At 55.4% G+C, this 116509-nt stretch overlaps 29 protein-coding genes across 29 annotated transcripts; 14 read left to right on the forward strand and 15 right to left on the reverse strand.

Annotated features, from left to right (window-relative positions):
* Positions 1 to 3723: 3723 nt before the first annotated feature.
* Positions 3724 to 6489, forward strand: C8A04DRAFT_24866 (uncharacterized protein; the record flags this gene model as incomplete). Its single annotated transcript, XM_062779331.1, has 3 exons — positions 3724 to 3731; positions 3895 to 5608; positions 5701 to 6489. The coding sequence occupies 3 exons, from the start codon at positions 3724 to 3726 to the stop codon at positions 6487 to 6489; spliced, it is 2511 nt and encodes an 836-aa protein (XP_062640445.1).
* Positions 6490 to 7771: 1282 nt separating this feature from the next.
* C8A04DRAFT_24867 (dehydrase and lipid transport-domain-containing protein) lies at positions 7772 to 8746 on the reverse strand (the record flags this gene model as incomplete). Its single annotated transcript, XM_062779332.1, has 1 exon — positions 7772 to 8746. The coding sequence occupies one exon, from the start codon at positions 8744 to 8746 to the stop codon at positions 7772 to 7774; it is 975 nt and encodes a 324-aa protein (XP_062640446.1).
* Positions 8747 to 9318: 572 nt separating this feature from the next.
* Positions 9319 to 10764, forward strand: C8A04DRAFT_34300 (S-adenosyl-L-methionine-dependent methyltransferase; the record flags this gene model as incomplete). Its single annotated transcript, XM_062782784.1, has 3 exons — positions 9319 to 9480; positions 9544 to 9751; positions 9986 to 10764. The coding sequence occupies 3 exons, from the start codon at positions 9319 to 9321 to the stop codon at positions 10762 to 10764; spliced, it is 1149 nt and encodes a 382-aa protein (XP_062640447.1).
* A 936-nt stretch (positions 10765 to 11700) lies between these two features.
* On the forward strand, positions 11701 to 17007 carry C8A04DRAFT_9266 (SAC3/GANP/Nin1/mts3/eIF-3 p25 family-domain-containing protein; the record flags this gene model as incomplete). Its single annotated transcript, XM_062785420.1, has 4 exons — positions 11701 to 12214; positions 12248 to 16097; positions 16149 to 16487; positions 16671 to 17007. 4 exons carry the CDS (start codon positions 11701 to 11703, stop codon positions 17005 to 17007), a joined length of 5040 nt encoding a protein of 1679 aa, XP_062640448.1.
* Positions 17008 to 18053: 1046 nt separating this feature from the next.
* C8A04DRAFT_24870 (uncharacterized protein) lies at positions 18054 to 18584 on the forward strand (the record flags this gene model as incomplete). The annotated part of the gene is made up of 2 exons (XM_062779333.1): positions 18054 to 18223; positions 18398 to 18584. The coding sequence occupies 2 exons, from the start codon at positions 18054 to 18056 to the stop codon at positions 18582 to 18584; spliced, it is 357 nt and encodes a 118-aa protein (XP_062640449.1).
* Positions 18585 to 18728: 144 nt separating this feature from the next.
* On the reverse strand, positions 18729 to 21815 carry C8A04DRAFT_34302 (DNA replication factor C-like protein; the record flags this gene model as incomplete). Its single annotated transcript, XM_062782785.1, has 4 exons — positions 18729 to 19477; positions 19553 to 19773; positions 20355 to 20464; positions 20535 to 21815. The coding sequence occupies 4 exons, from the start codon at positions 21813 to 21815 to the stop codon at positions 18729 to 18731; spliced, it is 2361 nt and encodes a 786-aa protein (XP_062640450.1).
* A 1017-nt stretch (positions 21816 to 22832) lies between these two features.
* C8A04DRAFT_34304 (Der1-like family-domain-containing protein) lies at positions 22833 to 24107 on the forward strand (the record flags this gene model as incomplete). Its single annotated transcript, XM_062782786.1, has 3 exons — positions 22833 to 23061; positions 23122 to 23219; positions 23631 to 24107. The coding sequence occupies 3 exons, from the start codon at positions 22833 to 22835 to the stop codon at positions 24105 to 24107; spliced, it is 804 nt and encodes a 267-aa protein (XP_062640451.1).
* Positions 24108 to 24740: 633 nt separating this feature from the next.
* Positions 24741 to 26162, reverse strand: C8A04DRAFT_24874 (uncharacterized protein; the record flags this gene model as incomplete). Its single annotated transcript, XM_062779334.1, has 1 exon — positions 24741 to 26162. The coding sequence occupies one exon, from the start codon at positions 26160 to 26162 to the stop codon at positions 24741 to 24743; it is 1422 nt and encodes a 473-aa protein (XP_062640452.1).
* A 4865-nt stretch (positions 26163 to 31027) lies between these two features.
* C8A04DRAFT_24875 (uncharacterized protein) lies at positions 31028 to 31931 on the forward strand (the record flags this gene model as incomplete). The annotated part of the gene is made up of 3 exons (XM_062779335.1): positions 31028 to 31271; positions 31353 to 31716; positions 31826 to 31931. 3 exons carry the CDS (start codon positions 31028 to 31030, stop codon positions 31929 to 31931), a joined length of 714 nt encoding a protein of 237 aa, XP_062640453.1.
* A 790-nt stretch (positions 31932 to 32721) lies between these two features.
* On the reverse strand, positions 32722 to 34640 carry C8A04DRAFT_34305 (uncharacterized protein; the record flags this gene model as incomplete). The annotated part of the gene is made up of 3 exons (XM_062782787.1): positions 32722 to 33977; positions 34039 to 34293; positions 34358 to 34640. The coding sequence occupies 3 exons, from the start codon at positions 34638 to 34640 to the stop codon at positions 32722 to 32724; spliced, it is 1794 nt and encodes a 597-aa protein (XP_062640454.1).
* Positions 34641 to 36594: 1954 nt separating this feature from the next.
* Positions 36595 to 38347, reverse strand: C8A04DRAFT_24877 (glycoside hydrolase; the record flags this gene model as incomplete). The annotated part of the gene is made up of 2 exons (XM_062779336.1): positions 36595 to 38051; positions 38125 to 38347. The coding sequence occupies 2 exons, from the start codon at positions 38345 to 38347 to the stop codon at positions 36595 to 36597; spliced, it is 1680 nt and encodes a 559-aa protein (XP_062640455.1).
* A 1664-nt stretch (positions 38348 to 40011) lies between these two features.
* Positions 40012 to 44390, reverse strand: C8A04DRAFT_34306 (centromere/microtubule binding protein cbf5-like protein; the record flags this gene model as incomplete). Its single annotated transcript, XM_062782788.1, has 7 exons — positions 40012 to 40450; positions 40531 to 41200; positions 41276 to 41331; positions 41404 to 41695; positions 42573 to 43939; positions 43998 to 44061; positions 44132 to 44390. 7 exons carry the CDS (start codon positions 44388 to 44390, stop codon positions 40012 to 40014), a joined length of 3147 nt encoding a protein of 1048 aa, XP_062640456.1.
* Positions 44391 to 46549: 2159 nt separating this feature from the next.
* C8A04DRAFT_24880 (uncharacterized protein) lies at positions 46550 to 49660 on the reverse strand (the record flags this gene model as incomplete). Its single annotated transcript, XM_062779337.1, has 3 exons — positions 46550 to 49022; positions 49092 to 49431; positions 49516 to 49660. 3 exons carry the CDS (start codon positions 49658 to 49660, stop codon positions 46550 to 46552), a joined length of 2958 nt encoding a protein of 985 aa, XP_062640457.1.
* A 3200-nt stretch (positions 49661 to 52860) lies between these two features.
* Positions 52861 to 54268, forward strand: C8A04DRAFT_24881 (uncharacterized protein; the record flags this gene model as incomplete). Its single annotated transcript, XM_062779338.1, has 2 exons — positions 52861 to 54030; positions 54161 to 54268. 2 exons carry the CDS (start codon positions 52861 to 52863, stop codon positions 54266 to 54268), a joined length of 1278 nt encoding a protein of 425 aa, XP_062640458.1.
* A 1011-nt stretch (positions 54269 to 55279) lies between these two features.
* Positions 55280 to 56963, reverse strand: C8A04DRAFT_24882 (carbon-nitrogen hydrolase; the record flags this gene model as incomplete). Its single annotated transcript, XM_062779339.1, has 4 exons — positions 55280 to 56312; positions 56372 to 56384; positions 56450 to 56767; positions 56819 to 56963. The coding sequence occupies 4 exons, from the start codon at positions 56961 to 56963 to the stop codon at positions 55280 to 55282; spliced, it is 1509 nt and encodes a 502-aa protein (XP_062640459.1).
* A 1701-nt stretch (positions 56964 to 58664) lies between these two features.
* Positions 58665 to 59429, reverse strand: C8A04DRAFT_34308 (Imidazoleglycerol-phosphate dehydratase-domain-containing protein; the record flags this gene model as incomplete). Its single annotated transcript, XM_062782789.1, has 2 exons — positions 58665 to 59077; positions 59153 to 59429. The coding sequence occupies 2 exons, from the start codon at positions 59427 to 59429 to the stop codon at positions 58665 to 58667; spliced, it is 690 nt and encodes a 229-aa protein (XP_062640460.1).
* Positions 59430 to 59830: 401 nt separating this feature from the next.
* C8A04DRAFT_24884 (uncharacterized protein) lies at positions 59831 to 60521 on the forward strand (the record flags this gene model as incomplete). Its single annotated transcript, XM_062779340.1, has 2 exons — positions 59831 to 60133; positions 60210 to 60521. The coding sequence occupies 2 exons, from the start codon at positions 59831 to 59833 to the stop codon at positions 60519 to 60521; spliced, it is 615 nt and encodes a 204-aa protein (XP_062640461.1).
* A 417-nt stretch (positions 60522 to 60938) lies between these two features.
* C8A04DRAFT_34309 (Alpha/Beta hydrolase protein) lies at positions 60939 to 62493 on the reverse strand (the record flags this gene model as incomplete). Its single annotated transcript, XM_062782790.1, has 6 exons — positions 60939 to 61079; positions 61131 to 61259; positions 61314 to 61428; positions 61486 to 61600; positions 61661 to 61796; positions 61858 to 62493. The coding sequence occupies 6 exons, from the start codon at positions 62491 to 62493 to the stop codon at positions 60939 to 60941; spliced, it is 1272 nt and encodes a 423-aa protein (XP_062640462.1).
* An 843-nt stretch (positions 62494 to 63336) lies between these two features.
* C8A04DRAFT_9191 (cohesin loading factor-domain-containing protein) lies at positions 63337 to 66444 on the forward strand (the record flags this gene model as incomplete). The annotated part of the gene is made up of 6 exons (XM_062785391.1): positions 63337 to 63838; positions 63944 to 64623; positions 64679 to 64794; positions 64850 to 65410; positions 65465 to 65556; positions 65612 to 66444. 6 exons carry the CDS (start codon positions 63337 to 63339, stop codon positions 66442 to 66444), a joined length of 2784 nt encoding a protein of 927 aa, XP_062640463.1.
* Positions 66445 to 67121: 677 nt separating this feature from the next.
* C8A04DRAFT_24887 (uncharacterized protein) lies at positions 67122 to 67346 on the reverse strand (the record flags this gene model as incomplete). Its single annotated transcript, XM_062779341.1, has 1 exon — positions 67122 to 67346. One exon carries the CDS (start codon positions 67344 to 67346, stop codon positions 67122 to 67124), a length of 225 nt encoding a protein of 74 aa, XP_062640464.1.
* Positions 67347 to 69585: 2239 nt separating this feature from the next.
* C8A04DRAFT_24888 (exocyst complex component SEC3) lies at positions 69586 to 70326 on the forward strand (the record flags this gene model as incomplete). Its single annotated transcript, XM_062779342.1, has 1 exon — positions 69586 to 70326. The coding sequence occupies one exon, from the start codon at positions 69586 to 69588 to the stop codon at positions 70324 to 70326; it is 741 nt and encodes a 246-aa protein (XP_062640465.1).
* Positions 70327 to 70739: 413 nt separating this feature from the next.
* Positions 70740 to 71894, reverse strand: C8A04DRAFT_24889 (uncharacterized protein; the record flags this gene model as incomplete). The annotated part of the gene is made up of 1 exon (XM_062779343.1): positions 70740 to 71894. The coding sequence occupies one exon, from the start codon at positions 71892 to 71894 to the stop codon at positions 70740 to 70742; it is 1155 nt and encodes a 384-aa protein (XP_062640466.1).
* Positions 71895 to 73586: 1692 nt separating this feature from the next.
* C8A04DRAFT_34311 (uncharacterized protein) lies at positions 73587 to 75377 on the forward strand (the record flags this gene model as incomplete). The annotated part of the gene is made up of 3 exons (XM_062782791.1): positions 73587 to 74193; positions 74301 to 75274; positions 75336 to 75377. 3 exons carry the CDS (start codon positions 73587 to 73589, stop codon positions 75375 to 75377), a joined length of 1623 nt encoding a protein of 540 aa, XP_062640467.1.
* A 1072-nt stretch (positions 75378 to 76449) lies between these two features.
* C8A04DRAFT_34312 (mitochondrial protein Pet127-domain-containing protein) lies at positions 76450 to 80271 on the reverse strand (the record flags this gene model as incomplete). The annotated part of the gene is made up of 4 exons (XM_062782792.1): positions 76450 to 77044; positions 77108 to 77921; positions 77964 to 79583; positions 79614 to 80271. 4 exons carry the CDS (start codon positions 80269 to 80271, stop codon positions 76450 to 76452), a joined length of 3687 nt encoding a protein of 1228 aa, XP_062640468.1.
* Positions 80272 to 81053: 782 nt separating this feature from the next.
* On the reverse strand, positions 81054 to 81947 carry C8A04DRAFT_9163 (Metallo-dependent phosphatase-like protein; the record flags this gene model as incomplete). Its single annotated transcript, XM_062785377.1, has 1 exon — positions 81054 to 81947. One exon carries the CDS (start codon positions 81945 to 81947, stop codon positions 81054 to 81056), a length of 894 nt encoding a protein of 297 aa, XP_062640469.1.
* Positions 81948 to 89448: 7501 nt separating this feature from the next.
* C8A04DRAFT_24893 (uncharacterized protein) lies at positions 89449 to 91314 on the forward strand (the record flags this gene model as incomplete). Its single annotated transcript, XM_062779344.1, has 1 exon — positions 89449 to 91314. One exon carries the CDS (start codon positions 89449 to 89451, stop codon positions 91312 to 91314), a length of 1866 nt encoding a protein of 621 aa, XP_062640470.1.
* Positions 91315 to 93365: 2051 nt separating this feature from the next.
* Positions 93366 to 94930, forward strand: C8A04DRAFT_24894 (uncharacterized protein; the record flags this gene model as incomplete). Its single annotated transcript, XM_062779345.1, has 3 exons — positions 93366 to 93464; positions 93531 to 94521; positions 94689 to 94930. The coding sequence occupies 3 exons, from the start codon at positions 93366 to 93368 to the stop codon at positions 94928 to 94930; spliced, it is 1332 nt and encodes a 443-aa protein (XP_062640471.1).
* Positions 94931 to 96066: 1136 nt separating this feature from the next.
* Positions 96067 to 98330, forward strand: C8A04DRAFT_24895 (uncharacterized protein; the record flags this gene model as incomplete). The annotated part of the gene is made up of 3 exons (XM_062779346.1): positions 96067 to 96869; positions 96949 to 97334; positions 97402 to 98330. 3 exons carry the CDS (start codon positions 96067 to 96069, stop codon positions 98328 to 98330), a joined length of 2118 nt encoding a protein of 705 aa, XP_062640472.1.
* A 9708-nt stretch (positions 98331 to 108038) lies between these two features.
* On the reverse strand, positions 108039 to 109067 carry C8A04DRAFT_9156 (uncharacterized protein; the record flags this gene model as incomplete). The annotated part of the gene is made up of 1 exon (XM_062785375.1): positions 108039 to 109067. One exon carries the CDS (start codon positions 109065 to 109067, stop codon positions 108039 to 108041), a length of 1029 nt encoding a protein of 342 aa, XP_062640473.1.
* Positions 109068 to 116509: the final 7442 nt, after the last annotated feature.

Consider the following 116509-nt stretch of genomic DNA (forward strand, 5'->3'; position numbering starts at 1 on the left):
GGCGGAGCGGGCCATTTTGAGCCCAACCGGAGGCTCATTTGATTGAATCGGTATCTTCGTTGTGGATGGATGCTGACGCAACATCCCCTCCCAGCCCTCTTTGGGCACAACACCCCCGGAGATCATCGGGCCAGGCTTCTCTTCGGGCGCCAGAGTCCTCATGGGCGCGAACCACCGACGCCAGTTTGGTTGCCTGTTCGTGGTGCCCATCTCACGAAATTCTCTCAAAGGGTATCTACCCGGTGATCTCACTCTGGATGCAAATTTCAAGGATGCCAGATTCGGCTACCCGGACAGCAGGTTTTGTTGTACATACACGGTAATCCGTAATGGAGGAGCGGCTACGGATGCAAGATGAGATCTCGCAACTAGCGGCAGACCGGAATTTAATAAGCTTTGCTGCGTGCGCCTCACGATATGATCTCTGTTGCTGCTGGTCCTTTTTCACCGTTGATGAAACCCTGCCTGTCACTTCCGGTGCCACCATTTATGCTTAGTCCGCCGGACAACTCGGATAAGTTTCGAAAATGGCACTGGCGAAGATAATTGGCCTCACGCCAGACGAGATCCATGAGACCACAATTCGAGATACGAGGCCGGGCTTTAGATAATCGGTCGCAGGAGATTGTAGCTCATAGAAGGCGAGTTCAACAGCCCAGTGTCGGTCCCAAACCCCCTTCAATGGGGCCATCCTACGGAGCAATTGCATCTTTAAACTGCCCAACACAACAAGGAATGACTTGCTCCTTTCGAGCGATGTCCGGCTCGCGGGTTCGTACTTCTGAGGCAGGCGACCGTGGGTGGTTCTGCTGAAAACACATTGTAGCCCCACATCTCCGTGTCCCAGAGCCCAACGACCGTACGAGGAGGAGGGTACGTGAGGATTCAAAGCGGCATGTGCAAGTATCGAGGTCGCTGGCTTCAACGTCGTGGTCACGAGAGACCACGGGACCAGGGGGTAATGGGAGGCATGCATCCGTCCCCTGGCCAGACCCCGACTCCTCCCAACAGCACCACCGATGGGGATCGACCAAGTGGTTTGGCTTGAGTTGAGTTGAGTTCCTTTGTTGGCGTTGACGGCTCTGTTACTGGATGGGTGGCATGTGGGCGGTGGCTTTTGTCCATGCACGACATTCGACCTGCAAATGGCTTTGCTTCGTGGCCCTTAAGACTACAAAGCCTGTGTATGTGTGTATGTGGGCGGCGTTTCACTTCACCGCCGAACGGTTTGGCAGAAGAAAACCAAGAAGGGGGGGGAGGGTGGAAGGGCTGTCTAGGTTCCAAAAATCGACTTGCGAGCTCGCAGTAGTTCCAAGCAGGTTGTTCGTCGAGGGCTGTTATGTAGTACAGAGGAAGGGAATGAGTTGACGAGAGACGAAAGTGGGCCTTTTGCCGCAGCGGTTCCAGGTTGTTTGTGACCTTTTTCCCCTGTGGCATCGCTATTGCTATCTATCATGTCTGCTCTGGGACGAGCTGTTCGATTATGCAGCTGCAGTCCCGCTGCGGTGGCCTGCCATCCTGCATCGTGCCTTCCACGACAGCTGTTAAGCTGCTCTACACTTAATTCGCCGGCCCCAATACTCCTTCCACAAACAGAGGCCGGAGCAATTTTATAACAGTCGGATCCAGCACGGCGATTCCTGATTTTCTTACTTACTGCCGACTTGAGTGAATTAGCCCGCCCCGTGCCCTACCTAACAACGCAAACTCAAGTGCAACCAAACATCTTCAACGGATCCTGTCAAAACCCGGAACCACGCAACAACAAGCTCGAAACTCGCCACCCTTCGAACAAGCGAACAGAAGAACGTTGTCCAGATCTCGCAGCAATTTTTCGCAGCACCAACTCGCTGAGCGACAGGGACACCACGCGCAGGACAAATCATCCACGCATCCTTCAAGGTTCACCACAGCTAGTGCACACCACAACGCAGCAAAAGAGAACCAAAAAACCCCACCCACCACACCGAAAAACTTTTGGTTCGTTCAACCCGAGTCGGCACACAGCGTTCATCCCGACCGCGCCGAGATCAACGGGCGGGAACACCCATCCATCTGAAGTTGCCGAAGCGACAGTTGAGATTCGTCCCAACTCAGGTCAACCTCGACCGTATTGTTGGTACGGTGACAGTATTTCTGCTTTTCTTGACTTTTTTTCTTTTTTCCCCCGCATTTCACCAACTATGGCGTTCTTCTTATCCCGTTCGCTTGTCTTTGTTTTTGCAAACCTCATTCCCTTGCAATTGACACTGTGGCACAATTGCCCTTCATTTCTGTTCAATTTCCGTCTTGGGAAGTGGAGGCACTCTGGTTACGTTGCTTGTCTATTCTTCCGGGAGCATGCGTCGAGAAGAGAACTGCTGCGGCTGCCCAGTCGAGGGCCTTGGCGGCTCAGTGGCCTCGCTCCTCGACAGCTGTCAACAACGACGGATTCCAGGGTCGTTGCTTATGTGTCACCCGTCCCCGGCATCATTACCCCCATTTCGCGATATCCGCAGAAGCACCTTGGGTCACAAAGGAGGCTAGTGCCCTTCGTTGGGTCTGCCGGCTGGTTGCCTTACTCCCCTGGTGCTATTTTGCGCTGGGCGTCGAGGTTCGGTTGCCATCGCGGGGTTTCTTTTCGTTCCCATTAGGCAAAGCAGCCCCTCACTGACATGCGCTATGCCAGTACTGGGGTATTAAACCCCCTTTGTGCGGTAATCTACACAGAACGAGTGCCCGCGCCGTCCAACGTGCCTTGTTTCCTCGGGCTGCCCGCCTATCGCCCGCCTGCTGACCGGCCTCTTCCGGTCCTCGATCGAACCTCGAGGTCACGAGCGTCTCGCCTTGGCCCGGCTCGCAGCCTTCCCTTTGGTTCCCTCCATCCCCTTCCAAGCCAGACCAAGTAAGGCAGAAGCAGAAGGTGAGAGAGCCCAGGCAAGTCTTTGACCCCGCGTTGCAGGATCACCCCCCCTCCATGTCCTCCATGTAATATAACCAGCTCCCCCTCCCTTAAAGATGTTTTTCGACTTGATCACGACCGTGTCCCAGTTCAGAATCCCAGCCCTTGCCTTTCCTCTCACCATGGCGGACGGAATGGGCTAAGGGTCCAATTCCGCTGCGCCTTGGGTTGCCCCGTCCTCTCACGCCCCCTGTCTCTTTTCTCTCGGCAGCCCCTCGCAGCCCCTCGCAGCCCTCGAGTGGACTCGGAGTCTGGTCTAGGCGTTTGGTGCATATCGCTTCCCACTTGCCACTCTCCCACTGACCAGCAAAGAGCCACAACAGCGACGCAGCCCACTCGCCGGCCCTGTCCACCACATCGCAATACCCGATCGACTCCTCCCTTGTTTTCGCGCCCAACAAAGCTGCGGCCGTGCGTCGATATTTTGCCGAAGAACCAGCCCTTGAAACGCCGACGACCTCGTCACAGAACCTTCTCACGCACTTTTCCCGACCCAGACAAGAGAGAATTTCTGGCCCTCGCCCAAAACACACACAACGTTCTCAAAACACACAGCTCACCCAAGTCCCCTCTCAAGCTTTGCGCATCCCAACCCCCGGCACCCCTGCAATCCCTCTCTCACCACCGCACACCGCCAACCGCCGGACCGCCAACTCGGACCAAGCAGCCTTAAGCTTGCCGCCAATCGAAGTTGCAATCTAGGTCACCTCTCTGACTCCGCTTTTCCCGTTGCGGATTGTTCTTCGTCAAGCGCAAAACGTGAACGGATATAAGCATCTCCAATGCCGTTGTAAGTCCCCCACGCTGACTACTCGTCGTGTACACACACACGCCCCCTTCACCCGCTTGAATGGCCTCGATCACTACGCCGCATGACCCCATCTTTCTCGTCCCAACTCTCCTGCCACCCCGCGATCGACCCGCCGTACTAATTTTCCCGCTCCCACTCACAGGAGTCGTCGACAAACCCAACAACAACACAGCTCTTCCAGCTCCCTCGACGACGACGAATCGACGTCACAGCAGAGCGAGGATTACAGCGAGTCGCTAGCCGACGACGACGACGACGAGGAGGAGGAGGACGACGACAGCAGCCATTGGCCTCACGAAATCGACCCTGACGACTCTGCGTCTGGATATCACCTCGCCGCCCACGGCCATTCACGGCCCTATAGCCCCGGTGCGTTCCGCAGCGGAGGTAACCAGCGCGACCACAGGATCCCTGCCGTGCGGCAGCATCAATTTCCGCATCACGCACCTTCTATACCCCCAATGGGTGACCCGTCCGACGACTACCACCCGTACGGGCGAGGTTACGGGCATCCCCCGCAGACTCAGGGTGCCTTTTACGGCGCCAGGGGCGGCCATCAATCGACCAGTTACGCTCAGAGCCACGCTGGCTACATGCCACCAGCCCACTACAATGGACAGATGGTTCCCTACCAAGATTACCGCAACCCCTTCTCGCCGACGCCCATGGGCAACAATGGCTCCAACTTCTTCGGGAATGAGCACCGCGGGGGGCACAGCGGCTACGACATGATGCCGTATCACCAAAATAATAGTCACAATTACTACGGCGGCGGTGGTGGACCGGGAGGCTTTGGCATGCCGCCGCCGCACCTGCAACCGTACATGTACAACGCCCCGCCGCCGCCACCAACCGAGGCTCCGGCGCCGCCGAAACCCCCGACGCCTGCGCCCCCTCCGCCCGAGAAGCCAAACCCGGAGATGGAGGCTCTGAAGGCCCAGCTCGCCAAGTTTGAGGAGCAGGAAAAGAAGAAGGCCGAGGCGGAGAGGCTGGCAGAGCTCAAGGCGAACATGCAGAGGGAAGCAGAGGACGCCCTCAGGAGACGCATGGAGGACATGCAACGAGCGCAGGAGGAGGCGAAGAAGGCCATCGAGATAGCGCAGGCCGAAGCCGATCGGGCAGCACGGGAGCGCCTGGCGGCCGAGAAGAAAGCGGAGGAGGAGAGAAAGAAGCAGCAGGAAGAAGCTATGCGGCGGATCGAGCAGGAGGCCCGCGATAAGCTCGCGGCCGAGCTCAAGGCTGCTGAGGAGCGGAAGATGCGCGAAGCGGAAGCTGCGGCACTGGCGGAGGCCCAAGCCAAGGCTCGCATTGAAATTGCCGTCCGGGAAGAGCAGGAAAGAATACGCGCGCGGATCAGGGCGGAGGAAGAAGCCAAGGAGGCCGCCGCGAGGAAGGCTGCTGAAGAGGCTGAGCGACTTAAACGGATCGAGGAAGACGCCAAACGGGCCCTCGAGGCGGCCATCAAGGAGCAAGAGGAGAAGCTTGCGGCCGCGGTCCGCGCCGAGCGCGAAAAGATCGAAGCCGCCCAGAAGGCTGAAGCGGAAGCCAAGGCAGCTGCTGAGAAGAAGGCCGCCGAGGAAGCCGAGTGGCGGAAGCAGCTCGAGGCGGAAGCCAAGCTCAAGGCGGAGCTCGAGGCGCGCGAGAAGGTCGAAGCCGAACGCAAAGCAGCGGAGGAAGCCAAGGAAGCAGAGGCTCAGAAGAAGAAGGAGGAAGAAGCCCTCAAGAAGAAATTGCTTGAGGAAGCGAAGGCCAAGCTTGAGAAAACGACCAAGGACGCAGAGAAACCGCCGATCAAGTTCAAGGATGCCGTCGGGCGCAAGTTCAGCTTCCCTTTCCACATTTGCCAGACATGGCAGGTATGTAGCCGAGGCCCCGTCCCCCATGGTCGCAATTCCATCGTATCTGCGTTCATATCCACTAACCAACCAACTAACCTCCCTCGTTACAGGGCATGGAGGAGCTCATCAAGCAAGCGTTCTTGCACGTCGAGGTCATTGGCCCGCACGTCCAAGAAGGCCACTACGACCTGATTGGCCCCAATGGCGACATTATACTCCCGAGCGTCTGGGAAAAGGTGGTTGAGCCCGACTGGGCGATCACCATGCACATGTGGCCCATGGACAAGGCGCCCCTCATCAACCGGCCGATGCCCGCGAACATGCCCCACGGCACGATCCCCCGCCCGCCCAACATGCCCGGTCACCCACAGGCCGGTGTCCACCCCCAGCAACGACCCGCCAACATGGGTACGACCTACATCCCCGGTCGCCCGCAAACCGTTCGCCCCGGCGGTGGTCCTGGCGGCCCTGGCGGTATGGGTATCCCACCCCCTCCGCCGGGTGGAGTATGGTCCGGCCCGCTGCCGCCGGGCGGCCTTCCCCCGGGCGCGCGGGTTGTCCGGCCGGGGGGGATGGGACCGGAGATTGTCACGGTCGATCCGGGCAAAGTGCGCCGCAAGGACAAGGCCGCACCGTCCTCGATGCTTGGGTGGATGGCTGGGAGCAAGCCTAAGAGCGGCAGCAGCAGCAAGAAGTACGTTGGTGTCGTCCTGCCCCCGCACCCTGATGATCCCCAAAACCACCACCGCAAACACAACAACAACAAGCACAACGTGACCTTTATCACTCCCCCGCCCCCGCCCCAGCACCGCTCTTCTTCCTCTTCCAAGCCCCGGCCCCAGCACTCAACGTCTTACTTTCTATATCCCGCCCACATGTGGCTGCCCAAGTCTGTCTGATTCGTTCTGCATTTGCCTTTTTTTCTGTTTTTCTTTTCTTTTTCCCACAATTGCCCATAATGTTTTACATCATCGCTCAGTCATGCTCGTATCAGTCAAATATTCGCGACTCGCAGACTAACAGACCTGCTTCTATCTAGGAAGAAGCATTAAACCCGGGAACTCGTTGTACTTGCTGGAGCGACGAACCTGAGCACCGTCCGCTACCCATCCAGAAAGTCCTTACCTATGAACGAGCGAATGATATAGACGGCATCGGCAATTCCCAACGATAATCTCGGCCGTACCATAACAGCACTTCCCTTCTCACTCTGGCTCCGACCTTGCTAGATATTCTATCTTCCCCACATCTTGCGCGGCTTCCTTTGGCTTTTGATACCTTCTCGCTTTTTTCTATTTTCTCTTTTGCTTTTTGTTATTGGATTTGCGTAGTTGCTTTCTTGGCTTGATTTGTTTGAGTTGGACTTTTGGCTATTTGCGGCTGTTTTAGCCAAGGTCTGGGTGGGGTTTGAGGGAGGACTTGTGTAGGGAAGAGCAGATGAGGTTGATGGGCTGATGAACGATAAACGATGATCAATGAAGCGGGGTGGATGGTGGGGAATGAGTGTTGGTATATGACGATGTCGACGGAGCTGTTTGGGTGACTCAGGGGACTCAGGGAGGCGCATTCGAGGGTCTGGAGCCTGGGCGTCGAGCGGTGTTGTGGGAGGTGGCGTACGGTGATGCTGCAGCGAAATTTTGCTATGGGTTTCCCGGCGCAAAGAGAATCGGTGGCCATCCGGTAGAGCGGGAGATGTCTGGCTTTTTTTGATGATGGGGGTTGGTCCCTTTACTGAGTCTAGACGAGCGAGCCGTTGGTTGCTTGGTGGTGATGGTGGTGATTGTGGTTGCGTTACTCCCTGCTTCTTCCCTTCCCTCTGATTTACTTGAGTTTTGAAATTTGGTCGTTTAAAGTTGTTTGTTTCAGGCATTATGTTTGGTTGGATGTTTTTTGTTTACTCGCCCTTCTATTTTCTGTTCTATATGCCCCCCATCAAAATACTAGCAACAAGAAGAGAGAGAAAAAAAAAGACAAAAATCATATACACATTGTTTCATACACGTACGTGCCAACAACGCAGGTGGGCTTCCACGTTTTGCTTCTCCTCTCATCTTTGTGTGTACGGGGGTTTGATTGCCATATACACAACTTCATCCCATTCCAGCAATCATCACCAATCACCGACCTTCTTGCTAAATCTGCTACATACCACCCGCTACCACTCATGCTATCTCTCGTCCGTCATCTCCCGTACAGCTGCCGCGCCCGGCCCTCAAACGCCTGCACCATTTCCTCGGCCTTTTCGTCTGCCAATCGGCCTACTGCAAACCCCAGCGCGGGGTTTGCGAACTGAAATGATACGCTCAGCGTCACCTCGGTCCAGTTTGTGTCTGGCACACTACCACCGCCGCCCCCGTGTTGTTGTCTTTGTCCTTGTCCTTGTCCATCTTGCTCCTGCGGCCGTCGCCGACCACCACCACCACCAACGATAGGTTCGACAGTCCACCGTGTCGCTAAACTCTCAAATAACGCTTCCATTTTGGTGTTTGCATTTGTTGTTGCGGGCGCGCCGCCATCAGCAACGGGATACCCAACAGACCGCAAGACATCAGCGGATATCCCTGTGGTTGCGTTCCCGCTGACGGCTTCGAGGATTCGCCCAGGGATGCAGTACACGCGGGAGGTATAGCTCAGCGTGAAGGGGCCCCAGCCTACTGTGAGGTCTGCGAGGGCTGGGAGGCGGGTTGTTGTTGTTGGTGGTGGTGTTGCTGTCGTCGTTGTGGCTGCGGGAGTGGTTGTGGCAGTGGTTGTGGTGGGCGGTTGCGAGGGTGGTGGCGGTACTGGGGAGTCAATCCATTGCGTGACGCGTGAGTGAGGGCAGTGTGGAATGAAGTGGGTGTAGGCGTCGATATCGGTGATGAGGGTGTAGATTTGGGAGGGCCGGTAGGGGAGCACGCGGCGGACGTGGATGGTTTTGGGTGGGGGTGGGTTTTGGCCGCTGCTGTTGGTGAGGCTGGAGAGGGCGGAGAGGAGGAAGGGGTGTCGGGGGGTTGTGGAGAGAGGGCGGTAGGAGGTTGGTCTCGTTGGGGGTGTTGTTGTTGTGAGAGGAGTGGGGTGTGATATTGGTAAGGTTGAGAGGGAAGAGTGTAGGTGTGGGCTCAGAGAGGGCCGGGTTGTGAACAGCTGGCGTGCTGGTGGTGGGAGTCGAGGTGCCATGTCGCAGGAGGTGAAGAAAGGACGTCGAGAGGGTTCAATGGTGACTCGAGTGTGAAGCTCGGCGCTGGATACTCGTATAGCACAGTATTGTATTGGTCGCGGGATCAGGTGTAGCCTTTTCGCTACGCCATTGGTGTTATTGGCCTTCCATGGCGGCTATCGAGGGGAATTGGTTCTGGTTCGTGTTGTTGAATTCTGACAAACGGATCGTCTCATACTGGGCGCACGCAGATAAGATCTTCCCGAGGCCTGGTGGGACCCCCCTGCACATGGAGAGTGTAAAGTTTTACTCCCTGCACCACAAAACCCCACTCGGTGTCCGCATGCCATTTCCCCCGCAACAATTTTTTTTTCTTCGCCTTCCCAAAAAAAACCTTCTTTTCCCGCTCCAAGTTTCAAATCGGAAACCTCCCTCTTCCGAAATGCTGCTGCGCCGAGCCTGGATCTCTTCCGCGGCCATTCAATGACCTGCAGCTTCTGCTAGCTGCTTCTCATAGGCCTGCCCCTACAATTTTTCTCTTCTTTGCCTCCCGTTTCCCTTTCTCTTGAGCAACAACACTCCGTTGTCCACGATGACGGTTGACAGCGCCGAAGCCGTGGCTGGTCCGGCTTCCCCGGCTGGCGTTGCTGGCGTTGATGCCCCCGAGAAGTTAGCCGCCGCGATCTCCTCGCTCGAAATAGCACCGGACGAGCAGCTGCCGTCTGCGGGTACACCCAGTGGCGTTCCCGACGTGGTCACTTCCGCTGCTGCTACTGCTGCCGCTACTCCGACCGCTGCTCTTAGCACTGGCGCTGAGGCGACCCCTCCCCACCGGTCGCACGATCCGCAGTACAACCAAAAGAGGAGCGACCCGTTCCAGTTTGGGTCGCGGTACCTGAACCAGGAGGACGACGTGTTCGAGTTCAATGCGTGGGACCACGTCGAGACGGACGACACGTACAAAGAGTACGCAGAGCAGCAGTATGCGATGCAGCGGCAGGCGCCCGTGTCGGATTTTGATAAGAGTGAGTGGTTTTCTTTGTTTCGGTTTTCAATGCCTCTTCCCGTTGGGTTGGCTGTGTGCCAACTCGCCGGCGCTTGTGATGATTTACATTTCATAAGCATAGTTCATCTGAATTTCTATGAAGACACCTATGTATTTTATAGTCTTTCGCTCCCATCTGATGCGCCTTCTTACCTTTCGGTCGATGTTCGCCTCCCTTTGGTCTCTAGGCAATCGGCTAACTGGTCAATAATAGCACGTTTCAACTCAGACCCAGCCAAGTGGTGGAATCTGTTTTACAAGAACAACACGGCCAACTTTTTTAAGGATCGAAAGTGGCTCCAGCAAGAGTTTCCGATCTTGGACAAGGTGATTCAAGAGGACGCCGGACCCGTCACGGTCCTAGAAATAGGCGCCGGGGCGGGCAACACGGCCTTCCCTGTTCTCGCCCAAAACAAGAACCCGAAACTCAGACTGCATGCCTGCGACTTCTCCAAGAAGGCGGTTGAGGTGATGCGCAGCCATGAGTCATATAACCCAGAGGTGATGCAAGCCGATGTATGGGACGTAGCGGGCGAGGAGCTCCCTCCCGGCCTGGAAGAGGGATCAGTGGACGTGGCGGTCATGGTGTTCATCTTCTCTGCACTTTCCCCATTGCAGTGGCAGAAGGCGGTAGAGAACGTATACCGCGTGCTCAAGCCTGGTGGCGAGGTCTGCTTCCGTGACTATGGGAGAGGGGACCTGGCCCAGGTGCGGTTTAAGAAGGGGCGGTACCTTGAAGAGAACTTTTATGTCCGCGGCGACGGCACGCGTGTCTACTTCTTTGAGAAGGACGAGCTGGCCGAAATATGGAGCGGCGAGCCCAGTGGGCTGGCCACCGAGGGCGAACAAATTGCTGAGGCTGCCCCAACATCGCAGCCAGCGGTCAGATTCGGCATAGAAGAGCTCGGTGTTGATCGTAGACTGTTGGTGAACCGTGCCAAGAAGCTCAAGATGTATCGGTGCTGGATCCAGGGCCGCTTTAGAAAAAAGTAAATGACAATTGTCACAAAGAATGAAAAAAAAATGAAAAAAAATCAAATGACAAGGAAAGAGCAGAAAGAACTTGTGTCACGGTACTGTGCCTTTGTGTTTCTACCCGTCCATCATGTGTTCAAACCCCTTTGACAGTACAAAGTAGGCCGAGTGTTCACTCTTGTTGAGCGATGGCCCCACCAGGCCCGAGCTCCCCCGGCTTTCAAGCTGCCCAGCTCACCGCCTACCCAGTTAGCGCCAAAGCGGCAGAATCCACAGCATGCGACTCTGACCCGTGCCGGAGATTCTGGGCCTTGAATGCAGACTTTCCCTGCACAACGTTTCGCGGTCATTGTCGACTGCGGCGCACTCCGCCAATCCGACCCTCCCCTCAACCTTTGTTTTTCTATTTTGTCCTCTCAAATAAATGACTGCGATAACCCGGTTGAAACAAGAGATTCTGCAGTCGATGTTGCTTCGAGTCTGTATTTGCGCGGTCCCCTAGAGCAGCGCCTTGTCGTGCTCTTTACGGTTACGCGCCACGACTTCCACGATTTTCAACATTGGGCTTGTTCTTCAAACCTCGAATCGGGAAACTGGAATCCGGAACCTGGAATAAGGTCCTTTACCGCCCGACCCGATCGACCGAAGACCGCAGACCAAAGGCCGACTAGACTTTCGACTCTTAGGTCCTACACAGTACACCGACCGATCCGCTCCCTCTGGTAAATCCTCACCCACCTCATCCTGGTCTCGATCCGTATTCGCGATCCGCCGACGTGTCGAGAGACCTCCCACTCCACCACGCGACGCCGACTCCCGCTTCGCAAGGCTTCGATTCTCTCACTTCCCGTCCCTCCTCTCCTAATCCTCGATAATTGATATCTACATCCCGCCGCAATTTCCAACCACCCCCCCCCTTCGGGTTTTCATCGCCAATGCGTTACCCTACACACCATGGCGGCGCCAGCTAACAACCCCTTCGGGGCACCCCCAACCCAGGTTCACAATCCCTTTGGAGCACCTCCCTCTGCTGGCCCGTCTGCTCCCCCGTTCAACCCAATCTTTAGCGCTCCAGCTCCGACGGTGAATCCCTTTGCCGCTGCGACTTCTGCGCAGGTGAATCCTTTTGGGGCCCCAGCGCCGCCTGGTACCGCCAACAACGCGCCATCTGCGGCAGTCCCGTTCGGAGCGCCGACCGGGCCCAAGGCCACTTTTGGCAACGTAGCTGGGAATCGCCAACAGTCACCAGGCGTGCAGAACAAGCCGTTCCCGGCAGGACCCGCGAATAATAACAGACTTGCGGCTCCCTTGGTACGGCAGGCAAACAAGCGAAGTCCGTCACCACTAGCCACGCAACCACCACATACGGCGGCGGCGGCGGCTTTTCAGTCCAGCGATTCGAACGCGATGGGTCACCGGAATAAGTTTGCGGGCAACAAGCAGCCTGCGGCTGCGGTGACAAATGGCGGTTTTACAGGACGGGGAGGTTTTGCTGGACGAGGGGGTTTTGCGGGACGAGGAGGCCCGGCTATTAACGGCGGTCTTGGAGGACGAGGGGGACATGCCCCAGGGCCGCAGCATGCTGCGCCGACGGCGCCAACGACGGCTGCTTCTAACCCCTTTGCGAAGCAGCCATTTTCCCAAGGCCCAACGAGCAACACGACACGACCGCAGCGGGGTGGCAAGGGCAGGCAAGCTGGACGCCAGGAGCGTTACCAGCCGACTCCGAGTCAACCCGGCGGCCACAAGACCTCGGATCGGGGCCCGAGCGAGCGGACCAAGCAGCTGTCGAACTTTGCCTTCAACTATGCGAACAGGCTATACGACCACCTCAACAAGGAAAACCTCCATCCACCCAAGTGGCATGCCGATCCAGGGGATCCCAGCAAGCGTGCGGCTATCGACAACCTGAAGGAACAATACAAAAAGTACCGCACCCGCGTGTATGCGACGCTGAGGAAAGCTGATCTGATCGATGACCCGGACAAGAGGCGGAAGCTCGAGGATGCCCTTCCGTTCAAGGGGATATGCGAGTCCATGTGCCCGGAGTTCGAGCAGGTATCTCGAATCGCCGAGTACGATGTCAAGTCGGAGGAGAAGGAGATGCGTCCGGATGGGGTGACCATGTGGCCAGACACGGCCCGGATGGTCAAGAAGTTCGGCCGCTCCGCTGCGGGCCAGGATGCGCCGCTACCGATGGATGTCCGATCTATTGATGCTCTGCGAAGAACGACCGACTACTTGTTCAACGACATGCTCCAGTCCGAGAGCAACCTCCCGGCGATGCATAACTTCTTATGGGACCGGACACGAGCGGTGCGCAAGGATTTCACCTTTCACTCCCAGAAGTCATCGGAGGAAATGAAAGATGTGGTCTACTGCTTTGAGACGATCGCTCGGTTTCACGCCACAGCGCTGCACCTGCTGTCACGGAAGGGGTTTGCCAACGAGGACTTTGACCAGAAGCAGGAGATTGAGCAGCTAGGCAGGACCATCCTGTCGCTCATTGAAGCATACGACGTGTGCCGCGACAAGGGTTTCCACTGCGACAACGAGCCAGAGTTCAGGGCCTACTACCTGCTCCTGAATGCGCACGATCCATCCATAGCAAGGAGGATCCCAACATGGGGCAAGGAGTACTGGTTCGATTCGGAAGAGATGCAGACAGCACTGTCCCTGATTCAGGCCATGGACGACGTGCGAGAGCCCAAAGGTCCCATCAAGCCACGGGTTGCGACGACGTTGTCCGACACGTCTTTTACCAACTACTTCTCCATCGTCGAGGACGTGCGGGTGTCGTACACCATGGCCTGCATCGCCGAAGTCCACTTCACCAGCGTGCGCCAGGGCATCCTCAAGAACCTGGTGCGTGGCTATGCCCGGCACCGCGATGCGCCCCGGACCATCACGGCCGCAGACCTCAACGCGATGCTGCGCTTCGACACCCCCGAGGAGGCCGTCGAGTTTGCCGAGTTGCACAACTTTGAGTTTTCCACCTGGGTGCCCGAGGGGAAGAACCCAGTGTCGGAGCCGTACCTGCTTATCAACAATAAGAAGAAGCCGGTGCCGTCTCCGCGGGTGCGGCAGTCGTTTTCAGGGAGCGTGGTCGAGCGGAAGCGCACGACGCAGTCGCTGCCTTATGTGATTTATAACACCATCTTTGAGGAGGAGTCGGGCAGAGGGGCCTCGACAGCAGCTGGAGCAGCAGCGACGGCAACCGCTAAGGAGGGCGATGATCAGTTGTTTGTTCCGCGTGCTCAGGCGTCTGAGAATCTGTCAATGGCCAGTGAAGCATTAACGACGCCGACCATGACCCCGCCTGCGTTTGGGACCGCAGCCGCTTCTCCCTTTGGCACTGCAACCCCGTCGTCCTTTGGCGCAGCAGCTTCGAATTCACCCTTCAGCGCCGGTGTCCCGTCAACAGCTACAGCCACGGCAGCGTCAACACCTGCGTTCCCGGGCTTTGCGCCGAAAGCACCGGCAACGCCGTCCAATAATCCCTTTGGAGCTCCGCCTGCGTCGCAGACGTTGCCAGGACAAACCCCATTTCCGACATTTAACCAACCCGCCGCTTCGACGACCACGTCACAACCTGCTCCGGCTGCACCGTTCTTTTCTCAGCCCGGCCAGACAGCAGCAGCGGCAGCAACACCAGCTGCAGCTAGCCCCTTCGCGGCAACCAACCCAGCAGGAATGCCAGCTGCTTCAACGCCCTCCTTCTTTGGGCAAACCGCCGGTACCCAGACACCCGCAGCCCAACCGCCTGCCCCCCTATTCCCGAGCAGTACGGTTTTCAAGCCATCCGCAGCATCAACACCAGGCCAGACTACCGCGCCTGTGTCCGTCGCCGAGCCTGCACCCACGACGACTCCTGCCTTCCCAACGTCCACCCTCGGCTCGGCTACGCCTAGCGGCGGGGCGCCTCTCTTTCCAACGACGACGACACCTGCACTGTTGGCAACGCAGCAACCAACCTCGACCACGCCCGCGATTCCGGCCGTCCAAGTCTTCCCGCCCTCTTCCGCGGCCTCGACCACCCCATCTTCCATCATTCTTAACTCACAGTCACAGCCTCCTACATCGACTCCTTCGTTCCCGGCGCTTGGGTTGAATAAGCCGTTCCAGCCGGCCTCGACACCGGCTGTTCTCACTCCTCCTGCACCACCACCGCCGCCGCCGCCGCCGCCCAAGAAAGACCTACTGGGTGATTTCACCAAGTGGTATGTGACCGGCGACGACGGTTTGTTTGAGCAGTTTACCGAAGAAATCCTGCGGCACATGCTGTGGGATGTCTGGGAGGACTTTGGGCGCGAAGAGGCGGAACGGAAACGACGGGAGGAAGACGAAGAATCGTGGCGGCAAGCCCGGGAATACCAGACCTACCGGCTGCGCATCAAGTACCTCTACCGCTGGCGCAACATCGCCCGGTCGCTCGCCACAAGGCGCATCCTCCGCGAGGGCAAAGAGAAGCTGCGCCTTCATCGCGAGCAAGAAAAGATCGCCTACAAGCGTTTGCAGGAACGACAGGAGAAAGCCGACCGCGAGGCACGCCGCGCTGCGAAGAGACGGCTCTGGGAAGATACCAACCGTCTTAGTCAACTCGCTTCGTCCGGGTCTGCTGCTTCTGCTTCGGCGGCCGCTATCAACGCCCGTCGACGCGGCAGTGTCGCCTTCAGCGCTGACGACCACAGCCACGCCGAGGAACAGCTCATCGCTAGCGGGATCCTCACGCATCTCCGCGACGACCCGCGGTCTATCGCCCGCCGTGTGGTGCAGGGCTCTAGGGCCGTTAACAACCACAACAACAGTACCATCGACGACATGGCCAGCGCGACGCGCTCCTACCGATACCCGGAATCGGAACTGGAACTGGAGCCCGCGCCGTCAGATACGAGCAGTGTGGTAGGCGGTGGCGGTGGCGAGAAGCGCGAAGGGTGGAAGACGCGCTCGCTGAGGGAGAAATTTGGGCTGGAGCCGCGGAGGAGTCTGTCGGCGAGCGGGTCGGTGGCGAATGGGAGTAGGAATGGGGATGGGATCATGCCGCCTGGCAGCCTGAACCGGAACCACCGTGGCTCCTTCTCGTCTTCTACGGCTGCGGCCGGGTCATCACGGTTCCGACAGTCGCTTCCACCCGGAAGCGGGACGATGACGCGGACGACCAACTTTTCGCGGAAGAGGTCGGCCGAAGAAGAATCGGATGAGGAACCTGGCGCGAAACGGCTAGCCGGTGCTACTGGTGGTCATGGTGGTGGTCCCTCTGGGTTTTCCAAATCAACACACTGGGACCTGCGCGCCCGCGGGTTTGTGCCCATGCCCGATGGGAACTGGGTCCCCGAGGCCATGGCCAAGTCGTACCGGGCTGGGAAACAGGGGTTTGGGGGGCTCGGCACCAGCAGAAGCAGAAGCAGTAACCGGCAGTTCTCTACTACATCCTCTTCTTCGCCTGATCAGCATATCTACACCGACCAGAATGACAACAACGACACCGCTGTTGTCCTCCCTGACGATGACGATCAAGACCAAGACATCGAAATGGCCAGCGTCGCCAGCGGAACTGGCCGCGGAACCAGCCGTGCCGGCTCGCCCACGCCCTCGGCATACTTACAGATGCGACTGCGGCTGGCCAGACTGCGACAGGATCACCACCAGGCGCAGCCGGGCTCGTCCTCGCGCGAACACAGCCGGAGTCGATACGGCGGTGTTGGCTCGCGGCATAGTGTCGATCCACATTTACCTTTGCCGTCGCAGTCCTCGACAGCTACCGCTGCTGCTGCTGCTGCTGCTGCTGCTGCTGCTGCTCCGGGGAGTATGCCGCCCCCGCCGTTGGTACGGAAGCGAGGTGTGCCTCCTGTAGCCACGGCTGCGGTAGCGGTGACGGGCCCTGCGGTGGGCGCGGTAGCGGCGGTGGGGAAACGGAAGAGAAGTACGGGGTCGTTCGTTGATCACCATTCCCACTACCGCTTGGGAGATCGTGCTGGTGCTGGTGCCGGTGGTGATACTGCGTTAGATGGTCTGGATGTTATTATTCCCGGCAGTGGCGTCGGTGCAAATGACACCGCGATCCAACGCGGGAGAAGTGTGAGCGTGGCGAGCAGAAGGAGTATTGGGAGTATTGGGAGTAGCATGGGCAGCGGGGTTACGCCTGGTCGGGCGGAAACGGCGGCGATGGTGGAGAATACGAAGAGGATGTTGAGGGAGTTGAGGGAGACTATGGATCGGGCGGATCAGGCGGAGCGGGAGGGGAATTCTATGGTTGGGTGATTGATTGTTTAAGGGATGGGGTGTAATGATGGATGGAACAGCTGGGGTTGGGCTGGCAGACTGGGTTTTCGGATGGGGGAAGGGCTGGTTGGGAAAATAGATTAAAGTAAATCGGGGGTGTTAAGAACTAGCGAGGAGGGTAATAGGTGGAATTGAATCGATATACCCCGTGGTCACAACTTGCCGGTCGACCTGCCAGTCAAGTAATCAGTCAATCAGTTCGTCGATCAGTCAGGCAAACGGACAGCTCGTTTCCAGACGGACAAGTATGGAAGAAGAAAATAGAGGCGATACCCCTTGTGTGAGACGTTTTTAAGTGATGTGCCTAGCAAACCAAGAGATTCATCGAATGCCGATAATGAACTGTACTCTGTTGGGAGAGACGAGTTGGAGAACCGAAAGCACGGAGAGCAGGACAAGGGAAAGGCAAAAACATGGAAAGTCAAAACGATAGCTAGGTAACCCAACGAGTCGGTTAAGACCGTGCTATGTACATATGTACTAGCATGTGTGTAACATGCCATTGGCATGGCTCTGAACCTGACTTCTCGAATATTACCCCAAGAAGAAACGCATGACTTGATGCTGAAGTAGAAGTATATAAACTGACATTCTACTCTTACATTATGGACGTTAGAGAAACATTAACTGCTTAAATAGTGTTATTTGTTCATCGAATCCATTGAATCGTGGTTTTCTCTCTCATCCCAAAATGCCCCACATCAATCGCTATGATCTCATCCAGACTGCCGGCTTTCCGAAGCCCGCTCATCCCTCACATTTCATCTCCAACTCGACATCCCAGCCTAAGCTGCCCCTTCATAATGGCGCGTACACTGTAAAAACAGTAATGATCCAAGATATCCATTCCATCATACCCCGATCTTTCACTCACCTCGCACGCCCTTCAACACAGCTCCAGTCCACCATCTCTCAACTCGTTACACGCCGAACAAACTCCGAGCCTTTGCGTCTCTCGCGCGACCACGGCCCTCAACCCACTTACCCTCAACTCCGCCCCCAAAAGGAGATCAAATCAAGACAACATGCCCTCCATCAACGACACCAAACACGAAGAGGCAGTGAACGCCTCCTGGGAAGCCACGCGGGGCGCGGTGTCGGGCGCGGTCAAATGGGGTGTTGCGTCGGCGCTACTGGGTGGGATTGGATATGTGGTCTCGCCCATGTATCGGGGGTTGACGATTCAGTTTAAGGTGTATGTTCTCCCTTCTTGACACTTTTTTAGTTTCTAGGTCGTTTCGCCTCGCCTCTGTCTATTCTTTTCATACCTCGCTACTTCACACTGGTCGCAATTCTTTTCATACGACATGGCGGTTGTGAGACGGCGGGTCGTTGTGACATGGAAGATTAGATACTGATCGCCTTGTAGATACCTGCAAATGTCCGGGATGGTACTCGGGAGTATGATTGACGCAGACGCTCGACTGCGAGCATATGAAGCAAGAGTGCGGGTGCAGAGGCGGGCCGCAAAGGAACAGGCCATGTGGGATCAGTTCAATAAGGAGTACGGGGATGATGACGAGAATGAGGGCCGAGGGGGTGGGAAGGGACAATGAGGATAATATTTGGTCTCCGGGGATTAGAGGAAAGAAGGGGGGAGCGTTGTCTCATAATACGGATCAATGTACATATCACCGTTTTTCAGTCCTCGTTCCTGTGTTGGGTATCTTTTTATTTCATTCCTTCAACTCTCCCTCATATCATTTCTTTGGTAGCTCAAACTTCTTAGGGTCCATGTTGAGCTTGCACAAGCGAGCCACACACCCGCTCAACTGGAGCAACGTCTGCACTCCCTCCAGAATCTTCATATGCGTGAAGCCAATCTCCTTAATAAACTCGAGCTTGGCATGCTCGCTCAGCGTAGGAATGGTCTTGGTGACCTTGAACATGGTGCTGATAATGTCGTGGCTGGAGTAGCCGAGGTCCCACAGCTCGCGCAGCGTGTCAAGTGCGGCATCCACGTTGCCCTCGTAGCACGCCTTGAGCATGGCCTGCACCTTGATTGGGTGCGGCGAATCGACCACCTTGAACACGTTGTCCCCCGAGACAAACCCAAACCCGGCCGATGTCGACTGCAGATTGTTGATGGCCTGACGCATATCGCCCTCGGCGCTGAATACCAGTGCCGCTAACCCGTCGTCGCTGTATTCGACCTTCTCCGCCTCGATGATCTGCAGCAGCCGCTTGACGACCTGGGCGTCCGTGAGCTTTGCGTATCGTAGGATGGCACACCGGGACTGGAGCGGCTCAATAATTTTGTTGGACTGGTTGCATGCAAAGGCGAAACGGGTCGTGTTGGAGTAGATTTCCATCGTGCGTCGGAGTGCCTGTTGTGCGCCGGATGTCATGCTGTCGGCCTCGTCGAGGATCACAACTTTGTGCCGCCCCTGGGGGAGTGTGACTTTCTTTTGCGCGAATCCCTTGATTCGTTGACGGACCACCTCGATACCTGCGAGGCCCAAATGTCAGCCACATATGTATCCCTAAGGACCGTGCGAAATGGATTCGTTGGGGGGGATCTCACCTCTCTCATCACTGGCATTCAGCTCCAGTACTGCCTCCTTGTACGAATCGCCCAGTAGTTGCCTCGCCAGACACAGGACACTTGTTGTTTTGCCGATACCAGGCATGCCCGAGATAATGACGTGTGGCATGTTGCCGTCGCGCGCGATGATTTTCAACCGTTCGACTGTCTCGGTGTTGCCGACAATGTCGTCGAGAAAAACGGGTCTGTATTTTTCTACCCTAGAAACAACACATTTAGTACTTAATTTTCACCCGTAAAGACGCTGGGTTTCGGTCCTACCATGGTAACTCATAGGCGGGACTGCCGTTGGAGTTTGCGGTGAGCGCAGCGGTCGACGATTCGCCGGGTTCTTCTGCTCGTGGCGCTGGCATTGTGTTATATTCACCTATGTACCGATCTGGGGATTGTACGGGAAGATTAAACACGAGGAGAATCGATTGATGTTGGTGATCCGGGTTCTTGGAGGTTGGAATTTTGGGAATCTCGACGCGTTCAGGCACGCGTCTCCATTTAAAGTGAAGTGGGGTGCGAGATTAACCCTAACCCTTATTCTCGAAGAACTTCCTCTTTGACAACACCCAAGGTATTACAAAGTATGTACACCCATGGAACAAGAAAGTAGTACAACAGGTAGATTTTGGCACATTGGAAATATGAGTCTAGAATTCGTTATACATAATGTTACTCATCATCGTGCCCATATGTCCAACAAACGTTTCATGTCCGGTAGTCACCGTTAATGGTGCTAGTAGAATGTGTTAGTCAGAGTTCTTGCTTGGGGAGATTGTCCTTCACTCACATGTACTCGTGGCTGTAGTCACAAGTCCAGTATGTGGCTTGTTTATCGCCCTGGCCTAGCCGAACCAGAATCTCTAGATCCTCAAGCTCCAGGATCTCCGCAGCCCTCGCCTACGTCAATCAGCAACAATACCAACATACTCCCTTCTCCTCACGCTTTACTACTGTCCAGGCAACTTACCTCATCCACCTTCTCCGGCTCGCCGTTAACCAACAGCTTCAACTCCGCCGTGCCATCGGTCGGTATAAACGACACATTCGTTCTCTCAGGCGCAATCTCCGGCACCTCATTAACCGGCTGCCCGGGCTCCGAGATGAGCGAGTACCCCGTAGCGCACAGGATCCGGCCCCAGTTGGCGTCCTTCCCATACAGCGCCGTCTTGACCAGCGGCGAGCGCGCAATGGTACTCGCAATCCGCCGCGCGGCCTCCTCGCTCGCCGACTCCGTCACCCGGATCGTCACAAACTTGGTCGCCCCTTCGCCGTCACGCACCACCAGCTGGGCGAGCTCCGCCGCAAAGTCCGTGAGCAGGTCTCGAAACGCGAGATAATTGGCGTTGGTCTCCTCGGCCGCGGTGATCTCCTTGCCGCCTGCCGCGCCGTTGGCCAGTAGCGCGACGGTGTCGTTGGTGGAGGTGTCGCCGTCGATGGTGATGCTGTTGAAGGAGCGGTCGACGGCGTGCTTGAGGGCGGCGGGTAGGGCGGCGGAGGAAATGGGGGCGTCGGTGGCGATGACGCCGAGGAGCGTGGCCATGTTGGGGTGGATCATGCCCGCGCCCTTTGTTGTGCCGGCGATTTTGTACTCGATGCCCGGTGATGAGGGGAGGGTGAAGGTGCGCGATACCAGCTTGGGGAAGGTGTCGGTGGTGCAGATGGCTTTGGCCAGGGTCAGCCAGTGGTCGTGGGACCCGCCGAGTGCCGTGTGCGCGGCGGGGATCCCGTTGAGGATCTTTTCGATGGGTAGGCGCTGGCCGATGACGCCGGTGCTCATGACGATGGTGCTGTCGCTTTGGCCGATGCTCTTGTCGGCCGCCTGGGCCATCTTGGCCGCATCTTCCAACCCGCCTTTCCCGGTGACCGCGTTGGCACATCCCGAGTTGATGATGACGCCCTGGATGCCCTGGTTGTTTCGGTCCTGGAGCAGCTTCCGGCTGAAGGTAACAGGGGCTGCCTGGAACTTGTTCTTGGTGAAGACCGCGGCGGCAGCGCAGGGGGTGTCTGAGGTGAGCAAGGCTAGGTCTGGCTTCGTGGTGTTGCCCGGCTTGACGCCTACTATGGTGCCGGATGCCCGGAAGCCGAGCGGGTAGCTGCCCTTGGTTGGCACATACTTCTTTTTCGCGGCCGGGATGGAGCCGTTAGCAGGTGCCGAGTAGGCCCGGGACGGAGTCCAAGTGACCTTGCGGCCTAATTGGGCCCGCGACTGCCTCAATTGGGCGAGGAGGAATCCATTGAAACCAGCCATGGTCGCCCCCAGGCTTTGTTCTCAAATATGTCGAGTGTGGAATGTGTTGTTTTGGCTTGAGTCACGGGTATGAGGAACTAAAAATGTAGTTGGGAGTCGCACCCGATTTTCCCAATTGGGATGAATAAAATGGAACTTGAGCGGTACCGGAGCGAATTGGGCAGAACTTGGGGCTCGGTTGACGGCAGGTTTGAGAACAGACTTAAAAAAAACACGTGAAGGGCCATGCAAAGACATTTATATCCTCCGGCAAATTTTGAGTCATAATCCCTTGAATCCATGAATGCTTGGGACATCCACAACAGAGCTACGAACAAAGTCCAGTAAGGTACGAAGTACAGGACCTAAATAAGGGTTGTCCAAAGGGTTTTCGTGGCCATTTACTGATGAATCTCTCCTACCGCAACGGGGATGTGGGGGAGCAGACAGGGGCAATAAACTTTTCGATTTGATTCTAATTATTCCATCATGATTTTTGCACTTATTGAAAGAGGAAAGTCAACCGTGAAATTCTCGGGTTGTCTTGAGGCTCTGTGTCATACATGCAATGTTTCTCAGGAATAACAGAGTCTGACCCGCCTGAGGTGCTTTTTTAGTGCTTGGGCTCCCATGTCTTGGCTCACCGGAACTTCAGCGCCGAACCGCCGGGTGGCTCGGGCCCGTTTGGTGCTCCACCGTGCCTGCCTCCATAAAATCATCGTTTCCGTTTGCTGCAAATTTCTTCCTGTTTTCAATTCCGCAGCTCCAAAAGAACACGAATCACCAACGGTGTCTCGTGGGAGCCGCGTCTGACTTGCTTGGCCTGGTTGTTGCCTAGGTTATTGCATTTCCCAAACCCCATCTTCGTGCCATGACTTGTTAACTTTCGCGTTCTGATCGTGGGAGCTTCTCGCGAAACATCGAGGCACCAAAATCCGAACCGAAAATTCTTGCGCACAACCCCTCGTATCTTGCCACTTTTCTTTTTTCTTCTCTCTCCCTCTCACCACAACCCACTCGCACACAGACACAACGACCATGCCGTCGGAGGTCATGGACGCCTACTGGGCGGCGCCAGCAATGGCCCGCAATTTGGCGACCTTGATCGTCGTCACGTCAATCGCAGCGCACTTCGGTTTCGTGTCGTATGGGTGGCTGTACTTTGGTGAGGATCGGCTCTTGCGCTTCCCACCTGAGATATGGCGGTTCGCAACGAACTTCTTCCTCAGTGGTCCAAAGCTCGGCATCATCTTGGACCCCTACTTCAGTATGGGCAGTCCACTTCTACAATTCTCTGACGACTAGTGTTGTCTGACTTGGAGAACAGCATACCAGTATTTGAAGCAGCTAGAGACGGCGAACCCCAAGTTCTCCCGAAAGGAAGACTTGGTCTGGTATTTGATGACCGTTGGGGGCATGATCATTGTAGGTTCATCTCACTTTTCTGTGTTTCTCTTTTCTCTTTTTCAACACTCACACACACACACCCCTCGTATATCTGCCCGCATGGTGCTCTTTCACCCAACCATTGCGGTTCCTGGAAACGAGGAAGATCACCCCCGTATTTCGGTCGGCCCATCATTCGCATAATAAAAGGGTCGGTCGGGGTACGGGATGGTGGGATGTCTAATGGATGACTCGCGCGACGCTCTCCGTTCGCTCGGGTGGTTTTTTTGCTCCCTACATTTCAACAACCTGGTTCCTCTTGTGATTCTGCTGGGGGCGAAAATAGATTCTCGGCCTTTTGTCCTTCTCCCATCGAATCTCCGCCGGCGTTCCGCAGAAGACACTGTAAAAGCCGCCCGTAAACAAGGGAAGCTAACAACAGTAACACAGTTCCTCAACCGCGCATTCCTCGGCGGGGGATTCTTCCTTGGCGGCCTCATCATGGCCTTGGCGTACACCGCAACGCAGGATCAGCGTGGCATCCAGTCCGGCTTCATCGTGTTCACCGTGCCGGCGCAGAGCATCCCGCTGTGCATGCTAGCATTGTCACTACTCCTAGACCCGTCCGCGATTCCCCTCCAGCTCACGGGCCTGTTGTCGGCGCACCTGCACGACTTCCTCTCGCGCCTCTGGCCCGAGTTTGGCGGCGGCTGGAACATCATGACGCCACCGCGGTTTGTTTCGTGGTTGGTCAAGACACCTCGGATGGTACAGCGGGAGTACGGCACGGCCGCCCACCAGCCGCGCGGCGCCCACGGGGTGAGTGGCGGATCGGCGGCGGGAGACAGTTCGGGGGCGTCGACCGGGTCGGTGTTGCCCGACTCGTGGAAGACAAGGGGGTCTGGGCAGCGTCTGGGGGGGAACTAGACAATTTACACTACTTATGTGTGCGGACCAACAGTACGAATTTTAGAATGTATACCAAGATATTGCTGTGTATTCGCACACTGTTTCGCGTTGCTACTGCTGTCCGAGTACGTTATTTCTACACAGGTAGTACCCACTAGCCTACACCCTCTGTGGTCTGTTTATGTGTCCCCATATCTCGGACCTGGAATCATTCATCCTTCAACGTCAACTCCTCGGCCTACCATGCATGTAGCCCCCCTCCTCGGACCCCAAAGCAGAAGCCAGCTTACAGCCGTTGAAGCCCATCCGGGTAATTGATATAACATGACAAGCCCGGGAGTACATACGAATAGTAGGAGCCCAAGTGGTCACCGAGGTATATATTCCCCTAACCCCCACGAAAAACCAAAGACAAAATATAAACCATAAACAGGAAACGCCGGTATCTCGTGTAGCCTTGGTATAATAAACCCACGCGAATCCAAATCCCAAGAAACCCAAAAGGAGTGTTGTGTTTGTCTGTTGGTGTGTACAGTACATCTCATACAAGCGGCAGCGAGAAGAGAGAGAGTGAGAAACAGGACCAAGAGAAGTAGTATCCTCTCCAAAAATGGGACAAACAAAATGGGAATAAAGTTTAAAAAATAAAAATCACCAAAGATCACTCTCCCGTCCAATCTCAATCTCCGCATAATGCCTATTCCCCGCATACCCTCCTCCTCCCCCTCCTCCACCACCACTATTCCGATTCGACCGTTTCCGCCTATGCTTCTTCTCCTTCCCTTTCCCATTGTCATCCCCCTTCCCTCCACCACTCCCATCTCCTCCACTCCCACCACCACTGGCAAATCCCCACGCCCGACTGCGGAACGACCGTTTTTGTTGGTGCTGGCCTTCGGCCGTGGAGTCATCCGCGCCTGCGTCGCCGTGGGAGGAATCGTGGCTGATACCGCCGGAGCCCTCTTCGCGGGACCAGCCGGATGGAGTGGTATTTGTCGTTGGGAGGGTACCGGGGACGAGATGGGGGAAGGCGAGGGGTCCGGAGATGGTGGTGCCGAGTTTGCCGTGGAGGGGTTTTTCGGATTTGCTGCGGGTTGGGCCGATGGGGCCGGTACTAGTAGTAGTGGAGGATGGGTCGGCGAGATTAAGGGGTGGAGGGGGGTAAGCGCGGGGTTTGCGGTTAGGTTGGGACGGTGGGCCGGCGGCGATGGGTTCTTGTTGTTGGAGGAGGTGTTGTGGGTATGGGTATGGGAAGGAGGGGAGTTGGGGCCCGCTGGTGGCCCGGGTTTGGTGGTCGGGATGGAGGGGGTGTTGACTAGCGTCAGTGGAGGAAGCGGAATGGGGTTGTGGTGGGAGTGGTGGTGGTGTGGACGCGGCAGATATGGGAGGGAATTGGGCTGGATGTTGGATTGGGAGACCGGAGGAGGACGACTCGGACTCGCTGCGGTAGTGTTGTTGTTGTTGCTGTTGATGGAGCTGTAGCTGCTGCCGGACATGGGGGGGAGGGGTCCCGGCCTGTGCCGCAGCAAGGTAAGCCTGGATGATGGTGTCGTCCGGCTGGGTCTTGGGATAGAGATCCCCTGATGGGAATGGTGGTGTTGGGAAAGGTGGTGGTGATGTCGTCCTGGCGGAGCGGTTACTTGGTGTGGATGAACCCCGGACTAGAACCCGCGGGATGTAGGCGGGGTGAGTCGGCATCGCGCTGGCCGTGTCAGAGGTGCTCATGGGCGACAGGACCTTTTCGGGTGAGTAGGCGTATGAGGACGCGTGGTCGCCGGCCCCTTCTGGTTGTGGACCGTCCATCTTGTAGTCCATGGTGTACGTGACCGCAGGCACCATGTCACCGCGACGCTCGCCATCGAAGCTATCGCAATCCGAGTCATCCTCCCGGTCGTATCGTCGTTGTCGTCGCCAGTAGATGATGAAGAGACCCGCCGCGCCTAGGAAGAGTGCGCCCGCGCCGCATGCGATGCCGGCAATAGCTCCGGTTGTGAGAGTACTTGCACCCTCGCTGCTGTCGCTGTGACTCGCATCCCCGCCCCGTGGAAGGACGAGTAACCTGACGGACGCCATTTTCTTTTCTTTTCTTGTCGTTTCGTTTCTTGGTGACCCCCAAGTGGGAGCACGCACGGGACTTCCCAGTCACTGTCGCAAACCGTTGGCCGTCAACCGTTGACGGTTGTCCGAGAGAGTGTGAACCGGATCTTTCTTTTTGCTACCCGAGCGCAGTCTCACTCGGATATGGTTGTTGCCGTTGTTGTCGTCGTCGTCGCTGTCGTCGACTTAGACCTTGGCAAACACCACAGTTGGGTGCCGAGAAAATCCGAAATAGCAACCATGGAAAATTAAAAAAGACAAAAATAAAAAGGATGGGGCCGGGCACACTGAGTCAAATAAGACAAGACAGAACTAGCGGACAGACAGACAGAAGAGCAAGATGGGTAAAGCAACTCGGCCAGGCAAGGCTTAGCTGCCGATGTGTGTATGCAGTTGGTTCTGTCTGGTTGCCACCGGGTGCGGACCCCGTTGCACTGTATGCTCCGCGAGCACTCAGCACGCAACCCACAGTCATGGACTCCAGATGGGGGAAAAGACCGGCGAAGTCGTCAAGAGGGGTCATAAATCCCGGGCGCGTGGAAGAAACAACGGGAAAGAAAAGAAAAAAGACAGACGAAGGATGGATACGGATAGTGTAGAGTGAAGTAAGATGAGAACCTCCCATGTCAGTTAGACGCCAACCAGGACAAAAAGAGGCATCCACGCATCCATCGTGCTGCAGAAGCCCGTTCTGTTCATGCACCTCAATCTCCCCCGAATTACAACTTTACCACGCTCTCATACTCCCATGTCCACCCTAGGCTCGCATTCCTCGATTTCCCGGGCGCCTCTTTTCCCCTTCTCTTTCCCACTGGGAATGAAATGGATCCCAGCTGCGGCTGTCGTGCCTTGCACAGAGAATGGAAAAGCTGCCGTCGCACTGGGCTCACTGCAGCCCCAGCCTTGGCCACGGCCGAGGGTCGTCGGGGAGGGGCCTGCCAGGCCCTGCCTGCCTTTTGCGGTTGTTTTGCGCAAGGGAGCATCGCGGGGGGGGGGCGGAAGCTTCTGGCCAATCATGCTGAAGCGACAAACGCGACCGTGGGGCTTTAAGCTTTGGGTTTTCACCTACATAGTAGTGTAGGCCGTAGGCCTTCCTCCTCCCCAGCTCCAGTCCCCCCAAAGCACCGCGGAGCTTCCTTCCTCGCGGATGGGGGCAGAAAAATCGAGGATTGAATTCGCTGGGCTTGCTGGGGGAAGGTGCCTTCGGTGGGTGGTGGGTAAGACGGAGTCGACAAAATGACAAAAGTGAGTCCCCACCAGCCAATGGCAGCGCGCCGCTGTTTCGTTTCTCTCAGCGCGTAAACGCCTGCTGCGCGAGCAAGGCCCCCCAGCGGAAGGTGCCGGGAGGCGGGGGCCAGGAAACCTCACCACAGCGACGCCTGACTGGCCGAACAAGCGAGGCCTTGGCCGATCGGCAAGCCGATCCACCTTGGAGCTGTTCCCTCAGAGTGTTCAGACCAATCGGGGGGCTTGGCTTTTGTTGCTCGGACCAAGCATGGGCAAACAAGCTTCCACACCTTCCCCCGTCGGGCTGTCACCGTTGTGCTACCTTTTTGGCTTGTGGTCTTGTGTTGCCCAATAACTGCCGCGTCGTTGGGGTCCTCTGGAAACACAGCCGAGATGTGATAGGGAGAAGTGCAGCGGCCGCGCCCCTCCTTCGCGTCGCCTGGCTCATCTGGACTTCTCTCTGTCTCTCTCTTCCGCTTCCGCCTCCGCCGCTGTCTTGCTTTGGATCGTCATCAGCTTGTGAGGTTTTCATAGCAAGCTGAGCAGCATGAGTTGGCTTCATCATCACAAGCTTTTTATCGGTAGCCAGCTGAGCTGAGTCTGATCATGAAAACGAGGGCCTGAGTTAAGACTCGTAAGTTGCCATGCACAAGCCACATGAATCCCCTGGAATCGATCTGTTTTTCCCATCAACGAATCCATCAACCACAACGGTCATCTCCCACCCCGCAGTAGCGGCCGTCTCGAAGCAGTGCTCCTCGCACTAGAAACAACGGCCCGCCCGATAAGCAACCACCGATCGCCTAGCAATGCAACCACTCGTCGCCTTTTCCTTGTTGTCGATGCGCTGCTCGGTGTGGTGTGGGTTATTCGAACTGCCCAATGTGGCGTTGCACCCTCCTCCTCATCTCTGACCGGCGAGGAAAAGGGTTTGTGGGTGTGGATCGCTGGGCAAGGAGGCAAGGAAACAGACAAATCATTCCCACTCGCTGCAAAACTGTGCAGGAGGGAGGGTGTCGCCCGGCGCTAAGAACCGTTCTGTCGGGATCGCCCTTCCCGTGTCTCCCACCAATCATGGGATGGAGTTCTGAAAGAGAGAGAGGGAAGAAGGCCAAAAGCCTGTTCGGAGCGAGCAAGCAAGCCAAGCACACTGTGTCGGCCGCTTCTGGATCAAGCTTCTGCCGAGGGGTCGGTTCGTCTCAACAAGGGCGCTGGGCGCTGTGCCGTTGCTTGAATTCGGGATTGCGAATCCGATGAAAGAGAAGGCTCCCCGTCCTTTACACGACTACCTCGTGTCGCCTTGGGCGATATCTTGCCCCTTTGGGACCGGCTCGGGAAAGTTGGCCCGTTGTCGACCGTTCTCGGCAAGTCTGTCTTCGTCATCTCGGTTTCTTTCTCCCTCTCCCTTACACGACTGTGTGCTGTGTAATGTAGACGAAGCCAAGTGGCCTTGTTCGGCCGTATCTCCTCTACTGTGTACTTCTGCACTCCCGATGCACAAGGGAGGTGGGGCAAATGCAGAGCGTACATACACAGCAGGACACTGTGTCCTGCACTGCTGTATCCAGCCGGTGGGCTTCGGCTCAGTGGGCAAGTTTCGTACCACAGAGCGGTTGAACACACCAACTTGTCGTCAGGGATGTTGGCAAGGAGACTGGCGAGATAGACAGGAGAGGGAAGATGGGCGAGACGCCTTGCTTTCCCCAGCAGTCCGGTCACTCGATATCGAGCCGTCGTTTCGCCCGACGCCAACAACGATCTGCATCTAGTGTACATTTACTCTCTCACACTACCTCTTACACAGTTGCTATTGTGTACGGTGTGGTGTGCAAGTGTATGTGTGCCCGCAGCAGCTGTGTGGTTGGGCTGAGGCAGTGCCCTGTTACAGTGTCCAGTTGCCTTGCCTTGGTGCATGTGTGCGTGCGTGTGTATGTATGTATGTGCTTGCATGCTATCTTCGCACACCAGCCTGGTACTACCCACCACACCACCACCCATCGTGCTTGCTCGGGTGACTCGATGACTTGCAGCACAGCGCGCAGCGCCCACTGCTTGTTAGCTGCAGCCTGTTATTTTCGACCGACTGCATATGTTTCATGTTAGATCGCCACAACCACACCGCTGGGTTGGGCCTAACCTTGCGAGCGGGGGAGCTGTGAGGTGTGAAAAGGGGGGCACCTTGCAGCTCTCTTCAAAGTTGATCGTAGGGCGGATCGTGGAGATATCTGATTCATCGTTAGTATGTTTCAGAGCGGTTGCTGGGTTGCAGGAAGTAGCAAACAAACTTTGGATCTGCCTTGCGGGGCGGTTAGAGCTTTTGTTACTGCGGGCGAGAAACTGAGTAGCAGACACATACACAGAGTAAAGCGCGCGGGTATCTTTAAGGGGCTGGAGATGTCGGTTTTTTTTACACCTGCAGTGAAGGTCTGGATAGATCATCTGCTGGGCGTCACGCTTCTTGCTTGCTGGCGGCAGAGGCTATTTTTGAAAGTGCTTCAGGCGGACACATCATGTATGTCGCTGAGCTGAGTCGTTGAGCTGAGTATTCCGGGCCGTGATGGAGTATTCCGCAGGCCCCATACTCGAGCAAGCAACTCGAGATGGCGTGCCTTGATCAAGGATATCCGGATACTGTCGACATCGGCACAGCTGACAGACTCAGGGGCGGGGGTTGGAAAAGTACCATGCGCCCACCGCTACGTTGCCTCGGCTCAGGGGCACCAACCTCGATGCCGCGGCTGCAACATGCTCGACTATCATCTAGTGTATCATCATCTGGTGGAGTTACTGAGGACACCGCGGACTCGAGGACTCGAGGACTCGAGGGCTCGAGTGTGGTGGATATGTCATCAGGTGGATCGCGAACATGAAGTTGGGGGCACGGTCGGACGGATGTCCTCGAACAAAGGCTGCCGAGATTGTTGTGTTCTGGACAGATATCACGCGTTGACCTGTCGCCACAGCTTCGGGGTGAGTTTCATCCGGGAAAGATTGCCTGGAGTAGTCGCTAGCCGTCCTTATAGAAGAAGAAAGCCAGGGCAGAATTAAGCTTATTAGCCCGTAGTATCACAGACGTGATCGTCAGTCCCGTTCTGTTTCAGGGGTATCAAGCGTAAACATGTCGAGTGCTTTGCTAAGCTTTGTTTGGGTTACAAAGGGAAACGGAAAATACGATCACGTCAAAGCAGCTATCCGGCCTCGGAGGGTGAATTCCTAGGTAGTTTCCCGTGTCGGGCCGGTTTATCTTGCCCCTTTACTCTGTTGCCATGTGACGATATCCGTTCCCATCGCCAAAAGCTGCCTACAGGATCGAGTTTGCCCCTATTCTGTGTCCACTCAACACGACGTTCCACCGATCGACGAGAAGTACGATGAGGGAGGCTTCCGAGACACTGTTGATACCACCTCTAGCCCAAAACAAAGCCAACGGTCGAGAAAAACATCGTCATCTTGCTTGGGCATATAATGCTTTGTCTCGTCCATGTCTCAGGAAGCAGCAGCAGCAGCAGCAGCGATTGCTTCTAGAAGTCCTACTCCTTTCTCAACATAGTTCTCAACCACAACCCTTATCAAGACCAAACTACTCATCCTACCATCTACACTCACCCCCCACCATGCGTGCTCTCGTCTTACTCCTTCTCACCCTGGCCACAGCCAGGGCCTTCCACTTCCCCGGCCGCACCCATCACGTAACAGCAGAAAAAGAAAAAGAAGAAACCAACAACAAAAACCAGCTTACCGTTACCGGCCTAGAAAGACGTATGCACGACCTCCTCGAGAAACGGAACCACTCTCCGCATCACAAGGCCGAGCCCGCAGCCGACAGGCTAGAATGGCAGGTCCAGGACCTTACGCGGAGTATGATCTTATTTTCTCTCCTTATCCCCTAACTTTAGATATCCACCCACGCTTACGCTGACACACTGGGCCAAAAAAAAGCCTCCGAATCAACAAACACAACAACCTGGACCTTCTCCCTCCTTCTCAACGCCGCCTCCTCCAACACCGACCCCAGCACCCAAACCACCGTCTCCTGCTCGCTCACCGTGCCCCTGATCCAGCCCGCCGCTCCCAGCGGCAACAGCGCCGACCGTATCGGCAGTTTTTACGGTGTGCCCTGCGGTACGAATGGGGGGAGTCTGTTGGGGAGGATTAGTGGGGGGGGGAGTCGGTTTGGTGGTTCTGGTGAGAGTGGGAAAGTGAGTGGGAGGAGGACGGGAAATGGGATTGAGGAGGGGGTTGGGTTTGAGGCGTCGTTGGGGTATAATCAGGATGCGGATAGTGCGGTTATGACGGTTTGCTAGTGCGTTTTTCTTTCTTTTCTTTTCTTCTGTTGATTGTCCCTTGACCTTCCGTTGAATACCCTCCTCCAAAAAACATATGGGTTGACTCCTCTAACATTGAACAAACAGTACGCCCAACGGTACAGACGCCTGGTTCGGATTCGAAAAGGTCTCGCAGAACAAGCAGCTCGGCAACTCGAGACCGGAGCCGGTTTATTATACGGGATGTGCTTAGGTAAGAATGGGAAGTTGGGGTTGTGTATTGTTATGTGTGGGAGGTATTGGTGTCCTAGTTACATGTGAGTGTATGAGAGAGTGAGGAATCGGAGAATTGTAAGGGGGTGTTAGGTTGTTGAGAAGTATGATAGCAATCTAGAGGGGAGTTGTAATTTGGTTTGAGACAGGGGCACATTCAAGTATTGTTTTATTATCACTTCGATTCTGTTACACGCAGACATACAGTCCCAACGGCTGGCCTCACGTATTGTCCAAACTGTCACAGGACCTCAAGACAGTGAGTATACCCAAGAACAAGCGCTATTGATTGTGCATCGTAATTGTATTCCTGTAAGTACCCCTACCACACAATGCCTAAGGCCTAGACCCAGCCATCCGCCAATACACCATGCCACACCACACACAGTAGTCTCTTGGTAACCTTCCCAACCAATCTTGTATCCTACACTCACACTATCCCAAACAAATAAACAAAGAAAAAAACACACTCGAGTAGCGACTCTTGCTCGCCAGCTGGGTATCCATCGTCGTCATCTTCCACATCATCTCATTACACACCGTCCGTCCGTCCGTCTCCCTTTTCAACACCAACCGACCCCGACACACCCACCCACCAACCGAGAGATGCCATGGTAACGCCCCCTTTCCCCACCCCAAAAAGCAAGAGACAAAGGAAACCGAAAGAAAAGAAGATGTGTAAAAAAACCGAAAAAAAGAAAGAAAAAAGGAAGAAGAGGGAAAAACAGAAAGAAGAAGAAACAATGAAAAGAAAAAGGAATGAAGGACTATCACCTCCTAGGCGGCGCAGCAAACGCAGTCTGAATCTCCCAACTCTCTACCGGACTCCCCGTCCCACTTCCACCACCATTGTTATTATGATTATTATTATTATTTCCCCCACCAAACCTTGTACCACTCACCAACGACAACAACCCCCCACCATTCCCCCGTGACGCCTTCCGCGATGATACAGCAGCTGTAGGCGGCGGGGGGAAGGAAACAGTCACTCCGCTGTTGTTAGCCGAGGATGTGGTGGACGTGGTGGTGATACCCGGCCCGTTGAGTTTGATGATGTGTCGCTCGCCTGGTTTGCGGGTTGGCTGTTCTACCGGAGTAGTAATGGTAGTAGTGGGTGTATGGGATGCCATCTGCTGCTGCTGCTGTTCCTCGTCAGGTGATAACGGCCACCCGCCGCCCGTCTGGTGGGCATGTCCATATCCGTGCTGGTAACCCGCAGGCAGCAAAGCCGCAGTACTCCGGACAGACTCAGCAGACATCGGCGAGCGAAAGTCAGCGGGGGAGTGTGCGTAGTGTACTACTGGTGTAGCGGGTATCGGGTCTGCGGCGGCTGTGGCGGTAGTGGATGGAGAGGAGTACTGGTTGTGATGGGCTTGAGGTGGGAAGGTGGGCGGGACGGTGGTGGTGATGTGTAAGGGTGCGGGTTTTTGAGAGGAGAAGTCGTCGATTGTGGTTTCTGGTGGTGGTGGTGTGTGGGTCTCTGTTGCGGTCGCGGCGATGTCGTCGGGGTGTTCGTAGGGGGGTTTCCAGATGGAGGAGCGGTCTGGGGTGGTGGTGTAGTCGGGGGTGAGTTGTTGTTGTTGTTGCTGCAGTTGTTGTTGCTGGTAAAGGTAGTGGTAGTAATTATCGTCGTCGACCGGAGTGGAACCGTCGTGGGCGCCGGGCCAAAAACGCGGGGAGACCATGTGGGTTTGGCATTGGAAGGAGGCCATGGACGAGCGGCGGTGGTGGGCGACGTGGCTGAAGCGGGAGAAGAAGCTGGCGTGGGCGCCGGCGCGGAGGATGCGGTTGCGGCGCTTGCGTAGGCAGATGGTGGTCGTGGCGGTGATGATAAGTAGCAGGACGACGACAGCCACTACCACGCCGGCGATGGCCGCGGTCCCAAGACCTTGTTGCTCGTCGTCTTGGCCGATTGTCGCGGGGTCCACGATGCCGATCGTCGTCTTGGAGAAGACGGTGGCGTTCAGACCTAGGAGTACACCAGGGGCGGGTTGTTGCTGGCAGCCAGCTTCTAGGGCCACGAAGTCTAGACATGGTTAGAACAGGTCGCGTCGCCATACCGGGTCACCCTTTTTGTTCGCACTTACAATTAGCCAGGTAGTTGGTCGTTCTCTCGGCAGAGATGCAAGGAATGCAGCCGTCATAACTAGCAGTGTTCGCTGCTTCGCCTTTCCCGGCCATGCAATACGAGTAAGCAGTGGTGCCCTTGGGATCCGGCACACCATGCTCGACAGCAGCTTGAAGATGCCCGCAAGCTGTGCTGGTCATGCATGGGGTCTGGTCGACATCGGTGGCGTTGGGGTAGCCAAAGATGCAGTAGGCAGCCGTGTACCTCATGTTGTCTATTTGGAGGTCAGTCACGACATCATCACGGACTAAGGGATATAGATATGCCAGGGAGCGTACAGAGAAACCACATGACATCGCTCTCATCCCCCTGGGAATAGGTGCTCGTCTGCAGACAGGTCATGCACTCCTGGAACTTGACCCCGGCCGGCCTGGCGTAGTCGGCATCGCTGCAGACGATGTCCGAGTTCTGGGTGTAGGAGGCCTCGGAGTCTGCTGGGTTTTGTGTGGGCGACCTCGCGCAGGCCGAAGCGCATGGTGAGTTTGGTGTTACTTGGAGGGCGGATGTGAGGCGTGGCGCCAGGAGAGCGGCAACGAGTGTGTAAGTGGCTAGCTTCGCCATCTTGTCTGTCGATATCGATATCGATATGCCTAGGGCCTCAGGCGTGGAGGGAAGAAATAAAAACAAGCCCAGGTCCAGCTGGGCAATTGGATATGATAAAGAAGCTTCTTCTCGTGAATAAGAAGATCTGGCGTTTACTTTGTGGGAAGTGGGTATCAGGTATCAACGAAAGTGAAAACCGAAGCTCAAACGCCGAAGCAGCCAAGACGACAAGTAACTAGGAGAAAACGCAAGAGAAGGAGACGGCAAACTAAACAAGAGCCACCATCATCATAATCGTATCAGACGAGAAGTAAGAAGCCGAGGGAGGGGCGGCAGAGCTCTGTTTCAAATAGCTAGCTATTTCGTTGCACAACATGAGCTTCCCGTTCGCGCGCACACACGCCTGTGCCGCCCCAGGGATGAGAGCTCGACCACCGCGGATGTGCTGCTGTGGGGATGGAAGGGTGGAAGGGTGGATGGGGCGGATGTGACGAGCTGCATGCAACGCCAGAGGAGCGAACGAGAGGACATTGGACAAGCCAGCAAAAGGGCCAGAGCAGAATCCGGCAAGTGGGGGTCGACTACGGAGTATGGACGCTGCGGCGAAGGCGTGTGAGAGAAACTGCTCAGGTACGGCACCGATCCAAGGTTCCTTTCCGTGGGTTTCCTAGGCCAGATCGGGGTGTGTGACATGTCGATAGCGGTAACCAGCCCTGCGGCTGGCCGATGGTTCCTTGAAGGACATGCTGTTCCTGGCGAGGCGTTTGGTGCAACGACGGAGGTGATTGGCTGATTGTTGTGCTAGGATGCTTGTTCCTTCAAGTTGAATCTGCTCGTTTGGCCTTGTCGAATCTCGTACACATGACGAAGCTGGGTTCGTTGCGCGCTTATTTTGGACCCCGACTCGCAGCGTCGGATGTCGATCCTCGGGGTCTATCGAGCTCTGTGTGGCTCTTGTCTAGCTCGCTCGACTGCAGCATCTGGGCGAGGCAGTGCTGCGCTATGTTGAGTCCGGGCCGTAGGGCTGCAAACGGGCCAGTGTGAACCACTGAAACATGAACGGATATCAAAAAAAGAAGCAGAAGCTACAAGACGACATGCAGGTCGACAACGGTTGGGCCGGCCAAGTTGGCGGCCCACGAGGGGATCCAGCTGCCCGGTTGCGTCTCGGCCGGCCACGGCGTCTCGATGGCTCTTTCACCTTGCTCTCCGTTCCCTCTGGTTTCTGTTGTTTCCTGGCGACTCAAACACAGCAGAGAGAAACTGGAGCTCGAGATGGATGATTTAACTGGTCGATGGTGGGATAAGAGTTTGTGGGGCATGTGGGGGCAGGGCTTGGCCGGCGCTTCGAGGACCCGCCAAAGATGCGCTAGTCCTAGTTGGGGTAGGGCGATCTGGACCCCACCGCTAGCCCCATCGTTCTTGGCCAACACCATCGCCGCGGCTGTCTCCCATTGGCTTTTCCCCCCCATCATCTTCTGCAAGAGACTGCAGGTCACCGTCGCATCACCGAGCACCCGCCCGTCAGGGCGCCAAGCCATCACGCGCTGGCTCACGGTAAATGTGTTCGTCGCTCGGTGGGAGTATCGGGGCGACAAACGAGGATTTTGCCGTTGCGAATGTTTTCGGGGCGGCAAGGACAGCTTTTGGTCCATCTGCGATGTATTTTGATGACTTGGTGGTTTGTTGACGGCCGGCGCTCGAGGAGATGCAGTCTCGACAAACAGTTGGACGTACTGGTCTAAGGCTCCAAGGATAGGATATCAGATATCGTTTTCTGACAAGCGATCCACCACGAGCCTCGCAGAACAAGTGACACCAACCGATTCGAAACACAACAGCGTTTTGTGAGGTACATACATACCCAACAAGAAACGATCAGAGAAACGCATCATGATATCACACAATGCCCGACCATTTACAATTCCATCTCTATAGACTCAACAGACAGGGGTATACACAACATACCATTCTAATACACAACCAACTCACTTCCCGTCCACGTCATGCCCGCCTCAAACAGACACCGGCCCTGCGGACAATCGCCATGAAACACCAGCCAGTCAGCCCCATTCACGCTGGCCGCACCCCCGGGCGCCGTGACGTTGAACGCGTCGCCCGTTCGGATCAGCGAGCCGTTGTTGGCCGGTCCCCCGCGAACATACGGCCCCGTGATGTTGTTGCCGTCGGCCACGGCGTAGTTGACGCTGTACCCGGGGCCGTCCCAGCAGTGGTTGCTGTAGAAGAGTATGTATTTGCCTTGGGGGCCGGTGTCGCCGTTGGTACCCTGGCCACTCGCTGTTGACGTTGTTGTTGTCGTTGCCGTCGTTGCTGTCGTCGTTACCGTCGTTGCTGTCGTCGTTACCGTCGTCGCATCACCACCACTACTACTCGTACTACTACTACTGCTAGCAGTTTGATTCCCCTTCCTCGGCGGGAAATACACCAACTCGGGAGCCTCCACCAAAGGCCCATCCACCTCTCCCAACCGATTCAACACCTCGACCCCATCTCCCACCAGCCTCACCCCCGGTAGTAACCCCCCACCACCATTATTACTATTTCCCCCTCCCGCTGTTATACCCCCTCCAGTCCCCCCCGTACTACTACTAACCCCCCCCAACCCCAAAACAACCTCCACCTCCTGCAACACAATCGGCGTCCCCCGAACCGGTTCCACGCCATTATTGCACTCCCCCCCGTTCCCCAGCGCGTTACCGTCGACTTTGTAGAGTATGTATTGTCGACCTGTGCGGGGGTCGGTGAAACCTGCTGGGTCGATGGCGCCGCCGGCTGGGAGGGGGCAGATGAGCGGGCCGTTGGGGGAGGGGGTGTAAGGGCCGAGGATGGAGGAGGTGGAGGAGGTGGCGGTGCCGATGCAGTGGTATAGGGCGGGGTTGGTGGTGTTATTGGTGTCGGTGGTTGAGGAGGATGGGTCGGTTGACGAGGGGGAAGTGGAAGTGGAAGGGGATGTGGTGTTGGTGGTGGTGTTTGTGCGGTCGGGTGCGAGCTGGGCGGCGTAGTACATGATGTAGATGGGTGAGGATGTCGACGATGATGATGAAGAGGTAGTTGAGTTTGTACTGTTGCTGCTGTTGCCACTCCCACTCCCACTCCCACTGCTCCCCCCGATCCTGATCACCGACGGCGCCCACGTCTGCGACCCCGGCCCTGACGTCCAGTTCCCCGGGTCCGGCAACGGGTCCGCATGCGGTAGATATGTCCACGGGCCCTGCGGCGACGGCGCTGAAGCAACCTGCACATTCCGGAATGTTGGCCCCGACGACGTACCCCCGTTGTTTCCACTCCCACTTCCACTTCCGCTTCCGCTTCCACTCCCATTCTCACTGTCGCTCCCACTGCTGGTGCTGGTGCTGCTCCCATTCGTCGTCGGCGGCCACCAGCCCGTCGCAAACGCATACCACGTCCCTGACGGCTGGTCTTGTATGATACACGGATCGGGGAAATTGAACGGTAGCATCGGCGTCTTGGCCGCAGCTACTACCACCACTGCTGGGTTTTGTGGGAGGAGGAGGAGGAGGAGGAGGAGGAGAAGCAGCAGTAAGACCATAGCTACGACGAGTCTTCTTCTCCTTGTTATTCTTTTTCGTCTTCGCCTTCTTCTTCTTCTTCTTCTTCTTGGATGGCTGGGCGGTGGCGTAGCGCGAGGCTATCGGGTTCGTCGTCGAACGACGAGACGGCGGGAGAGCGAGGGGACTGGACATTGCGTCCTGGTCTAGCGACAGTCGGAGGATAGAATGCAGAAAAGAGGCATTGCAAGGGACATCGGAGGGAGGGATCGTCAATCATTGAGGGCCGCGGGCGAGGCCCCTCTCAAGCTGAGACAAGCTGAGAGGAACGACAGAAAATTGGGAAGGGATGCGGAGTACTGTATTGGGTGTGTGTATGGATTCCTTCGGAGATGCCCTCCGTGGTTGTTGATAAGGGAATATCGACCCCCGCCGCTGAAGGATAAAGGAGATAAATTGTGAATTGTATGGTGTTAAAAGTCAAAGCTTAAGGTAATTAATTAGCTAGTCCACCAGCTGGCGGTCCGTCTGCTAGGTACATGTTTTTCACCTCCACGGCCACGCCATGACCGCCGTTATAAACAATAGAACTTACCACGACGGAGTCACCCGTGCCATGGACGGTGATGGGTCGATGGGAAAGAGTTCTAGAACCCTGCAGAATCCCTTGAACCCACCTGGTCACCAGCTGTCAAGCTGCTGTAGAGAGCCGGGACCGTTTAGTGCGGGCCGCCTGTACATGACATGCAGTTGAGTTCATCTGATTCATGGGGCCGAGCGTGCATCTCACGTTGCTGACGGATAAGGTGTGGAGATGGGGTGTTCTGAAACTAAGGCTGGACTGAAGGTTGGTTAATCAATCAAAAAATTGAAAATTTGAAGATTGAAACAGGTATTGGGATTGAGCTTGAAACTCACTTTATAATATTTATAGTCAGTGGATGCCGATATTATAAGGCGGGTAAAAAAGGGGAAACGAAACAACACACAAATACCCCTTAATTGGCCCTAATGCTCATGCATGCATGTCGATGCATCCTTCCCATACCTACCTATGTCGGTCACCCGAGGCCGCATGACCCGAGAGCGGGACGCATGAACTAGCATCGATCAAAACAAAAACGCCCATCCCACGGGTGTTGATCTTAAGACCAACCAACCTTTTCATCAGGGTCATAAGATCGTCGTCCATCAGCGTCGATTCGCAGGCAACTTACTTACCTTACTTACCAATGCAATTCACCTGATGGGTAGAAGGGAGTCAGTCGCCTGATTTGTAAAACTCCCTTCACCCATCCCACATTCTCGCCTTACTTTTCAGTACACATGACAACAGCAAGACAGCTCAAATATCAGCTTCAACCTTCATCCATTTCTAGCATCTGCAAGAAACGAGAAGAGAGACGAATAGATGGATAAACACCACCACCTTCATCTCCTAGGGGGATATTAACAGCGCGGAGTCCACCCCGAAATAGCCAGATAAGAAAAACAAGAAACAATTCAAACAAGAAAAAGTACAAAAAAACGACAACCCGGAGAACGCCATCATTTTTTCCATGCAACCAACAACGGCCGCAGCCAGAGCCAGCAAAAGAACGAACGCCTCTCCCCGCCTCCGCCTCCACCTCCACTTCTGCCTACTCTCTCTCCCTTCCCTTCTCCATTCTCACACTCTTCTTGCCTTGGGTAGGCAAGAAAAGAAGAAACGACTCGAAGGTAGCCAGACAGACGCGCGCACACATCCAGATCATACAACATTTGCTCATGTCCCCCCCCCTACCATCCCACCCATGCTTTCCTGCCCACCCACCCCAACTGTTTGTGTGTTTAATGATTGATTGAACATGTCTGTTCAATCAATCACTGTCCTCAGCCACCTTCGCCTTCTTCTTCTCCCTCTTCTCCTTCTTCTCCTTCTTCAGCTTCTTCCGCTCAGCCTTCTCCTCAGCCGTCTCGCCCTCATGCTTCTTGCGCTTCTTGTTTTCTTCGTCTGCCGACTTCTCCTCGGGCTCGGCAGCGGCGGCGGCCTTCTTCTCGGGTGACGGGGCCTCCGCAGCGGGTGCAGACGTGGATGCGCCAGCAGCATCGGCCGCGGCACCGTAGTCGGTATAGCTCTGCGTCCACTTGGCCGGGGTGGCCTCGTTGGTGCGCCCGAACTTGTCCAGCTTGCCGTCCGCCTTGAGCTTCTTCTTCTCCATGGCCACTGGGCCGAGACCCCACCGGCGCGGGTACAGGTCGCGCTCCATGATGCAGCGCTTTACCTTGGCGACTACGCCGTGGTCGCAGGTCGACATCCTGTAGGGGGTGTGTGGTCAGCGGAATGTTTTATTTATTACCGGGGGTGAAATAGATAGTCGGATAAAGGGGAAACGTACTCAACGGTGCTCATCTGGGCGATACCAATGGCGATGGCCTCGCCCTTGGTGGTCATGAGGACAACCTCCTCGTGGGTGTCGATGCCAGCGTCGTAGCGCAAAAGACCCGGCAGCATCAGCTTGGCGCCGTAGCAGACGGCGTTGACGGCCGAGTCCTTGACGACCAGGCGCTTGTAGGTGCAAAGCAAAGTCTCGAGGGGCTGGATGACCTTGCGCAGGTACGACTCGTCGCCGCCGTTGTCGTACTGCCACTGGGCGTCGAGCACGTCGTGCAGCGTCACCAGCGAGCCGTTGTCCTCGGACATGACACCGGAGCGCACACGGCGCAGCTCCTGCATGTGGGCGCCCACGCCGAGCAGCAGACCCAGGTGCACGCACAGGGTACGGATGTAGGTGCCGGCCTCGCACGAGACCCAGAAGACGCCGAGGTGGCGGTCGTTGTCAAACTCGATCAGCTTGCTCTCGTGGATCGTACGGATGCGCAGTTGGCGCTTGACGGCCGAGATGAGCGGCGGGCGCTGGAACAGCGCGCCGGTAAGCGTCTCGAGCGCCTTGGCGAACGCCGGCTCGCCGCCGGGGATGGTGTCGTGGAAGCGGACGACCGCAACGTACTCCTTACCAGCACCTTGCTGGGCCTTGACAAGGCGGGTAGCGCGATCGATACAGACAACTGGTGGGTGTTGTTAGCCCTGGACCTAGCTCTTCCAGCCAAAGCAAATTGCAAAGGGGGAAATCAACGACGTACTCAAGCAGCCAGTGACCTTGGGGTCGAGAGTTCCCGAGTGTCCAGTCTTTTCGACACTACACAAACAACTTGTCAGCACTGTCATCTTTCACTTATTTTTTTGTGTCTACCACCCAGGAATCCCATACCGGAGCATGCGCTTAAGCCAAGCGACGACCTCGTGCGACGAAGGGTTCGAGGGCTTGTCGAGGTTGATGACACCGCTGGAAACATAGGACTTGATGTCGCGCTTGTAAGGGGACGAGCCGTTGGGGATAGGGGTGAAGTGGCCGGAGCGGACGAGCATCCTGTCGTAGTTCTTGAGCAGCAGGGGCCAGGTGCTCGTGTCGAGCGTCGGCACCGTGTTTTGCGGCTTGATGGCGTACTCGACCTCGACCTCGTCGTCATTTTCGCGGGGTCGCTTGACCAGCGCTTTCAAGTCTGCCATTGTGGTATATGGGGGTTAAATTGGATGGGAGCTGTGTGTTGGTGTCCTATCGAAAGAAGGTCGGATTTTGGAAGAGGAAGGGTGAAAAAAAAAGAGGCGGAAAAAATGACACCCCGCTCGAATTGCGGAATCGCAGCTGGGTCGGGAATGGCTAGTCGGTCAATTGGTCGTCTAAGAACAGCACGATAAAGGTTATAGGTGGACCGTGAGTAGATTCACGCGTCGGCCGGCGGGCTGGATCGAGTAGTCGGACAGTCGCCGTACGATTTTCCACCCTTCGTCTCGTGGTTGTTGACACCAGAGAAGCTTCGTCCAGTGGTCGGCCCCGAAATTTTTTTGAACGAGAGACCGATGTGGGGAAAGCGATAAACGTCCTCGAGGCGGCGCTAACCGAGTTTGGCGATGCGTTCGGGCAAAGTGGGGCCGTCCTCACGTGGTGATAACGAGTCTGGGCTTCGATGCACCGAGGACTTGGACATGGCATTCTGAGCAAACATCTTTTTGTGTACTTTGTGGATACATCAAATGATGAAAGCAAGCATCGATATAGAGTTGATAATGGCAGGGGAATGCCTAGATTCACTTGCCCCTCTCTACCCTCACGGCAGCTAGGTACATTATACAACACCGCCTCGGTTCTCCATCTACAGCCCAGCGGGCTGTCCTTAAGCTCGGCGCATCGACCTCCAGATATATCCAACTCCGACCATCTTTCCGGGTATTGAACTACAACATTGGGCAAGAAACGAATAAAGTCGACCAAAATAAACAGATAGAAAAGACCAAAAAACACAGAAAAATACAACAGTAGGGAAGAGCTTATAGTAACGCTGCGAAAACGCCGACATCACCTCTGCGCTTGCCCAGCACCATACCCATACTCCTCATACCCCCCATCATTTTGCTGTCTCCCATACCCCGGATGATGTAACACGGGCGGCTGTGGCGGCGCCGGCATCTGATACCCATATTCGTACTGCTGCTGCTGCTGCTGCTGCCCATTGGCCTGCCCAATCCCAATCCCAATCCCATTCCCATTGGCGTACGGACTCTCAACCTCATGCATCTCATACGCCTCATCGCGGCCTTTGCCCTTGGCCTCGATCGGGTAACCGTTGCCGTTGAGGTTCAGGTTGGAACCCTTGGAGCGCAGGCTGGCGTCGTCGCCTCCGAGCGCGAGGCCGATGGCTTGCTCGTTCTGGCGCTTCTCTTGGTGCGTGTGGGTTTGCATCAGCATCTTTTCTTGGCCGCTTGTGGGCCATTGGGTGAAGGCTGGGGGTGGGGAGTTGTGGACGGGGGTTTGGGATTGGGATGAGGGTCGAGGTTGGTGATATTGCTGCTGCTGTTGTTGATAGTATTGTTGTTGTTGTTCGTACTGTTGTTTCTGTTGTTGGTATTGGTGTTGCTCGTACTGCTGCTCGTACTGCTGCTGCTGCTGCTGCTGTTGGTTTTCATACTCTGCTTGGGCTTGGGCCTGGTTCTGGGCTTGTTGCTCAGCCTGGAGCATCTCATCGAGGTGCTGAGGCGCCGGCATCCCGATTCCAGGCCACTGGTGCTGGCTAGCGCCGGGCCCAGTCACCGGGCTGGTGTAGTTGCTCGAGTAGGGGCTGAAGTAGCGCGGGAATGACTGCGCATTATCCGGGTGCGCACTCACAGGACTGTCGTTGTTACCGTTGTCCCCCCACCCGCCACGAAGGGGCTTCTGGCTGACGGGCGTCTCAAACATGTCGGGTCCGCTACCGCTGCCGTCGCCACCTCCGCCGTACCGGGTTTTGGGATGCGGCCAGCCCTGCCCGCTGTGGCGCTTCTCGAGCTCGCGCAGGAAAGCGCGCCGCTTCCGCTTACCATTGCAGACGATGAAGATTCCGGCGAGGGCGAGGATCAGCGCAAGTCCGCCAAAGGCGATGCCCACGCGAGCGCCGAGCGAGACGGGGCCGTAGTCAGGGGTTGGAAGCGACAACTGCTCGGGTGGGACGATGGAGATGTTGTAGACCCCAAAAGGATCGCCGTTGACGGAGACCAGGGTTCCGGCGGTGGTGTTCTGCTCGCATGCGGCTTCGAGAATCGTCACGTAATTATTCTGGAATAGGCCGTCGACGGGGCCGTCCAAGGTCATGAGACAGGGGGTGCAGCTCGCGAACATGTCGGTGTCCCAGTGCTTGCAATACTCCAATGGTGCGTCGGTGGTGCTCATGTTCTTGTATGAAACGGCAGCCTTGTATGGCTCGCAAGCCGTTCTGGGGGCGCTATCAGTGGAGGCTGCTACTAAGAAGAAGCATCAACGAAGCAACATACCTTGTGACGCATGGATTCGTTCCGCCTCCGAACAAGCAATATCCCGTGTTGAACCGCAGATTGTCTAAGTGGGCGATTACGTTAGCTGGAGGTGCCGTGATCATGAACAAAGAAAGGACTGGCGCATCACATACAAAGCAGTGCCTGCAAGTCCGACTTCTCCCCATTGACAAATGTGCTGCCGAGCAGGCACGAGATACATTGCTCCCACACAACACCCTCTGCGCCCTGGGTGACACCGCCATGGTCGCAAGCCATCTCGTCGACGGCGGTGGAGGTTTGGACATTGCCGCAATATTTCGCACACGGCGAATCAGGCGTAGCCAGCAGCGCTGTCGCCAGTGGCAGCGACGCCAACGCGCCGAGGACAACGCGGGCGACGGTCAGCGGCATTGTGGCGGTTGTTTTCGTTTTGTCCTCCGTCCCGAGGGGAGGTCGGCCGATGCCGAAGTTTATTCGTCTTTTCGTCCGGGAACAGCACCCGCGAGATTTGCGACGCGGTCAAGCTGCTTTGTTGCTCTGTCTCTAGCTCCAAGAAATAATGCTGGGTTCTGGTCTGATCGGAATTGCGGGGATGCAAGCACGGCAGCTCCGGGGGAAGATTGATTATTGCCGCATGGATTCCCCGTACGACATGCCGAGAGAGAGAAAAGCTTATTCTCAGGCGTAAGTGGGGGATTACAGGTCCGGTCCAGGTAAGCAGCGAAAAGAATGAGAGATGGTCGCCGTCGGAGGATAAGGAATATCAAGGAAACAAAGAATCAATCGCATGCGCAACGGTTGATGCAAAGTCGAGATCTGCTAAGCGCGCAGCTCATCAGGTCGGCGCTGTGGCTTGTCTGCAGATGGGCGACGCCAACAGCCACCAAAAATGTGACGGTGATGGGTGTTGGTTGTCTGCCCCAACACGGGGGAGAAGGGGGGCTGCTGTTCACAACGTGACACTGAGATGCCGAAATCCCACGGCCTCGGAGCGCAACATTCAACTCCAACATCGGGTCGTCGCACAAGGCCGTTCGGCTGCGAGCGGGGAAAACCAGCGGCCCATGAAGCGGCCACCACGAGTGGCTCTGGCCCTTTGAGATTCTTGGAATGAACGGCCTGGCCGCAGACAGAGGCCATGTTGCGCATGATTGCGGTGGGGGACTGCCTGTGAAAATTGGCCAAAAGGGCCCATGGCAAATCATGCCGCACACATTCCGCCCCCGACCCGATCGACGGCCTTTTCGGCCATTTTGCTGCTGCGTTCGTCAACGTCTGCCGGCCCTCTTGACGGTCTCACTGGCCAGAATTCGGATGTGGGAGGGAAATCCGCTTGGTCCGTGAGACGGCACACTCAACAAGCCCCATGCAGGTGCGCACACCATTGACCAGTCACAGCGCGAACAAGCGCAAGGACCCGATGTGCCCGCTGCAGGGGCCCCTGCAAGTCTTCACATGGCTCCACTTTGATTGTCACTCGGGTGTATGGGCCTGTGATTGGTTGTTTTTGGACTGCTTGTGACCCATAATTTGCCTGATCTGGCCAGAGCTGAAGTGGGCCCAAGTCCAGGTCGAGGCACCACTGGCCATTCGTGCCTTTCTCCAGCACCCCCTTCTTGCAGATGGAAGCTGTCTTTTCACCGACGACTCTGTGTGTGCAGCTCACTGCCACTGTCAACGCCGCAGAAGTGCTCTTTTTTGCAGATGAAACGAGCAAGATATTCAGGTCGAAAGGCACAAGTTGCCCCCAAATTGGCGGCGATTCAGAAAAAGAGTTTTGCCACCCACACGCACTGTGGACTGTGTCCCCTGATAAACGCCGAGCTGGTTGCCCGCATCCGATACAGTGTGATATTGGAACTTTGCACACTAGTGACATTGGAGTCAACTCGGCAACTGACTTGAAGTGCCTCGCTTGGTACCTGAGGAACCCGATCAGGGAGAGACTTGATCAAACTCCGGCGCTAATTTACGGTTTGTTGTAAGAAACAAACCGTGAGAGTTTCTGCTCTTGAAGAATAACCAAAGCGAAGACCGGATGGTGTTTTTTTTCTCTTATATAAGCTGACTCGCAGCCTAGCGTGGTCTATTAAAGCATCGTCGTCTCTCAACGTCTACGCCGGAAGACTGTTAAAACTACCCACTTTCTCCTGTGTACCCAGATTTTCATGTCCGGTCGTCGAACGATGGTATTCGGCGTGCCGGACTTGTATCAGTTGATCCAACCTCGACTCTTGGAAATAAACAAAGTAAAAAGAAACTACTCTCATAACTCACATATACCAGCAAGGGAGCAGGCGTGATACAAATACAACGATGTTGGAGACCTCATTTACAATCGAACCTTCCTACGACGGTACTCATACACTCTTATTACCCAACTTGGCATATCAATTTCTCCTCTTTTAATCCACGCTTCACTCATACATATGGGACAACAAACCAAATCAAAACATGCAAGCAAAACGACCGCTCCATCATAACATCTCATACGTCCATATATCATAACCCGCTTAATAACCGTAGTCCACCCCATACCCACCCATCCATCTCACTATAAACTTACACAATCACCGAGAAACTCTCTCTTCACCCTTCCCTTCCCCTCCATCCACCCAAACCTTCTCCTCATACCCATCCCCCTCTTTTAGGTACCGCCTATCCACCCCCTTCCCCTTCCCCTTATCCCCACCATCACCACCAGCTTCCCAACCGCCCCTCCACCGCTGATAATCCCCATAATCCTCATACTCACTCTTATCTCTATCCCCCCCCTCCTCCCGATACCGTCCAAACCCAGACATAGCCGACAGCACCGACGGCCCGGAAGTCGCCGAGGTAGCCGACAGGGCAGATAGCGCAGAGGACATGGATGAGGAAGTGGCGGAGGTGGCGGAGGACAGACCGGCCGTGGTCAGGGCTGGGGTGGTGAGGGTGGAGAGGGATATGCCGGATGTTACGAGGGCGGCGGTGAGAGGGCCGGCGGGGATGGCGGTGTTGGTGGGGCTTATGAAGTAGAGGGGGGAAGGGGGTTTGCGTTTGGTGGAGGGGGTTTTGGGGGATGTGAGGGGGTAGGTGAAGGTTGGGGAGGGGAGGGAGGTGGTTTCGTTGTTGTTTTCGTTGGTGTTGTTGGTGTTGTTGGTGTTGGAGTTGGTGTTGTCTTGTGTGGGAAGATTGGGTTGTGCGGAGAGGTTGGGTTGTGGCGTCGTGGAGAGGGTAGTTGTGTGGTTGTTGTTGTTATTGTTGCTGTTGTTGTTGTCGTCGTTGGCCCTAGGGAGGTCGGGTTGGTAGAGGGGCGGCTGATAAGTCGCAGGCTTCAAGTTCCCCCTTCGACCACGAGCAGTGTATCCCAACTCTGAGTCCTCGCCCGGCTCAGAATCGCGCTCTTCCACAAAACTGGTCGCATGTCGCAGCCCAGAAGGCCGCCGGTGTCGTTCCCGTCCTGGGCCCTCAAAAGAGTGGCTCTGCTGGTTTAGCCGAGGACTGACTTTGCTAGGTAGCTCCCGTGCCGTCTGCTCATCGTCCCCATATCCCAGCTCAGAGGGCTGGAAAAGCTGGAATGGACTCGAACTTCGTGACATGTTCCGCGACTTGGGAGAGTTGGGACGCTCGGAGGAAGACTTCCAGTCGAACGCCGAGCCGGGGCGGACTTTGAGGCCTTGCAGAACATCGGTGAGACTGGCCCAGTCGTTGTCGGCCGGTTCCGGTTCTTCCGAGTCTTCCTTGTCGAACCCCTTTGCTTCCACTTCCGTTTCTGAGCCTGTGTGTGAATCCTCCGCAAGGAAAAAGGTGATTTCCTCGGATGGAGCGGATACCCGTGTGCGTTCCACCATCTGTTTAGTTTCCACCTCCTTTTGCTTGCTTGACTCCGCCTTTTCTTCGGGAATTTCCACTTCTTGCTTCGTCTTCTTCTTTTCTTCCTTTTCTTCCTCTTCCTCATCTTCCTCTTCCTCCTCAATAATCGACTCCTTCAACGCCGTCAGCTTCGGCTCATGCCTCCAAAACCACGACGGCGGCGCCTTTTGCTCAATCGGCGTAGAGCTCCACCCGTCTTCATCAAACGGCGTAATAGGCGTCATAGCCGCGCCCGCGCCAAAGACGGACGACTGCGAGCCCTCATGGTGATGCCACGGGTAAGGGCTCTGGGTGTCGTTGTGGAAGCGCCAGGGCGAGGACGGTGTGTTGTTGCTGGCGCCGCCAGCGGCCGCAGGGACCCCCAACTTGGGCCGGCCCAACAGACGCTGCGCAAATGCTGGCGTGCCGGGTAGGGCGCTGCCGGCTGGTGTGTCGATGATGATGTCGTCGTTGATGGCGCTGTCGATGGCTGTGAATTCTTCGAACTGCGGTCGGGACGGAGTTGGGATCTGGAGTCGTGTGGGTGAGCGGGTGTCGGTGGGCGTGCCTGGGGAGGTGGGTTGCGCAAGCCAGGGGAGTCGGGGTGAGGTAGGCTGTCGAGGTGAGGTGGGTTGTCGGGGGCTGTTGAGGCCGCGATCTAGGCCTGCGTCGCCGAGGTGACAAGGACAGTCTTCGTGGTCGTGTTCATCCTGCAGGTTGCTGTTGTCTGGAATCTGGCACGTTAACCGGGTCGCTGGCTTCAGAGGTTTCGCTTCGAGCGGGGTCTTTGGCGTTTGGTAGACGGGCTCATCGGCCGCTACGGCGTCAGCACTCGTAAGCTTGCACCTGGGTGCGATCTCGGTGTCGACCACGAGCAGCCCGCTCTCGCTGCGCCCCATAACATCATAGACAAACACTTGACCCCCCTTGATGCCAAGCACAGCACTTGTGCCGGTGTACGTGACTCCGTGCTCAACCCCTGTGCGGTTGCAAAAGACCACGACAACCTCTTCCTCCTTGTTTTCGCGGATCACCGGCTCGAGTCGCTGCACCCAGTAGGTCAAGGTTTCAAGATCGGGTTCCGCGGGGCTGAGGTTGAACGAGTCCGAGTCCTGGTGCGTCTGCCAGGCCATGGACAGAATCACGACATTTGCCTGCACCTTAGTGATGTGGAAGCCAAACTCGAACGCTTCCCAGGGGGCTTCGAGTCTATAAGGGCTGGAGCAGTTATTAGTGCGTGTGTCACAGTTAGCAAGAAAAGGGGTTCATGCGACCTACTTGAGGTCGGTGCAAATCCCGAGCGCGACGTTCCCGAGTTTGGGTATCTGGCCTTGGAAGAACCCGCTTGCGCCCTCGAGGGCCCACGTCTCGTCAGTGTAGTAGAGAAATGACTTGCGGTAGTTGCCGACTAGGTCACCATCGCCGTCGACGATGAAGGCCGAGTTATAATACTCGGGAGACGCCGGCCAGTTGGCAGAGACGTCCACCTTCTCTGGATAGCCCGCGACCACAGCACAGTCGTACTTGAGCGCGGTGTTCTGAGCCCATAGCGAGGTAATTCCACGACCGGCTTCTTCAAGACACGGCGCAATGTGCTGTAGAGATCTGAAGTTGTAGCCTACGGTGGGTTTAGTATCTCAATCACAATACCATCTGTTGAGGACCGAGGTGGATTAGTATGATATCCAAGAACTAGACGTACCAGTGAAGGCTAGTTCTGGGAGAACAAGCAGATCGAGGCCATCGAGATCTTCTGGATTTACCCCGTCAAGGATGTCATCAGCGCGGTTGAGGTTGTTGTCGACCTCGCCGAGGCGAGGGTCAAACTGCAAACACCCGATCCTCATGGTGTTGAACTTGGAAGAAGAAGCCCGGAAGTGACAAGCCTGTCATAACAACAAATCGACCGCTTCTCCTCTCAATCTTCCCAAATAGACAAGCGCAAGGTCCCTTTCTTACGGCCCGTTATTACTCGAAGTTGCTGGCGACGACAATGTCCATTCCGTGTTTCTCGAATAAAGTTTAAAAGACACCTCGACAGAGTCTCCCGAATCTACCGAAAGGGGGGGAGTCTTCAACCGATAAAAAGGGAACCCAAATCCGGAAAGGGGTCCATCCCTCACGGCGGGCAGCAGTGTGGAAGGGGGCGGCGGGGGGGGGAACGGGAGCGAGCGGCACAGCCAAGTGTGTTCTGAGGGTTCAGATGTATTTTTGGTACCATGTTCTGTAGGGCAAGGGGGGTTCAGGCTCAGGTCGGTCGCACCATCGAAACGGTCAGCCGGGTGATTGGGGAGGGTGACCTGGGCGACCTGTGCGGCCTGTTCTCCCGGGCCTGTAAGCGCCCGGCATCCGGTGTGCGATGGTGTCACACTGCAGCTCATGGTGGTTTTGATGATTCTCGAGGTCCATTCTTTTTTCGCTATTTTGCTACGAGAGAGGCCAGTCCGGAGCGAATGGGACGAGTTGCGGGTCCGTCCTTGGCTAACTGCCGAGTTGCAGGATTCGATCCCATTCTCGCGCAGGAACCGCCCGCCGTACGAATACACGTACAATCGAGGTCGATGCCTGGCCGCGGGTGAAGAAATCTTGATGATTCGGTGCTTTGGTGCTTCCGGGGAAACAGAAGCAAAGTTAGAGGAAACCCGGTCCAACCTCGGACGATAAGCTTCCAAGTTAGTTACGGAGTTTGCGGTACTTGGTCACAGGCGCCCGTTCGATAGCGCCCGTGAATGTGATGCCATGCGATGCGACGCCTTTCACCATTAGCTCGACGCTTACCTCTGAGTCTCTGACCTGTTATCTGCCCTTGAAAGAAGATTGGAAGCAGGGAAGAAGGGGAATCTCGACCTCATCACGTCCCATCCCCCCACTCTCTGATTCTTGCATTTTGCGATCGAGCGGCCGCAGCAGCCGACCAGGGGCTTCGCACGCCGAAGTGGAGCCTGAGCCAAAAAATAAACTGCCCTGCCCAATGGGAGGACCAAAACGGCAGGAAAGAGTTGAGATTCGGGGCTCTGATTGGGTGAACCACATGCGGGGTTGAAACGGACGACCAGAAACGGGCCGGGGCCCCAGGGCTTTTTGGGCATGGAACCCTGGACAACGTTCGCGCCTGCTTGTCTTTCATCTGAAGCTTTCCCACAACCCCGCCAAACCCGCGTCCTCAATTTCGACGATACTGCGATGTCCGGGTGCTTGGGGATTTCTACTTCTTGTTCATCATGTTGTTGTGGTGTCTATTCTGAAGCGACCTGAGATTCGAAACAGTTGGGCCTGTTTTCCCAAGTCTGAAACTGGGGGTCTTGCATGTTGGCTGTGCTGCACCAAACTTAGAGCTGCATGCATTCGCCAACATCACTCGATCGTATGCAATCACGGGGCTCGGCAGAGCAAACATACAGCCTTCAGCACCCTCAATTAGGACATACCCTCCCAGCAGCTGCGTCCTAAAAAGGGAGTTGTCTCTTGCCCCACGCCGTCGCCCCCCCGTTCTACTCCGGACTTCTTTTTTCCCCCCAGCCCTCTGTTCGGACCTCTGTTCGGACAACCGAGCCCGTCGTCCCGGATGTTGCCGTTTTGCTGAGATATCTTTTTCCCTTAAGCAAACATTTCTTTGGGCCCGGCTGGGCCATGGGCTCAGGTCGCCGATGAAGCCAACTTCCCACGGCCAGCTGACCGGCTCGGGTTCACGGGTTTAGCGGGGTTCGGTCGTTGGTTCTCAGTGAAGCCAGCAAGCAAACAATCTCATCACAACCCAACGGACGGGCTCATGACCTGATGAACCGAGTGTTGCGTGTCCTCAACTCACTCTCCGATGATCGGTGCGTCGGGCTCCCCTTTTTCTTTGCATTAGTATTCTCAAAATTGATACCCGGGCAGCCATGCGGGCCGTTGGCACCGGCCTGCAAAGCTGCACGGTCCAAAGGAGTCATAGTTGAATTGATTCCATTCCTCGATTGTGGCTTGTATCCCTACTTAGACGCGCGGAAGAGCCGGCAAAAAGGTACTCAGCCTCATAAATAAGGGATCACACCCTCTAAACAGAACGAAAAAGCCAAAAAAGCACACTTTCAACAGGATGGTCGCGGCTGTTTGCATTTCCGACATCCTCTTTGCTCAGCTTTGCCATTCCTCGCCGTCAAGAGGATTGAAGCAAAGCCGCCCCCGGAGGCTGCGTGGGTGCCTTGACAACTGCATGACAATTCAGCTGCGAGCGGCGCTCACTTTTATCACCACAGCGAGGTAAACTTTTGTGCTATCGTCTCTGTAGGTACGAGGCTCATGGCTACACAACTGAGGATGACGGTATGATTCTACTTCGTACACCGCGGCACGGTTGCCCCAGGCCCCCTTTGCCCCCTTTTCTCAGAGGCAACCACCGAGCAGTCCGGAAAGTCAATATCGACGGCCACAAAAGAGGTCTTGTTCGTTGCTCATGAGACTTATTGACGTATGCATACATCACAACACGCATCACCAAGTCACAGTACCGTCTCAGTCCCAGGTTTCGAGCCAACAAACAACTTTAATTAAGCGCCAACGCGCTTAATCCTACAGCCAACGGCCCCTGAATGACATCAGTCTCCCTAGCAATCTGCCAGCCCACCCTCAACTCGACCTGACCCCCCTGCGCCACGCCAATGGTCAGCGGAACCTCCCTCTGCCGGCCTATTCCTGTTCCTAGAATCGGCGTCATGGGCCAACTCAGCACCGCCCCTGGCATGCGTGATTCCTTGCAGTCGGCCCCGACAGCAGCAAGGCACAACGATGCCGAGCGGTTGGCCCGGCAAGCTGGCAAGCTGGCAAGTGGACATGTGGTGTGTGTAACCGTGGAAGTAACTGTGCATACGCATTCTCAAGTGGCCGCAAGATGGGGCCGGGCCAGGCACTCTGTCGTCATGTGGCCCGGATGGCCGCGTTCAGGGATGGACATATAATCCAGTCCATCCCGTTGTCGCTGCCGCGCGGGACGGGTTAGTCATGGAACAATGTGTTCACACACGAGCGGCTTTCCCGACTCCAAGGTTCCCGGAATGGTCGACGATGCATGGCGCGCCGGGACAGTCCTCCTGCGGTTACGCTGTACCTTGACCAGCAATCGCCATCGTCACCAACCGCCCAGTCCGCGTTGCCGACCCCCCGGTTCATCAGCAGCATATTGACAGTGAGCATCGCGACGTTGGGTACGGAGACGGCGAGGTCACCGAGGACGGGGCAAACGCGGCAAACGGGAACCACCAGTAGTCCCTCTTCCACCGCCGCCGTCGCCAGCACATCTTCAACCGACGGGTCGCTTCCAGTAGCCGCCGTCGTGGCCGTGACCGTGAGCGCCGCGCTTCTCGCCTTTGCTGGGGTCTTCATCATGTTTGCCTGCCGCCGTCGGGCCGCAAAGCGCAAACGGGCGTCGGCCCCGTACGAGACCATGCGGGGTGGAGGGTATCAAGGAGGATCCGAGTCGGGTACGCCACACACAGATAGCACCTCGCCATCAACCTCTTCCTCTCCCTCCCTCTCGGCCCAAGCATTGGTAGACTTGGGCCTCTGCGGCAGCAACGATGTGCGGCTTCCCCTTCGCAAAATCCCCCCACCCACGTCCAGCCGTCAGAGCATCGACACGGCCACGGCGTTCAACTTCTACCAGCCGGAACGACAATTCCACCGCCCGTCCCTCACCGAACTACCTGCCACACCACTCCCTCGTCTCGCCAGAATAGTTCCTCCCCGGTTATCACCGCCACGACGGAAATCCGTTCCACCACCTCTCCAAACGCAGCCCACAATTCAAAAACAGAGCCGGAAGACCGCGGCCAACAGCGGACGGGTCACCACCTACCGCAACCCGTCCGGCGAGCTCTGGAAGCCTGTCTCTCCGCCCGCGGCCCCGCTGCCCGCACTTCCCACAACACCGACCTCGGTCACGGCAGTGGCGGGGCGCTCTTTACGGGTCCAGCCGGAAGGCCGATCGCGGGATCTCTTTTCGTTGTTTCCCCGGCCGCAGTCGCAGTTGCAGCCGCAGCAGCAGTGGCAGAGCACGAAGACGCAACACGCACGCTACAGTCAACCGGGCCGCACAGCAGCAGCAGCAACATCACACACTCTCCCTACGACGGCAGCAGAAACTGCCGCGATTACGCCGGCCGTTCATCCTGTCAAACGAAACTTTTCACGGCCTGCTCGTCAGCCCACCACCCCATCATCCAACGATAGCGGAACAGCCGTGGGAACAGTCCCGTCAACATCTCAAACAACAATACCAAGGCACATGAGCATCGCGACCTTTAGTCCACCTTCTCCATTCACATCAGCGGGCAGCACTCCATCAATGACACTATTAAAGAAACCAGTAGCTGCAACTGCAACTGCAACAATACCAGCCCCATCAGCCGCACCAACAGAACCAGGGGAAGCACCACAGACGGCAACAGCAACAGAACCAGAACCAGAACTACAACTAGACCCAGGCGCGAGGCTCTCCCGCCCATTTCTGCTGCCCGATCGAACCCATTCACTAGCAGGGAAGAAGCCGTTTTCCGGTCGAGCGAGGGGGCTGTGGTGGGGGGTTGGTGAGGAGGGGAATGGGGGGGTCTGAGATCTGGCAGGAACGATGGTGATGTGGGTGTAGTGATGGTGCAGGTGTGATTTGATATACATATATATGTTTATGGGTGTCATGTTAATGATTTTATAAGAGCTGGCGGGCGTTACGGGTTGAAGGGGAAGGCGTAGGTTGGCTCGGTTGGGTGTGGTATAGTTATTTGCTTGAACGTTGGGTACGACCTTGTCATGATGCATTATGTTGCGCGGGGATGTTTTTGAAATGTTGGTTGGATGATGTGGATGATATCATTTAGAACATAACATGGGTCTTTTGGGAGATGATGCATACACACAGGTAAATTAAAATTCGAGTATTGGATATATCATATAGTCAAGTACACCCAGACTGGGAGGAACCCGCTCATCACAGGAAATTACTGTGCGCCTTTTTTTCTTTTCTTTTCTTTTCTTTTCTTTTCTTTTCTTTTCTTTTCTTTTTCATGTCCAAGTCCTTTGAACCGAACGCCTTTACTCTAGAACATACCACTTGTGGTTCAGTCTTGAAGCTTGGCTTTTGCAGTGTGGCTGTAATGACTGACGTATGTATCATCTCAGAGTCCTCTTGACTAACAATCAACCTCTGAGAAGTGCAAGACACCCCTTGTTTTTGTACAGAGTTGTTTGGTACAAAGTTTACTTGAGCAACCACATTCCATTACCATTCAAACAATAGAACTATACCTCACAGGGATGGACTATCAACAACCAAAAAAAGGAGACGGACAAACCCAAAAAAGAGGATACAGAAAGGTACAAAAAGGCCGTAATCCTAAATTAAGACCAAGATTAAAGCCCAAGCCCAACCCAACCTCCAAACAACAACACCTAACAAAGCAACACCCCCCTAACCATCACCATCACCAGCACCATCAGCCCACAACCCCCAACCCAGCCTCTCCCCTGGCCCTCCCCCCCATCGAATCGGCCACACCCCATGCCGGCGGCGGCAACATCCTCTCTGCACCCCTTACCTCATCCATCTCCTCCTTTGGTGTTAGCGGTACACCAATAATCGGCATCACCGGCTGCGGAAGCGGGAGCGCGAGTCGGTGGTGGTTGCCTGTGTATTCCTCGTCTTCTAAATCGGGTGGTGTTGGGAGGGGTAGGACTACTGAGGTTGTCGTTGTCGTTGGCACTGGTGTGCTGGTAAGGGGTATGATAGGGGCCGAGGTGGGTGGTGGTGGTGGTTTGGTTGAGGTTGTGCCCGCTCGGGGGTGATGGTAGTGGTAAGGCCGGATGGAGGGGGCAAAGGCGGAAGAGGGGAGGGTGGGTGAGTCGGTGTAGCTGGTGGTGGTGTTGGGTTGGGGATTTGGTGTGGGGTTGTCAGTTGCTGGTGTGTTGTTATGTTGTTGTGGTTGTTGTTCGGTTTTCGGTTCTGGGGGTTCGGTTCCTTTTTCGGTTTTGTTGTTGTTCTCAATGTCTTCGTCGACAGCGTCTTTGTTGATTTCTTCGTCTTCCTCTTCTTCTTCTTCCTCCTCCCCATCCACCGACACGCCCTCCGAAGACGGCCGTTCTACAATCTTCACAAATGGCGGTTTCGCCGTGTCCACGACCAATAACTCTTCCACGCCCCGTCCCAGAAGTCCATACACCCACACCTCACCGCCCTTAATCCCTAACACGGTGCTGGTCCCCGCATAGGTCGCCTCGTCCTCGGTGCCGCACCGGTTCGCAAAAACCACGATGATCTCTTCGGGGCTGTCCGCGGCGATGACGGGGTCGAGACGGCGTACCCAGTAGAGCAGGGTGTTGAGGTCCGGGTGGTGGAGTGGAGGCGCCAGGAAGGTGGACTGGTCGTCGTTGGTCAGCCAGGCGGTCGAGAGGAGCACAAGGTTGGCGCCCACGCGCTGGACGTGCAGGGCGAACTCGTAGGCGTCCCAGGGGGCTTCGAATTTGTAGGGGCTAGGTGTGTTAGTGGGGTTTCTTAGTTTCTCGGGTTGTTGGTTTGTTACGCTGCTTACTTGATGTCCATACCTAGGCGGTATATATTAGCTCGGGTCCCCTTGAATTGACTTGCCAGAGATGCCAGAAACACTTACATATCCCCACGGCAGCCTGCCCTAGACTTCCCAGTTTCCCCCCGTAAAAGCCCTTGCCCTCACATGCCCAGGTGTCATCGGTATAGTACAGAAACGACTTGCTGTAGTTGACGAGCTGCTTGCCGTCACTGTCTACCACGACCACCGAGTTGTAGCACTCCGGTTCCCCCTCATCTCCTGTCTCGGCCTTCTCCGGGTAGCCCACAGCGACGGTGCAGCCGTGCTTGCGGGCCATAGTGCGTGCCCACTGCGAACTGACCCCGGCGCCGGTCGGCTCGAGATACGGCGCAATGTGTTCTGCCGATTTGAAATTGTATCCTGGACAGAGTCAGCCTTGAAGCAAACCGAGTTGGACCGCAGGGAACGTACCGCTGAAGGCCATCTCGGGCAGGATGAGGAGGTCTAGGTTCTTGAGATCGGCCGGATCGGCATGGGCGAGGACATCTTCGGCGCGGGCGATGTTGTTGGATACATCCCCCACCTTGGGCGCGAACTGGAGACACGCAATCTTCATGTTGCCGACGAAAAGTAAGGTCTGTTGGTAAAGATGAAGTCCCAAGGTGGCGAATCCGAGGACAATGGCGGAAAGTTTCAGTCCCAACCCAGCGGTCTCCAAGCAGCCTCAGATCCGATACACCTCTGAAATCATCAAGCGATCCATTTACGGCCAAAACACGGGCCTCGACCTTTTATGTCGTCCCGAGACGCCGGTCTCGAGGGAAAGTGCCGTGGGGCGAACAGGCGGGCACAAAAGACGATGTAACGGCCCTGTCTGATACCAGGGCTCTCCGCATAAAAGGGCCGTAAATTACCCCATTACACGTAACTGACGGTAATCAGACCACCATAAACCCCATTTCTCCCCCCCTCTTCCCCAACAGAGCTAGCCCCGTCTCTTCGCTCCATGTGCTTGCATCTCCCCACCTCACCTCACAGGGCTCACCCAGGGCAAGACCATCCATGCATGGGCTGTTCCTGCCCTTCTTCAACAAATGGGAAACCAATCCGCGCCAACTGGACGGGGCATGCAAGTCGGCGGGATACCCCGCAGGTCTGGAGCAACCAGAGAGGTGCACGCTGCAATGGCCTACTAGCGGCACTCATTTACTCAATGGACAACAGAGCAGCCTGAACCGAATGGGAAATCCCCCGAATCTCGCGTGCTTGGGGATCGCTTTTTGCGCTCCACTGTATGCCCGTTGTTGAATTGGATGGACTCGCTGCCGTTTTCTCCCCATCACAGTGGTATCGTTGAAAAAGGAATCGCTCCCCATACTTAGGTTCGCAACCTCACCTCCCTCGGACACCTTATCATCCAATACCACCGTCCTTCACCCCCGGACGGTCTCGGCCCCCCATTTCTGTCGATCGTCGATCCAAAAGCTCCACCAGTCTGGTCTGATTTCTCGGGTTTTCCGCTCGCTTCTGGACAACTCCACCGGCCATGCTGACATTCTGGGAGTCTGGCACGCCTTCAAGATAAGTCAGATGGAATGGCTACACGGGAGTTGACAAGGTCCGCGGATAAACACATTTTTGAAAATCATCGTCTTTTTATTCATTCTTCATCAACAGGTACCTTTGATTGCTCTCTACTCGACACTCACGGAGTGTTCCTAAGGTTAACTCCGTTGTAATATAGTTTAACTTCCACACCGTCGTAAATCACAACATCGCACTTATACCATGTGGTATATATGTACACATATCCCCAACCCACCACAACGCCACGCCCACCCTCGTACAACGACATAACGAAATGTCTCACCCAACGGCCCGAGCCACTCATTAGCGCACTTGTGTGACCCCAATCCTAACTTGCCCCTTTTGTGTCTACCTATGATACTCGCACTTAACTACCTGGTATCCATGACTGACTAAAACCACCTCAAGCGCCCCTTTTTTTTTTTCATAACATGTCATACAAACCCTCACTTAGACCCCCCGCCAAGCAAACATCGTAATCCCCCTTTACGTAGTCCCACAAGGTGAGCAGTAAAAGAGGTATTGACGGCGGCCGAGATATAGTAGCGGAAGCAGGCAGAGGTGTGTATAAACAGATATGCTCTTTCGTGCCTCATCACTCAGATTTTAAATCACTCTATCTTGTCCTTTTAGGTCCAAAAATATCCAGCCTTATAAACCCTATCTAAGATGTCCCGTCCCGACTCACCAACCACTCTCCCATATCCCCATACCTCCAAAGAAGCCACCCTTATACACTCAACGTCCCCTTCGTACTCGGCACCTCCCCCTCTCTCCCCGCAACCCGGCTCGTAGCCTGCCGCACCGCCACCGCAAGCGCCTTAAACGCACTCTCAGCACGATGATGATCATTATCACCCCGCAGACAGTCCACATGCAGCGTGATGCGCGCGGCCCCCGCAAAGCTCTGCAGGCAATGCGGAATCATCTCAGTGCTGAGGTCGCCAATCTTTTCGCGCCGCAGGCCCAGATCGGCCACGCAGAAGGGGCGGTTGGATAGGTCGACCACTGCCCGGCTGAGCGCCTCGTCGAGCGGGGCGTAGGCGTACCCGAAGCGGGCGAGGCCCGTGGGCGTGCCGAGGGCTTGGGCGAAGGCGTAGCCTAGTGAGATGCAGACGTCTTCGGCGGTGTGGTGGTCGTCGACTGAGGGATGGGGGAGATTGTTTAGATCGAGATGAACCGTAACTCAGAAAGTGAAAGGAGGAGGAGGAGACTGACTGTGTAAGTCGCCCTTGCAGGCGAGCGCCAGACTCCAGCCTGCATGCTTGGCCAGAGCGTGGAGCATGTGGTCGAGGAAGCCGATGCCTGTGCTGACGCTGATGGTCTGCGACTTGCTCGTTTGGGAAGCGTGGTCACCCGTGTTGCTCACTTGCAAGCGGGCGTCCGTGTCTGGGGGGAATGCGCCGCCATCAAGATTGAGGGCGATTTGGATTTTGGTCTCGTTGGTGTCGCGCGCAAAGGCCGCCCACCGGGGTGCAGGGTTTGAGGATGTCATGCTGGGTTGTCTCCGTGTGATTTTGGCTGGATTATAGGTCCAAATCTTCAAAATGCACGGTTTCTAACAAGGAAACACCGGTTGTCGCAAACTATTCGTTTTCCTGTCCCAGTAAATTTTGAGGTTCTTGCACCGCAATCGGCGGGACCAAAAGCAATCGTGAACCCCGCGCTCCAATAATTACATTGCCTGCCGGGAGGTGCCAGACCCGCCAAAACCACCCCTGTTGGTCCCACTTTAACCGTTCGATAACGGACCAAACCCAGCGGATAACGAAGCCGACCCCGAAATTTTCGAAGCTCGCTGCGCTCCCAGTGTCCTGAGCGCGTGGGACAAACCCCAACATCTCGAGAACCTCGCCATCTTCACCACCCCCCATCACAAAATCCCCACACACACCAATGGCACCAACACGCACAGTAAAAAACAAGCACGCCGCGCCCAAGGGCACTAGCACGGGCGGAAGCAAGTCATCATTCAGCGGCGGCGGCATCTCAAAATCGAAAGGCAAGGCCGGCTCAAAATCCAAGGCGCCCGCGACACAGGTTAAGGGGCGGCCGAACCTAAAAGGGCTCGACAAGAAGAAGAAGCAGAAGTCGTACACTGAGAAAGAGCTTGGGATCCCAGAGCTGAACATGATCACGCCCGTCGGCGTGACGAAGCCCAAGGGGAAGAAGAAGGGGAAGGTGTTTGTTGATGATCGGGTTCGTCTTCCCCGCCACCACCCGTTCTCTCCCGTTTTACACCGCAGCTAACCAATTGCTCTTACTCTGTCTTCAGGAAAGCATGACAACCATTCTCGCCCTCGTCCAAGCCGAAAAGGAAGGGCAGATCGAATCCAAGATGATGCGGGCGCGGCAAATGGAAGAGATCCGCGAGGCGCGCCGCGCCGAGGCCGACAAGAAGGAGGCCGAACGAAAGGCTCGGTTGGAGGACACCAAGGAGTCGCTACGGCGGAAACGGAAGCGTACGGCTGGGAAGAGCGGTGGTGATCGGGATGATGGGGAGGAGAACGTGAAGGCCGTTGCGTTGACGGGGACGAAGGCGGCCAAGGCGAAGAAGAAGAGGGTTTCTTTTGCTGGGGCGGATTGAGCGATGGGGTAGGGAAGAGGGCGACTTTTTTTTATGATGAGAAGGGATTCTGTTTTCGAGTATTTTTCTGGGGGGTGGTTCGTTTGTGGTGGGTCTTTCATCTGCATGGCGGGCGTTTGGCGTTGTATGTTGAAAGGGTAAAATTTTGGGGTTGTCGGTTTTAGGACGGATACCAACAAACGGATCCATGTGGCTGCAGCCTTCCTATCCGTAAGGGGGGTTGTATAAAATGGGGAAACGAATACCTAGTAAGTCATTTGCTATGCGCGCTTGGTTGATACTATGTCCTAGGTATTATGACAGGTAAATTGAAATCATCCTCTAGTCTATCAGGGAGACTCTCGCTTTCTATCCATCTATCCCAAACACTAGCATATCTAGCACAAGCTCACATTCCCACCCCCCTCGAAATACACCTCAATTGTCTAGAATGCGCAACTTCCTCCTTACGGGGTTAAACTCCGTCGTGAACTGGGTTTCGGCCTTCTTGCCGTTGTCACTGGGGGTGATGGCATCAAGGTTGATCTCATTGGCCATGTAGTTGAGAAAATTGCAGATCTACAGGAGGTTAGCTCTTACCGGAGAATACACATCTAGGAATAGGCATACCGGTCGGGGGTGCCATCTCCCGCCACCAATCTCGAACCACGATATGTGTCCGCCGAGTGAAGTGGTGACGAGCACGGTGTACGGGTTCTGAGTGAACTCTTGGAATGGAATCGCGTCGAATACGGCGATCTGTGTATGAGTGTTAGCCACAGGGCGAATTAGGAGGAGAGGTAGCTGAATTACCGGATCATCTAAGGCAGAGATGGCAAGGAACGGGATTCTGATGGCCAGGATTGCGTCCGAGGAGGAGGCGTCGCGATAGTAGGCGTTTTCGGTAGGATATCCCCAGGTGACCGTCCTGTGAAGCATATTGTGAGTAACCCTCCCGATTTCGCATGGAATGTGGTCGACGTACTGAACCTCCCGGTCAAACTCGTGCAGGTAGGTAACCTTTTGGATGCTGTCATAATCCAAGTTGGTGTGCGTCAAGACCGCGTCCTTGTGCGTGGCGATGAGCTTTTTCATGCTGCCTGCCTACTTGTTAGACACTCTGCAGAACGTAAAGATAACTCCATTTTGGTGAAACATACTTCCCATGACCCTCGAGTACACTTGCTTGCCTAGAAATGTCCGCTGAAGCGCCTTGTTTGCCACCTCTAGGTCAAATGGGTTGGCCACAGAAATGGCGCCCTTCAAAAGACAATTTTCGCCTTCCTCGCCAACATACTAGAAACATGTCGGTCAGCCGTTTATCACAGGATAGGATCACGCTAGTCCATAGCCTTACGTTGGTTAGAATGTTAGCCCCTAAGGAAAACCCGACGCCAAATAGCGGCCGGTTAGGGAAGGTTTGCTTTGCCCACTTCACCACCTGTCGGAGATCCCAGGTAGCCCTGGCGTTGAAAAGAACACCGCTTGTCACCTTGCTGTTGGCACATCCGCGAGCATTGACTACACAAACCTCCCAATTACCCTCATCTAAGACCAAGGGCGCAATGGTATGGCGAAGGTATATTTCGTGAGAGCCTCCAGACAGCCCATGAAGAACGATGAGCATGGGCCGGCTGTCGTCAGAGCCGATTTGGGCAAAATCATCGTCGGAAAAGAAAGCAGTTCTGGGCGGCAGCTCCTCGTCCACGTCCTTGTGTGGGTCCACCGCGAAATCTACGGTGAAGGTACCGGTGTAAACCTTGTGGTCGGCGTCGAATATCCTCCGACGGTAGTAGATTGGGGGACCATGCTCCTTGACTGCCGTCCACATAGTCTGAAGGTCGCCATTGAACAGGAGCGGGTTCAGTTGGCAAGTGGGAGTGCTGGCCTCGCAGACTTTAAGCAAGTCTGTCGATGTCCCATCTTTCTTCTTCAACGCTAGCGGTGAGGTCGCATGGGTGAAGACAATCTTGGCTCGGCCAAACCAGTCCATGGTGCTGAAAAACGAATGTAAATCGGAAACAGGAGGCGTATCTTGGCTGATCGGAGTCCGGTCAATAATCTTTGACCCTGCTGTTCTTATTTAACGGTTTGGAGGTCGGACGGCGGACCGGAGTTCAAGATACTGTAATCCTCAATGCCGATGCAGGCCAAGACACGGCGAAGGTGGGGCCTCTAGAATATTCTCTGTCCTCCCGTTGTTGCAACTTGTAGACACCCTCACGGAGGAATGGGCTGAAGATCATATCATAGGGGGCGAGGCGGAAACCGATACAAATGAAGCACAATGCAAGAGATAATTGCAACGCCACGCCGAACGCCCAAACACGCTGTACGTTACGATCAATGGAAGTAGAATATGGTCGGGAAGCGGCGAGAATGCGCCTCCTATCCCAGAACGACGAGTCTTGGTTAAACGAACCCGGAAATTTGGAAACAAGACGAGGATGAACAAACCTGGAAGGTCTGGACCTACCGAGGCACACCGGAAGGGTGGGGCAATGGAACGGCGGTCGGGGCCGTTAACGCCGGCCCACCGAGATAATGCCAAGCCGTTCGAGTCCGATCCCTTGTTCTCCACCAGTGCCTGGACGCACGGTCCACCAACCAACGACACAGCGCCTTCCCGAAGTGCGATGAGCCGCGACTGGCGCGTGCCAACTTGGAGAACGAAAACCACTCTCAACGATCCACGCTCAACTTTTTCCCGCAGTCGGGCTGTCGCAACGCACAACGGGCCATCACCCGGTGCTCCGATAACATGCCTCCCGGCGAGGTATACGGCGGCCAGGGCCAGCAACATTATCAACAACGCCAATTCCATCCAATGCACCAGATGCACCCTGGACACCCACCAGCGCCGTCTCAACTATTGTCACAGCAGCAACAGCAGCAGCAGCAGTATCAACACCAGCAACATCACCAACTCCAACACCCGTCATACCCGCAATCGCAACCACAAATACAGCTGCAACCACAGCTGCAATCCCAGCTGCAACCCCAGTCATCGTTGCCGCACCCGCAATTCGCGAACGCCTACCCCGGTGGGCACCAACCATATCCGCAACAGCAGCATCAGTACCAGCATCAACAACAACACGCCCAGTATACCCATCCTTCCTATGCCCCGCAACACCCATCGCCGCAGCAGCGGCAGCAGCAGCAGCAGCAGCAGCAGCATCAGCAACAACAACGACAACAACAGCAGCAACAGCCGCTTCACTTCTATCCCGGCAGCGCTCCCCTACAACCACAGTATCCAAACTACCATGGTTCCTTCCACCAGCAACCCTCCCCTATTGCTCAACCATCTCCAGCCCCTCGGCCCTCCCAGACTAGTCAAATGCCCCCAATCTCTCAACCATCGCCGATTCCTCGACCGTCTTCCGTGCCCCAGCCCTCTCCGATAACCCAACCAGCTCCGCTTCCTCAGCCATCCCCAGCTCCCCGGCCGTCCCCGATCCCTCAGCCTTCTCCGGTGGTCCAGCCCGCCCCACCCCCTCAACCTGTACCGTCGCCCGCACCGATGTCAGCGCCACCTGTACAGTTCGTGGACCCCTCCTTTCTCCAACAATCGCCGATGCCGAAACCTCCCAGCAAGGCCTTCCCCGCAGCGCAGCCGCTTCATCCCGCGAGTACCCCGAGCCCACAACTATCCCGCGCTGCTCAACCGCAAACCCAGACCCCGAAACCGATACCCGTGAAAGCGAGCCCTAAATTAGAGAAGCGGCCACCGTTAAGCGGCACACCAAAGTTACTTTCGAAAGACCCAAGACGGCCGAGTTCGAGTGCGAGCGTTGCGAATTCACCTGTTACGCCACATGCATCGGCTCATGCCGAGACGCTGCCACTTCTTTTGTGTGTAGCCGAGGACTGCTTCGAGAAGGCGAATGCGGCGGCTCAGCAAGTTGCAAGAACCATGAATGCAGAAGAGGTGGCCGAGCATCACAAGCTAGTAGCCACGGGGTTGGGTTGTCTGGACGTTGCGCTCAAGTCAAATAAACTCTGGCCACGCCTCGAGGCGAGGCTATGTTTACGTTACACCGGTGTTCTTATTGAGGAGACAAACAACATCACGGAGGCGGAGACAGCTTTGACGAGAGGCATATCGGTGTGCGAGAAGGTAAGATCGACGCTCAGGTGACTGCTCCACGATACCAGGCTGACTTCGGGTACAGCATCGATTCCTCGACTTGAAGTACTGCTCCCAATTTCTCCTGATGAAGACGCTCTTCCAGCGCAATCAGAAGGCAGCCTTCAAGTCGATAGAAGGCCATATCACCGACTGCACAACGTACGTGGCCCCCCACAGCATTCAGTGTTGGAAGAGACTGCTAACGTGTTCCTAGATACAAACACGTTCCTTGGATCTACGCTTTCCGTTTTCTGAAAGCCTCTTTCCATCTCCAATCCGGGACGGCGGCTGATAACCACGCCATCGAAAACCTACGGAAAATCGCAGGAATCGCAAACCAGCGCCATGACAAGGGAGTCTTCGTCATAGCCATGCTTCTTGAGGGGCTCGCTCACCTCACCACTATGAAGGACGACTGGGCCACACGTGTACAGATGTGTATCGCTCAGGTCTCAAAATTGCAGCTAGACGAGTCCATTCGTACACCTCAGACAGATGTATTACTTCTTCTGTTGGATCTGGCGTGTAGCCTCCACCAAAAAGCTCACCAGATCGCAGCACAGAAGCTCAGCGCGCTTCAGAAACGACTGGAAGAATTGAAACAGTCCCCGGAGTGGACTTCGCAATCTGGCGAGCTATTGTTGCCGATCAACCGTATGCCCAACCAGCAGCAGATAATCAGCGCTGATACGCGAGCGGTACTCCGGCCTGGCGAAGAGCGCGTCGATTATCTAGTGTTAACGACACTAGGGAAGCAAGAAGCTTGGGCGTTGGCGTAAGTTTCAGCTCCTATGCCACACTTCAAATTTCATCTAACACCCGACCATAGGTATGTCTTCAATGGCATCGTGGCTCACTACAAAGCCTCGACACCCGGCCGTAGCTCGGGTATGTGGAACGAAGCGGTGAGGTTATTAGAAGGTGAGATGAACCGTCTTAGATTCAAAATATACCTCCCAAGCTGACCAAGGCCTAGAACGAAAACCCACGTCAACGTCGTTCAGTCTTCCGGAAGCACTTAGACAAGCCGAGTGGGCAAATGAGCTCTCCTCCTATGCACATCTCCTTACTGGACTCCAGGCTTCGACGTTATCCGACTGGGCTAAAGTGAAAGCCTGTTTAGACACAGTGAACCGGAACGACCCTCAATCAAACTTCCTCGACGCCTTGACGCTCTACCTTCAAGGCGTCTTGTACCAGGGTACGGCGGCTCTCGACAAAGCAATAGAAGTTTGGAAAGACAAAAGGTTTGAGATGGATTGGTCCGGTGCGCCCAAACCTGACACCAGCCGCATCGTAACGGAACTCTCCATCCTCGCCGCCCTCAACCGCCTGTGGATATTGCAAGAGCCTCTCCAGGTCGACGACGTTGAAACCGCCGACCTGATCGACCTGCTCCGCCCCATCTGCGAGGACAACCCAGATCAGGAGATCCGCACCGTCTACAACTTGGTTTTAGCCGCGATCGGCCCGGCCGTGAACCCCCCCATGTCCATCAACCAAGTTAAACGTCACATCCAGCAGTCGCTGAGCGGTGCTCAGCAGACGAGCAACACCCAGTATCTGTCTATCGCGCTCAATATCATGCGCGCGCGGCTGTTTGAAAATGTCGTCGGCGAGCAGGCGCTTAAGAGTGCGCGTGCGGGCGCGGCGCAAGCGCGCAAGAGTGGGAATGTTTTGTGGATGAGTGTGGCCGACGGTATGTTGGCGCAGTCATTCGAGATGCAGGGGGCACTGGCCGAGGCGAGAGCTGCCCATGAGTCAGGCGTGAAGTTGGCGAATGAGGCGTTTGCGAAGACGCGGTTTTGATTTTTGCTTGTGATGTTTGATGGGGGGAATCTATTTGTGTTACGGGAAGTAGGTATTGGGGAACGGCGTACTGGGGTATCAAGGGGAATTTGCTTGTGGGAAAAACGGCTGTTTCGGTCGGTCGAAGTTAATGGCATCGCGTATTATACCCAGTGCTGTAGACTATTATGAGGGGAGGAATGGCGCAACCGGGTATTGGAATTGCAACATTGGATTTCAACGACTTCAGTCCTTTTACATCGTCAGTGTCGAAGTTACACCGGGAACACCGAGATTCGAAGACACAGTCACTGCGATTTTGGCAGCTACGATTGTCGGAACAGTTTCAATGTTGTGTGTCCTATCTAACAGCAAACGCGTTCTCAAGCTCGTTCTCAAGCTCGTTCTCTACTGCAAGTTCTCTCGATTGTAGACTAAAGCGAAGCAGCCAAGGTAAACAAACTATGTCCTTGCATATATCTTCTCCCGTAAACATCGCAAACGACAGAAACCTAATATTCACCCAATCCCACGTATACCAGCAGCCCCATCCGTTCAGATATCTGCCACTTTGGCCCTACCATACAGTCCCGTCAGTAAACCTGAAGAATAGCAACAAAGACAACCCAAAAAAAGACGCCCGACTTACATCAAATTGTGCCCCTTTCTCTCTCTCTCTCTTTCTCCTCTTTCCCCATCTACGCCGCGCAGTCATTGCTACAGCACCAGCACTCGCCATACAGCCAGCCACCGCAGCCACCGCAACCGTAACCGGCTTCGCGGCAACGGTTGTAGCAGGTCGGGTCAGTGGATTCGGAACAGTCGCCGTCACGCCACCAGGTGCTGTCGGGGGTGCCGTCGCAGTAGGCATGCACTGTGGTCACGGCTAGGGCGGTGAGGGTGAGGAGGAGGGTGGTCTTCATTTTGAGTAGGGGGGGTTTAACGAAAAGGGGGTGGTGGGTTGTGGTGGTTGGTTCGTTGATGGTTGGTTGTTTGGTGGTGTTTGGAAAGGCTTGGGGGTTGTGATGCTGAGAAGGAGGGGAAAAGATGTTGTGATTTCTCGGGAGATGTTGCCTTGCTTTATACTTTTTCTGGAGAATATCTCAGAGGGAAGCTGGGAACACTACACTTGGGAGAAGAGAGATACATTGGGAGAACTTCTGTCTGCTCTCAACCTTCCAAGCTCAACGGACGGTGATACAGCGACAATGGGCCAACGATCACGACGATCATCACCCCCTGAGCGTCTCGAAGACCTTGATTCTACACGTAAGCGGGCCAACGATGGCCCTCGGTGTACAAGCTTAAGGCTCCTTGACACTGTCTTTGGGTTTTGGTTCGCCGATCGACTTTCTCGCGGTGATGTCAGTGGTGGCTGGCGCTCCGGGGGGTTGGCTGGCCATGTTGGGGTGATAGTAAGCCTTCTAGGTGGTTTCTTGCCCTCTTCTGTCCGTGGCAAGTGTCACAGAGTTGTAGTGGGCTAATGCCGAGACGTAAGGTGGCCGACTTGGTGTTGCTTGTTGGGACAGCGAGAACGAGTGCTTCATCGCGGTTGGCTTGATCCCTGAGATCCCCTGGTCCCTGGGGGCGTTGTCATCCGGTACAAGACCAATGGGTTTAGTGAACAAGGTTGACATAGTTAGGCTTCAGGGTCGATCGTCTCAATTAGAAAGCCGGCCAACCCTAGATACCTAGGCTGGCATGGGCTCCTTTGGGGACAGAAGGGTCAGCAACTGTCCGAGTTGCCAAAGATTTGCGCGAGGCCGTGACACAGAGCCGTGGGCAATGTAACAACCAACCACATTAGCCTTCCGTATAATTTCGACTTTCCAAACACGGCTTTCCTCGCCACAATCCCGCCTTTGCTGGACCATGCCTGAATGCCAACCAAATTCGACGGCGTAGACTTTCCAGGGATGCCCTTGGGGCAGTCAAGAACGCGCTGTTTGAGACTTTGGGGCAAGAGATGCGACTAAGCTACTAGCTAGTTGAGGGGTTGCTTAATCTGATCTGTCTCTCCGACCATTACCTAGTGTACACATGTATCTCCCCCACCACTTCGAATGGAAATAAGTGATCGCCAAGGGATCGAACCACAAACGCAACGGTGAGCATGCAGGGCTGAAAAGCCAAGTTCCAAAAACTGGGGGGGACCGGCACTGGTAATGTGGCACGGTGCCATGGCACCGGCACTTCATGTGTTTAGTGTACACTAGAATGATTGGCTAACTACACCTGTACGATCGCCGCCTAGCTTTGGGGAGCCTTCAGGCGCGTCAGATGAGACATCGGCTGCGGTTGAAGGATGGGACTACAGTGTGGATAATCGTTACCTTATTCCGACGTCCAGGCTCGCAGAGGTTTCCCGTCTTCGGGCTTCGAACCGGACGTAGTGTATACGTGCAGTCGGGGTCACCTCACTCATCTCTTGGGAAGTCGATCCGGGGAAGAAGGGGCTACACCAGCTGGTTGTTTACCCAATGCAGCTTTGCATTGGTTGTTTGTTTTTCGTAAGAAGCGTCACAGTTCCCAAGGTCACCGCCTAATCCTGGCTTGCCTCCTTGCCTGGTCTGCTCGGCTGCTCGGAGCTGAATGGTGATCTCTCGGTGGCCTTGACTCCTCTCGGGCCGGTTCTCAGAAGCGAAGGCGGGAAAGCTGACCGAAAGGGTATTCACTGCGGTTGAATAGCGGTCCTTTTCCAACAAGAGACGCTATTGGAGTGGCCGTTATAGTCGATCTTCATCAAAGAACAGGCAAGACAGGTTAGGGAAGAGCTGCATATGACGTATTCCCGCCAAAGATATTTTTAGGTGTGGTTTGGTTGTGGCACTGCTGTCGTGACTCTGCTCCTTTCTGGCTATGTCGTTGGAGAGTTGGTTCAGCCAGGGTTAGTTCAGCTCAGGATTGGTTCGGGGTTGTGTGTGGTGACCGAGCGCCCAGCTGAGCTCTAACCAGGTAGCCTTATCGATAACAACCAAAGCCCAACCCCTGCAACCTTTTTCCAAAACCACCAAGCTAAAATGATATCACGAACGACCCCTCTACGGCGTACAATCCGCATCCCCATACACCGCCAAACAGGACAATTCCAGCATCCATACATAAGGGACACATACACCCCACCATCAACCTAATAACCCTTTGAACCCACCCAACACCACCATGTCAAACACTACCCCCCAACCATCACAACCATCACAACCCTCACCAACCTCACCATCCCCCCCACCAGAAAAACCCTACGCCACCTTCTTCCACGCCGCCGCCATCGCCTCCGCCATCCTCTGCCCCATCGCCCTACTCCTCCCCACACGCTCCCCCCGCGGCAGCCGCGCCGGCCGTTTCAAGCCGACCGCCCAAAACCTCTTGCTCGGCGGCGGCGCCTTCTGGGGGTTTGACCGGCTGGCGGCGGATTACACGGGCCAGTCGATCTCGTCACGGTCTATTGAGAGATGGGGGGCGGTTTTGGGTGTTTCTTCTTCTACTTCTTCTTCTTCTGCTGCTGCTGCTGCTGATGGTGATGGGAAGAAGAATTCGGCTGAGGCTGGGGCTGGATCTGGCGGGAAATCGGCTGGTGGTGGGCTCTTTGGGCATTTACCGACGGAGCGGGCGGAGCGGAACCGGGCGTTGATGGAAGCCGAGCGGAAACGGCGGGCGGAGGCGGAGGGAAGGGAGTATAAGCCTAGGAAAGGTGGTAGCGGGGAAGATGGGCGTGGCTGGTGGCAGCGGGTGTGGATGGGCGGGGAGAAGGATGGGTGGCAGGAGAAGCGGCTTGAGGAGGAACGGCAGGCGCTGGAGAGCGGGAAAGGGTATGGGGATTTGATTGTGGAGCAGGTGAAGGAGGTGTGGAATGGGGAGGGGAAGAAGGGAGGGGAGGACAAGGGGGGAGATGGGAAGAAATAAGGGGCATCGGGAGGATTCTGGATGGAGGGGCATTGTACAGTTGGGAAAGGTGGTTGAACGGCATGGACGGATGGATTCATGTGTATGATATAGTACATGGGTGTGCCTACAAGGATATAGGTCCGCATCGCAATGTTTTATGTACAATAGCCGCTGGTAATTCCGTCTATATCCTCTACCGACGCGGGCCCTTTATGTACGTGTGGGTCTCTCACACTGTTTGGAGCCCATCACCCCATCAGCGTCTTGCAGATGGCCATTCCCGCCGGCCCCTAAAGAACCCCTGGGAACCCTTCAGGTGTTACGTTTAGCAAGGCTGAATGACTAGCTTTCGCACGTCATTTGAACTATGCTTGCCCGTAACCATCGTGAGGTATCGCGTCGAATCCGTGTCGGACCTCAACCCGGGGCGATCAATCAAGGGCCTTTGCATTGATACCCTCCCCTCCAGCGTGCCTTTTTAGTTCCACCTTTAATTTCCTCGCCCGTGCTTCTCTTGCAGTCTTAACTTGTTCTGTAGTGGGCTGTTGCACACCCGGCATCTCGGCTTCCGCTTCCTCCTTTTTATCAACTTGCATCTCCATGATGTCCTCGCCAGGCAATGTATCCTCAGGCTTTTTCCCTTGGTCCTCCAGTAACTTATCACACAGCTTGATTACGTGGTCCACCCTAGTATTGAACACAGCCATCGACTCCTTCACGAGCTCCCATCTCGTCTCAACCCTCCTTTCCGCTTTTAAGAGCCGTTTCTCGCGGACGATTAAGTCTTCGTCTCTCTTTGCCAGGGTTTCCAGAATGTCATTGATGTTGTTGCCGACGGCCCCCACCCCGCCATTATTGGCCGCTTCCCCATCTCCCCCGGCTGTTGCTTCAGCCAAGTCTCCGGATTCGGATTGCGCGTGTTGGATGCTCACGATGCGCTCGCCGCCGTCTTGCATCTGCGGCCCGCGAAACTGGACCGGAATCGATACCTTCCGCTTGTAGAAGAGTACTTCGAAGGGGTCGATGGGTGGGATTTCTTCTTCTGGGGTAGCTGCAAGCGCTTGCTGGACGGCGCTGAGCTCGCTGACGGGAGTGCGTCTCTCTTTTGCCAGCCTTCTCGGTTGGGCGTTGGGATGTGGTTGTTGTTGTTGTTCTTGTTGTTGTTGTTCCGACTCGGGCTGTCCCTGTTGCTGTTGCGGCGGCTGCGGTGCTTGTTGATCTTGTTCCTGTTCCTGCTCCTGTTCCTGTGGTTGTGACAGTGGCTGTGGGGGTTGCGGCTGGGCTGGTTGCTGTTGCTGGCCCTTGTTCTCCGTAGGGTTGCTATGGAACGGCCGGATAGAATCATCTATCCCTGGTCGACGGGAGTGTTTCCGAGGGTTGTATTTAGCGGTAAGCCGGCGATAGTTGTCTTTCTGGCTGCTGGGTCGAGGTGCAGGCGGGTTGTCGTCGATGCCGCGTTTGGGTTGGTTAGGTGGGGGCCGCAGAGCGGATTGTGTAAAGCATCGTACTGGGCTGGCTAGCTGCGGACTTGCGGTTGAGATTAGGGAGCTGGAGGCCTGGCGCCCGACATTGCGAAAGCAGCGCATGGTCAAAGAATGCCGCAACGGCAGCGTGGTGTGTGGTGGTGGTGATGCGCGGGGCGCATCTTCAAAAAATGAGACGAAGTCAAATTCAATCGCCCATGGAGTCCCACTTGTGCCAAGCCTTGAAAGCTCGGGCCTTCACGGGCCGAGGCCTTCAGGTTCGCATTTGGCCCTGGCCCACTTTCGAAAGCTTCCATCTTTCTCGAACTTCCACTGAGCCAACATCAGACGCTTCTTGTTGAACCTCTGAAATGGTATTCTTAAATGGGGATGAACGTCTTCTCGACTCGCACGTAGTGGATGATTCGGAAAAAAAAAAAAATGAATTCCTCACTTGTCTCCTCCCAGCTCTCGAGCTTTGCAATCGATCGGTTCCGCTGGCGACCTACCATGTCTCATGTCCTGCAACACCCAAAAACTTGGAAGGCGGTTCCGTTGCGCGAACCTGAAACTCGACAAAGGGCTGAACCATTTGGCCAACGACAACCCACCACTTGCAGCCTACTAATCAATCCCCACTGTTTCTGAGAACAGACTCCCGTCACTCGGTGCAAGTCCCGCAGTGCACCCGATACCTATTTAAGCAGTTGCTAGGGAAAGCAGATGGGTTGCCCACGACCGCATTCGGCTTTCAATATTCCATTTTCAGATGCCTGACAACTTGAAAAAGGTATAATATCCTTCTCCTCGGCCGGAGGCCTCACTCAGCACCCAACAGCCAACCTCCACCGATCTTCGGGCCCGGATGCCGGATTCATATTTCGGGGCAGACGTCAGCAGTGGCTCGGCGGTGCTCGGCAGTGACGCAGCCACGAGACCGGCTTCACGGCCACCACAGTGTTCACACTGCCGTGATTGAACACTTTTAACCAGTCTGGGATTGTTTTTCCCTCACCGCGTCTTCTGTGCATAATTCTTTCTTTCTCTTTCTTTGAACCCTCCCCCACTGCATTTCCTCGTATTGCTTCCGTCTTATTCTCAACGATTTTCGTACACGGCCCCACTGCCCAACCGAGCGGGCAGTGAGAAGGACCCCACCAACTGCCACTCAAACTTGCAGAAAAACAACTTCCACTGCCCAAGGCCTGATCGACAAGTTCTGCCCTAGCAAGAAGCAAGTGAACACGTCAGGGCGTCCGGAATTTATTAAGGCTGGGGGAACTCGACATTACTCTCTCTGTTTAATCATTTTCGGGCTTCCTGTCTTCCCGCCCACAGTCCCGACATTTCGGTCCAACCTTATTTAATCCACTTGACAGGCACCGCCAAGTGCCCTTGCGATAGGCGAAAGGAGCCCGTTAGTTGCTGCGTAGCGTGCCTGCGACAGTGCAACGCTGACGAACCACTTGCCCTGGCCAGGCCCTGACCCAAAACACGCGGAGAACCCTGCACAGCCTCCTGCAACACCCGCCAGCGGCCGAGCAAGCAACACACTTTCAACAATTTCTTGAATTGTAGCCGACGTAATCCTGATCTACTTCCTCCGTTCGCCTCCAACCCAAACGCAAACCGACACTTTCTCCTTTGCTTCCAGCACACGTTTGCCCACCAACACGCACCTCCCCCGATCCGTTTGCTGTTCCTCAATAGTTACTGTGCTGAGGGGACATTCTCTTTCCGTTGCCCTCGAGAGGCCGAAAGGCCGCCAACAAACAAACAGCGATCAAAGAGTGACGAGAACGAACGAGCCAAAAAATGGCAGCCAACGACTTTTACAACCCAAAACCGCGCCCCGATGCGGCAGGGGCAGCGGCAGTATCACCCGACTCGCCGTACGACAGCAGCGCGCGGCTAGCGGCCTCCTCTTCCTCCGTCTTCTCGACACCGGCGCCGCCGTACAGCTCACAATCACATCTTGCTCCCGGAGCCGAAAGAGCTGCTGCCGTGCCGCCGGTATCACATTCGCCCTTCGACACCGTCTTCGACGACCATGTGTACCCCGCTAGCACGCGCCAGCCCACGCCGAACTCGAGCATGCACCGATTGAGCCACCAGGACACAGGCTACCACGGCCACTCGCCCGTTTCGCCGCAAGACGATCTATACGGCCGCAACTTGGGAGCCGGGGATAATATACCTCTCCAGGACCACGCCCAGCACTCGCCGCTCAAGGATACCGAGATGCAGGACCATGTTTACGACTCGCCCGGGGGATCCGGGGGACGACAACGCAACGGCCGCGTGCGCTTCGGCGAGCTGGGCATGCTTGGATCCGGGTCAGGCCGAAAGAAGATTCCGTTTGTGGTGTATCTGTTGACTATTGCGCAAGTGGGCGTGTTTATCGGGGAAATTGTCAGGAACGGTATGATTTTACCCGCTCTTGAGCTCTCCATACCTACTTTCCATACCTCGCGGCGTTTCCCCAAGACTGTTTCGCTGTAACGAAAGCTAACGCATGTTCTCTCCCAGCAACCGAAACCGGCTCACCCATCATGACCCAGCCCTCCTTCAACCCCATGATCGGCCCTTCCCCCTATGTGCTTATCAACATGGGTGCCCGCTTCGTGCCCTGCATGCACAATGTCAAGGGCGTCCAGGACGCTAACCGCACCTTGCCCTGGCCGTGCCCGAGCTCTAAAAGCCTCGACGAAAACCTCCCCGAGAACCAATGCACCCTCTCGGATCTCTGTGGCTTTGGCGGCGTGCCTCCACCCGCTTACACCCCCGGCACCCCGCTAGACACCCAACCCGCGCCCAACCAGTGGTTCCGCTTCATCATCCCCATCTTCATGCACGCCGGCCTCATCCACATCGGCTTCAACATGCTCCTCCAGATGACCCTCGGCCGCGACATGGAGAAATCCATCGGCTCCATCCGCTTCTTCCTCGTCTACATCTCCGCCGGCATCTTCGGCAACGTCATGGGCGGCAACTTCGCCGGCACCGCCATCGCCTCCACCGGCGCCTCAGGCTCCCTCTTCGGCATCATCGCCCTGACCTTACTCGACCTGCTCTACTCCTGGAAAGACCGCGTCAGCCCCGTCAAGGACCTGCTCTTCATCCTCCTCGACATCGTCATCTCCTTTGTCCTCGGCCTGCTCCCCGGTCTCGACAACTTCGCCCACATTGGCGGCTTCCTCATGGGCCTCGGGCTCGGCGTGTGTGTTTTGCACTCGCCCAACTCGTTGCGTCGCAGGATAGGCGATAACGAGGCGCCGTATGCGAGTGAGCGGGTTAGTGGTGGGTATGCGGCGCAAGGGTCGCCGCCGTCGTTCTTGAAGAACCCCGTCGGGTTTTTCAAGGGCCGCAAGCCGTTGTGGTGGGCGTGGTGGCTGGTTCGGGCCGGCGCGTTGGTGCTGGTGACGGTTGTGTTTATTTTGCTGTTGAATAACTTTTACATTGACCGCAAGACTTGCGATTGGTGTCGGTATCTGAGCTGCTTGGTAGGTTTTTTTCTTCCACCCTCGATCTGGATTATAGGCTAACCAAACATGTGCTGTGCAGCCCGTCAGTAACTGGTGCGAGATTGGAAACCTAACGTTATAATCCGGGATAAAGAAGCTTTTATTGGAAGCATGCTTAAACCGGCACCCCATTTTGCTTCTATTTTTAGCCCCAGCATAGAAGTGAGCCAAAAGCGGTCAGCGTGGGGACGTTCTTCCGAGTTCTACTACACTATTTTATGGGAATTTTTTTTACTTGAGTTGGAGACAGCCTGGTTTAGAGTAAGGGGAAATAATACAAAACAAGGAATGGGCGATGGTTGGGAGTGGAAGGGTGTTTCTGCGAGAGGAACACCTCGCACACCGTGAGAGAGAGCATACACGGCGGCGGTAGGCAGGATACTTGCTGAGGGAGGCTCAATAATTCTTCTGCAAATTAAGCATGCATAGCAGCGGCGTTTTGTTTTTATGTTCGGGGAAAGGGGTAGGTGGGCAGGGGAGGGCTCTTCTCGCTTTATGGATCTTGGCCCAGAGGGTGGTTGGTAGGTGGATGACTTGTTATTACCCGCCGCTTATTATCATCGAATCTAGCCACCAATATCATCGATAACCACGCCCCTTTTTTGAGCTCACTTTCGCCTTACTGTGTATATGGGATCGTCCTTCTATGAGCACAATTTTCACTGCGGGTGAGGACACTCAGTGTCATCGAGGTCAGGCTTGACTCGAATTACCTTCAGCCGACACATGTGATGTGACCCAAGACAATATAAACAAGGTGAATCCAGTCCATGTATGAGATTTGTATGCCAGAAAAACAAATGTCGTGTGAGTGAGCGTCGTTTGGTTGTATGTAGTGGTACAGCTAATGGTACAGCACCGGTCCGTCTATCCCCTAGGTAATATGCCACAACTTTTAAAAGGAAATCTCGCCCATCCAACCCCGTGGTCCCAACATACATCGATCGTACAAACTGGTACAAAACATACACACGCTTCTTGCCTCTGGGGCTCCTTTTTTACCCTCATCCAACTTTTGCCGCTTCTGACTCCAAACATTAATTGTACTTCCGCTTTCGTTTCGTTTCGTTACTTTTGCTGCCTCCCCACTCCCGTTCTCCTTTTCGGGAGCCTCTCCGTGGCGAGACTTGACTTTTCACATCCGCTTTTGTGTCTTATGCCTTCTGGGCTTGCTCTTTCTCTTTCTTTTTCATCAACCGCCTCGCCTTGGCAATCTCCGACTTTTCCTTTGCCCTGGCCTTTATTGCCTGCTTCTTCGCCTTCGTCTTCGCCTTCGTCATCTGCTTCGACGCACTGAGTTTTTTCTTGCCTAAATACCCAGTAGGCTTCTTGTTGGAGGCCCCTTTAAGCTCTGTCTTAAGCTTGTCCTTGTCCTCAACCTCGATCTCCTCTCCTTCCACTTCCCCTTCCTCGACCTCATCCTCGAACTCATCTTCAAACTCATCACCCTCTTGAATCTCGTCCTCAATCGTATCCTCATCTATAATATCGAGCTCATCGCCTTCATCCCGAACCTCGGCGAAGACGTTCTTCTCGATCTTTTCGGCCTTCTTCCTAGCCTTCTTCGGGGTCAAGCCCCCTTCCTCGACCTCAAACCCAGGCTCAATCTCGTCAACAGGCCACTCGAACTCCCCCTTGGCCACGCCCGCCGCCTCGTGATACGACACAGGGCCCTTCTGCCCGTAAACGTGCACGGGGGTGGTGCTCAGGACTTCGTCCTCCGCGCGGCGGAAGCTACGGCCGCGAGCGCTGTACTTGTGGAGGTTGCCCTTGAACATAGAGTACCAGCGCTCCCTGACGTCCTCTGCATACAGGTTATCGCGGCGGCGCTTGAGAACCATGCTGTAGAGCGCCTTGGCGCGCTCCGGCTTGATCTCCTCGATGGTGTATTCTACCTTCCACGAGTCGCTCTCCTTGAGATTCTCTGGCCGCGTCACATACGTGTCGTTCACGAGGTTGCGTGCCGTCAGGGTCAGTCCGAAGATCTCGCCGGTCTCGGCCGAGTCCTGGGCGGCAGCGAGCGTGTTGAGGGTAGATTCGTCCTTGGCTTCCTCGGCAGCTTCAAGAGACTCCGCGGCATCAGTAACAAAGCCGGCTGATTCAACCGCCTCGGCAGCGGGTTCGGCCGGCTGGTCCGCCCCGACCGAATCGTCTACCGGTTCCCCGCGAACCACAAAAGAGCCGGTGTCGACAACAACGCTATCCCCTTCGCGCGGCTGCTCCTCAAGCTCAGACAGGATCTGCTCGATCTTACGGAGCTTGAGGACATACTTGGGGACGTCCTCGCCGATAACCTCTTCATCTTCGGGTGCGGGAGCACGTTGTTTGTCTGGGACGGCCCGAATCCTCGCGGCCAACTTGACAATGAGGTCCTTCAAAGTGGGCTCTTCGGCGGATGAGTCTTCCGCAGTGGGCGACTCCGCAGCGTCATCCTCTTCCTGCTCCTCCTCTTCGGACTCCTCGGTCTCCTCCACTTCCCTTTCCTCCACCGCTTCGGCAGTCTCTTCAGCTTCCTCGGCCTCTGAGATCTCTTTGGCCCCTTCGGACCCCTTGAGCCCCTCAATTTCGGTGCCCTCCTCCACGCTCACAGTTTCCTCCGCCTCCTGGGCTTCACTTTCACTGGCCTCTTCAACATCAGTTTCAGCCTCGGCTTCCGCCTCAGCCTCACTGGGCTCGGCGGCCTCAGAAGATTCGACCTCTTCTTCCAAAGCGTCCCGACTGTTGTTGTCAGTAAGCGCACCCAGGAAGGCATCAACGTGGCGCTGGTTCTCCTCGTGGGATGAAGATTGAAGAAGCCCACACTCCTTAAGGGCGTCTTCGATAGCCTCCCGGACATAAGTATCGCCGTGCTCTTCGTCTTCCAGCTCATCCTCCACCTTGAGCATAACCTCATCCCATGTGGCGGAGGCGGAGCCTATCGCCTCTCTGCTGTCGGTCTCATCGGTATTATCGAGGCCTTCGTCCACTTCTCCATCCTCGTTGTCTAGGGCACGCTCCCCTTCCCGGACGATACCCATCATCTCGCGTTCAAATTCCGCGATCTTGGCACTTGTGGCTCCTTGGATACTTTCGACCTCGGCCGGTGTCACAGGCTTGGCGAAAATGTACATGAAAGGAGCCGCCCGGGCTGACCCCTCCCCTCTGGCCTCGAAATGCAGGCGCAGGGTTTGGCCGGGATATTTGGCTGTGACCCTGTCAAGGACCTTGTTCAGCAGGTGCAAGCTTAGCTTGAACTCGCGATCACCGAGAGCTGTCACCGACTGGCCGTGAAGGGAGACATCGAGCTCAGAGAGGGGAACGTATTGGAAGCCAAAGAGTCGCTCAGTATTGTGGTACGCAACGAAAATTCCGTCCATGCGCCCCATGCGGACCTGCAGCGAGTACTTCAAAAATGCGGAACGGATCATGTCGTAATACTCGCGCTCAAACGACTCCCAGTTGCCCAAGAGGTTGCGAATCTCATAACCCAGGCCCTTTTTATAGTCATGGGCATCCATGCGAATGGAAATGACAGCTCTCGTCTTGAGATCAAACATACCGGTCCCGGGCAACCTGTGGTCGTGGGCGTCAAGCTGAGAGCGCATCAAGAAATCTCCCAATGCGGTGTAGTGGAAGGACTCCGGGCTGTTCCGCTCCTCCTCAGTTAACTGGTCAGAATTGATCCGGCGATATTTCTCAAACTCCTCCTTAGGCATGGTCAAAAACTTCTCCATGGACTTGCCGAGCATGCTGAGAATGTTCCCGGAGTCAAACTCCTTGTCGGCATCGATAGCATACACCCCATCCTTCCAGTGCAAGAAGGCGGCGGCGGGCGCGCGCATGATGCGGCTGAAGCGGAACGAGTCAACCTCAAAATCCCTGGACATCATCGAGGGGTTAATGGGGCGCCAGGCCGAGAGGAGGAAGTGAAAGTGGGCGAGGGTAGAGGTCATGCTCGAGGTCGAGCCAGTGTACTTGGCCCCGTGTTCAGCGGCATATTGAATGAGAGTGGTATCTTTAGATGATGTAGTGTACGGCTTGAGAGCGTTGAAATCGAACTCCTTGACAGGCATGATACGCTCGAGGTAAGGGTCGAAGTTGAAGACGCGGGAACGAGGATCCTGGATTCGATAGACGCCGGGGTTAAAGAGCACACGGTCCAGCCCATAAGCCAGATTGGGGACCACCGGCTTTGTTTTGTCAACCGGAGTCATGGGGAGGTCAGCTGCGTCGACATGGTTGACGACGAATTCGGGAACCTTCTTTTTTGTTGCTTTGGATGTTTTGGGTTCCTTGGAGGATTTAGTGGCTTTGGCGGCCTTGGAAGGTTTGGTTGTACCCGTGGCTTTGGAAGCCTTCGGGGCTTTGGTGTTTTCTTTGGTGTTTTTGAGGAGGCGGGCGGACTTGGCTGCCACTTTCTTGAAAGCCGGTCTTCCAAACGGCGTGATGTCTTCTGCCTCTTCTACTCCCCCTTCTTCCAGTTCTACGCCTTCGGTTTCTGCTTCTTCTGGTTCATCCTGCGCTTTTCCCAACATCTCCTGTTTCTTGGCTGAAGACTTCTTTTTCTTTGCTGGTGTTCTTGCCTCCTTTTTAGAAGACGTCCCCTTTTTCTGTCCCGCCACGGAGGCTTCTTCTCCCGCTACGGCCGATTTCTTCTTCTTTTTCGACTTGGCTGCTTTTGCACTCGGTGCAGCTTTCGAACCACCCGTTGCGGACTCATCTTTCAGGGATTGTCGGAGGGCTTGCCTGAGCTGAGAGAGGACTCGTCCAGAAGTATCCGAGTCCTGAGACTTCTCAGTTGCGCCGGGTTCTGATTGAGTTTCTTCAGGTGATTCAGACGATCCAGGTGACGACGCCGAGGAAGCGTGGCGTGCTTCGCAGAGGCGGGCCGCTGGAGTGGGCAGCCCCGCGCCGCTTCGTGCGATAAGCACACGGCATGATGTGCATACAAATGGGTTGTTTAGCGCTCTGCTCCCGTGTCTCGCCAGTCGTAACATGGCAATGGCCTTGGGTCGCTGGTCGGATCAGAACCTCGAGTTGTGTTGCTGGGCGTTGCAGGTACTAAAACTTTTGGAAAATGCCGAAGACGCGGTTTACACAATTGCTTGTTAGCCCCCTGTCAACTTTTTCTGCCGCTCACCCCACTAATCTTGGCGGTGGGGGAGCAGGCGGGTATTTGTCGATCCGCTCGGCCAATAAGACACCAAGATACTCCAGTGTAAGTGAACGTTATGTGTATTCGTACGGTAATCTTTAACGCCAACCGTCCGGAAACATTCGGCAACACCAAAGTTTTGTCCTTCTACCCCCGAATCTCTCTCCCTATTTCCGTTCTAACTAGTTAACTTACTATATTTGATTAGGTGAAATCCAAGGTCTTGGTGGCTACTACATTTGCAGTCGTAATACCTATCCATCTCGTTGCCAATGGTACACCCCATCTTCTTTCTCCGCCCTACTATCAACGTAGCAGGGATGGGGCTTTTAGACAGAGAGAAAAACGAGTTCTTCTCATCAAACCCATTGGACGTTCGAATTTCGATCTTATTTAGTGGGACTTATACTACACGCAGTTCCCATGCTAGATCCTTATCACCTGTGGAAGACCCTAAGCTACTATGTAAGGGGATGGTAAATCCGGAAGCCAACACTCCCGAGTGCATCATATTCTGTTCAGATACCAGCCGCTCAACATCCACAAAGTTAACGGCAGACCCCCGCTATCGTACCGTAGTGCATTCATAAAGTCCTAAATCTCATCCTTCCCCAGGAGCGTACCCTATACCTCAATCGTCTTCTCCCCATCGAACCCGTCGGCCTGGTTAAAGTAATACCCCCTCTGGTTCGCCACCAACCGTAACGGCATCCCTTCCACACCGCTGGCCGCACGCTCGACAAAAAAATCGCAGTTGTAATGCGTGTGCCCAAACGCCCACACCTTCACCCGCGAGCTGCTAAAGCACCGCTCGCGCGACAAGTCCGTCGAAAACCCACTTGCGATCGGGCTGTCTGTCCCGTGCTTCGGATCGGCCGCACGCACATCCCGCGTCGGGCTCCAGTGTGAGAGAATGACAATGTCCAACGGCCCAGATGTCTCAGCCTCACGCTCAAGAGCGGCTACTTGCTCGTTGAGCCAAGCCAGGTCCCGCGCGTGCGCTGCGTTGTGCGCGGCTACATCCCAATGCCCTTCGTCAGTGTGGAAGAAATCGTTTAGTCCGATGCTCACGGCCATCTCTTGGTGGACGGGGACGTGGGAAAAGAGGCTGCAGCCGAGAACTACGACGGCTTTCACTCCCGTTGGGTTCTCGATAACGGTGGTACTTTCCGAAATCCGGAACGCAGTACGATCCATCAAGATAAATTCGCCACTTCCGCTGCCGCTGCCCTCTGATGCTGATAAGCCCTCCCGGACTCGGTCCTGAAAGTCCCGTAGGATAGCCAGCGTCTCAGCCCAACTAGAGTGGTAGGCTTCGTGATTTCCTGGCACAAAAAGAACGGTGCGGAACTGCTGTAGTTGCCGGGTCAAGAACCCCAAAAGCTCGTCCTTATGTGTGGCAACGTTCCCAATGTCACCGAGCAAGGCTAAATGTGGTGCCCGCGGCACAATCTCGAAGATGTCGTAGCCCTTGGGTGCCTCTAGATGGAGGTCTGAGACGATCTGGATGGTCGCCATCGTCCCGGGAATACCCAAATGCGGGGCTAAGCTTTGAAGAATGCTTATTTGGATGATGATAACGGTGAAAGTGAAGACGTTGGAGAAATTGACGGAGAGCCCACGTTGTTTGCGTTGTTTGTGGAAACTGGTTTGTTGGTTACAGGCACCAACGTGTGAATCACGGCGTAAAGTTATCATACGGGTGGATGTATCCGGCCAGTTGGAAGGTCAATCATGTAAGGTACGTGTATTGATGCGTAATTATCGGTGACTTCAAAGGTATATGAACCAACAAACCTTACTAAGTAGCAATACTCCTCATTGTCCAACTTCTTCTTTTTTGGCGATAGCAACTACACTAGGTCTGCGGTCGTTCGCAGCTGCGCTGTGATTGTGACGGAGGAGGTATCCATGGTGTTACGAGCCGCTGAGGGGTATAGGGAGGAGATTGTGATACAAACTAACTGGTGTGGAGGATGAGAGCAACTGCAGGTCTTGTCCTTTGGACTCTTACGGAAGGATCACGAATGACCAAGGATGAACTTGATGTGACCTGGTGAGCAAATTGTCGGGAAGGAGGCCATGGAGCACACCTGCTTCCTTGGATGTATTTGGGACCAAACCGTCACCCAATAACACCTAATAAGCTCATGCCATCCATATATGTGGTATCAGAGGCAACCGTCAAATTTAGGCCAGGTCATATCTAATAAGAACGGCGGACGAAACGTGTGGGGCTCCTTCGATGCTGAAGGGAGAGTATTCACGGCAATTATTCAGCTCATTCTATTGATGTGGACACGTCGTCAGCCTTATCATCCACACTCAGCTCGAGCCCACGTCGACAATGATAGTCATCGTCCAAGCCGGCAGGCGAATTGTCGGTCTCGTCCACCGCCCAACCCTCCCACGATTCCATTGATAAGCACGCCTTCGACGGCATGACAAGGGTCTAGATAAGCTTTTCCTCACCGGCTCCGGATACTCGGGAACCAAAGGAGTGTGATTGAGATACATAGTATGCACCCACAAGTGTCGTATAGATGTGGTCATCCGGGAAGCCGGGACGGGCTAAGGACGGGGAAGGGGGTTGTGATGGTTTGTTCCAGCAAAAAATAAAGAACCAGAACAATAAACTAGCCGTCCCCTGTCTATTCCTGTTCAACGACGGTCAAATTCTCAGCTGTGGATGCCTCAGCTAGCCCCGATCTCCGCTAGGTTGGATGTGAGATGAGATGAGATGGTCACAGCCACTCGGAGGCGCCCCGATTATCATCACCCCTGGTTGAGACCTTTTTCACACCGAGCAAGAAGGGAGGGACGACGACAATGACATCGTATGTACGACACGACTTTCGCACTTTCCCGTTTGGGCATGTTTTCGAATGTGGCGTGGGGAGCTATCTTTCCATGGTCAGACATCGATTTCAGTTTCTCACTCGCAGCTCGTTTCTTTTGACGAGGGAGGAGGGGGAACACGTTTGGTTCTTTCGCTTGAGAATTGGCCGCATTCCTCAACTTGTTGCCCCTGTCACTGATCTGACTTGGCGTATCCGTGAGCATGAGAACTTTTGAGAGGTCACTCATATCTCACTAGCTCCGGTTCATGACTTTTACGAGCCGCGTCCCTAGACTTTTGCTTTTCACGGACTCTCCTATCGTCCATCCCGCGTGGCTTCCCCAAGACAATGACAACCCCCAAGCGAGCGTACTCACCCACGATGTCAACATCGCTAGCCAACCACGTGCGTTAGGTACCGCTCGCGTAAAATTCCAAGCACCGCAGTCCAGAAGTGCCGTTCATTTATTGTCTCGGCAACCCACACAAACCCCGATATCCATTGCCCTGAGAGGCCTGTGAGGGTCGGGTCGTATGTAATGCAGCCCATATGCGGCCTGTAATCCGCATCAGGAGAAAGAAAAAACATACAACGGAATATTTTCCGTCATGTTTGGGAATGCTGCTGTTTCTTTCTCTCGTCTACCTATGGCTCGAAACAACCCCCATTCCCTTCCAGGGTTCATGAGCAAGGGGGGAGGGTAGATGTGGGAGAGAGATCTGTTACACAATACGGGTGCCGTAGTAAAGGCGTCTTTGAGCGGGATGTTTTTTTGCTGTTCGGGGGGTTATTCGGTGATTTGTTTGGGGTTAGACGCCATCACATTCCCTGCCCGCCCACCGCAATCGTGGTGCAGATGTGAGGGTTTCTTCCTTCGAAATCACCGCGCGTGCTCCGTGGGTTGCCCGGATTAGATTCGTCTTGTCTCGTCACCCACGTTCATACAAAGACCGGCTCATATCTCACGCCAAGCACCGACCTTGGGGCCAAGTACGTTGCCCCTTCCCCCGTCTGCTTCATTGCTTCGTCCCTATTTTTCGATTACTCTTGAATCTCTCCATGGAAAAATTATCCCAAATGAGGTACACTAAGACGACAGAGGATGACATGAGATTTGGTAAAGGGGGGGCGGGAGCTCCCGTGGCGCAATTGAGGTGGCCCTGGCCAGTGCCGTTGCCAATCGGACGTGTCCCTTCTCGAAATTTGGGTTCGAAGCAAGCTTTAAAAGATTCCAGGAGGAAGTGAAGAAAACTTGGCTCACTAGCTGGGCGGATGCATCGGGCGATTGTCTGGACGATGACGTGCTTGCACCTAATTGTTGAATGATAGGGCTGATAACGTTACCGGTCAGCGAAGAAGCAACCACTTTTTCTGGTAACACCCCGTGGATCGAGTTGCCTCGTTGGGAAGGTTCGTGGGTGAGGCTGGCTGAAAGGACTTTCGTTCAACAACACACCGGGCATTCGTCGTTGGGCGTCGCTGAGCTTGTTTTTTCACTGACTCACTGTTATCGTCGCTAATCGAGGTAAATTCTTGCTTCTTTCATGAGATCCGTATTGGGCCGGTATTTCCGCCGCCATCACCCCACCAGAATTTTATGTTGGGCTGTGATGCCAGTAGTTCCCTGACATGGTTGCCGCGCTTGTGGCGGCTGAGCGATAAGGCGGACTTGGGAGTCTTTTCTTGAGATGGAGACGTCGCTGCAGTCAGCCGAATACTACCGAGTATGTGTGTATGTATGTACATACATGACTACATCCTCGAGAGGGGCAAATGGCTGAGCAAAGTCAAACCCGGAATCAAGCCGGGGAATGAAATTACATTCCACTTCCCCTCGCCCGTTGAGTAATTTCGGCCCGTTCGCCGCGGCTTCACTCACATCGTGTGATTTTTTCTTCATCCGGGCTTGAGACAGGCGAGCCAGGGTTCCACGAAAGCCGGCCTCCCGACAAATCGCCACAAAGCCGTTGGGATCTGAACTGGGCCGGGCCCAGATCCGCTGTCCAAATCGGGGGAGCATGTGGCAGAGGCGCGCAACGCGATTTGTCTGGTTCCCACACAACCCCACGACAGTGGTCGTTGCTCTCTTGTCCCATTAGGTAATGGCCTGTTTTGGGCACAGCGGCCCGCCAAGATGAGGCGGCGGGATGTACTCGTCTGAGGCTGAATTCCATCTCTCCCCTGGGCCCTTGCCCACGGCGCGGATGATGCACCTTGTCCCCGAGAAGGCTGAGAGAGAGAGTTTGTTTCCGGTTCATCTTTTTGACGCTTGATAATTGATATTGATGGCGAGAGCCGGTGCGGTCTCCGGGAAATCGTGTGCATAGTGGCATCCGATGGACCCGGGTCCTCATGTACTTCCCAGGGGGCCAGAAGGAGGTCCTTCCTGGATTTGTGGGATCGCGAAGTCGTTACGCAAAACAATGTCGCGGCTGTCGCGATTTTGCCGGTGACAAAAAAATTCGTGATCGTTTCCCATCCTGTGTCGTCGGGTATTCGAGGTGCGTGTCATGAACTGCGTTTGGTCCAGGGAAACGAACAGGATTCACCGATGACGAACGCTTCCACCTGCATGATCCGTCAGGTATCCTTCTCATGGCATGATGTGGGTGCCATCCGGGGCCGGTGCAGCTCTGCCCGCGCTCTTCCCGTTGTCGCAACCTCTGACTGTGCATTCCATCCATGCCTCCTTGAAGGGGGCTGCGATTGGCCGAGTTAAGGCCGGGTCGATCCGTCAGCGTTGAATGGCGACCAACGCCTCGCAAATCACGACGCTGGCTGTGGACAGCCGGCCGAAGCACGTTATCTGTTTGGCCAAAGGCGTGCGTGGGCGCATTCGCTGATGGGCTTTCCCGGGTCCCAGTTTGCTGCAAATGTTGACGACGGTGAGGATAGAGCCATTCAAAGGCTCAGTGAGACCCGAAACAGACCTGCCACCGCAACTCTGGCATCATATCATCCTCTTATCGCGATCGCTATGTCTAAACCCCTTGGCGTCAGAGGCTCAGAGCGCAGACGTGGCGGTTTGTGTGTGCTGTTGCGGTACCCGGGTGGCAGGGATGGGTCGGCGGGCGGTGTTTGCCTGTCGATAACCGTCTTGTTATCGTGAATCCAAGACCTTCCCCAGGTCTTTGATAGGGTTCGGAGATGACGTCGCTTGGTACCGCGAGATTTGACGCCGTTGTCTCAACTGGCAGCATCCGAAGTTCTGCGCTGCCCTGCCTTGAGGCGGAGTTGGGGGTGGCTCGTCGACGAGTTCTGTCCGTATCACAAACAAAGCTTGCTCGGTTGTTGCGAATGTTGTGCGACGGGATTATCGGCACATCAGCCGGAAGCAGAATTGCGCCAGTCACACTGTGCACCACGCCCCTTTTGCCCAGGACGGGAGGTGACACCTTGGCTATCGAATCTGGCCAAAGCTGGCCATTGTACGAAGTATCGAAGTTGTTATGGCGGTTGTGGTTTTCGAACCTGCGACGGCCACCATATGCGCCGCAGCTTTCAGATTTAATCGTCTCATCGCCCCTGCCCCCCTGCTAGATTGGCGGCGACGGCGGCCTTATCGTGCAGCTGACCGGTGTTAACGGGCAACATCAAGGTTGCGGGTGCGACTCCTCCGCTGACGGCATGTTTAGGGTTCGAGGGAGGAGTGGCTCATTGGGGTTGGGGCCAAATAGGAAGAGCCCCGGGCGGCCGGGATTTCCAGGGGGCCAGCCGGATGCATGAGTCGGGGTAAAACGATTCTTCCCGACTTCTGGAACCATGCATCGCTTGTTGATGTGCGAATATTCTTGGATGCCCGAGTTTCTCGCTGTTGAGAGCTTCCAGCAAAAAACGGGGCCAAAAAGAAGGGGCCCGACTGGGCTGCGTCTGGACCGCAAGCTGCGGGCAGTTCTTGCCCGTTCAAACGCCAATCTGGAGTCTTGGCGCGACAAACGCTCTTATCTTTAACCCCCACAGTCTTGTCGCTGTTGGCCCCATGTGGCAGTCGAGTCCCCACTAGGGACCCCTGTCCTTTCCATGGCCTGCATCTGAGAAAGTTTTGCGGCCCGTCGCTCGTTCGAAAGGAGCAATGACCCCTGGCCCGCAGTGGTTCGCAATGGGCAAGTGGATCCTTGCCAGCTGCCCGCCCGCCTCTTTTCACACTCCGATCGTACCGATTGAGGTGTTGCCTTCCCAGTGAGATCCCCAGGAGAGGACGGAAAGGCGGGAGAGCCCATTCCACCAGCGGGGGCGGATCTCCTGAGCGGTGCTCAGGGTTTTGAAAAAAAAAATTGCTGGAGCCGATGGACCCGCAAACCCTCCACAGCACGGCCATGTGCAAAGCCGGCGGAGTCTCTTTCGATGTTGGAACACTTCCCTCCACGTCGAATTTGTCCCACCTCCCACGCTTTCACTCGATGGGTTCGTACGTTTCCACATGATCCGCAATGTATTACTCACGATATACTACTCAACCTCCTGTGAGCGCTAAATTTCCCAACGACCCTCCTTGACTCCCCACCGGTCAGACCGCTGCCCGTGGGCAGCATCTGGCGACCAGGGACAACATTTGCTCGGCCTGCTTGTCGAAAACCGCGTCGGTGCTCGACGTGGACCGCTGTCTGGGCGGCCCGGGCTTGCAGAAAACAATTGTCACGTCACCTGGCGCAATCGCTGCGTCGGTGGGGGGGTTTTCCAAGGTACCGCAAACGGTCTGGGGGGGGGGGCAAAGGTGAGGGAGCTCTGCAGCTGTACCCGGCAGGTATGCCCGCCGCACAATCGTGGAGGTGCAGGGTATTGCCACATAGGTTAGGACTTCTCCACATGGTACCCCAACACGGGCTCCATCGGTACCTGGCTATTGGTAGGGACCCTGTGCTGATACGGCTGGTACCTGCTCGTCTCGTCCGGCCGGGCAAAGGCAATTTATCTCGCTCAAATCCGTGTAGCAGCCGGGCGCCGCTCTGTCTGGTGTGTTTCTGTCTGTCAGTCAATCCTCTCGCGGGACGTCCCTTCCCTTCTTTCGCCGAGAGAGCCCACAAAGCCCACATCTCCCACATCTTTCGCCAGCCGTGGTGCTGCTTTTCTTTTCTTTTTTGTACGACTTCCCTTTCGCCCGTAGCTTTTGCCGTTGGGCATATCTCACGAAACGCCGCGACAAACGCCAGACGGCATCTTGATCTCTTAGCCCCTACTGGCCGGCCCGTGCGGCCCTCTGACCTTTATCTACTTTTCTTCCGCGGGATACTCCACACAACACGTACATCAGCGCTCCTCCCAAGGTACTTGAGGCGGTTGGCCGCCTTATCTACGCTGCGACGGGAAGCTGCCGCACTGCCGCACTGGGCTTGTTGAACTTGGGCCCGTCTCCCTGCCTATCAGCAATCCATGGTACTCCGCCTGCATTCTCGGTATCAGATACCACCGGATTTGGCACCGCTGCACCAAAATTTCACCGAAGCCGTCCCTGTCTGTCCCTTTTCTTCCCCAGTCCTCCCCGCCTCTCGGGGGGCCCGCCCGTCCCCAGATCAGATCGTTTATCAGTCACCCATCTCGCCCACAAAACCTTGTCTCGGGGGTTGATCCCTTCGCATCAATATTGACGCCCGATAACACAACACGCCCAGCACCGCCTGGCCGGCGGCTTTACTACCCCCCTCCCGTTTCCTCTACTGGCTGGCCTTGCAGGTTGGTCGCACGGCATATCTACCTGCACGGAGCCTCTCGAGGACCCTGACGGCCGGGACCCCATATCTCTCTCCTCCCTCCCTGGCCTTGACAACCTCTTCGCCCCTCCTCTTAGTGCCCTTTTCCCCACCACCCTCCCCGGGCCTATCTCAGGTGGTGCTCTCTTCTCCCTTGGCTCCCGCGAAACAACAAAACGCTGGGGAACAATCGTCCACGACCCGCACTCGAGTTCACCGCTGCTCCATGGATATATCTCGGCCACTCCGTCTGTTGCGTGCCATGTGTGATTTCCGATAGGCCGTTGTCGTTGGGTCACTCGTCCTAGTCTCGCTCAAATCCTCTAAGCCCGACTTCCGCTTGTCTCATCCTCACGTCACGCGACCACCGCCAACCACGAACTTTTCGACTCAGTTCGTTCCCGCGCCAGCAAACCTGCGGCCGCTAAGGCGCCGCAAGATATTTACTTACCACCCTTGGATCATCACCGGGTCCTTCAGTGCCCATTCGATATGTCCCTACATTCGGGTTCGCCGTCGCCGTTGCAGATGGCCGCCAACGGCCATATGGATGAAGCCACGATGCCCAGGGGACACTGCCGCTACATCCTACTTCACCCCGAGATCAAGGGTCAGCGCTGCGCCTGCGCCACCTTCTCACTCAATAAGGATATCCCTGGTTCCACTTGCGACTGTGGACATCTGGCATGCTTCCACAACCAAGATCCCGAGGCGTCGTCCGATCAGAGACACGAACTGGACCTCTTGAAAAGACGCCTGCAGCACCTTGAGGAGCAGCTTTCTAAGGGCCAGGATGATGTTCTGGCTAGCGTCGTTAACCGTCTGAATGAAGTTGAGGACCATCTAGAGAAGAGCAAGGAGGAGGTGGGCGAGCAGATCAAGGGGGCTTACCGCAATGTCAGCATGAGTTGGCGTTCTATCGAGCAGGCTGAGCACAAAACCCAGCAGCAGGACGAACAGCTCCGTCAAATATACCACAAACTCCGAGATCATGACGAGCAACTCAACCGGGTGCACGCTGGCCAACTAGAACTCCGAGACGCCGATCTCAGCCTGGAAGAGCGGATCGAGAACCTGACCGAGACATTGGAAGCGGAAGAGGAGATGCGGATGTCAACAGCCCTTACCACGGAGCAACCATCAAGTAGACGGCCCACACCAGACACATCCTACCAAAACATCCCTCTGGGCCCTTTAGGGGAGGGGGCCGCCCACCGACAGCCATATCCATCCCCATCGGGCGGCCCCGTCACCAGCATTCCTCCCACCAAAACACCAGCCCCAGAACTACACGGCGCCACCGGGCGCGACGTCAAACGCTCCCCACACCACCATCATCACTCCCCGAGGCCAGCTCTCTCCCCGTCCTCTGCCCGGCGCACGGAGTCCTGGACGGTCCACATCTCCCTTTTGCCCCATGCCTATGTGCCCATGCCCTTCGAGCGCAACACGACTGCCTACCAGCGCTGCCTGTCCCGGGGTCTCCACCGCATGGTAGCCGTCCAAGGCCGCGACGCGGCGTCCTTCAAGCAGGCCGTCGAGAAGGCTTTCGGTCACTTCATCCGGGGCCGTGAGTGGATACTGCTCCAGGCGAAACTTTGTGACACGACCGTCCTCCAAGGCCTCCCCATACTGCGCCAGATCGACAATCCGGCATACCAGCGCCACCTCGTGGGCGGTTCCCCTGGCTGTGACTACGAATTTTTGCGCAAGAACTGCGCCATCGTCGACCCGCGCGGCGTCATCGACTCACTTTATATCGCCATGCGCAAGCATACTATTAGCTGGCACACCCTGCGCCGCGCCCCCATCTTCATGGAAGGGTTGGAGGACTGCTGGGCGCATGACCCACTGCTAGACAACGACCCGTTCGACGATGCCGATATGGCAGTAGATGACGAGGCCCGTCCGGCTGCAGGAGACCTCACCGCCGGACGATCCGCTGCCGCGACAGTAACATCTGTTGTAGGCGCGGTGGCAGGCTTAAAGCGCCCATCAACAGAAATGTCGCGATCGGATAGCTTCGGCTCCGGCGCCAACACGACCGCATCCACATCCCTTTCCAAAGCCTCCACCACCTCCATCACCCCCGCTACTACCGCCACCAAAACTACCTCGATGGTTGAGGCTGTAGAGGACGAGGCCCGGGTCAAGAGGACCTGCCAGGCCGCGCCATCGAGTATGTCTACGATAGTGCCAACAGCCGCGGCAAAATCGACGGGAACGCCCGTAGCGAAACTATCGCCAACGTCGACGGCACCACCATCAATGCCGGTATCGGTGTCGGTTTCGGCGGCACCCACAAATCCCGGGACGATTGTCGACATTGGACGGCGGTATCCTATCAAAACCGCTTGATTAATTCAGCCATCAAAACTCTTCTCACCATTTCAGCCCGCACGACTCTTTTGGGCATGTTTCTCGTTCTTCGCTTTTTCATTAGTGTCGCAGATAGATTGCGCTCATACACGCACACACACACCCCCACATCACCTGCGTGCGTGCGCGAGCCGGAAATATACAGGTGGAACCCGATGGGGCATGAATGACAGTAATGTTAACTAGACTTGGGGCTTGATTTTTGTATTCCGGCGTGTTGGGAGTTGGATGAATGGATGGGGACTCTAGGAAAGGCGTTTACCAGGAGCAGGGGACGGAAGAGTGGGCGTCATAACCATACAGCGTGGGCTTGTTTGTGTTTAAGTTAGACATGTCCTTTTTTCGAGAGAAGTCCGTTTTGGTTGAGGAGTTGATTTTTGGAGTCCGGGATGTGCGTTGCGGATCGATGACCGTCGACTTAAGATTTGTCTTTATATATTGGCGAGGCCGAGTTTGGGCATTGTGAACTCTTTATTTTGGCCAGAAAATCCCCAGTGCGCCTCTCGGTCCTTGGTAACCTGTGGAAATCTTAGAGCCCTTATCCATATTTCAGGTTGAGACCTGGGGGGCTGTTAAATCCATGGGTCTCGGTCCTGGCGCCGCATCGAACCTGAAGCGGTGTTTTTTTGAGCGGTTTGCTGTCGGTGTCGATGGATGCTGTTGAAAAGCGGCAATATGGGTAGATCAAAACTCAAGACATCTATATCCATCCCGCCTAGAGGTATTTTGCTTGTGTCTGAAGTTGGGGCCAAGCAGGGAAAAAAATTCTGCCGAGGCTTGAGGTTTTATTGGGCGTCCTTGTTGCTTCTCGCGGACAGCTGGTGAGTTGGCCGATATCTCGGTTGTGTCACTCTCTAGGCCAATTGCGGGAAGAGATCGGGTTGTACAGCATTTGAGAAGGAATGCGGTGGGCGATGAGAGAATGGGTATGTCAGTGCCGTCTTGGGGCTCGAAAGAGGGTAGTGTGGATTCAACGCGAAGCGGCTCTGTATAATCTGTGTTGTTGGTTGTTACATTTGAGATGCGGCGGAAATAAGCTTTTTGTTTCTCTTTCTGGAACTTGTGTCGATGGTGGAACGAATGCTTTGGGCTGTTTGATCGGCTTTTCCTGCCAGACTAACGACAAGCCACAACACTTGGCCAACGGCATTGAACAAGAGGTTACAAGCAAAGGGGCGGCCAGGGGTTGACTGCCGGCTTGATTGGTCGGCCAATGATATCAGGCTGCTTCATGGTGAGAACAAGGCTTGAGAAGATTTGACCACAGTTCCTACAGGTTGGGCTTGGCTTGGCGGACTGAAGTATATTGGTCATATTCTTGGATAAGAAGGAGGAAGAGGCGAAGGGGGAGTGTTCACTGACGTGCTATGTACTTGTAAAAGATGAACAATTATGAAAAGACAGAAACTTCCTGTGAGCTGAGGTTGGTCGGACTTGAAAGCAGGGGTGCGTGTACCAAATACCCGTAGATTCGAGATGTTAGAAAGGGCCGCTCTTTCCCAAGTGTTGTTCCGGGTCCCGCCTGTTTGGACAGCCTCCTGTCGGGGCGTCGAGGGAGCATTAAAAACAGAAACCTCCTCTCACTTCGCGCAAGGTAAATATTTCGAGGCTCCGAGTCCAAGCCAAGGCAGCTAGGTTGCATGTGGGGTTGAGGCACGGGCCGTAGTGAGGTACCCTGGAGTACCTTTCTGCTAAACTCAGGCACATAAATGCGTAAGAGTACATTGGGGTACCTTTCCAAACCGCAGCCCAACTCCTCCGCAACGGGTGCGCTGTTGGATCTTCCACCGCGATTCAGTCGGCGCCACCATTGCCACACAGCCTCGCGAAACCCCAGCTTCACAACGGCAATTGTTCACCCAGCCTTGCAATCGGATCACCACGCAGCGGCTTCTTGCTGTCCGATAATGAACATTTTTACCTGATTTCTTCCCGATAAGGCATTTCCCGAGTCCTCTCACGTTTAGTGGGGATTGAACCACAACCACCAACCACGCAACGACGCGCCGCGTCCCCATACAACCGACGCCATGGATCTTGACATTGAAATGGACGTTGATGACGTCCATGAGGCGCCGGTCCCCACGATTCCCGCAGCATATACGGAAGACCTAATTGGGGAGGACCAGGTTCGAGCCGAAAGCTACCATCTCGGATTTGCTCGGCGCAATGCGCTGACCCCAACGCGTGACTAGGAACCCGGCGAGGTGGACGAGGGTCCGAATGGCGACGATGGCGACATATCCGGCGGGGACAAAGCCGTAGTGCTATACAAGGTCCACACCAAGGGTCTCGACACGTTTAACCCGGATGATGTCAAGGACTACTTGACTGAACACTACCGTACCAGCGACCTCGCCCGAGTCGAGTGGATCGACGACACGTCCGCCAATTTTGTCTTCAGGTCTGCTCCCGCCGCCCAAGAAGCGCTCGTCGCGCTGGCGGCCGTCGAAATCGCCGACCCAACACAATTACCTCCTCTCGAAAACCTTCCCGCCAAAGCTTTCTCTCGGAAACCCGAATCAACACTGCGAGTCCGGTTCGCAGTTGAGGCAGACAAGAAAGTTGTGGGAGCTGCCGAGCGCAGTCGATTCTACCTATTGCATCCCGAATACGACCCAGAGGAGCGCCGGCGACGGGGTGAATTCCCTAGAGGAAAATACCGAGACCGAGATGACCGATACCGACGAGACAGGCGGAATGACAGGAGGAGGGATTCCCGTGAGGACGAGGAACCCGAGACGTTTGATGTGAACCTTTACGATGACGACGCGCCAGCTCTTGCGTCACGGGCTCGCAGGCCCTCGCGCCCACGGCGGCGCTCTGATTCTGCCTCTTCCGACACAAGGCGGTTGTCCCAGCGGAACCGGGACAAGGAATTATTCCCTGGGAAGGCGTCTGGTGTTGGGCGAAGTCTACGTGATCGCTCGGCTTCACCAGTGCGAGATCGCGATGGGGATGCCGAGATGGATCTGGACGAGGATGCACGGGCGGCTGCTGCGCTACGGAGCCGGGAGAAGGGGCGTTCGATCAAGGAGCGGCTCTCGCGCGACAATGGCTCTAAAGAACTTTTCCCATCGAAAGATAGTGGCAGACACAAGGAACTGTTCCCCAGCAAGCTTGGTTCGTCCCTCGGCAGCAGGGCGCAGATGGACCAGGTTAACGATACGACGGTCCTAGCAAGCGGTATGTGGCGACTCTCTCTTGCAGCGAGGCTGGCGCAAGTGCTCTAGCCTCTTCAAATGGCACGACAACTCGGTGAAAAGCCTCACCATACTTTGCCAACATTCTTTATCTATTTAATCACTCCTCCAAGCATTTCTTGAATTCATTCATTGACACCCACACTTTAGCGAGACTTGCAGACAGAATCACAGCGCCTAACGCGGCTGTCGGTGATGGTGGTAACGGCATCAACATCCGCGGCATAGCAGGAAGACGCAGCAACGAGCAGGGGATTGCCATCAAAGGCACTGGGCCAACAGTTAAGGAGTTATTTCCTGAGAAGTTTGGCAACTCGGGCAAGGAGCTTTTTGCCGAGAAGATTGAGGGTAGGGGGAGGAGGAGGCAGAAGGCTGAGGACTCGTTTTACTAGTGTAAGGGTTAGATGGGGACGAGGGGCAAACCTAACCTCCATGGATCGCCGAGAAACCGTGGCGGGGCACATACCGACATGGATTTGCGGGGACTGCTTGGGTGACTTACCAAGCGTCTCCCTCCGAGATCTCACAGCTCTCCGCTCTAACTTTCAGTCACAGGGTGTGAAGTGTGGAGGACTTAGAAAAACGCCCGTTGCTTGGGACGCACCCCTGGGGGAAGAGATCGGGGGCGACAGGGGGAATAAAGATGGCATAGCCCCAAGATTGTGCAGAGGGCCGGTTTGGGCAGTGCTGAGGATCCCAGAGGTATGGCGCCCACCTGACAACTCGATCCGCCATTGCTTGGTGTTGACAGGATTTTCAAGGCAAGCAAAGAAATAATAAAGCCTAGCAATCGCCACTCAATCAGTGCTTTTGAAGCTACACCAAGAATAATTTGGGCCGGCCCAGAAATGCCAACTGAATACACGCACAAGTCACGGCTGCCCGGGCTCAATCCTACAGACAAACCTCACTTACTGGTTTCAAGGTTTTGACCTGCATGCGACTTGTCTCTTTTTTTTTTTCAAAATCTCTAGGACGAGTCTCAAGTGGATAGACGAGGTTTATCCATTCCTATGCCAATGTGTCGATATCACCATTGCGTCAAGTGACAGACTGATGTCCTAGCACTCAACCTGCATGAGGTCCGACTTACTCACTGACCCTCTTGTCCCTATCTTTCATTATGCTGCCCTTAACCCAGCCATAATGCGGGTAACGTTGAAAATATGTGAGTGAGACCCATCCGGCGTACCCTGCGTGCCTTCCTCGTCGAGCTTCATTGTTTCTTTGTGTCACCCCCGACTGCGGCAACTGCCACATGTGTGTTATGGATTGTTCCTTCCAACTCTCCACGCATCTCATCAATCCCATGAACCGGACCCGTCCAGAGCCAAAACCTGCCTGCTCCATCCCGTCTATGGGTACCTGCCGGTTGCCAAACAACCTAAGCTCTGGGTTGTGATTCTCCCTAAGGTCAGGTGCTCAACGCCGCCTAACCCAACACATGAAACTTTTTCACGAACATCGCCTTCTCGCACACCCGAATTCCATCAACCACTTCAATCGACCTCAAAATACCGCGGTCATCATGACTGAAAATATCACCAACACGAGTTGGTTTCGCTCGTTTGCTCGCTCTGGCAGTGGTGGCAATCATAACAACAATGCCACCACCGGGGCCAGTAACACGACGACGACAAAACAACCCCAATCATTTCAACCACCCAGTCTCCAGACCCGACACACCTTCCACCGCGTCCCAACACCCATCTCAACTCCGGTGGAATCCCCCACAACTGACTCACCTCCCACTCGCCGTCCCAATAATGCCCAACACCATCCCCAAGGCCACCATCACCGCAAATCTGCAGGCGCCACTCTCCGCACCGTCTCGAGCTTCCTAAGCCTCAAGAATGGAAGCCACGGGTCCGGCGGCAAAATCGGCCGCGGTCGTGGCCGGACTTCGTCGTCAGCTGATGCGGATTTGAAGAGGGCTGATTTGGGCCTGGGGCAGGAAGGTGGGGAAACCGAGGTAAAGCGCGAGAAGGCGAAACGACGGGGACGAGAGGAGGAACGGCAACGGGAGAGAAGGGCGTCGGAGGAAGCCGCGGCATTACTGATTCACGCGCCCGCATCTTTGTCGATGCTGCCGTTGACGGATGTGGATTATGCTTCCTCATCCGTCTTGGGCTTGGAGAAGAGCATCTACGGGGCATACGGGGCAAGGAACAGAAGCGGGAGTGGTGGAGGTGTTGCCAGCCCCGCGGGTGTTGACAGGGAGAAGGAGATGGTGGATCAGGGGACGTGGCATAATCCGAATCTAATGCAAATGGCTGAAATGTTAAGCAGCGTAATGGGGAGGATGAGCAGTAGCGATCGGTTGGATCCTAGGTAAGTCTATCATGTTTCTTCGCCTATTCTTATGTCTGTTGCGGGGGAAATGGGTGAGCTAATTTGCTTTGCGTTGCAGATATCACTCATGCGTACTATCGCTCATTGAGGGTTTCTACCAGCTCACGCGGAAACTTCGCGAAACCGAGGAGAAACTAGACGAATTACAAGACCTGCGAGAGAGGGAGCTCGACGAGTTCCGTGGCATGACGGAGGAGTGGATGGAGACCGGCGAAGCCTACAAGGCAGAGGTCAAACGGCTAGAACTCGCGCTGGCTAAGGAAAGCAAGGACGGGATGGCCAGCGTTGCTCTCGCGCGCAATGGAAGCCTGGTCGACCGAATTGGGAGCAAAAGGTTTCATGCGCGACTCAAGCAATTGAACAATGTTCAAATTCAAGATATCAACAAAAGTAAAAAGCCGACACCCGCCGCACAAGAGCAACCGGATTATGTGGCGATGACAGGTAGTCATAAAATCCTTGGTGTGTACTCATCCCTCCAGCCGTGGCAGATGGCACTAACAGTTGCTAGGTTCCATGCCTAGAATTCTTGACCGTCAAAACGATATCGAGCTAAGCCGTATGTTGGAATTGCGCGAGCTTGAAGAGAGGCAAGCTCATCAAAAACGTCAAGGGGGCCGACTACGTGCGCCTCCTGTCTTCATCCACGGACACGGCGCCCCTGAATCCCAACACATGTTTGAGGAGACACCCAGAGCCCAGCAGCTTTCGTTCTTAGATATGAATCAAGGTGCCTTGGATAATACGATGCGGGAGGATGTTGCGGGGGACTGTGTTCCCCAAGCCCGCCACGTACCGCAAAACTCACTGTCATCGTTATCAACCGATAACGAGTCGATTTCATCCTCCTCATCTTCCTCATCGGACTCGGACGCTGGGCAGTCACGCGGGCCTTTTAGGTTATTTGGCAAAACGAGAGGCAAGCCGGAGAAGACGAACCGAAAACAGTCCAGCCTGTCAGATCCGACTGGCTTACCACACAGCAGCACAGGAAAAGTTAAGGGCGGGATGTCACGTCTAATGATGAGGAGTGAACGATTCTCGAACCAAGAGTCTTCACTAGAACCTCCGCCCAGTAACAAAGACCGGCGCCGGCGCTACTCGTTTGAGAAGGGTGGTGATGACCTCCTCACCGTAACTTCACCTACGTTTGGCCCTGAAGTCTCCAGGCCATGCGCATCCTCAGCTGGAGAAGGGGCCACCAACTCATCCGAAGCTAAGGCGTCTACACGAGCCAAACCTGGCCTTAGAGTAATCATACCCGGCCGCTGTGACTATGAACCCTCAAGGACGCCGTTGTCTGACGCGGGCTCGAGCTCAGTTAGCCACTCGACCTCTATGAACACCGTCAGATGGGTTGGTGAAGGTGGAAATGACAGTGATATTGCGGCCAGCCCTTACGAGGTTGATGAGCAAGGAAGGACGGGAAGCAGGAATTGATGGGGGTATTAGTAGAATAAGAGGCAAGCTGGGGATAAAATCCGTGATGAAAGAGGCGGTGGTCAGCGGATAGTAAAACCCTTGGCTTGGTGGTCGAGCTCAGCCGGGTTGGGGATACTCCTCAGCGAATCTGACACGATAATGTACTCTAACTCGCGAGGTATGTAAATGTAACGGAGAATTACCTTTTCCAAACCCCCAGCTTAAATGCGGGATATTCGTCGCGTAGCCCCCAAAGACCCCAGCAGGGTTACTGGAGGAACACTTGCCAGCCGTGGACATCACGCCGCTACATATGGATGATATAAATTCCCATATTTGGTAATAGATGGGCAATAAATCACGGGACTAACTCACTTAACGCCAGGAGTCGTCAGTACTACCTCTTGCTTGATCTTGATCACCATACGCTCTAACGTTTTCGCTATCGGAGTGTCGGTATACCGTCGGCGAGCTTGTTAATATAAGTACTCGGAGTACCCAACCGGGGGGAAAGTGATGAACACGGCATTGCCTTGAAGAAAAGACATTCCATCTCGTCCACCCAAACGTCAAGTCTACTCAGTACAACAACCAACATGATCCGTCCTAAGCGCCCACTGGCGGACTGGTCACTGACACCGGATATGACTGGATGATTTACGCGGTTTTGCTGTCGTTTGTGGTCTGTGATGCATACATACTGCGGGCACCGTGTAGGTTTTGTTTGCTCTTCGTACTCTCTCTTCTTTCTCCCTTGGTTTCTTCCTGTCCGAACCGGCGCGGCCCAGGCTGGGTTGAAGCTGGGTGGCTTGATTTTGGTTTTATTTTGGCTCGCTTCATAGTAGAGGAACAGGGCTGCCCATCGGCGTGGGAAACAACTGTAGTCGCCCTTCACCAGCTGCTCGGTCAACCATCTACACTACGTACATTGATGATGATGTGTATGGCATGGGAGATGTCCATGTATGAGCATGTGAGACCGTGCAAACCGTCACCTCCACATTCACGCCCCCTTCCTTTCTCCCCCTGATCACTCGCACACAAAGTTGTCGTTGTCATACCGGGCTTGTCTTCGCCGGTAGCTAGCGGCTACACCCGCATGACATGAGGAGAGTGGAGGCGTACCGCCAGCTGGGTCAAGATAGATCACGACAAACGCAAAGCAAACGTCGTTCCGAGTGGCCGGTATGTACATCCGATGTCAACGGTGACAGTTCCTCGTTAATCGGGTATGCATTGCGACCGCCGGATATGGAGTACAATAAGATCTCAGGAGGCCGAGCAAGAAGTGAAACTGACGATGGGTGAATATCACCGACGGTGTTCGGGTAGGAGAACGCCACCGGCCAGTCCCCGAGACGCTGTTCGGCGTCTCGTCAATTTGCTGGCCTGGCCTGCGTCTGCCCGGTTTCGTTCGCTTGATTCAAGGCCCGGCCCGGTTTAGTGGAAGTTGTTTGTCTTTTCACCCTGTCATTAAAGCTTCTTTTCGTTCTCGTATACATCTACGCTGTATGTATTTGTGTATGTATGTACATACCCATTCTCCACTTCAGCGGTTGTCAATATGATGTTTCCCCTCTGTCAAGAATAAAACATTTGGTCTATCCAGACAGGAAAGGCCTGGCAAATGGAAGCACACAACCACATTTGACATATCTCTCCCTTGTCTTCGTTCTAACTCTCTCATATCACTTGATCATCGTATGAGCCCATCTCAAGGAATTGTTTTTGACGATTTCCAAACGTCTCACTTACATGTAATGTACCGTAGATGCCAAGCGTACATACCCCGCCCACATTCATCACCTTTCCTCGCCGACCCGGACGTTCCCAGACACAGGAATAACCCCCCCTGTCCCGTGACCCCCCAAAACGGAGGCAAACAAGTCCCGGTGCCTGGTTCCCGGGACGAAAAAGAATGACCCAATTATCCTACGTGTACTGTACACTGTGGACGCAGTAACCTGCAACCCCTTCCAACGCCGGAACCTACCTAACTAACCAAGGGAGATCCTTGGTCCCCAAAAACCACACAGCTGTGTCCAGCAAGGAGTAACCCAGCTGAGAACAAGCCGAGTTAGGACACAAGGTGGGGCCCGCGGGGGGCAGAGGGCATCAAGGGAGGAGGGAGCAAACCCAAGAACGGAAACCACGGAACCCAAAGAAAAAGAAGAGAAGGGGGGAAAAAAAGAAAATGATTGACTGCCTCCATGCACGGTGCCGTCCCGAGAGGACGGTGCTCGGAGAGCAGGAAAGGGAAATCAGTGGATATGTTGGATGATGTTATTCCGGCACCGTTTCCCCTTCTTGAAAATAACCCCGAAAACCGGCTTAAGCATTGATAATTATACAAAGATGGAGATAGCTTGTGAGCGGAGTGTGGACCAGAAGGAGATTTGTTGTTTCTACTTGGGACTTGACAACACCGAATACTCCAAAATAGTTGAGTCAATTGTTTTTTTGGTTGTTCAAAACATCAACAAACAACTCACGGTCTCCTAACTTTAAACTACTATGTAGTTCAACTAAGAAATTGTGGTACGAATACTTGGAACGTCAAAGAGGAAAAGTGGATCACGGGACGGATTTCGCCGGCCAAGCCCGCCCTTGAGCCATGCCATGGGTTTGTTTGTGTATCCAACCTGCACTTGCTCAGTACACTATTTCAAATAATAAAGAAGAAACATGCACATCCTTTCCTCTCATCTTTCATGTCATCACCATGTCATGCTTTCAAATTCCCGGCCAAACCTGATGGCCGCCTCTCGCTTCAAAACCGAACTCGAACATGTCATGAGATCGCAAACACATCCTAAAAAGGGAAGGTACGGCAAACAAAAACAACACAGACACACACACAACGGCGAGCAGGGATAGCTTGACAGCTTGACAACGAAACAAGAGAAAGAAGAAAAAAGGGCGCGTGGAAACTCAGGCGGGGTTTCGAATTGACCCCGGGAGTGCCGGAGTACGTACCAAAAAGCGCGCATATTGTCCAATCAGGTCGATTCCCCACGATCTCTCTTTTTTGTTTCATTGTCAGAAAAAAAAGGGAGTGGGATGGGGGTGGTTGTACAATTACCCACAGCAGTGGGGCCGAGGGCGGGTGCCCGCTTCGGTGTCTTGCCCTCCCGGCGTCTTTCCCTCCCGGCGTCTTTTTGCTTTCCGCCCGCTCGGGCTGTGCCTGTGTGTGTTTGCGTTGTGGCACTGTGGCTCAGGTGGCTCGGGGAAGAAGGGGAACTTGAACGCTGATTGGCTCGATAAGCGAAAGCCGTTTTGGCACCCAGATCGCCGGGTCCCCCAGCGAACGATAGAATTCTTGAGCTGTGGTTGGTGAGTTGACTGAGATGTGACTGGGATGGGCGCTCTCGGAAAGGACCCCGATCCTGACGGACTGTCCGTTGATGAGAGTTGAGATGAAAAAGTTGGCGTTTTTGAATCGACCATTTCGTCTCGTCATCTCATTTCTCTCCCTCCTGTACAGTTGGGGGTCACCCGTTGCTGTGATCGAGTAATTATTTAGCTTCAAGCTCTGTTACCGAGGCTCCGCACAACTTCCGGTCGTATCAGCATATTTTTCTCCTGCTTCCGAGGAATCTCGCATTTTCGGAGAAAAAAAAAACATGTGCTCCTACTTGGAGCTTGGTCATCAGTGGTTTGGATGTGTACCACGGGGTACTCCGTAACAATACTCCGTAACAAGAGATCCTTCGTTTTTCGAGTACCTTGCCGATAAACGGGTCTAGAGTTGCGGACAGCTCCGACTGTTCCAAAAGGCAAGCACGCCTTTGCATCTCTTTTCCCTTTCCGCTTCCACCGGGGCCTACCGAAGGGCCGCGCCGATGAACAATGCTAACCGCAACTGTTTGTTGTCTGTCCTGTTGCCGGCTGCGTGACTTGCGTCGGGCTTCGTTCCGGCAAGCGAAGCCACCAACAGCGAAAAACAAGCCCATCAAATCATCGTCACGGTGCATTCCGGGATCGGGGCCAGATGTCTCAGGTGCCAGCGCGGACCAACAGCTACCGGCAAGCAGCCCGAAATCACACACCCCCTTCACCCTCGCCTTCACCCTCACCATGGAACATCCCACGCGGTCGCCGCCAACACTAAAACTAGCGCTGGCGTTCGGACATTCGGCCGTTAATAATCGGTGGGCCTCCTAGCAAGAATTAACCAGGAACACCCTTAACGTGAGTTCTTCGCCCGGCCCGAGCACCGAAAAGCAACGGCGCCCCACCCGGGGGCCTCCGGGCTTCTTCCTTGCGGCGGCGGTAACCATGTAGTGTAGTGTACGTACTTGGTAGTGTAGGAGGAGTGTTAATGACGGGGCGGCGGCAACGGAACCGGCGTGGAATTTCATACTACTATGTAGTACGGATTCCAGTCACCTTCACAGTGATGGGCCGTCCGTTTCGACGATCTTGGCCATCCGTCTCCCGTCTGACCCGACGGTGTGGCTTGTGGTGCTGATTGGGCCCAAGCCACCACCTCTTGTGTGGCCCTGTGGCGACGGGCCAGTGGGAGGCGGGTTGATGAAAGTTCGATCGGCGACTGCTAACCTTCTGGGGCCGCCCAGAGCGGGCACCAAGAGCACGCGGCCAGCCAGCGTGGGGAGTTGCCGCAGCCCCGCGGAGAAGATGACGTTGCTTGTGCGTGGATTGAAAAGCCGATGTGCGGACTGAAAAGCCGATCGGGATTCCCGACTTTGCCGTTGGCGCCCGTCCTGTTGCTTGGCCCCCCGCTTTCTCCTCTCATCACCGACCGGCGTCGTCACAAGGCGCCAAAGTGTTCCTCCATATCGCGTGTGATGCTAGCAACTAGGTAGGAGAAGGACCTGGGGAGAGGGTATCGGAAGTCGGCTTGTCGGATTCTTTGCTGGTGTCGGAGCATGCAGCGAGCGACCTTGCTCCGCTCGAGAGGAAGTTCGCCGTCAGCCAGTGATGGCGCGGAGAGAGGGAGTGGAGGTTGGAATCGCCAAGCATTCCTGGCCGTTTGCGCTAAAATCCATCGCGTGGAGTGTGTGTGTCTTTGTGATGTTGGTGTTTCCTGTTCTTGTCGACTGATCAGCTCGGACCCTTGTTGCGCTGAAAAGGGGTTGGCAGTTGGTGGGGTTGGCCCAACATAGAAAGCCCCATCCTTCCGCTGCCCGTTGGATGGAGAAGGAAACAACCAACGACGGTTGATGCTCTCAAGTGTGGTGGGTCGGCGACTCGGCGTTCGCACCGACATGGGGTGCGTTCAATCAGCGTAACGGTCTTCTCCCCGAACCGGCCCTCACCCTGGGCCCATACCAGCGTTGTGCATGCTGTTTGGCTTCCGGGCCGGGACGCTAACGGGGACGCGGTGGAAGTGGAAAAACGGTGTTCTTTCTCAAACTCTGTTGATGCCGGCCTCTTTCTTCGGCGTCAACTCCGGCTAAGGCAGTTGGTTTGTTTCGGCCTCAAAGTTCCATCAACGGTGTATTGTTTTATAGTGGCAGGTGTTGGAGATGTTTTGTATGCTGAACGTTCGCATGTCTGCTGTCCTGTTTCGTCTCTACGTTGCTTGATGCTCGATGCTCTCTTTGGTCTGGGGCTCCAATGATTTTTTGGCCTCTGTCATTTCTGCTTGGTTGTGGATTGCCGCGGAGTTGATCGGTGAAGTTCAACAGCAGCACGTTCAGGTAACACAGTGGACGGCCTGTGTGACACTACCACCGCTGGATGGACGATCCTGTTTGTGGGACGAAAGAATCGGGACAATTTTATGGTAAGCAAGCAGGGATTAGGCACGATGTGTGCCTTGCTTTTCATCCCCGGACAATGGGAAGCGGTTGATGAGGCTGCGGTCTCGCGGCGTGAGTTGCGCCCCCTCGTGGGTAAAAAGACATACAATACCGGTACCATTGTATCCGCCGTGGGGGTGGTGGAGGTGCGAAAATGAAGTTTCGTTAAGCGCTGCAAGCGGGCCTCCGTCTTTTCCAACCTGACCAGGAACCAACGGAATTCCCCGTCAAAACGCCAGGGGATCCTGGCTCTTGGGAACCGTCCCATCCCACTGACGGCTGTCGTTGCGAGATGATATCCTCATTGCAATTTGGGCATCGCCAGGATTCCCCTCCGTGCCTCACTTGGGAAACTGCGGTCCTGTCGAGCAATTTGCAGTTCCTGCGTCATGAATGCGGTGTCGTGTGTCGGCAGAATTGTCAAGGGTGGATCGATCTTTTGCCGTGCTGTCAATCAAGACCCATGGCGGTGGAATCCTCGACGCAGATCTTCCCAACAGAGCCGTATTTGGCGCCGACTCCTGGCTTCTTTCGTCATTTTCGCTTTCGAATTTTGATCGATTGGGAACCGAGTCGGCCTTGCGCACGCTGTGTTGGAGAGGATTTGGAGGATGAGATGCGGGCGTTTTACTTCCTCGGTCTGCAACAGAATGAGGTGGCTCGCCAGCAGATGGAGACTTGGAGATTTGGGAAACAGAAGGCGCTGTGCGCGAAAGCCACAAAGCGCCTTCCGTCTCCGACTCGGGCCCGTGCCCGCAGACTTGGGAAAGACCCGCTGTGGCCTGGGGGGTCAGACAAGCTCCCTGGCAGGTTATACCTCTTCTCCAGTCTCACAATACCAACGTCGAAAGCCGTCCCTTTGTCTGTGCACTTGCTGTTGGCGACGTCGCCCAGGAAGGGAAATTGAGGAGGGCCGAGTCGGAGTCTTTCCCGATGTTGATTTTGTTTTGTTTCTGACGTCCCCTCCCGCACAGTACTCTGTACCGAGTACTCTGTACCGAATACTCCGTACAAGGTTAGAACACAGTCGTCGGCCGGCAGTGCATCTCAAATCCAAGATTGCTAGGGTTCGTGATCTTCCCAAATCAAAAGTTTGGACGACGCGCTGTCCAAGAAGAAGGCTAACTACGATCCAGGAACCCCGTTTCCACAAAAACGAATCCGTCGCAGCTATTTCCCCTTTTGCTTTGCCTGGGCGAGAACGGAACAAGGGAGCAAGGGTAACGAGTTCAGTTAACGTGAAAGCAAGGGCCAGGAAGACTGCGTGCCCAGGCAAGCCAGGGCCTGGGAGTCTGGGCACGCAGTGTCGCAATCGCGGGATCTGCAGCCTTGGGTTACACCCACGGGAACGAACTCGAATCTCTTGCGAGGTCGCCGACCTGGTAGTTCCCGACGTTGCATTGGTAAAGGAAATACCACCCTGCGATGCGTCCGCGGGGAACGACCTTGTGCCGGGTCTGTGTGGGCGCCGTGCGGCTGCTCCAGTGCTCAATGATCTTTTCCTTTTCTTTTACTTGGTTCCAAGGGACGGCAATGTTTGGGAATAGCCATGGCCACCCCCGCTCTCCGGGAAGGGGTAGCGGGAAGAGAGAGAGAGTGTGTGGAGGAGAAAAGAAAAAAAGAGGGAACAAGGCACACGCACGGGCGACCCTGCGAAACAAAGATTAACTAACGTTAGTGTCGGCGGGGCGCGTGAACGGTTGCAGCATCAACCGACCGTTTTGCTCACGGCTCCTCCTCCGGATCTCTGCTCTTCCGAAGCATCCTGCAGCAACCATTGGAAAAAAAGGTCGCAAGTTAACTGCTAGCGGGCAGGGCTCGAACCTGGGCCGTTGCGATCGCCCCCCCCCCTCCCCCCCTTCATCCCCTCCTCCGTGACCCAAATGCTAGGATATGGCTGTCTCAGGGTTGCGGATCGTGGGCGGGACTGGCGACTTCCAGCCATTCACATCCCGCAGAACGCCGATGAGGGTGCGGGTGTGGGTTGATCTCGTTTTCTCTTGGGACAAGTAACAACCCACGCCGACCACACCGACGGTTAACCCCCTCCCCCCGCCCACACTTCAGCCAGCCCCAGCGGCCTGGGATGGAGGGACGGGACCTTTGCGGGTGGTTCGCAGGACAAAGATAGTGGACACATCAGGAATTGTTGCAGCAGGAAACAAGGGAGTTGGCGTTCGTTTTTTTCAACGCACGGCGGAGTGGAGAACGTTTGGTGACGCCCCCCAGGGCCAATCTCATGTGGATGGGCATCTCGCCGTCGAAACGGAACGCCCAAGGCGTGATCCGCCTGGCCGGACACTGACGTGGTGTGACGAGAAAAAGGGGGGGCGTAGAAGTGTGAAGGTGAGCGGTTGGACTTTCCGCCGTTCAACTTGAGAAGAGGGGGCGGGCAGAGAGGAAAAAGAAAGGGAAAACCATGAATCGTCTTTCGATGAGACGAGCTTGCCCACGATTTCCGGCCTGCACGGCATCGCATCCGATCATCTTGACTGGGGGGTGAATCGGACGATTTTGAGTCGTGAGTTCTGGCGTGTTAAGCGTGTGGGGGTCAAGTAGTCGGGGGTTCGAGAGGCGGGGGACTGTGGTTGAGTTGTTGATTCTTTGCTTCTTGCCTGAATTCAGCTCGTGTGATTTGGGCCATCGATGTCATCGTTAGATGGGTGTGGTGTATGTGTATGTGTATGTGTATGTGTATGTGTATGTATCAATATGTCTGTCCACGGTGTCGCGGGTGCCAAGCGGGACCGGGACGCCGGCACGGTTCGCTTGAGGTTTGAGGCTGGCTGACCTCGCTGTGTGTTGTGCTGTGGGTGCATGTGTGTTTGAACAGCCAGCCTAACTAGTGTATGCCTGACAGCAGAGAGAGAAAGGGGAGGGTGGAAAGGACAAGGCGGGTCTTTTCAGCTTGTTCTTGAGTCCTTGTTTGCTTGCATTGATACAATAGTTGATATCTAACTACGCATAGATCTTGCGGCTCCCTGGCTATTCTTGTGGAGATATATCAAACATTCACACTCACTCTCCAACAAAAATGCGAATGAGCAATGTTCTCAATAAACTTTCATCGACCTGAATAGTGATCACTCTGGATCTGTTTGAATTGTTCCAGGGGTCAACGTGGCAGATCCATGGGTAGACAAGGATGTCGAGTTAAGAAAAATTTATCGGAATAGCTTTGCTTTTTCTGGTACCGCTCACCCCCCCTCTCACCGCAAGGCGTCCATCCTTCGATATTGGTTCCGAACGACGGAATGATGACACCAAACTCGGTGAAAGAAGGGACGGCCATAGTTAACCAAATCATTCTGTTCGTCACTGGAGTTGGAGGAAACTTGGGGAACATTTTGTTGAGTTTCTCATCCGAGAATGCGCGCAGCATGTGTGCTGGCTGCTATTATTCTTCACCCTGTAGTACCCGCAGTACCACCCCGAAATTATTATTGTACAATAGGGCCTCCTTATCCCCTCCACCCATCCACTCTCCATGACATTGCTGCGTTCGTAACCCGGTTCCGTTTTCCGCCGTGATAGCCAGCCAACCCACCCCGATGTCCTTGGACCCGTCATAAAATATAGTCGAACAACAAAGGAAAACAGTGACTGCCCGGAATATTGAAACACGGGAGAGAAAGCCACATGTGCCGAGCCAAATGAAATAAAATATACCCCAGAATAAGCCGAAAGGGGGGTTTTGAGAATGAGGGAAAGCGATGACAAGTAACAGAAAACTGGGTATCCTATAGAGAACAAAAACCATCCGATATCGCGGGAAAAAAAAAACCATCCGTACATGTCTTACATCCACCGGTGAGATACACACCTCATCCCCTGCCATCCACCTAGAAACGCCGTTCCAAAATCCGTGGTGTATATCCTTTTTTTAACCCCAAGCAGAGACAGAGATAGAGAGAGAGAGAAAGAAAGAGATAGGCCAAGAACAAGCCAGGCATGCTCTTGCTTAGTTAAGAAGGAATGAAAGCGAGCTCTTCCCTTTTTCTCTCTTCTCTGGTGAGCTCTCGTGCTCCTGCTCGCGGAGGTACCCTGTGCTCGGCCGCCGGCCCTTTGTCGGATACGGTTCCCAACGGGAGGATGAACCGGCCGACGACAAGCCTCTGTAGACGGGTGTCGTGGGGGTTGTGATGTACCTGCTCCGCGGGGAGTAGGCTGTGTTGCTGCTGGTGCTGCTGCCCTCCGAGCACCGACGAATGGGGCCGGTGGCGTAGTGAGCGTATCCGGTGGTCGAGTGACCGAGTTGGCCAGGAGCGGCCATAGGAGGCACGGTCGGGGTGCAACTGGCAGTGGGTGGTGTGGGCGGGGCGTAGTGAAGAGGAGGAAGAGAGACGGAGGTTGGCGAGCAGGATGCGGAAGCGGGCTGCGAGGCGCTCCAGGTAGAACCGCTATCAGAGACCAGCGATGGGGGGCGCTCCGAGTCGTAAGAGTGTGCGGGCGAGGACCGCCGTGGCCCGTCGAAGGGAAGACTGAGAGGGACGGGTGGGAGGATGCCGCGTCGCTCGGGGAGAGCGGCCAGGCCGAGCGAGGGAGAGATGTCTTGCGGGTACTGTTGGTGTTGGTGTTGGTGAGCGATTTGAGGTAATGGCTGTTGGTGTTGGAGCTGATGCTGGTGGTGCCGCTCCTGACCAGCCTCCTGCCTCTTCGACGTCTCCTTCCGCTTCGCTCCGTTCCACCAGTTCTTGATCTGGTTGTCGCTGCGGTTCGTGCCCAGGTTCCTCGCAATCTGCGCCCACCTTTGCCCGCTCTCGCTCACCATCCGCATGATCTGCCGTCCTTCGTCGTCCGAGATGGGTGAGCGGTTGAGCCCCGGCTTGAGGTGTTGTGTGTACCGCTCCCGGCATTGCTTGGCCGACCGAATGCCCATACCCCCCGCAATGCGTGTCCAGTTGGGCCCGTACGCGGAGTGCAGTTCCAGGAGGAGGACATCTTCCTTGCCCTCCCAGTTCCGCTTGTTGAGTGCCTGTTCCGATAACATGAGTGCAGTTGTTGTGTGGTTTGTGGTGTGCTGTCGTGGATGTGAGTTTGTGCGTGCGATGCGACCCGAGTTTTGAACAACCGGGATCAGCAGCCGAGTTTTGTCCACGAGGCTGAGACAGGTTTGGTGTTCCTGTCGTGGCGAAGTGGTGGAAGAGGGTGACGAATGAGAAAATCCGAGTCCTTAAAAGAGTTCAAGTTCGGTGTCGTCAAATGTTAAAACAGTACAGACCGAGGGCCGACGTCTTGGAGAAGATGATGGGAAGGAGGGGGGTTCACGGGGGAGCGGGGGGGTCATATAGTAGGCAATCTGCATGGCGTGGGGAGATCCAAGAGTGATCAGTCAGGACGAGGCGCTCCCGTGTCCAGACGATCGGCTGCTTGGGGTGGACGCCTGAGGGGTGGGTTGCAACCCTGGGGGCGTATTGTTAGGAGTCAACGGGGATTCGACTTCTCCCGGGATGTGGGCCTGTTCAAAGCAGGGACATGGATCATGGACTGCAAAGCAACTCTTCCCACACACCCCCCCTTCGTCCTCCATATCCCTGTCTGATTACCCACCTGTAATTCCGCGTACTGAAGTACCATCCTTCGCAGGCTCGAGGCCGCCAGGGGCATGTTCACCCCCACACCCTCCTTGCTCCATCGAATCGGGCTTTTCTCCTGCAGTGCTTTTTGGCCTTGGTCAACCCAGGAATCTGGAGATCACGATCACGATCGAACTGCCAGCAGATTTGAGCCCGATGGGGCGCCGAGGTTTGTGCAGATATCTTGGCAAAGCGTGGTGGGGACCGCGTCGAACAGGACCTTTTTTCTTCCTCGTGTACACTAACGTTAGTGTAGCGAACGAGGGCCAGTCACTTGTTTAGACAGCCATGAGACATCGAATCAACAAGTCGGCCGACCTAAGTGTGCATTGGTCCCGTATGTTCCTGCATCGTGTGCCTCGCCGCAATGGTGCTTCGGCGGACCCGGCGTTACGTTACCAGGTTTCAAGGTCAAAACTGCGATCTGAACATGCGGCCAACTCTTTTCGCAAGCTGTGGTCCTGGGTCGTCCATTGGGAACGAAAATAAAAAGAAACCTGGGACAGCAACAGATTACTGCGGACCACATCCTCGGATTCCCATCAAAAACAGCAACATTGATGGGATGCTGGGGGTTCGGACGCAGCTGAATCGCATAAGATATGGGATGAAGAGCGTCCTCGCTTCTGTACGGCACTTTGACGAGCCATCGCCTCCCGAACCCTCGATGCCCACGAGCTGATCGTATCATCCATGTTCTCGGGAGGTATATGATATGTGTTATAGCCCTCTCCTTCCTTGAACAAGGGACTGAGGCGGTGACGGGAAGCGAAACATTCTGTCGGGTCGCATCCCCGTTCATTGGGTCGCTCCGACCAACCAGCTCTTTTCAGGACGTTCTGTCACATGAAGACACCTGCTCTTTGGGATGTTCAGCTTTCTCTCGGTCGCCTCGAATCTTATGAACCACACTACCATCCCTCCTTTTTTGTCTGTTACTGAAAGTAGAATACTTGCGCAGGAAAACCGGGATGGGTGCCATGAGTGCCTGACGGATGTTACCCTAACCTCGACGCTGTGAGTGGCCCGAGGGCTCCCGCTCGCGGTCTTCTCCAAAGGCGCCCCGTACTTGTTGCTGAAAGGATGCAGCAACATCGATCGAACTTGGCTCCACGAGAAGACTTCATGTCAGCATTTTTGGCTTTCGTCTTCCTGGTTCAACAGCGAGAGACCTCGAAATGAGATTCAAAGCCCCAGTGACCCAGCGATCCGGTCCGTGCTGATCCTTGCGGGTGGCTTCAGTGACCCATCCACCTGGGTCCCCAGCTGGCCGGCTGAATGCACGCTCTGGGGTGCACCAATTCGCAACGGTGGTTCCTTGTTGCTGTGCGCCGAAAACGGCGGGTCTCCCCTCTCCCCCCCGCAGGCCCGGCTCTCCCCAGATGTATCGGACCATTTTTATTATTGCTGTGCCAGCTGCCGGCAGCAATCGGAGAGTTGGTATTCGTAGGGTCGGTGGTCTTTCGCGGTGGCTGTCTGGTGACATCAAGTTTTGCTTTTTGTGTGTCGAACGAGGTGGGTAGTTAGGCATAACTAAAACTTTACTGCGACGCTTACACAGTAGAAGCTGCCGCTGTCCCTTCGGACAAAATATTGCTGTACATAGTAGTGCGCACTAGATAAAGAATGTAATCTAACAACACGGCTGATGACGTTGAGAACCCAAAAATGCATGGAAAGGTGAATGTCAATGCGATGGACGATATCATATAATTATAATTGATGGTACAAATGGAAATCACACCAGAGAGGTACAAACTACTCACCAAAGTCGTTACAGTAATTATCGGTATTACCCAGCGTTCCCGAGGGTGGGTGTTTGCACGTCCCTCGTTTGACCCTGACTGAACTCACGGATCTTTGCGAGGCCGGGAGCGGGGAAACCTGCAAGTTATTCCTCATGGGTTCGCATCAGAGGAAGGTTTCTCTTTTTCCCCAACAGAAAACGGTCGACAAAAGCTCAAAGCTCGTGGCCCGTGGCTCGTGGCTCGTGGCCGGTTGTTTCTTCCTTCCCCCAATTGCCCGCGGGCGAACCTTCTGCATGTCTTACTGCGTGCAGCCTGGTGGCCGTTACTTCCCTCTCTCGAGTCTCCGCCGACCGTCAGGTGCGATGTGACGCCACACCTGAAACGGCTCCGATCGTGACTTCCTCAGCTAGCTCTTTCGCACACCGACGAAGGGAGCTGGTACTGGGCAGCCCCTCCTCAAAAAAACAGAGTCCGCCGCCCCCCAATTTCGCTTTCCCTGGCGCAACCACCCAACAAGGCGGGAAATCGGGATCCCGTTTCAGGATGCACCCAAACAACAAATCTTCGATCTGGTCACCTGAGGTTACCGGTATCCTTGCCGATGCAACCTATTACCGGGCCCCCATGGTATTTGGCCAAGTCCTCGGTCATCATATCTTCTCACATTTTTGAGCGTCCATCCTCCCCGATCGCTAAATTGCACTGTAACGATGAGAACCCTACTTGCTCTTCGAGTTACTACGGAAAGGACAAATTAACGAGCCGCGTTGTGTAGAATCACAAAATTCATGACTTGCTCCAAGGTCGGCGTTCCGTTCGACCTGCATGATCGTCCCGCCGAGCCAGGTTTCCTATTCGTCAACCACACCTTCATTGCTCGTGTGTTGCCCATCCACGGACCGTGTCCCTGGACACCACACCGAAACGGACGATGTTTGGACAGTCTCTGGCAAGCAACAATACGCAATGTTTCGGAAACACTGTCATCGAGGACCTGCAACGGCTGACGGCAAATGGGGGGCCCCACGTTCTCCCCGGCCCTGCTCGATGCTGTGCGGGATCAGGGCGTTAACGTTACCATATCAAGCAATATCGACGCTTTGGGGCGGCTCGAGGGCGTATCCCGAATAGCTGCGATGCATTCACAGTCGCGATGGCCCCATGGATTATCCATCCCGCGTCAAGCCACTTGGTGGACGAACACCGGTTCCCGTTTTCGCGGCGAGGACAAAACCGTTGATCGCCGTGGGCCAGTGATGGACGAGCTGTTCACGGAGCGAAGGGTTGTGGTTGGCTACCGAAAACGGCAGCTCTGGGTGTTCGGGGCGCCGGCGGTTCGGGCACCACATGTGGCTAAAGCCCGACTCGGGGACCTGGGACCGGGAAGGGGTAGGATCCGCCCGTTAGCGTTGACGCAAAAACCGTTGTCACACAGCGCCGGGTCGGGGTCACCCAATCATGCGGGACAGATCTTCAGTGGCGTTCCCCGGCTTCCTGCCGGGGGTCCCTGCAGGTACGTACTGTCATCCGTCCTTTGGCCGTTAGCTGTTCCTGGACAAATCAAGCGAAAGCTCTCAGCTGTCTCCTCGATGGCTTGGCAACCCAAACGGGAACTCGCTTTGCAAGTTTGTGGTGGGCTCCGACACGACTGCCTGAGCTCTTGAGAGTCCAGCCTTGCCGCTGACATTGGAACTTCATTGGGAGCAGGTGCTGGTGAGATTATTCGTCCACGCCTCGATGCTCGGTTCTCTTGCAGGGAACGCCCTCAGTAAAGACCCTCCGGGCCTCCCAAGAGAACGCAATGTAACCTCCGGCCAGTTTCGGGAGCATCCACTCGGCATCCCGAGTAAGAGACGTCGCAATGAACAGTGGGGCGCTTTAAACCCAGACTCAAAATAGAAGGGCGGGACTTGGTCATGATCGATTGGGGGAGCACCAATGGTTTGGAGGGGCTTCCCGCTGCGTTTCAACCTTGACGACCGTGCTGAACGGGTGAACAGGTGAGGAGAGGCTCGCACGCTGTTTGGTCTGCCTGACGGTTTCAAGACCGTCATTGGGAAATGGGCATTCATCTGAATGGGCCGTTGTGGTGAGCCCAAGTCCCCACTCAGGAAGCCACCAAGGTGCGCCAAACGCCGCCATGTCAATCTTCCAGCCGGTCCTTGCTCTCTCATTGGATTGACGCACTCATGCCGGACCCCTGTCCAGCTCAAACTCAGAGCCGCCTCGAAACGGCATTCGAGTTCCGCTTCTGCAGCGAAGAAAAAGTTACGCCTGTCGGAACAAGGCTCCAAGGCTGGGCGGAGAACTCCAACAAGCAAAAACATCCACCTCGGCGACGACGGGGACCGCTCCCAGCGGCCCGCATCAACCGTTTTGCTCTCCGTTTCCCTCGCGGCACGTCCTTGGTCCTCCTTTGGCCTGTGTTGGATGTTACACAAGCCTCATGAAAGCTGATCACCCAGTCAAGGAACGTGGAGCCCCGATCTCCTCAGTGTTCGCCCCGCCCCTCGAGATCGTGGCCGTTGAGCGTGTGTTGTGAAACACGGCGACGGGCTTCATCCATTGGCGAGCGAGAAAACGCCCACCTACGAATACCCCCAAATAATCAACGCTCCTCGGCCTCAACGACACGTCACTGGAGGCAGTATTCTGCTCAGTCGAAGATATGGGCCCTCGGGCCCGAGAGGCGTGGAGCGAGAAAACAGCAGTTCTTCACCCTGGCCCTACCGGAGCGGCTCCCGTGGGTTCACGGAACGCAGGCCGATGACGAAAATCTCTTGTGGTGTCCGCTGTCTTTCCCCTTGAGGAAAATGCTGCTCGCTCGTGGGCAGCTGAGACGGGCGCCGACGCGGGTCTTCAGATTACGATTGACCAAACAGACCGAGCAGAGAGGGACCCAGCGACGTGCTGTCGGGAACGTTATCGACCGGGACAATCGGCCGCGAGGATCTCCCGGTTTTGGGACTCCCGGCCTCCCACCAGCTCCGGTTGTTCACCCGTTGATGGGGAGTTTTGGGTGGAGATTGGGAATCGATTCGCCCCCCCTGTGAGGTGGCTCGTGCGGCCTCAGCCTCCGCTCTGGGACACGGACATGGACACGGACATGGACATGGACATGGAAAACAGCACAAGCCGCAATAACCCCCATGTCGACTGTTCCCCGATCCAGGTCCCCTGCACCCCTGGAGTTGCCCGAGAAAGGTGGCCAGAAATATCGTGAGAACGACGATTTCCCTCCCGAGCAGCAGCAGGACGCTTGCGAGCGACAGAAGGAGAAGGAGAGGGGGTCAACAAAAGCCCTGCCCTTGTTTCCCGCTAGTGCGGTCGCCGTCAGCGTCCCATCCAGAGCGGCGATGATGGGATTCGATCGACCCGCGCGATCTCACGCTCCACGCCCATTGTTTTAACCCTGGTCGTGAACGAGTCTGGGGCAGGCGGGTGTTTTCGTTCGAGAAAAAGAGACGGGCCTTTCTCCCACGCAACGAGAGAGGCACAACACAACAAACGCCGCCCAATTTCCAATTTCCAAGGCGAGCCCCTTGCCCTCGGCCTGCATGTCTCTCGCTATCTTACCCCAGTGGCCTGCCTTCCATCGCTCCGAGGTCTTGGCTGATGGCATGTTTGAGACATATCACTCGCCTGTGACGGGCGAGTCCGTGCTGTTGGGATCACGCCATTCACGACGGGAATCTGTGTGAATCCTGTGTGTGTGGACGGCGGCGACAAGCGGTATCACTCCGGAAAGATTTTGTCTCTCTCTACCTCCCTCTCTGGGCATCTGCGTGCCTGTGTGGATGTCGAAGGTAGAGAGGTAATGTGCGAGGGGGATACAACATACCACAACATGCGTGGTGCAGCTGTATGTATGTATGTCTGTGCTGGCAGCACGATCGGAGGATTTGAAATCTCCTCTTACTTTCTCGCCGGACCTGAGACCTGCAAGAGGATTCTCCCCTCAAACGCATGTCTTGTTTGTGACTCCGGGTCCCCCATATCCGCAGGACGCAGGACACAGTCCACCTCTGTGTTAGATATCTGCGGCATGGGCAAGACAGAGCCGACGTCTGACCACAACCAGCCGTGACTACATAGTAGGTTCTTGGGCGAGGGAAGAGGGGGCCAAAAAATGGGACGAAGGAACGGGGTCGCTCAACGAAGACCCTTCCCCACTCCTTTCCCCCCTCTCTTGCCTCCTCCTTGTTCTTCTTGTTGACGGGGGGTAAGAAGTCAACTGGAAGCCGAACTGTGCCGTTGGCCTGCGTGCGGGCTTCCCGTGCGGGTTCAGATTTAGCTACCATCGTACACTACTACTGGTGTATGTATGTCCGAATACGCAGCTCTGGAGCTGAGGAAAGCGGAGCCGAGGTACTTCCGATGGGTAGCTGAGCGTGCGAAAGGGAGCCTAGCAAGAGGGCATCGCCGCATTCCGTTGCTTTGGCCCGCTCTGCACCTGCTGAGGCGGGTTGAGAGCAAGCTGAGGGCGATATCTCCGACTTCTGACATGATTAGTATACACTATGCTTTTCTTGTATGCGTTCCTCAAGACCGACCCCCTCGAGACTGCCTGCTCGTCCGGCGAGTCTGCGCTATGGGTACTTACTGATAGTATTCGAACGATTCTTCGTGAGAAGAACCAGAACACATGTGTTGTGTTCGATTGGTCGTCCTCACTGCTATCACCAAAGATTAATCACACAGTCATAAGTAGAGTTTGTCCCTCTTACCGGCTCTCCTCATACGACAGCATCTCAATTGTTGCTGCAGTTCTCAACACGAGGACGGGACACCCTGTCCTCCTCCCGAACAATGCAAGCACCTCACTGTCGTCGTTCCCGATCTCTCCAACTATTGTTTCCATGTTTCGGCTACTCGTTCCGGGCATTGCTTTTCCTCTTCTCGGGTCTCGGGCACCCGCGGCGGGCTTCCATCCAGGCATCCAGCTATGCGGCGACGGGCGCGGTATGATGTTTTTTGGCTAGTTATCATGTCGCCCCCTCAGTTTCACTGGTTGGCCGCCCTGCAGTCCTCGGCTACGAATGTTCGAGACAGTTCACACATGCAGCGTATCTCTGTCTCTCCATTTACATAGTACGTGTGGGGGGGGG

The sequence above is a fragment of the Dichotomopilus funicola genome, assembly GCF_033296635.1.
Source record: "Dichotomopilus funicola strain CBS 141.50 unplaced genomic scaffold C8A04scaffold_4, whole genome shotgun sequence".
In the NCBI taxonomy this organism is placed as follows: domain Eukaryota; kingdom Fungi; phylum Ascomycota; class Sordariomycetes; order Sordariales; family Chaetomiaceae; genus Dichotomopilus; species Dichotomopilus funicola.